This window comes from Sylvia atricapilla, chromosome W (assembly GCF_009819655.1).
Source record: "Sylvia atricapilla isolate bSylAtr1 chromosome W, bSylAtr1.pri, whole genome shotgun sequence".
Lineage (NCBI taxonomy): Eukaryota > Metazoa > Chordata > Aves > Passeriformes > Sylviidae > Sylvia > Sylvia atricapilla.
Genome location: NC_089173.1, coordinates 2,911,855 through 3,056,033, shown reverse-complemented (window position 1 = coordinate 3,056,033; position 144,179 = coordinate 2,911,855). Strand labels below are relative to the sequence as shown.

The 144,179-nt window shown below is 43.0% G+C and overlaps 1 protein-coding gene across 1 annotated transcript; it reads right to left on the bottom strand.

Annotated features, from left to right (window-relative positions):
- Window positions 1-61,944: 61,944 nt before the first annotated feature.
- Window positions 61,945-127,873, bottom strand: LOC136373340 (splicing regulatory glutamine/lysine-rich protein 1-like). Its single transcript, XM_066338247.1, is given in 12 exon segments — window positions 61,945-64,713; window positions 66,055-66,124; window positions 66,126-66,182; window positions 66,827-66,913; window positions 81,342-81,854; window positions 93,771-93,890; window positions 106,215-106,329; window positions 108,567-108,697; window positions 109,281-109,459; window positions 111,197-111,361; window positions 120,137-120,252; window positions 127,742-127,873. Coding segments are annotated over 12 exon segments (1,800 nt in total). The 5' UTR covers window positions 127,836-127,873; the 3' UTR covers window positions 61,945-64,560.
- Between the last annotated feature and the right edge of the window lie 16,306 nt (window positions 127,874-144,179).

The following is a 144,179-nucleotide window of genomic DNA, read 5'->3' as shown; positions in this document are numbered from 1 at the left end:
CAGTGACCACTCCCATCTAGAGGTGGTAACTGGGTACATACATGTAGGAGTCCTAGAAACTTAGAATTTGGGGTTTTAGTGTGTAGTAATATATATGAGTCAACATGGAGGATTTTGAGTGTTGTCTTTGTTCTTCTTCACCTTTTTCTTTCTTCTTCATGGATTTGGGTGGTTTACTGTAATTGGGTGAAAAAGGTCTGCATTGTGGGCCTTGGGTGGTCATAATTGGGTCAAAACCATAAATAATATAGGTGTCACCTTATTATTGGGTAAAAAATCCCTTAAATAACCTTGGGAAGAGTTAGAAGCACTCCATTTTACCCTGTTTCTCTAGCTTGCTAGTTAAGCTCACAGCTTGTGAGCCTGTAAACATTGTAAATAGATGAGATATAATAAACATTCCAAGTCCAAACTCAATTCTACATTTCCTGTGTATTATTCATCCTTACCTTGGCAAAGAAGAACAGTAGCCAAAATGGTCACAAATGGTACAGATCCAGAAACTGTTTTTATTAAGAACTTTGTGTCACTAGACAGACATGAAAAATGACACTCACCTGTCAGGTTGAGAAGCGAGAAAAAGAAGGTTTATTTTTGGGTTCAGGGTTTAAATAGGGTTTGGACTTTGACCAGCGATTGGGAGACAAGGTTAACACCTTTCTGACCCCACTGGTCAAACCAGAAGTCCATCACAAAGAGGAATGCAAAACCAATCCACTTTGTTTATGTTACAAGCGTGAGAAAGCTCCAGTAGAAATGTAAACTATCAGAAGGCTGAAAAATCAGGGTGACACTTTTTGGACTTCAGTCCTATGCAAATCATGGGGATAACCCTGAATCATGATTACTGATTGGGCACACAACCGACATGTAAAGAACAGTTTAAACCCCATCCTCCTGATTTGTATCAGTCTCTGTTTTCTTTAAGGTTTCAGGAGCAGAAGCTTTCTTCACTCTGGAGTAGTGGATCCATGGTCCCTTGCCAGCAACTTTGACCACAGTGAAGGTGGTCAGCAAAACTTGGAAAGATCCCTTCCACGTGGCTTGCAAGGGGTCACTGTCCCATCACTTGATATAGACCCAAACTCCAGGCTGGAGCAGATGAGCAGGTGTGTCCAATCCTATTGGTTTGGATAACATGACAAATCTCTGGAGTTTCTGCAAACTAGAACTCAAAGCCATTAAGTACTTCTGCAAATCATTTTTACCTTTCATATGAGTTTCCCCTAGGATATGTGGAACCTGATATGGTCTGCCATATAATATTTCATTGGGACTTATGTTGCCCCTACGCCTTGGTTGTATGTGGACTCTCAGCAAGGCTATAGGCAAGGCCGGAACCCATGTGTCTTGGTTTAGATAGACAGGTATCCGCCAGGGAAGATTGGAGTCTCCCATGGAATGTAAGCCCCCCCCACTCCCCCTTTCCAAATTATTATAAATTTGCAATTAAAAGGCTGTCAGGCAAAGATTTTGGGAATAGGTATAGCAGTTCTTTACTAGGGATATAAAAAAAAATACAAATGTTGTAGTACAGAAGAAAAAGCAGGCAAACAAACAAACAAGAAATCCTAGAAAATCCTGACAGAGTCAGAAATACAACCTGACATCCTGTTGGTCAGGGTGTTGGAAACAGTCCAAAAATAAGCCCTCCTGGAGTGGCAGATGTGGTCCTGTTGGAAGCAAAGATGGTCTTGTGGAGCCAACGGTCCAGAGATGGGTCCAGTCTTCCTTTGGGAGTCCCGTGGGAACACTGGACATCTGGTGACACTTGTGGCTCCTTTTTATCTAGGTGAAGATGGTTTGGCCCCTCCTCCTTGGGTAGAGCATCTTACAATAGGGTGATGTAATGTGTCATGTAATTGGTGAGCTTTAATGGCCCATTAACAAAAGATATCCCTAGGGGGGTAGTGGAAGACTGAACAGCGATAAGAAACAATGCCCCACCCGGTTTAAACAGCTGGCTTGTTATCAGAGAAGGCAGTTACCCTCTCCCTTCTAGAGTTACAACAGATAAAGAAAATCTCCCCAGATGGGTTTCAACAGATGGAAGAGAACAAACCTTTTTTTTTTTTTTTTTGTTACAAACCCCAAGACACCATGTCATATCATGGATGTCTCTTAACAAATCTTACTATTCTGGGTTTTGAGGGTTTGAGTCATATGTTCAACTTTGCCACTTGCCTGGGGCCTGTATGGTGTATGCAGGTGCCAGGTAAGTCCTAGAATCCTGCTAACTTCCCCAACCACCATCACAACAAAATGTGGTCCCCTATCTGATGACATTACCAAAGAAACCCCAAATCTTGGAATTATATAATTGAGGAAAGCTTTCACTACTTCCCTTGCTATGTTGGTGTGACAGGGGTAAGCTACAGGCTATTCACTGAAGGTATCAACCAATACCAGTATATACCTGCATCTCTCCTTGTACGGCATCTCAGCAAAATCTACCGCCAATAATCTCCCAGGAGATCTCCTGTCCTCATTACCCCTAACACAATTCTCTTGCTCGTGTCAGGGTTGTTTTTACATCAGGTTTCACACTTGCTTGTTATAGATTGTACATCAGTCATCCCCCTCCCTATCACTACCTTCCTCAGATGTTTTAAAAGATTTTCTCTTCCCTAATGGGTACTCTCATGCTCCCCCTGGGATATTTCTCAAAGGAGCAGGGGTGGAACTACAACCTGCCCTACCAGGGTAGCAGCCCACCCACCTTCTTTGATCTCAGCCTTAAGAAACCTAATCAAGTTGTGGTGCCTCTGGTCATATTTTGGAGTAAACTCTGATAAATCTATTTCTTTCTGTGGTACTACTGCAAGAATGCCCTTTTCTGCAACCCTTCTTGCCGTTTCATCAGCAAAGCAATTTTCCAGTTTGGGGGCTGTTTTCCTTTTTGGATGACCTCTGCAACGCATGATAGCTACTTCTGTAGGCTTGTAAATACTCTGCAGGACTGCAAAAATCTGTTCAGCAAGCTTAACCTCATTACCTTGAGTAGTTAGCAGGCCATATTCCTTCCAAATAGCTCCGTGTGCATGAACAACACTAAAGGCATATTTGGAATCAGTCCATATGTTCACCTTCTTTCCCTTGCTCAGCTCTAGAGCTCTTGTTAGTGCAATGAGTTTGGCTTTCTGTGATGATACATCAGAAGGCAAGGCTTTAGCCTTGATTACTTTAGCAGTGATGATTACAGTGTAACCTGTCATTCTCTTACCATTTCTCATGAAGCAGCTTCCATCAGTATAAAATTCCCAATCTGGATTCTCTAAAGGCACGTCCTTCAGGTCTGGTCTACTAGAATCAGTCTCCTCTATTGTCTGCAAACAACCATGTTCAAGCATGCTGTCAAGTTACATGTGAAACGTGGCAGAAAGAACTCCACAACCAATAATAGTTGTTAGAGAGGTATGTATTGAGTCAACATCAAGATGCGTGGGGAATAATTTCACCAAAGACACACATGAACACCAGAGAGCTTGCCTCCCTTATTATTCCCTGAGGTCTTACATATGCATGACATTTCACAGTCCCCCTCATACATATTCAGTCCCTGACCCTGCCCGTCCTCACTTTGTATGGTAATTACCTCCACATCCTTCTGGGCATGCTCAGTTCATTGTGGTGGTCTCTGGTGGTCTTCCAAGGATGAAGAAACAAAGTCTTCCTCCATGTGCCACTTCAGCTTTATCTCTCTCATATGTGCTTTGGCCCTTTTGGCACTTTTTCAAGGGAACACACCATCTTAGAGTCAGTGTTCTTTCCTTTATCTGCATTCTTAGTCCTGTTGTTCCGCTGTTTAGGCTGGTTCTTATTATCACCGAAGGCTCCCGATGCTTGATGTGCTTAAAAATATGCAAAAGGGTAACAGGCACAGCATTCAGTATTCACTGAATGTCTTCTAAAATGTGATCTCATGTATTCTAAAGCACTATTCTAACATACCATACATGTTCTTAAATTTACTATAAAGGATCAGCTGGGATTTTCAAACCTGTCTCAATGTGAATGACAAAAACATTGCAGGGTTTACCAAAGATGTTGTTTTTAGAGTAATATCATCCTGCTTGTCCTGTTTTGTGACAGATTTTAGGAGGAAACTTGCCAAAGGAGTTCCCAGAACACTCCTCTAGAAAGCGAATTCCAGCAGCCCCTCTACCAACCAGTTCATGAGAAAATCTCCTTGGAGAAAAGTGGAAAAAAAATTTTATTTAACAAGCAAAGTATTCACAATCATGAAAAAATGAATAATACTAAACAATGAAACCTCTCATTGCCTTGAAGAGATGGCAAATTCAAAGAGTTTTTCTATAGTCCAGAGAATCCTTTTGTGGGTATGTCTCAGCTCTCTCCGACTCTCTCAGTCCCTTTAGCGCTGGAATGCAGTGTCCCGGGCCCCAGTGAGCCACAGGCATGAGCTCCTGATGTTATTCTGGGTTTTCAGTCCCGAGCAGGGCTGAACAGTTCCAGAAAAAACACATAATCCTAGGAAAAACCTTTCTTGCCATAGCTAACAAGGAAATCCAGTGGAAAAAAAACAAAACAAAAAAAAACACCTCTCCGTCTCTGCAAAACCCAAGAACTTGGAGAGCACTGAGAGCCTTACCTCTCTCTCACTGTCCATGCTAGGCACCACCATCTGTGAGAGAGGAATTCCGGAGGAGTAAAGTGAAGCTTCTGCAGACAATTTGCACTCTGCTTCTACCCCCTCTTCACCCTCTGTCTCTCTGGGCCTAGCTTAAAGCTACAGGACTCATTTATGACCAGGAAAAAAAAAAAATAGACGATGGGATACGAGACCATGCAGTCACCCCAGGACATTCCACCCCTTATCCCATATTGTCTGCTCAATAGCAAAACTAATATGTATTCCAACTCTACACACACATACATTTATACATATATATATATACACACACATATATAAATCTCTATACAAAGAGTGGAAATGACATTCAGGAAACAGTGATATTTACACATGGTTCTCACCCAACAATCAGATCTCCCTGAGGTACACATCTTGTTGTTCCATCTTTCTGCATTATCCACCATGTGCAACCTGGTCCCTGAGCAAAGACAACCCCACAAGTGGGTTCGTCTGTACTCAAGACAGAACTGATCAAAACCGTATTCCCTAACAAACCTCTCACATGCACCACTGGTACTCTATCTCCATCTACTGTATGCAGGAGCTCAAACTGGGCGGGGCCTGCTCGGTTGGTGGAGCCTCAGGTGTTAACTAACCAGGTGGCCTTTGCTAGATGCTGCTCCCAATTTTGAAAAGATCCCCCACCCGATGCTTTCAAGGTGTTTTTTAACAGTCCATTGTACCTCTCCACTTTGCCTGCAGCTGGTGCATGGTAGAGGATATGGCAGACCCACTCAATGTCATGTCCCCTAGCCCAGGTGTTGATAAGACTATTCTTGAAATGAGTCCCATTATCTGACACAATCCTCTCAGTAATACCATGCTTCCAAAGGACTTGATTTTCAAGGCCTAGGATGGTGTTACAGGCCATAGCGTGACAGACAGGGTAGGTCTCCAACCATCCAGTGCTGGCTTCCACCATGGTCAGCACATAGTGCTTGCCCTGGCGTGTCTGGGGAAGTGTGATGTAATCAGTTTTCCAGGCCTCTCCAGATTTTTATTTGGGCCACTGCCCACCATACCATAGGGGCTTCACTCACTTGGCCCCTCGGTCTTGTGCCCACTTGTAGGTGGCATCTCTGCCCTGATGACCTGAGGCATCATGGGCCCATCAAGCTAGGAACAACTCTCCCTTGTATTGCCAATCTTTCTTTGACACCTCTATCTTTGCAGCCTGATCTGCCTGCTCCTTGTTTCAGTGCTCCTCATTAGCCCTACTCTTGTGGACGTGGGCATCTACATGGTGGACTTTCATAGATAGTTTCTCTACGTGGGCAGCAATGTCTTTCCACTCTTCAGCAGCCCAAACTGGTTTTCTCTAAGCAGCCAATTACTCTTTTTCCACCTTTCCAGCCCTCCCCACAGAGCACTGGCTGCCATCCATGAATCAGTGTAGAGGTAGAGCTCTGTCCTCTTCTCTCTTTCAGCAATGTCTGTGCTGGTGTAGGGCAAATTTGGGAGAAAACCCTTGAATAGGGTCCCTCTGGGAAGCAAATCCAAACAGCCCCTCCCCTCAACTGGTCTGGGAAAAAACCTCCTCAGAGAATAGCGGAAAAGACTATTTAGGAAAGTGCCCACAAGCAGAAAGAATTAGTAATATAAAACAATAAAACTTCTTATTCTGGAATGAGATGGCAAATTGAGAAAGCCCTTGCCGTGGGTGTAGCTTGGCTCTTTCAGTCTCTTATCAGTGCCTCCAGAGGTCCAGGCCCCAGTGGGCCACATGTGCGAGCTCTCAGTACTCCTCTGGGCCTTTCAGTCCAGACCAGGTTTAAACAGTCCCAAGGAAAAAGAAACAGTCCAGAGAGCTTTTCTGTCTCAGCTAGCTAAAAGTAAGAGCAAAGCAGATCTCTGTGCCGCAGTCTGTCCGAGTCTCAGCCAAACACCTAGTCTGGAGAAGGAATGCATACAAGTCAGGCAGCTTTCTCAAAAACAAACTTGGCGCTTCTCCCGTTTCACTCTCAGAACCAGTCTTAAAGGCACAGAACTCAATATACAGCACAAACAGAACAGACGACTGGGGATACAAGCATCATAAAGTCAGCCGAGGACATTGCACTCCTTATCCCCATATCGTCAACTTACCACCAAAATTAATATATAGTCTAACTCTAATTGCGGGCAATTGATTAAAACTATGAGAAAAGATTAATTAAGAGAAACAAAAGGCAAAGCAAGTATTAGTCAATAAGTTAAGTAGAATTATAATGAAATCTCAAAAAGTAGAAAAAAGAAAGTAGAAAAGTAGAATTATAATGAATGAATTTGTGGGAAGAGCTAGTGTCCACCTTTAACTTCCAGCACTGCTGATACTGTGGGACACTAGCACAGTCCTTTTCTGTCCTGACACGAGTTTGTGTGCCTCTTGGATATTCAATATGACTGCTGCAACGGCCTTGAGGCACTTAGGACATCCTTTAGCTGTTGCTTCTAGTTTCTTTGAAAAGTTAGCCACTGCTCTTCAGTATGGGCCTAGGTCCTGGGATAATATCTTCGGGGCAATCTCTTGTTTTTCATGCAAAAACAGAATGGTTTACTGGGTGGAAGTTAGCATAAGAAATTTTTACCTTCTGTTTAATTTAGTACTTTTAGTGTTTTATGTAGATAAGTTGTATGTTAAATGCAATTTTGATAAATTTTAAAATATGTATTCACAGAGATGAGGGATGGGCTGGGGGGAAAATCCCCCCAGCACCAGCGGATTTTTCAATTTCCTGTTGAGTGGGTTTTATTGTTTAATATTATTAATTTTTCCATGTTTGTGAGTACTTTGCTTGTTATATAAACAACTTTTTTTCTGCTTTCTCAAAGGAGATTTACCTCTCCCAAACCGGTGGGAGGACGGGCTGCTTGAATTTGCTTTCTAGGGGGACCCCATTCAGAGGTTTCCTCTCAAATTTGCCCTAAACCAAGACAGCAAGTCCTCAGATGGAAAAGAAGGGCTGATGTTACTTCTAATCCTCTTGAAGGTACCTCTAGCTCATCATATATACCATAAGTGAGCATCAAGCACTATCACCAGAACTAGAGGAGCCCTGCCTCCAGCCAGGTGGAGGAAAGGGACAGTCGGATCTATTGTACCATGTGGATCTGGGGGCCTGGCACATCAGACCCACAAGAGTTTAAGGCTTTCGTTGACACCAGTGTACAATGTACCCTGATGCCATATGATGAAATATGTAGAGTCATGTGTGAACCAAAATATTTACAGGTAACCAAGAGGGCCAAAATCCACAGCTGAAGTGTAAAAAGTAGGTTTATCCCATCACCACACTGGCAAAATGGGGAAACATACACTGCTAAGCTTAGTCCATCTTGGCAGGGGAAGAAGATGCACAAGACAGGCCTGTGCCCTGCCATACATATCAAAGGGCCTGGAGCATGTACAGTCCTTCACCAAGCTGTGTTTTTGCTATCTCCAAACTCTCTTATCTCCCTTCCCCCCACTACAAGGAGACACAAGTCTATGAAAAAATGCTTTAAAGTATTTAACAACATCCTGTTATCTTCTTTGAGAGAATTCCATTTCTTTTAGTGAACAGAAAACAACCCAAAGCAAACATGAATATGTGAAATTTCCATACTGAGTATTTTTAGCATCTCCCAGGTGCAAGGTTGGTCTTTCAGCAGAAACAATCATAAAACAAACTTATTTACTTTCCCCCTCACTAATCTTCCATTTTCCTCCCCACAGGGCAAAATCCCTCTCTGTTTCTGGGCTGACAGGGGGATCCCAACAGCTGATTGTACTAGAAACTGAAGTGACCCTGACCCAGGACCCAAAAGGGCATTGTTGGGATTTTGGGATAACTGCTATGGAGACAGTGGAAATTAAACAGCTGAATACCTTGCCTGGTCTTTCAGAGGACCCTTCTGCTGTGGGACAGAAGAGGTTTGAAGAACAGGTTCCGATCTCTACCACAACAGTGCACCAACAGCAACACTACACTAACCATGAATCCATGATTCCCATACATAAGATGATTTGTGAACTGGAGAGCCAGGGAGTGGTCAGCAAGACTCACTCACCCTTTAATAGTCCTCTATGGCCAGTGTGTAAGCCCAATGGAGAGTGAAGACTGACAGTGGATTATCGCAACTTGAAGGGAGTTACACCATCACTGAGGGCTGCTGTGCCAGACATGCTGAAACTTCAGTATAAAGTGGAGTCCAAGGCAGCAAAGTGGTGCCACTAATGAGTTTTTCTCCATTCCTTTAGCATCAGAGTGCAGGCCTCAGTTTGCCTTCACGTGGAGGGGCATCCAGTATACCTTGGAACCAACTTCCCCAGGGGTGGAAACACAGACCCACCATTTGCCATGGACTGATCCAGACTGCACTGGAAAAGGGTGAGGCTTCAAAACACTTGCAATACATTGATGACTGTGGAATGCTTTCAGCCACTCAATGTAATCTCTGTACACAATGATTAAGTCAGTTCTGCCCCCCCTCCCCAATGACCTTGGCCTGTAGCTCCTTCCCCCTCAGTGTGTCCCTATTAACTTCAGGTCAATGCCCTTACCTGCCCTTTGCCCTGCCCCCAGACCCTCTACTTAAGGGGAGACAGAGCTGGGGTTCCCCCTCTTGCCCCTCTTGCCTCTCACCCCTCACCTTCTCTCTCTTCACCTTCTCCTCCCACCCCGGCTCAGGGTGGGGGGATGAAATAAAATGGACTCTCGTGCTTAACCAAAGAGACTTGTCTCATCTGTTTCCCTGCCGGTGGCTGCAATCTCCCTGGACACGATGAATACTGTTGCCACATGAAGCAACAGATGACATTATTGTGTAGGACAACACAGCATAGGAAGTTTTTGAGGAAGGGGAGAAGATATTCCAGATTCTGCTGAAGTCTGGTTTTGCCATAAAGCAAAGTAAAGCCAAGGGATCTGCCTAGGAAATTCAGTTTTAAGGAATAAAATGGCATCATCATATTCTAACGGACATGATCAACAAAACAGCAGTGATGTCCCTACTGAGCAGCAAAAAGGAAACAGAGGTTTTCCAGGCACTGTGGGTTTTGGAGAATGCATATTCCATAATACAGCCACATTTTAAGCCCTTTCTATCATGTGACATGAAAGAATGATTTCAAGTGGGGTCCCGAACAACAAGAAGCTTTTGAACAAATTAAACAGGATATTGTTCATGTGATAGTGCTTGGGGCTGTCAGGATGGGACTGTAGCAGGACTTCCCCTCTGCCACAGAAAAGTTTATCTGTTTTACCTATCAACTGATGCAATAGCTCAGGGCATCTTCCTCCTCACATGAATCTGATAATTCGTGAGAGACCCCAAGCTGGACATCTTTCCTGTAGTGAGTTATCTCTGGCATCAGGGAGGTGGAATTCCCAGCTGACAATAAACATCTTGCCTTGAGAGCAGATTGAAGAGAGATAAGCCCTGAATTTCTGACTGACAGACACTTCACTTTTCAAATTATAAAAGCTACACAAAACTTTAACAAAGCAGAAGCCTTCTGCACATTCACTGGAAATGTATGGGGGCCTCTCCTCAAGGTTTGGGATGCTCATCCTGAGTTACTCTTCCAGAAGTTGAGTGAAAGGAATATGTATACCCTATAATCAATTGGTGGTAAAATACATTGACTCCTAATCTATACTATTTCTTTGCTATCTATATTATAGGTACCTTTATTTTGTGCACTGTTTTATATAAATCCACTAGTAGTTCTTTGTTTTAACCTGTGTAGTAAGTAACTCTGTTTAAGGCCTTTTATCTGTTAGTCTTCTGTCTATTCAATAAATAACTCATTTCATAATAGACCTGATTTGCCATTTTTAAGAACTTACAAGCCAGGGTGATTTAGGTCTGGGTCACTTGAATTTAAGCTGCTGCCAAAAATCTGAACCTAAGGTGGGGCTTGTTTAATGCTTTCACTCGATCCATAACAAGGACAAGATTTGAAAAATGTGCTCTACACTGATCCCAAGGAGAATGGTCCTTCCTGGAGCCTCTGGTAAAAAGTACCTGGAGAGACTTGAGGACAAGCCCTAAGCTTCTAGAGTCAAGGACACCCCAAGTGAAAAAGAGATACTGGCACCTTATGAGGGGGTTCGAGCTGCTTCAGAAGTGATTGGCACCAAAACACAGCTGCTTCTGGCACCCAGAAGCTTCTAATGCTGAACTGGATGTTCAAAGTGTCCTGGTTTAAAAGACAGATACTTGCCAAGGAAGGTGGGAACCTCCTTGGAATGGAAAGATGACCCCCCCCCCCTCCAAATTATTATGACTTCAAAATTATGAGGCTTCCAAGCAAAAATATGGGAAAAGGAATAACAGTTCTTTACTAAACTATATATACATATAGTGTAGTTGTCACCAAAACCGGCAGGGGGCGCTGTTGGGTGGTGTCAAGGCAGAGAGGCTGCAGTATTTTTCTTGCAGCTTCAGGCGGCGCTCCAATGCAACATCAGGGCCTCGCTGGTGGTGATGGTGGCTAAGATGAGTGATGGAAGAAGGGTCAACTCCCACAGGCACTCACATGAGCAGTGATCAGTCTTCGGCACCGCTTATAGTAACCAGTACATGTTGGGAAGGAAGTCAGACCTTTATCATGATGTTGCACTACTGTACAGAGAGGAGGTCTGGCAGGGTTGCCGCTACTGCTTCAGATGGCCTTCCATGTCATGGCTCTGGGAGGGATGATGAGGGGGGAAGGAATGACTCCTGCAGGCACCCATGTGGACTCTACTGACCTCTCTCTTGGTGCTGGCAGCCAGCAAAGTCTCAGTCAGTGGAGCAGTCAGGACTCTCTCTCAAAGGGAAAGTCCCTTCCACACATCATGCCACTGATGCTACCTGGAGTAAGTGGATTGCTCTGATCACACAGCAGGCTCAAATAGGAAACCCCAATCACCCAGGGATTTTGGAAATCATCACAAACTGGCTCAAAGGTGAAAATTTTGGACTATCATCAGAAGAGGAGGAGGAGGTGATGCCTTAAGTTTTATCTTTCATGTTTTTCAGATTCTGTGCTGCCTTGAGGTATAGTTCTGAGCCTCATATTAAGTGCTAGTATGGTCTCTTCACAGAGTAGGTAGACCAAACAAATCCTTTTCCTGCTGAAGACCAAGGACAACGAGTACAACTTTCAGGCCCAAAAGCAGAAACAATGGTGGACTGAAGAGACAGAACAACAAGGATGAGACTTTACAGCCTGACGCTGTAATTGCACATTTAAACCCCAATATGCAAATGGACCAAAACTTATAAAAGTGTGAGACCAGTCATCCATTTTGTGACCATTCTCAGTCTACCTTGGGTGTAGCCCTGGTGTCCTAGGGTGATGTTATGATGTTTGTATCCCCAATCGTCTATTTGGTTTATGCTGGATATTACACTTTGTACCTTTAATATTGGGTCTGAGAGCAAAGGGGAGGGAGAAGTGCGCAGTTTGTTTTCAGAAACCCTCATCCGCTGACTGGCCTTGAGAGTCAGAGTCAGCAACACAAGGATGTGGGACGGAGAGGTTTTATTTTTTTTTTCCCCTCCTTTTTAGTTAGTTAGTGTAGCTAGCTGAGGTGGAGAAGCTTAGTTGTTGGGTTTTTTCCCTCTCTTTTTTCTTTTTTTGCCTTTCCTTGGAACTGTTTGAATCTCTCTGGACTGAGGACCCAGGGGAGCACCAGGGACCCACCTAGATCCCACCAAGATCTACCCAGCGCCAGAAGGACTGAGAATAGAGCAACCACCTACAGGAAGGACTTTTTTTCTAAATTTGTCATCTCTCCAGAGCAGCACGAAGTTCTTGTCATCTGGTATTGTTCAATGTATTGTGCTGGGGGAGTGTTTTGCCTGTTTAATAAACAGATTTCTTTCCACTTCTCTCTGAGGAGATCTTACCCAAACCGGTTGGGGGAGGGGAGGGAGGGCCCCTTAGGAGATTTCCTCCCAAATTTGCCCTAAACCACTACACCCTGGTGTCTTGGTTTGGGAAGACAGGTATCTGCCAGGGAAAGCTGGAGCTTCCCTTGGAATGGAGAATGTAAACCACCACCACCCTTTTTCCAATTATAATTTTTTCAGTTAAAAGCTTTTAGGCAAAAGATTTTGGAAATAGAAATAGCAGTTCTTTACTGGTATGTATAAAAACAAACAAACAAACAAACAACAACAACAACAACAACAAAACAACTACAGCATTGATAACAAAAACAGTACCAAGAACTTTGAGGACTTTGCTTCACAAAAACCCAGGGCAGTTTGGTCTCAGTGCCTTTGGAGGATCCTCAGAGCACCAAGCTGGGAACAGCGGAAAAAGAGTCTCGGTAGCTGTGGAGTGGCAGAATGTCCCAGCAGGCAGGGGCAGGATGTCCCGGCAGGCAGAGGGATGCAGGGTCACTCTGTAGCAGACGAGCAGCACTGATGGAACCACGACAGCAGGGCAGGGCTGGCCCAGCTCTCGCAGAGCGGCAGAGGAGCTCAGAATTCCAGGGCGAACAGATGATGGCAGATTTCCCAAGACTGGACTGCAGTGAAATCCTCCAGCAGGAACCCCAACCCAGCTGTGCCTTCTCCCTGAACACCGAAAACCAGAACAGACAGGCTACCTGAAGCTCTGCCCTTTACCGGCCCCAAAACTCCCACCCCCCTTCTCAACCACCCCATTGTTTTGTTAAATAGTCTTAAGTACGACATTTCGTCTCCTTGGTAACTTATGGAGAAAAAATTATTTTGAGTAAAAAGGAATAAAACCTAACCCTCAACACCTGGTCAGGCTCTTGTCCTGCCCAAGGTGTACCCTGAAGGCCTTTCAATAAATATCTACTTTATTCTCTAGCTCTTTTCAGTCTCTTCCAGGTCAGCCTTCCCAAGGCATCAGAGATAAAATGTGCAGAGGAGGCCCCACCATATAATCAGCTATCAGAAAATGAATAGCAATATGATGATTTAATGATGGTTCCTGCTATATCACAGAGATGCACTGAAAATGGAAAGCTGCCATATGGAGTTCTATGCATTGAATCACGGAAGCTATTGAGGGACAAGGTGGATCGTCAGGTTGTAAAGCTGAAAGCCATCTAGCTGGCTTTAGATATCACTGAACCAGAGAAATGACCAGCAGTCTATCTCTGCACTGACTTGTGGATGGTGGCAAATGCTCTGTGGGGGTGGCTAGAACAATAGAAACAGGCCAATTGGCATCTGGGCTGTGGAATTGTGACAAGACATTGCTGCCCAGGTAGAGAGCTGGCTATAAAAGTGCATAATGTTGATGCCTATCTACCCAAGAGTCGGGCTACCAAAGAACATCCCAGTAGTGGACAGGTGGATCAGGCTGCCAAGATCAAAGCATCTTAGGTGGATCTTGACTGGCAACTCTCTCCATTTGGAGACAGATTTAGGAGGAAACACTGAAATGAGCGTTTCCTCTAAAGAGAAGGGCTCCAGTAATTCCTTAAAACCCCTGTTAATTATCAAAAGAAAAAAAGGATGCCTGCAATAATGATAAATGCTAGGTATTAAAATTGTGGAAACTTACACCACTCTCCCTCCCCCCCGAAACCCAGTAACAGCCTTCTCTTGGCTGCAAGCACTTTCCCCTTTGGTGTAGTTATGTTTGCAGTCGGTAGGGGCACTGGTGGCTCCCCAGCTGGGCAGGGCAGGTGCAATGATTCTCCCACGGCTGCAGGGGGCGCTGAGGCACGAGTTCGGCTGTCTCTCTCACATGAACAATGGCAGACACAGATGGCTGAAAGGGATAGAGAAGGGGCTTATTTTACAAACCCCTCAGGGGCAGCTAATCCTGGTGCCCCTTCTGGATAGCAAAAGGAGCTGTAGCAGGAACCTCAGGAGCAGCGAGCTGGAACATCAGGGCAGGCTCAGCCAGGGTGGCAAGCAAGAGGCAGCAGAAACTCTGCAGCTGTAACTGGAACAGTGGGATGCCCCGGCAGGCAGGGGGTTAAAGGCTACAGCATAGCAAAAACACCCGGAGAAGTAGCGGAGGCATGGCAGGGGCTGGGCAGCAGCAACCCGGCTACCGGTTGCAGCAGCTAACCGGCCTGCCCCCAACTCTCTCTGGAAACCCCAGCCTCGCTCCCACTCATCCCGATACTCCTGGGACCAGGGAGCATGGGGGGGGGGGGGGGGGGGGGGGGCGGGGAGGGCAGCAGCTATCCCTGAAACAACTGTGATAAACATAAGCTGTTTTTGTTCACTAGAGGTCAAACAACTCAAATAGCAGAAAGTTACTATGTTACTATCTAAGCCTATAGAAAAGCCATACGCAAATATGCTCTTGCTCAATACTTTTTCTGTACTTGCTTAATTAGTTTTAAGTTTCAGAAACCTGAGCACAGCTGTCATATAAGGGAAAAGGCAACCGGAGGATTACTACCCGCTTCATTGCTACGACCACCGGGAGGCAGAAAAAGACCCCCTAGCAACAGGTCGCACACGCGCAAAGTACAACAGGAAAGGACACGTCAGCTAAAAAGAAAGGATAAAAAGATGGACTGGAATTTTGCACGGTGCGGCAGTTGGCAGAGCGGAGACTCTCCTGCCGTCCAGTGCTGTATTTGCCTTTGCCTTGCCTGCTGTAATCTAATAAATTCCGATTGGAATCCTTACTTGTGTCTCCAGTCTATTACAAAGATGAAACAAAACAAAACACCCCCAGCATTATATGGGATGATAAACCATCCCCAAGACATCAACATAAGGGTGAGGTATTTCTGGCTTGGTGGGCCCATGTCAGGGTCCGCAAACATATGCAGGGGGGCTGATGGTTCGTTTTAAGGATCTCAGAGCGCAAAAGACACAGCGGGAGACAACTCAGTTAATACAACAAAAAATGCACCTTTATTTAGTGCCACCAAAATGCGATAGTGGGAGAGAAAATAGAGAATAGTAAGAAAGATAGAAAAGAGCGTAAGGGGATTATAGCTACCAACATGAAGGGACGAGTCCTCGAGGCCGAGATGCCTATAGACGTGATCTTCTCCAGTGGGGTGTACATGAAAGTGAGCAGGGGTCTCCAGGGTTTTATAGGTTGGTCAAGGCGGGGACCAAAGCAAGTGGCACAAAGCCAAAGCAGGAGCCACCTATGTTGAGGCAAAACAAGGGGCCCAGAGCCAAAGCAGGGGCCACCTGCGTCAAGGTTGGGACAAAACCGGAGCCACCTGCGTCAAGGTTTTGACAAAAGAGAGTCACAGGGCCAAAACCGGAGCCACCTGCATCAAGGTTGGATGCTCAGGGACAAACTGCACACCGTACGTGCCATACTCTGGTACGGGTGGACCAGTTTGGGCAAGTAGCCTTGGCTCAGTCCACTGAGACCAGTTCCATTGTTCTTGCACTCCGTTCTCATGGAGATGCATATCAGTCCTCTGAGACTTGGCAAACATTCCACCTCAGCCAGGCCAGGGCTGCTTTCAGAGTCTGGGTTCTCAGTCCTGTCATTGGAGACAGTTGTGAGGCATATCACATCCTTGGACAGACTCTGACAGCCCATGACATCTCAGGTCATCAGGGAAAAGATGCATCATATAGATGGGCTCATGATCAAGGGGTGGACTTAACCATGGACTTTATCTCCCAGGGAGAATCTTATTGGGGGCACTGAATTGGGGAGCACCGTTTCTAAACCATGACACCATCAGATGAAGCAAGGATCCTATAGAAGGTAGTTAGGGCTGTGGAAGAAGTAAGCTCTTTATGTAAAGGGAACAAAATAAAGCCAAGAAAGCAAAACTAAAACAACTTAGGAAATTGCAGATTTGAGTGTTTTGTTTTCTGATCTTTATAATTTGTATTTTTTTAATGTAATTTAAATGTTCAGATGGATACTTGGTGTCCTGGGTTGTAGTATAGGATATGCACAAAGTATTCTATCACCATCTTCATGAACTGATGAATCCAATTGTTGGAGCAGTGTTCTTCCCAGGCCCCCCTCACTCTGGGGTGCCTTCTGTTAATGGCCCATCAAATGCCTTGCTGCATGACTCATAGATAACCCTCTCTGGGAGCTCTCTCTCTTTAATGGGCCATCAAGGACCCCTTGTATGACTCATCATCCCATTTCGAGATGCTCCACCCAGGGGGAGGAGCCTAGCATTCTCACCCGTATATAAGCTGGGATTTGAGACAGTACAGGCAGCCCTTACCCACTGGATTCCCAGAGGATCAGAGCTACCAGACCTTTCTACGAGATCACTGCTTCAGGAAGACCACCTCACCTGGACTACTTCCATCACCCTGCTCAGGTTGTATTCTGACCCTGTCAGTGGTCTTTTGTATTATTGCATTTATTTTATTGTATCTTTTTTCCCTTTTTTTCTCATTAAATTGTATTTCTGACTTGGAGCCTCTCACTCCTTTTCCTTTCAAATCACTACACCACCCCAACCCATACAAGCCCAGGCTTCACCCCAGGCACCCCCAGGACCCTCACCCCAACCTCTGCAAGGGGCTTCAGTGCCTCCACCAATGGCTTCAGCACCACCGGCAGGTCCACCGCTCCAGGAAACAGGACCTCAGCCCTTGCCCACACACACTCCACAACCTTGGGGACTCCCACCCCCGCGGGACCCGACTTTTGTCACTCAACCCTCCCTGACAGGCATGCTGCCACCGCCGCCACCATTACCTGTCCTGCCTCTCAAACTTCCACTGCCTGAGTTGGGCATGGCACCCCTTCCCGGCCCTGGCCCCCGCATGTCTCACGATCCACCACGAGTGGATTCTACCCCACCCACCAGGAGAACATGGAGGCAATTGAGGAGAATAAATTGAGGAGGAGGATGAAAATGAGGAGGAAAGGCACAATATGCTCCCACTACAGGAAGTGCCGACTGCCCCAGGAATCATCAGATACATAAATGTTCTGATTAATACTGGAGATGTTAGAGCCTTTAAGAAGGAGATGGGAAAATTGTTGGATGACCCTTTGGGGTCTCAAATAGACTGGATGAATTTTTAGGGACTAGTATATACTCTTATGAGGATTTAATAGCGATATTCAGATCGCTATTTAATAATGAGGAGAGGGAAATGATATGGCAGGCAGGCATAAGGGAATGGGAGCGATGGAATCCTCAGGGTACTCCAGGAGATCAGAAGTGGCCAAGTCAAAAACTGGGATGGACTGCTCAGACAGAGGAGGGTTGGCAAAATATGATAGATATGAGAAATATAATAATTCAGGGAATAAGGGAAGCTGTGCCAAGGGGACAAAACATCAGTAAAGTGTTTGGGGAGTGCCAAGGGAAAGACAAGACTCCTTCCGGGTGGTTAGATCGATTGAGGAAAAGCCTGCAGATTTATTCTGGTACTGATCCTAATTCCCCTATAGGAGAAGTATTGCTGAAAACACAGTTTGTAGTGAAATCATGGGAAGATATCTGGAGAAAATTGGAAAAGATAGACAATTGGCAAGAGAAAGGGTTACAGGAACTACTAAGAGAGGCTCAGAAGGTATATATGAGAAGGGATGAGGAAAAGCAGAAGATACAGGCTGAGGTGTTGGTTGCAGCAGTCAGAGAAGTACAGAAACAAGATGGTGCTCAGAGTCCCAGGAAAGGGAGAAAGAATGATACCCAAAGAAGGCAGTCACCCCCTCCTAGGAAGGTCTCAGGTAACCAAAAAGACCTCCCAGAGTGCTTCTACTGCAAAAAGAAGGGACACTTTAAAAGGGACTGCCAACAAAGGCTAAAGGATGAGAAAATTTTTCAGGAGGACTAGAGGTGTCGAGGCCTTTTTATTTTCGGGTCTAGAACAGCCACAGACTCCATGATAAAATTAAAAATAGGACCCAATAAAGAGGAAATACAGTTCTTCGTGGACTCTGGTGCAGAGCAAAGTACTTCTCAAAAATTACCCTTGGGTTATAAAAAGAGCAGAGAAATTATGATGGTGATTGGTGCAAAGGGGGAACTATTTAAAGTTCCAATAATTAGAAATGTGGAAATAGAATCAGAAAACAAGATCTGTTTAGGAAATATGCTATTGGTTGAGGAAGCAGATTATAATTTTTTGGGTCAAGACCTAATGGTGGCTCTCGGGATTAATTTAAAAGTGAAAGACTCACAATTGGCGGTGAGTTTGTATAAATTAACTGTAGAAGATGGGAATCAGATAAACTCTAAAGTCTGGCATACTCAAGGAGAAGCAGGGAGGCTGGATATGGAGCCAATACATATAGAAATAGAGAGACCTGAAGATCCAATCAGAATGAAACAATACCCTATTTCACTGGAGGGGAGGAAAGGACTGAAGCCTGTGATAGATGATTTAGTAAAGAAGGGGACTTCAGAGTCTTGCATATCTAGACATAATACACCTATATTGGCAGTGAGGAAAACAGACAGGAGTTATAGGCTGGTCCAGGATTTGAGAGCAGTTAATGAAAGGACCAAGACTCGTTTTCCTGTGGTAGCAAATCCGTATACCCTCCTGAACAGTCTCCCCAAGGACATTTGGTATAATGTGATTGACCTGAAGGATCCATTTTGGGCTTGCCCTTTGGCTGAGGACAGTCGAGATTATTTTGCCTTTCAGTGGTAGGATCCAATAACTAATAGGAAACAACACTTTAGGTGGACGTCCCTTCCCCAGGGATTTGTTGATTCTCCTAACTTGTTTGGACAGGCTCTAGAACAGTTACTGAGTCAGTTTGAACCGATGGAAGGAACTAAAATCTTACAGTATGTAGATGATCTCTTAATAGCTGGACAAGAGGAGGAGGTGTGGGCATGTACCATAGCTTTCTAAATTTCATGGGACAAAAAGGATTGAAAGTATCAAAGTCGTAACCGCAGTTTACCGAACCTGAGGTAAAGTATGTGATGAAGTACGTTTGTTCACTAAATCGGGGTGAAGGGAAATAGATGTAATAAAGTACATTTGTTCACTAGATCGGGGGGTGAAGGGAAATAGATAAGGTATGTCTGCTCACTAAATCAAGGACGAAAGGAGATAGATAAGGATGTCTGCTCACTAAATCAAGGATGAAAGGAGACAGATAAGTTGTATAACTTTACTGACCCCTTCCTGTTGAGATAAACATTTCCAGGGACATGCTAATTGCGATGATTAACCGCGTCTGAAGAAGACTAATCAAGACCCTAGCAACACGAGATGGACATGCGCAAAGTACACCAAGGACAGTCACATCAACAAGGAACAGAACTGTATAAGAGGACACCAGAGACCCCGGATCGGCACGGCAGTTTTGCGGGACGAAGAGCCCCCTGTCGCCCAGCGCTGAAACCGCTTTTGCTTTGCTTGCTGTAATTAATAAAAACTCCAATTGGAAACCACAATTGGCTTTTGGTCATAAATTGGTAACAAAGTATCTAGGTCATTGGATTACTGAAGGAAAGAAAAAGCTGGATCCAGAGAGAATAGCTGGTATTATTGAATTACCTCCTCCTCGGACAAAGAGACAAGTTAGGCAGTTGTTAGGGCTCCTAGGTTATTGCAGGCAACGGATTGAAGGTTATAGTGCAAAGGTGAAATTCCTATATGAAAAGCTGACTACAGATAGATTGAAGTGGACAGAACAAGAGGAAAAAGGATTTAGAGACCTAAAGAAAACATTGGTAGCAGCTCCTGTGCTGAGTCTCTCAGATGTAACAAGACAGTTCCAACTGTTTGTAGATGTCAGTAATCACACCACCCATGGGGTATTAACCCAGGACTGGGCAGGGGCTAAGAAACCTGTTGGTTAAGTGTCAAAATTACTGGACCCAGTAAGCAGGGGTGGCCGATGTGCCTACAGGCAATTGTGACTGTGGCTTTGTGTTGGGGGTTAGGTTTTGTTCCTTTTTACTCTAAAGAATTTTTTCCCCATAAGTTACCAAGGAGACTAAATGTCGTACTTAAGACTATTTAACAAAACAAAAGGGTGGTCGAAGCTCAGAGAGGGGTAGGGGTTTGAGGCCGGTAAAGGGCAGAGCTTCAGGTACCCTGTCGGTCTGGTTTTCGGCGTTCAGGGAGAAAGCACGGCTGGGTTGGTGCTCCTGCTGGAGGATTTCACTGCAGTCCAGTCTTGGGAAATCTGCCATCATCTGCTTGCCCTGGAATTCTGAGCTCTGCCGCCCTGCGAGAGCTGGGCCAGCCCTGCCCTGCCGTCATGGTTCCATCAGTGCTGCTCGTCTGCTACAGAGTGACTCTGCACCCGCCTGCCTGCCGGGACATTCTGCCCCTGCCTGCTGGGACATTCTGCCACTCCACAGCTACTGAGACTCTTTTTCCACTGTTCCCAGCTTGGTGCTCTGAGGATCCTCCAAAGGCACTGAGACCAAACTGCCCTGGGTTTTTGTGAAGCAAAGTCCTCAAAGTTCTTGGTACTGTTTTTGTTATCAATGCTGTAGTTGTTTTGTTGTTGTTGTTGTTGTTGTCTGTCTGTTTGTTTTTATACATACCAGTAAAGAACTGCTATTTCTATTTCCAAAATCTTTTGCCTAAAAGCTTTTAACTGAAAAAATTATAATTGGAAAAAGGGTGGTGGTGGTTTACATTCTCCATTCCAAGGGAAGCTCCAGCTTTCCCTGGCAGATACCTGTCTTCCCAAACCAAGACACTTGGTTTTTAGAGGAGGCTAAGAAAATCACTTTTGGTGCACCTTTAATAGTATATACTCCATGTTAAAAACGGGCCAGGAGACCTGCTCCTTTGAAAAGCCTTTATTAGTCAGCTCTTTAAAGGGGGAACTCGAGGGGTCGCCTGCGCCGCCGCTGCTCCTGTCGCCGCCTTCGCTCCTGTCGCCGCTGAGGATCAGGTGTCAGTCGGACCTTCTGTTCTCCCCGCAGCAGAGTCGGGAGGCTCCGATCTCGCGGGAATTCCCGGCAACCCAACTGGGCTCGTGTGGTCTAGGGGTGTCACTTCTTCCCAGTCCCTTTGTGGTCGTGGCGAGGCGGCAGAAGCAGAATTCAGTCTTTAGGTAGCTGAGGGTCTTCTCGGTGTTGTAGTGCCTCCCTTTTTACCTGGATTTGGTGCTGGGTCGCGGCTTTTGGGTCCGCTTGCCGGCAACTGTACTTCGGTTTTGGAGCGGTGCACCATGGAAGTCCTTGGATTTTCCTATTAGGCGGGGCCGGCAGCTCGAGGAGCCGGCAGGGAACGGCGACAGCCTAGCCCGACGGAAGGGGGGGGGACCCCGGGGTTTTAGAGGGGGTATACAACTTGGAATGAGATTTTTGAGGGTACAAACTTTGGTACAAACAGCTTAACAGACCGGTTTACAACTGGCATAATATTTGAAACAGTACAACTTTTTAACAAATGGCAGACTGTGTAAGAAAATGGGAATCTCTTACATTTTATTCATTTCACTCCACATAATGTACAGGGTATATTACAGCAAAAGGCAGACAAATGGCTAACAGATGCTAGGCTTCTGAAATATGAGGCTATTCTGATCCATTCACTGGAATTAGAGCTAAGGACTACTGTAGCCCGAAATCCCACTCAATTTCTGTTTGGATCTACACATGATTGCACAGAGATCATAGAACTTTAAACGAAAATCAGGCCAGATTTGGAAGAGGAGGAATTAGAAGAAGCATAGAAATGGTTTGTGGATGGGTCAGCTAGGGTCATAGATGGGAAAAGAAAATCAGGATATGCTATTGTGGATGGAAAAACTGGTGAAGTAATAGAATCAGGTCCTTTGAGTGCTGGCTGGTTGGCACAGGCTTGTGAATTATATGCAGTGCTACAGGCATTAAGGAGGCTGAAGGAAAGGAAGGGAACCATTTTTACAGATTCTAGATATGCATTTAGAGTGGTTCATATGTTTGGGAAGATTTGGGAAGAAAGGGGATTAGTCAGCACTCAAGGAAAAGGATTAGTTAATGAGGAATTAATAAAGAGATATTGGAGGCAATTAGAGAACCCGAGGCCATTTCTGTCATACATGTGAAAGGACATCAGGTAGGAATACAATTTCGTACCAGGGATAATAATCTGGCCGACAGGGAGGCTAAAAGAGCAGCTCTACTTTTGGTAAATACACCAGAAATTGAGGAGGATGGGACACAGGAATACCCCCCATGCCCTACCCCAAAGGAGATCGAGGGATACAAAAAGATAGGAGGAAAATGAGAAGAAGGAAAGTGGAGGTTGCCAGATGGCAGGGAGCTAGTTTCAAAGGAATATACCAGGAGAATTCTAAAAAGACTTCACCAACAGACTCATTGGGGGGCACAGGCCCTGACTGAACAATTTCTAAAATTCTTTGGATATAAAGGGATTTATGAATTAGCAAAACAGGAGGTACAAGGGTGCATGCCATGTCAAAAAGTAAATCGGACACGGGCTCAACAGGCACTGCTAGGGGGCCACCCTCTAGCATATCGTCCATTCGGAAGGATTCAGGTAGATTTCACCGAGTTGCCCAAGGTAGGGAGATATAGATATCTGCTAGTTTTTGTGGACCAACTGACCCATTGGGTGGAGGCATTTCCTAGTGCACGGGCCACAGCCCAAATGGTTTCCAAGAAAATATTAGAAGAAATTGTACCCCGGTAAGGAATTATAGATGCTATTGACTCAGACCAGGGCACTCACTTCACTTCAAAAATTATTAAACAATTAGCAGAGGCTTTGGGAATTCGATGGGAGTATCATACCCTGTGGCACCCTCAGAGTTCAGGAAGGGTAGAAAGAATGAATCAGACTCTGAAAGCACAGTTGTCCAAATTAATGATAGAAACCAAAATGTCTTGAGTTAAGTGCCTCCCCCTGGCTTTATTAAATATTAGAACCTGTTGCCTCAAGTTTGCCTGCTTTTTACTGTTTGCATTTGTTTTCACTCAGCTTCAAGTAAACTATGTATATTTTTAGAATTGTTTACATATTTCTCCCCTGGGAGGAGAAAGATGATTGATGGTGATGTTCACCAATGAGGTCAAAGAGGTGGCTACCTGTGTAGCAAATATTTTGCCTTCTCATCAAAGTGTATATAAGATGGAGTCAGAAAATAAAATAGAGAGCTTTCCTGCTTGACCTTTCTGCTGCCTGCTTCATTCTTTCGTGTCCCTAACAGTGACATCTGGTGACCTGCGGTGGAAATTCAGCCTTCTGTGTCTGTGGTAACAAGTGCTAAGAGATTATGAACTCTGCCTATTCCTCGGATGATGCCCTCGTGATGGACCTTTGGTTTGAGGTCCTAGAGAGGAAGGGAGCCTCTGTTTTTAGACAGGGCTTCCAAAAAATGTTCTATTATGCTACAACCCATGTTTGTTCTGCAGCGTCCAGGCTGCTTTCTCCACGTCAGTGTGTCGGTTCTTAGGCGCTCACCTACTCCACCTGTTTATGGCGGATTCTGAGGTGGATTTTGTGAGGTTGCTAACAACGTGAGAAAGGCTGGAAAGGGTGCTACTCGGTACGCAGCCTCCCAGTTCTGGGGTTTCAGAGGATGGCTCCAGCCTGATGCTGTCTCCCGTGCTATGTGCCAGGGGAGATGGTGGAGCTTTTTCTCCTGTCCCCGCACCGAGGACGCACCGCTGGAGTAGAGGGGATTTAGCCCACTCCCAGGTGCACGCACTGCCAGCAGGAACACTGATTCCTGCCCCACGCAGGCGCAGAAGTGAAGAAAGCCTGTCCTCCCTCAGAGCAGCCACTGAAGTGGGCGCGGGGTCCGCGGAGTGGACCTTGCCTGTACCCACACCCAGCAGGCGTTGGAGTGCGGGGGATCTCGGGGCTTGCGAAAGCCCTGTGGGACCGGCGTCACCGGTACTGCCAACCCCCGTGCCGCGGCGGCAGCAGTGGAAGGTCCTTTTCTCCCCGCATGCATTCCCAGCGTGGGAAGCGCCAAAAGTGTGCTTGGACTGGGAAGGGGGGATGGTGATGGTGGACTGCCCTCATTGTGGAATTTCCACGAGATATTCCGTGGAGGAGGAAGGAGCGGGCTCGTGCCGTCCCGAGGGGTCGAAGCCGCGGCTCTGGGAGCGGCTCCGGGCGGCCAGCCAAGTCTGCCCGGGGGAACATGGCCCCGAAGAGTGAGAGGCCGGCCCCGGAGAGTGAGAGGGCGGCCCCGCAGCGGGCGGGAGGGCCGCCCACCATTGGAGTTCGGGCGGCCGGGGGGACCATGCTGGGAGCGGTACCCGCAGCCCCTCCCACAGCCGCGGCTCCGCCGAGAGATGCGTGGGGGAGGTGGCGCTCGGGTGACCTTCGGGCTGTACAGCCTGGGTCTTCAGCGAGTCTTTCACCCCCCGCGAGCCCCCCTCCTTCCCACGTGGCTTCTCCCCCCCAGTCGCCCGTGTCCTTGGAAGCGGTGCCGCGCGGCAAGTCCCTCAAGGCGCTGCGTTCCCCTCCCCCGCGCTGAGCCGGAGCGGCTCCGCAGTTTTTACTTTTCGGAGGGATGGCGCGGCTGGCGACAGGCCGGTGTTCACCCATGGCAAGGGGTCCCGGGATGCCGAGTCGTCTTCAGCTGGCCATTGGACGCTGCCACCGTGTCAGGTGACGGTCCGGCCGCGGGATCTGGGAGGATGTCCGATCCAAGGCTGATGCGGTGGGCGGCCGTGGTTCGGCACGGCGCCCCCTGAAGGGCAGGGATGAATTCCCCAGCTCTGCAGGTGCTGCAAGACAGGTGTAATAGACTGGAGACACAAGTAAGGATTCCAATCGGAATTTATTAATTACAGCAGGCAAGGCAAAGGCAAATACAGCGCTGGACGGCAGGAGAGTCTCCGCTCTGCCAACTGCCGCACCGTGCAAAATTCCAGTCCACCTTTTTATCCTTTCTTTTTAGCTGACGTGTCCTTTCCTGTTGTACTTTGCGCTGTGCGACCTGTTGCTAGGGGGTCTTTTTCTGCCTCCCGGTGGTCGTAGCAATGAAGGCGGGTAGTCATCCTCCGGTTGCCTATTCCCTTATATGGCAGCTGTGCTCAGGTTTCTGAAACTTAAAACTAATTAAGCAAGTACAGAAAAAGTATTGAGCAAGAGCATATTTGCGTATGGCTTTTCTATAGGCTTAGATAGTAACATAGTAACTTTCTGCTATTTGAGTTGTTTGACCTCTAGTGAACAAAAACAGCTTATGTTTATCACAATAGGCACCTGCCTCTGTCCCCAAGGAGTCTAGGGGACAGAATTCAGAGGACAATGATGCCTCGACGGACGGTCTGCGAGCTTTCCCTGTGCTTCGGGAAGCTGGTCACAAGAAACATGCCCATTTGTCTTGGCACGCATTGATTGATCTCCGAGATAGGATTGGTAAATAAGGTCTGGGATCTCCGGAGATGATGCAGATGCTCCAATTGATAGACACAGACATATTACCTCCTTATGACATTCGGTGCTTGGCCAAGGTTCTCTTTCAGCCAGTCGAATATGACCTATTTGAGTCCAAGTGGTCTCAATTGGCTGAAAAGACTGCAGCACACAATCGCATGGCTCATCAAGACGACCCTAGGTATAGGGTCGGGCCAGAAGTGCTGCTGGGTATAGGTAAGCTTTCTGATGTTAATAGGCAGATCACCTGTGAGCCCTTGGTACTAAAGCAGTGCCAGAAAGTTGGCATGGCGGCATTGGTACAGACAATGGAGATGTCTGCATTCAAACAGTCATTTGCCACAATTCTTCAGAGGACCGACGAACCCCTCCTGCAGTTCGCAGGGAGGCTGACAGCTTCAGCTGAGCAATAGGTGGATGATTTTAATTCTAGAATGATGTTGCTCAAGCATCTGGCAAGGAGCAACTGTAATGCAGAATGCAGCAGGATCATTGAGGCCCTTCCAGGTGATCCCACACTCTTGCAAATGGCTGAGGCCTGTGCAAAGCTGGGCACCACAGGTGCTAAGGTGGCTGCCGTGGCTACCACCCTGCAGACAACCTAGAAGGGGAAGCAGAGTGGGAAGCCGAAAAAGGTAAAGGCTCAGGCCGGCAACACAAAAGGGAAAAAAGGGAAACTATTTCAAAAGGGGACCACTCCTTTGTTTCTCTGTGGACGGTGTAGAAGGCCAGGTCACATGGCCAATGCTTGTAAGGCCATGATTTATATGAATGGTCAGCCTCTATCAGGCTCTGGAGATAGGCAGCAGAGCGCGAAAAGGAAGCACGCTCGGACACGAGTGTCTTCCCAATCCCCAGAGCTGATGGCGGTCTGCTGGGCCAGCAGAGTTTCCATGCCCACCCACCCTGTCACTGTCCCTGAGGGGGCCAGAATTGCTTAACTTATGTTTTTGAGTCTTCTGTTCACAGGACAGAGTGCCAATGGTGAGAAGGAGGCTGCTCTGAAGCTACTGGGCTGGCTCACGTTCACTGGACTGTTGTTCTGGCTGGAAACTGTCCTGAAACAACTTTTACTCTGTCTGTCCTTGGAGTGGACATTGTGATTCTCTCCCTTGCTGCTAGGTGTCTGGAATGGACCCTTTCTTCAGATGACTTTGTCACCCTTCGTGACTTGGTTCGGGAGTTGTTGGACCAGGGTCATCTGGAACTTTCTACCAGTCCCTGGAACGCTCCTGTTTCCTGCATCGGAAAGAAGTCTGGGACATGGAGGTTGTTATGAGACCTCCGAAAAGTTACTGCCGTGGTGGAAAACATGGAGATGGTGCGGGCTGATGTGCCGTCGCCCACCCATGCTTCCCATGGATTGGTTGATCCTCACTGTGAATCTGAAAGATTGTTTTCTTGTGATTCATTTGCATCCTACAGGTATCAGTGGCCGATGGAATGATGAATGGTCTGATTCCTTGTACATTTTGGACTGGGTCTTCCTGCCCCATCAACCACAAAAGATGGCAAATACATTATTTGAGCTCATTGCTCGATTGATAATTAAATGCAGGCAACAGTGCTTGCAAATTGATGGGTGCGGATTTTGCAAAATTCATACTCTCGATACTATGGGAGAAATTTGACTGGAGCTTTGCAAGCAGTGTTTGTCTGCCAAATGCTCCAGAAAAATTTTTCAGGGCAGATCACTTCTCATCTGCCCAGCGATGAGCTATTGCAAGTGGCAAAATTCTTTGAAAATTTTTTGCGGCCCAAAAATAATCAGAAGCCAGTGCAAGGACACTCTGTCTTCACAGATGGTTTCGGAAGGACACGACGGGCCATTGTTGCCTGGAAGGATGGATCTGAGGGTCAAATTTTGGAAGGTCATGAGGCTGGAGCAGCCCATTTGGTTGAATTGAGGGCTGCCGTCATGGTATTTACAAAGTTTTCCCAGGAACCTTTCAATTTAGTCACGGATTCCGTTTCTGTGGCCAACATGGCACAGCAGTTGGGTCATTCAGTTTTGACGGGAGTCAGAAATGTTGCTTTGTTTCATTTGATGAAGAACCTGTGTAGTGCCCCTGAGGCCTGGGTTCTTCAAAACAAAAAGGGGGAATGCAGGGTGAAACCCTGCACAGTCAGTTGGCAAAGGCTTTGTATGCCATCAAGCACCATAGGATGCTGCAGAATTCTAATAACCCTGCCATGCTGAAAGCAGGAAACCATGACCGAAATGGAGGTCAACAAGTGGAAGAACCACTGAGTGACAACTTGGATGTCAATGATCACTCCGATGGCCCTTCCACGTGAAGAAATTGAACATTGTTTATTTTCTTCTTTTCTTTTTTTAACAGTAAAAGGGTGAGATGTTGCCTCAAGTTTGCCTGCTTTTTACTGTTTGCATTTGTTTTCATGCAGCTTCAAGTAAACTATGTATATTTTTAGAATTGTTTACATATTTCTCCCCTGGGAGGAGAAAGATGATTGATGGTGATGTTCACCAATGAGGTCAAAGAGGTGGCTATCTGTGTATCCAATCTTAGGCCTGCTCATAAAAGGTATTTAAGATGGAGTCAGAAAATAAAGTAGAGAGCTTTCCTGCTTGACCTTTCTGCTGCCTGCTTCATTCTTTCGTGTCCCTAACAGCGACAAGAACCCAACCACATACTGGGACCGGGCTATCTCCTTTTGAGATGCTTTATGGAATGTCCTGTGGGCATGGAATGCCGGTAGGTCATCCTAAGGTAGAAGACAACCAAATACAGCCTTACCTTATAGCTATTAACAAGAACCTCCAGGAACTCTGGAAACATGGACTTGTAACACAAAGCACCCCCTTGGGATTCGCCATACACAAAATACGACCAGGAGACGAGGTGTTGATAAAAACTTGGAAGGAGGCCCCCTTAACACCTCACTGGGAAGGTCCTTTTCTCGTCCTTTTAACCACAGACACTGCAGTGTGGACCACTGAGAAGGGGTGGACCCATGCCTCTCGGGTGAAGAAGATTGAACGCAGGGAAGAAAAGCCTGGGTGGAAGGTGAGCTCATCTCCGGGGGACTTGAGGATAAAGCTCCATCAAGGAAATAAATGACCAAGGAGAACACGATAAGTTGTACAAAACCAGGATGTCCATGTTACCCATGTATCCACTTTGAATGTTTTTATTGTCTGGAGATCTGGGTTGGGCATTGTCGAAGGGGATTTAGACCGAGTGGCCTGTGTACTAGGTGTTTGGAAACTGAACAGATTCTGATGAGTCATATCCTAGTGCTCACCACTAATCTGGGCATATTGGAATTGGATTCTCTAGATTGGCTACATATTCACCAAAAGGGGATCAGGGGGAAATTGGACTCAAGGACATGAGTCTTGGTATTAGAGTGCTGTAGGTCTAACAAAGTACCCTGTAACGCGGACACAGTAAAACTTTCCAGGTGGGGCTCCTTTAAGAGGAGATAGGCTGCTTGGACTAATTACAGGACCCCGGAAGAATACCCCTGCTGCCGAGAAGATGGTTTACCTCGCCACAACCCGATGGGTGTAGGCAAAGGCAGAGGAGTACACCTATGGGGGATCCTGATAGTCCTGAGCCTAGCCAGGCTGGCCTGTCTTTGGAGAACCAGCCCAAAGCCATGGGTCGTATTTTAACGGCAAGGTGTGGGCAGTGTCTCAAGACCATCCCTAGGGGACCAATAGTAACAACAGTCATGGCATACCAGCCCCACTATGACTGCCCCGAGAATAAGAGGAACAGGTACTGCATCTACAATGGCACTCAATTTAAAATTTGTCAATTAAATGAAAAGATAATTTGTCATAACCCAGTGGCAATGACTAGGACCAGCAAAACAGAGTCAATTTTGAAAAGGGTAAAAACAATACATAAGTGGGATGTCAGGGGAATGCCTACCATTCCTACTTGTGACCAATGCAATCGCATGGTATGGATAGGAGGCAGAAAAGAATCCACATTTGTGGCATACTTTCAAGTCAATAAGCTGTGTTATGACAGGAACCAGCTGGGGATGTGTGTGATGAATGGAAGAACTTACTGGGTAGGAAGAAACTTAAAATATGACAAAGTATCTCGTAACAATGAAACTATCATTCTAGACCTCCTAAAGGAGGATGATGAAAGTATGTGCCTGAAGTATGAAAGAATCTTTTGTTTTTCAAAAGATGAAGAGGGATTAGACCCGGAGACCAAATTGATTAAAGTAGCACAAGAAGTAAAAAGGCAAGAATTAGAGGCAAAAAAGAAAAAAATGGAACTCTATACTCCTGGCCTCTTGGTAGGATCAGCTATTCGGAACAGGGGCTTGGTGGAAGAAGGTGGGCTTCTTTATTCTCTGCTCAGTTGCTGGAATAATATTCCTGCCTTGCTTAATACTATGCTTCATCCGCCTGATACATTCAGTAGTACAAGGTATGCAACTAACTGCCTTACCCACGGATCCAGAGATAGCTGCCGGAAAACTAGACCAGACCACCAAATTGATGAAATTAAAGGAAAAGGAGGGAAAAAGTAAAGCAGCGGAAGCATTAGCTAAATTTGAAGCTAGAATGAAGGAAGAGTGGGAGGACTATGAAAGATACTGTGAAACCATAAGTGAGGATTGGGATCATTAAAAAATGCCTTGGAAATGGACCAAGGGATCATATTCAGACTAAGAAATTGGTAAGAAGTTTTTTTGCAATTTGCACTTGATGAGGGATAACTTAAAAGGGGCATCTGGTTGTTAAACTTAAACTTAAATTTTATAGCCTTCTGATGTTTGTAAAGTTTAAAGGAGTAGAATCATGAATTAATATGTTTATGTAGAAGGGGAGGGATTGTGGTCATTTTTAGAGAATTAATTTGTGTTTTATAGAAATATATGGTATAAAATAATTTTGAATCCAAGAAATAAAAGTCGATTGGGAAACTGCAGCCTCTGCCGGGAACAGAGGAAGAAGCACATTTGCAATAAAAAGAAGAGTGTCTCCACCAGGAGATGGGTCTCCTCCGAAGTCAGGATTACCAACGACCCAGTGATCAACACCTGATAGAAATCTTATCTACATCAGCCTGGGTGTGCATCCCAATACCGCATTCCCATAAATGTATTCAGACATCCAGCCCTGCCCGGAAAGCTACTCATCGGGCCGGCAGACAGGAAGAAAAGAAATATGAATATGGAACAGCAACTGAGTGAACAAAAGGATGAGGCAACCTTCTTTCTGGCCGGAAAAACTGTATAAAAACCAGCCCTGCAAAACCGAACTTTGTGAATGGGGAGAGATACGGCACGATAGAGGCTGGATCTAGATAAGGTTCACCCAGTACCAATCCCTGGCTCGGTGCTGACCTTTGCTTGTGGCTTTTTCAAATTTCTATTTGGTAATATTTCTCAATAAAATGGCTTATTGCTGAAATTGGCTAATCACTTATTACAGATAATCAGGAAATCTCTCACATTCTTGGATTATCCTATCTGGATGAAGATGGTGGTGATGGACACCAGAGCCCCAGGGGAGGAATTTATTGACCCTCTGATTATCAGGGAGTGTGGGGATGGCAGGATGGAGCCACAAGGAAAAATAAAATGTTGATATTATCTGCAGGATGGAATAGGGGCAGGTCGGGGGTTGAAACCAAGCAAAAGAGCATCTAAACTCAAAGGAATGTTTCAATAATGCATGGAGGTCTATGAATATGCAGCATGTTGAGGCATTTAAGGAAGTGTTTCTGAATTAGTAGGTGTGCTCATGGCTGAATGCCAAGCACCTGGCAGTAGTTTTTAGTTTTGCTTTTGTGTCTCTTATTATCTTTTTATTAAACCTTTTAAATTTAACCAGAAAAGTGAACCTCGTTTTTCACACCAGGCAGCCTCGAAAGCTGCTCGCTCATCTTTGCCTGCTGCAGCTGGGCAGAGGAGAGAAACAAATTAATGAAGGGTTCATGAGGTGAGATAAGGGTGAGGAAAAAACACTCCAAGGGCAAAACAGGCTCAGCTTAGAGGTACAAAGTAAATTTATTACTAACAGAATCAGAGGAGGATAATGAGAAGTAAAATAAGCCCTCCAAAACACCTTTTTTTCCTCCCAGCCCCTGCCTCCTTCATACTGACAGTGCAGGCACACAGGGCATGGGGGTTTTGGTCAGTTCATCACCAAGGTTTTCTTCTGCTACTCAGGGAGATGAGTCCTTCCCCTGCTGCACCATGGGGTCCCTTCCCGCAGAAGACAGTTCTCCATGAACTTCTCCAGCATGGCTCCAAATCTCATGAGCAGAGTCTTCCCAAAACTGCTGCAACGTGAGTCCCTCCCAGGGGCACACAGTCCTCCCAAAACTGCTGTGACGTGGGTCACTCTTCCACGGGGTGCAGTCTTCCAAGGACAGGCTGCTCCAGCTTGGATGCAGGGGCCCCCTATCTCCACTGGGTCTCCCACTGGATCACAGCCTCCTCCAGGCATCCACATGCTCCAGCGTGAACGCCTACCCCACTGGCTGGAGGTGGATCTCTGCATTCCTTGTGTATCCCCATGGGCTGCAGGGAGACAGCCTGCTTCACCATGGTCATCACCATGGCCTGCAGAGGAATCTTTGTGCTGGAGCCTGGAGCACCTCCTTCCTCTCCTTCTCCACTGACCTTGGTGTTTCCATGTTGTTTTCTCTCACATGGTCTCACCTCCTCCTCTTCTCTGGGTCGAAAAAACTGTGTCCACTTTGTTTTGACTTTCTTCTTAAATATGTTATCACAGAGACGTTACCAACCTCTCTAATTGGCCCAGGTTTGGCCAGCAGCAAGTCCACCTTCAGAGCCATCAGGGATTTACTCTGCTGGACATGGTGGAAGCTTCTAGCAGCTTCTCACAGAAGCCACCTTGGTCCCCTCCCTCCCCTATCTGTGACCAAAAACCAGGCCATGGAAAACCAACACAGTCACACAGATCTTCATGTACCCAAGAGTTGGGCCACTGAAGAACATCAGAACAGGTGGATCAGGATGCTAGAATTGAAGTAGCTCAGGGGAATTTGGATTGGCAACATAAGGGTGAATTATTTCTAGTTTTTTGGGCCCATGACACCTTGGGCCATCAAGGAAGTGATGCAACATATAGGTAGGCTTGTGGTGAAGGGGTGGACTTAACCATACATACTAAAACACGGATTATCCATTGATGTGAAACATACTGCAATTAAGCAAGCCAAAGGGTTAAAGTCTCTGTGATATGGAGGATGATGGCTGAAATATAAATATGGGGAGGCTTGGCAGATTGACTATGTCACACTCCCACAAATCTGCCAAGGCAAGTGCCATGTGCTTACATTGTTTTGAAGCAACCACCTAATGGCTAGAAACATATTCCATGCTCCAAGCCATTGCATAGAATACTATCCTGGACCTTGAAAATAAAGTCTTATGGAGCCTTGCACCCCAGAAATAATTGAATCAAACAATAGGACTCATTTCTGAAACAGCCTCATAGACTCTTGGGCAAAAGTATATGGCATTGAGTAGGTATATCACATTCCCTAACATGCACCAGCCTCCAGAAAAATTGAATGATTCAATGGCTTGTTAAGGTCTACACTGAGAGCATTGGGTGGTAGGACCTTCAGACATTGGGATACACATTTAGCAAAAACCATCTGGTTAGTTAACATCAGGGTGTCACAATAGAGACTGACAAGACACTTGTTTCTTCATCCAGAACAGCCGAATCTATTCACATAGCTCATATTTATAGGAATATCAGAAGGCACCGTGTTTGAATCTAATTGGTCAGCAATTCATTGAAACTCAATTCATTGGTTGGTAATGGCTAGTGTACATGTCCATCAATTTTTTTTCTTTCTAGGTATGTTTACATTTTTGTCTTCTGGGAAGTGAATGTTTCACACAAGTAGAATTTTCCTCCCCATAGGTGCGAGCTATCTTCTCACAAGAATAGATTGTTATGCAAACTGATTCTCATTCTTATAATTCTTTTTTCACAGGAACGTCTCAGGCTAGCTGTTAGCTTAGCCAAAATAACAAGGCCTGATTTTACAAGGCTTTTCTTTTATAAGATTTTACCTATATGTAACACCAGGGAATCTGCCAATTGGGCTGGCCCTGCCCAATCAAAATCCTGTAGAATAGGATAAAGTTTCTTTAGTGCACATTAAAAATATGCTGGGGAGAATAGACTATTATTGCACAGGGTTATTCCTGCCTCAGGCAAAGGCAAACCCATTTATGGGATTGCTTTTGCTCAAGGACCTGGGTATACTTGGGAGGTAATGAAGGAGGATAAGGAAGTCCAGTCTGTGCCTCAAGGGGATTTCAATTTGGGTGAGAATAGCCAATCAATAAAGTTGTATTATGTTAACTCCTATATAAAACTATGTATTATCACTTCCATGGTGTGTATATGCTGTGACAGGACCTTTGACACCCTGGCACAGCAAAAGTTTATTTCTCCATCCCATATGGCTAAGTCAGGCTGAAATGGCTTGTCTTGTGATGAATTATCTTGGCTGAAAACATCCTTAGCCAGCAATAAACATCCTGCCTTGAATGCATGGGAAAGGATAAGCAAAAATTAGTGACTGTCTGACAAGCACTTTTACAAACTATAGAAGTACACTATAATTTTCATAAAATCAGAAATCTCTTACATAGTCTCTGAGTATGTGGAGTGCTCTCCTCAAAAGTGAAGACATTCACCTCGAGTTACTTCCCCTGGGGACTGAGAGAAAATAGGAGATTCTGCACACCACCATCATTCATTGGTAAGTGACACTGGCTCCTAATCTATATTATTTCTTTGCTAGCTGTAACATAGGTACCTTTATTATCGTGCACTGGGTTTTTTTTCTACTAATAGTTCCTTTTGGTTTATCTTGTGTACTAAGCAAGCCTGTATCGACAATTGAGAGATGGGGACATTCCAAGTTCTGATCAGAAGCCAAATTTATTGAGCATACAAGGCGTTTATATAAGGTTTTTCTTGTATGGCACTTATATAGGGTTCTATTTTTGGTAACAATTTCTCATTGATTATACATTCTTTATGACATCAGTTACTTGATAATCATTGTAAAGTTTCACAACATGTTTTTTGGTCACTTGTACCCCAGGGAGCCTTGATATGTGTCTGTCTCTCCCATGGTTTCTGCTCCATCAGGCCTAAGACACCAAGCTTCTTTTTCAGTTCCATTATACTCTCAGTTTCAATCCCCCTAAACCTGTTAAAGTCTCATGTCCATCTTTTCCTTGTGTCTATTCAATAAATAATCCATGTTGTAATAGACTTGATCCGTCATTATTAAGGACTTGTGAGCAAGAGTGGGTTTTGGGGTTCTGGCCCCCTCAGTAAAACTGCTGTCTACTGCCAGAAACCTAGGCAAAGGCAGGGACTTGTCTAAGCTCTCTCCTCTCATTTGTAACATATTATCATCACCACATTTGTCATCTTGCAATGCCTGTCTTCGCCACTCCAGATTTGGGGATGTGAATCCGACTCCCCTTTGATCACCACATTAATGAAGAATGAACTCTGATAAAACTGGACAAGCATAGCAGTGATGGAATCTGAACTGGCTTAAACATGTGACAACACCACACACTATCTTTCGCCTTTCCTGCCCTGAAAGACTGTTATGCCAGATGCAGACCAAGGTCATTGACGAAATTAACTCAACGGACTTTTATAGAGATGGTCCATAGACTAAGGGAACAATATCTGTGTGTATATCTATCAAAAGACAGGAAAGGTGATGATGTGTTGAAAAGTGTGGGACCTGGCAGGACATAAATAGTGGAAGAAGGGATGGATGCAATTCTGGTTTCAGGTGGGACAGAGTTAATTTTCTTCTCAGTAGCTAGTACCATGCTGTGGTTTAGATTCAGTATGAGAATAATGTGGATAACACACTGATGTTTTGGTTGTTGCTAAGTAGTGCTTACCCTAAGACAAGGGCTTCTTCAGTGTCTCATGTTCTGCCAGTGAGGAGGTGCACAATAAACCATGGGGGAGCATTGCTGGGACAGCTGACCTGAACTGGCCAAAGGGATTTTCCATACCATGGAACATCATGTTCAGTGTATAAACTGGGGGGAGTTGGCCATGAGCCACCAATCAGTGCTTGGGGATAGGCTAGGCATCGGTCGACAGGTGGTGAGCAATCGTATTGTGCATCACTTGTTTCTCTTGGGTTTTATTCCTCTGTCTCCCTCCTTCTTATTGTAATTACATTTTTTATTGTTGGTTTTGTTAGTATTATTATTATGTTTTACTTTGTTTTCCTCTTATTAAACTGTTTTTATCTCAGCCATGGGTTTTATCTTTTTCTGATTCTCCTCCCCATCCCACCAGGGAGGGAGGGGTGGAAGTGAACAAGCATTTTTGATGTCTTGGAAGGCTGACCTGAAACAGAGACTGGACAGAGCTAGAGAATAAAGTAGGTATTTATTGAAAAGACTCCAGGATCCACCCTGGGAAGGACAGGAGCCCAACCAAGGCTGAACCCAGGGTGGACCAAGAATAGTCACAAAAAAATGGCTGACCAGTCACGAGATCTTACATTTTTATAAGCTTTGGTCCATTTGCATATTGGGGTTTAATTGTCCCATCACAGCTTCAGGTTGTGAGGTCCCATCCTTCTTGTTCCTCCCTTCAGCCCATCGTTGTTTATGCTTTTGGGCCTGAAAGTTGTCCTTGATCTTCAGCAGAAAAAGGATTTGTTTTGTCTACCTACTCTGTGAAGAGAGCTTACTGGCACTTAGTATGAGGCTCAGAACTACATCCCTAGGCAGCACAGAATCTGCAAATATGAAAACTAAAGCTTAAGGCATCAGTTCCTGCCTGGGGTTAAACCACAACAGCTCAGAAGACTAATTACGTGAGTCTTAGTAAAATAATAGTAACTCCCTAAAGTTGAACAAACTAGAGGATCAGTTATGGAAAATGCTAGGCCTCCACTATAATACAGAAATCTGATGAAAGCAAATCCATACACATTTGCTTTAAACTTCTAAATCCAGGATTTTGAATTAATGCTATAAAATATTATTTTAAAATTAAAGGTTTTTTTAAGGCTTTAATTAAAAAAAAAAAAAAAAAGTAAGAATTATAGAGAGAACAACAGAAGAGAAGGAGAAGCATGGAGTCTTTCCAGGTCTGAAGCCAAAGCAGCACAATGTAGTGGTTTTGGTTTCCCAGTTTTTTGTTTCTTGGCTAATGCACCAAATAATGTAGTGGGTTTAATGTTGGGTAACTGCTAATGTACTTACTTAGAATTATTTACTTCTTTCTGCTGCAAGATAGGATTAGGAGAAGAGCAAAGCAGGCTTAAAACTTTAAAGGGTATAAAGAAAACATTATTAACAAAATTACAAGAAGAGGGAAAAAATTAATAAAAATTAAAATAAAAAATTTAGAACATTTTTCTCTCCCCCACAACTTTCTTACTGACAACATATAGAGACAAAACCTTAGGACTTAGGTAATTTGACCACTTTAAAATAGTTTTTTATCAGTTTTCTTAGGGAGCGGAGTCTCTTTTGCTATGTTATGGAGACCTCTACAAGAAAACAGTTCTTTTGTGGCTTTAATTTTCACAAATAGCAGCCGTCTGGAAATTTCCATTTGTGAAGTTCCTCTTATCTTATGTAGCTTTCCCAGAGCTGTGTTCATGAGCTATGTTAAATTTATGGGATATTATTTTAAGGATGAGCTGTTCAAAGCAAAGGTTCTCTTCAACTATTTGTGAGATTATCTTTATTTCTGGGAACAGAGGTCTTCTTTTCTTGGGGGGCAAAGTGCCTTTATCACTCTTATCTCTCTTTTTGTTCAAACTTCTCATGAGATTACAGCTACTTTAACATTTACTTGCTTTAGCACGAATGCTTTTGCTCATGTCTGCAATTTGAACGCTATCTCACTCTACTGTTTTTATGAATTAAAGGGATATCCTAGTGTATTATAGTCTATTACCATGGTTTTGCAAAAGAATTTTAGCTTAAGACTAAGGCATCTCCTCATTCTCCTCCCATCTGGGACTTTACTCCTTCATCACTGACCTTGGCATCTTCATGTTATTTTTTTACATGTCTTCACTCTGTCCTCTTCTTTCACTTGAGAGAGAGGATTAATGTTCTGCAAGTTTTATCTGTGCAATGAAAGAGTTAATATCTCGCTTGGAGCCTGCGGTGGTTATGATGGTCAAAGCAGTCATGATGATGGATTTTAGGCCACACTGGGGCTGTGCTAGGATCTCAGGGGCCCTGGGCCAGAACGGTGCCAGCCGCTCTGGCCGCACAGCTGGTCTCACACCTGCACTGTGTTTAATTTTAGCTGTGGGTCAGCTGACCGTGCTGGAGGTGGGGATAACCAGCCCAGCAGCAGGATGTTAACAGCTGCTGGGGCCTAGTCCAGCTGGGATGGGGTCCCTCAGCCTTCCCTCCCCCTGCCTGGCAGTTGCCAGGGCCCAGATGGGGCTTGGCAGGCTCCCTGGGAAGGGGTCCGGCCCCTCGGCAGGGCCTGCTTGGCCCAGCCTGGCTGCATGGCCTGTTACCTGTTCCCAGGCCAGAAGAAGAAGAGAGCTTTCCTGGGGTTTGTTCAATTTTTAACATGTGTGTTTACAGAGGCATGTTCAGCTTCCTAGTAGTTTAACAAAGTATTAATATTCAAAACTAGTCACTTAGTTTTGTCAGGCATGGAAGAGACTCTTAGCTGCTCCTCTTAGGAAAACCATTTCCGTGGATGTCTTCTTCCCTCTTCACTAAATGTCAGTTAATGCAAAACCAGCACACACAATTAAGGAAAGACTAATACTAACACTCATGTCTGCCTGTTTTCTTAAAGTATGTGGAGAAACAAGACATATATGCAAAAAAAAAAAAACTATTTTAAAAGACTGACACTTTTTGTCAATTTTCAATCACCATCTCTAATGCTTTAGTGAGCAATTATTTAGCATTAGATTAATGGAAACACTGCAGCTAATAAAAAAATAACTGTAAGCTGAAACTTTCCAGAAGATAATATATAGAGAGTAAAACCTCATTTTTGCTGTCAGTGTCCTCCTATATTAAGCTCAGCAATCATAAAACTGCCATGACAATTTTTTTCCCCTGTTGGGTTGTAAGACTTCATGGTTTCAAGAAAACATTGTGAAAACTGAAATCCATAGATAGCTTCTCAACTGTACTATTTACTTAAATAATACAGAATTGAAGTTAGAGCTGTGCCTCCTCAAACTAGGGTAAAAGTAGCTACCTTTTAAAGCAGAATGATGCAGCGTCCCCAGGCAGGTGCAAAGGAGAGCTGCTTTATTGCAAAAAAACAGGCCTTTTTAAGCAGTTAGCCCATTATCAGCTACATTTAATTTTAGCATAACAATGTAATTCAATCAACCACCATAAATCACACTGTGAACATGTAAAGGTTATATAACTTGGTTTTCTACCTCTAATTCAGCTGAATCACTTTCCCATAATCCTCTTCTATGTAGTCGAAGTAGCAGGCCTGAGGCATGATTTTACAAGGGTAACAAGGCCCTTGTTTTATAAGGCTTTACCTTTATGAAACAGCTACCTTCACATATTGTCAGACAAGTTTATTAAGCTGTTTTATATTGATGAGAGTACAGCAAAAAACACATTGCTAACATGCTCAGATTTTGCAATAAGACACCTACAAATGAACCATTCTTGAATTTGAAATAAAAATCAATACCTCATTAAGAGACATTTTTAGGAGTTTAAAATTAAACACAACTGGAAGCATATCTCTCTTACATGAAAAAATCCCTTTTATACAGTGCTTTCAGTTTTCAATAGTATTTTAATTACACTTTTCAACATATAATAGCAAAAAACCCTAAGTTTTAGATTCTCTTTAGGTAATAACACTATCTACAAATTTCAACTGCCCACACCCTATTCTCTGGTGAGAAAACTATGTCCCTCTGAAGTGAGCCCCTACTGTTTTACATTATTTTTACTATTTGCAAATCCCAGCATTTGTTTCACTATGTCAAATTCTCACTTTTAATATTATGACACCATAGGCCATAATCCACTGCTATAAAACTGAAAGTATCAAGTGGCAGATGGGACCCATAATATGCCACTATTTGCAATACTTCATTGTTTAGAATTCACGTCTTTAAAACTATTTGTTTTACCATTATAATGCAATTTTCAAACTAATAACAAAAAATTCATTACAAACTAACATGATAGTGAAGCAGAGATTCTTCAGACCAAAAAGTAGAAGATACAGACATCACTATGTCATTACTACTTGCAACAGTCCTTAACATGAATTAAAAAAATAACTAGTCACACTAATAAGGATAAGTATGCAGTATACAAGAATTTTTATCATACAAAGCAGCCTTTACTTACTATCTCTTCCTCAGACCAAAAGAAAAATCACAGAAATCCCTAAATCTAAAAGCTATTACAAAATACCAGTTCAAATTAAGGGCAACACAGATAAGCCATTATGTAACAAATAGATTTGCAGTTTCAAATTAATTTCAGGTATTGCCTTAGATGTACCTGAGCTGGAGAACATTATCAAGCAATAGAAGCATGCTTCAGGCTGCAGTTTACCTTCTTAGCAGCAGAGTAAATGCACTTAAATGGTCAGCTCATTTCAGAGTCCAAGCTGTATGAAGTTTGGCACTGCTAGCCAGATAATTTAAGGATAGATACATCTGAACTATCTGAAATTGCAATCAAAGAAATTAGCAGGTAAATAATGAGTAGGCATAACTCATGTCTCACCAATTTCTCAGGTATTGTTCAGATGTTTCTAGTTTCCAACTTAGGTGGTTTTTTTTTTTCCCTCTTAGTTCTAATTCTGAAACCTGAAAAGCAAGATTTTTTGCACACCATACTACTAACAGTGTTTGCAAACAAAATTTCATACTTAACATCTGGGTTTACCACTTACTTCAATGAATTTATCTAAACCATAGCCACCTCTATTTTGAGCTTGGAATCCTGCTTCATCCACCAACAGTTGTCTTCTGCTACCTTCCTCTTAAAATCCAAATTAAAATCCTATCTGCTTTCCAGAAACACAATTGTGAAATAACTGTGGCCGTGTAGTGGTTTTGGTTCAAATCCGAGTCACGGCACCATTTGTGTGGCGGTTTCATGTTTACCAAATTTTGTTTGCCAACTGGGAGATAGGACTTGGGGAGAAAAAGGCAAAAGCAGGCTCAACTTAGAAGAAAAAACATTTTATTAACATACACTAAGATAAAAAAATAAGAAAAGAAAAAAACCCCACAAATTAATTTTTTAAACCAACCCTTTCTCCCACCACAAACTGTTCATTTTCTACAACCAATGAAAAGAGGCAAACCTCAGAACTCCAGGTCAGTACCACTTATAAAACCAGTTTTTCATTCAATCTTTGAGAGAGAGAAGTCTCTCCTGTTGTTTGGTAACTTTCCACAAGTTTAAACAGCCTACTTCTGGCTTCCAACTCACACAAAAGCAGCCTGCCTGGGGGACTTCTGCAGTTGTGGAACTTCCCATATCATGTAGCCTTTCCCATGACTACATATGGGTCGTAGACTCACAGATTGGGGTGGCACTTCTTAAAAATGAGCTGTTTCAAAAAGCAAAGGATCTTTTTCAACTCAGGGAACAGAGATGGTCTTCTCACTTCTTCACTGGCAGAGGGCTTCTTCTCATCTCTCTCTGTTCAACCTCTCATGGAGGTCACAAAAAATCACAGCTGCTAATTCAATATTCACTCAGTTCATCACAGACACCTTTGCTCAAATCCACAAATCATCTCCCCAATTTATATTGTCCAAAATTTAAAAGATTATTCTAGCATATTACAGCCTGTTGCCATATAGGAGATTTTCAGCCTAGAACCAAGTCAACTCGTCATCTCTATCACTTAAAAGTCACTCTTCCTTTACTGACTTTGAGATCTCCATATTGTCCCTCTACATGTCTCCAATTTGGCCTTTTCTCTCATCTCTGAAGAGGGTTAGTTAAAGAAAGTCTCAATTTGTGTCAGGAAAGAGTTAAAGCTTGCCCAGGCCTGTGGTGGTCATGTGATCTCTGCCGCAGAAGCTGCAAATGTTTCAAAGCCATGCTGGTGGGGGCTAGTGGGTGCCTTCTCTCCCACCCCTTGATCTGAAGGCATAAGCCACTCACAGCTGCTCTTCGAGGCCCAGTATAGGGTGGTGGGGAGACATCCCATCCTCCCCTCGGGCCAGAGGTGCCAGCAGCCAGGGGCCGGGGCACGGTCCGCCACGGCTCCAAACACGCGGCCAGCACTGCCAAACTGCAGCCCTGCCTCCTCTGCAAGCTTTTGGAGGCCCGGCCAGGCCCAGCCACCCTGGGGGCAGCAGGGCCTAAGCTGGGCCCTACTCAGCCAGCCCCCGATGTTACCTGGTTGCTGGACGGGGGAGAAAGAGGAAGTCCTGAACCCAGCTTCAGCTTTTATATGGGTATTACCAAAAGTCGCATTCCGTTCTCTGAGTGGTCGGAACTGCATGTTAATCCAAAACCTGCCCCAATATGTCCCATGACAGGCTGCTAATGGAAGCTTACACATAAATGCTTTACATTGATCGTAGAAAACATCAGCATATCCTCAGTTTTCCAAGCAATTACGAATCACAACATTTAAAAATAAAGGCTGATTTAAATGAAATTACATTTAAAACAATACAACTGTAATGATCTACACTGTTCTCAAAAGCTCCATCCAGTTTCATCTCATTTATAAAGTGCGAATGCAAATAACCTGATATGGCAAGGCAGCATGTAAACGTATTAATGATGAAAGCAATGAACTTTCAGTGGAAGAGGTACACCTTTAATGGATGATGCACACAGTCCTGGCAGAGCAAGCAGGAACTTCATTACTCTGCTATGCTACTGGTTTAAACATTAGCTACTGTTGGGGGTTGGGTTTTGTTCCTTTTTACTCTAAAGAATTTTTTCTTTATAAGTTTCCAAGGAGACTAAATATCGTACTTAAGACTATTTAACAAAACAAAGGGGTGGTCGAAGCTCGGAGGGGGGTGGGGTTTTGGGGCAGAAAAAAGGACAGAGTTTCAGGTAGCCAGGCTGTCTGGTTTTCGGCGTTCGGGGTGCTCTTGCTGGAGGATTTCACTGCAGTCCAGTCTTGGGAAATCTAAAGTTGGGGTCCCTTTTTGAGAGGTCAGGCCGAGCTACAAGATCCACACTGAGACCATAGTTCATGCCGCACTCGCGTTTATTGTTTGTCTCTTCATATTTATTCTTTTGCGACTTTATTGACATTACAAGGCACTTAAAAAATGTACACATTTGCTGTTTTAAGGAGGCTTTTGTATTAACACTATAAAACTACATATGAACACCCGTTAGAACCTGGAATACCTTAAGGGAGAGAGGTGAATTTTTTGCTACGCTACAAAGGCCCACCGGTTCTGCAGGCCAAGGGCGCAGTCTGGAATTGCTCACCTTATTCCAAATATTTCTGCAACATCTCCCCCTTTTTCTTTTGAGCAATTTAGACTAAATCAAAGGCACGACTCAGCAAAACACACTAAAACAATTACAATTGCAATACCACACATAATACTGTTACCAAAATATCAGAAAATCGTATAGCAGTAGTTATGCTAAGGCTTCTTGGCTAGCATTAGGGCACTAGGCCTTGGGAAGGTAGCCTGGGAATATGTTGGGTCTGTGGAAACAATAATCAAAGGGATTAGCAAAGCATGAAGAACATGCTGAAAGGGAAAACCGTCTTAAAGTTTGAAATATTACTAGGAGGGGGTCTAGTGACGGGGAAAAGTAAATTTTGGTAATTAACCTATAGTTTTAAATAAGACAAGCATGTAGAATTTATTACTTTAGAAGTCTGTTACCTAGTAGATGAACGTCATTGCTTTATCAAAGAATTTTTCTGTTTGTCACGTAGTAATCTTTGTAAAAAGGTATAAAAACCTGAGTCTTGATGAGGGTCTTTGGGAATCCTGATTTGGGACGTTGGTCCCCAGGACCCCGGGCCCCGAATAAAGCACGACATAAACTGACTCCTTGTTAGTTTGTGTTTTAACTTCGTTCCGGGCAACAGTTTTCTGGCGACCGTGGCAGGACTCCGAAGGCTGCTGGGGCGGTTCGCGAGCTGATCAACTCCACGCCGGCACCAGGTGATTTCTGGGGAGACATCAACCCGTGCCCGACCCCGCGCCTGACGGACGACTGTGAGGTAAGCCCGACAAGTGCTTTATTCCTCTGATAAGGGTGTCGCCCTATAAGACGGGAGAGTAATTCCCGCAGGGCTGGGTAAAAAAAAAGACGTCTGTGGTTGTGGTAAAAGCCTAGGCGCTGGCCGTAAGACATGGCAAGGAAGCTGTGCAGGACCAGCACTTGCCGCTCGTAGTGACGAGAAAAGGCAAGAATTGGTGGAATTGGTGGAATTGGTGGAATAATCAAGTTGTGTTGTTAAAAACGGGCCAGGAGACCTGCTCCTTTGAAAAGCCTTTATTAGTCAGCTCTTTAAAGGGGGAACTCGAGGGGTCGCCTGCGCCGCCGCTGCTCCTGTCGCCGCCCTCGCTCCTGTCGCCGCTGAGGATCAGGTGTCAGTCGGACCTTCTGCTCTCGCCGCAGCAGAGTCGGGAGGCTCCGATCTCGCGGGAATTCCCGGCAACCCAACTGGGCTCGTGTGGTCTAGGGGTGTCACTTCTTCCCAGTCCCTTTGTGGTCGTGGCGAGGCGGCAGAAGCAGAATTCAGTCTTTAGGTAGCTGAGGGTCTTCTCGGTGTTGTAGTGCCTCCCTTTTTACCTGGATTTGGTGCTGGGTCGCGGCTTTTGGGTCCGCTTGCCGGCAGTTGTACTTCGGTTTTGGAGCGGTGCACCATGGAAGTCCTTGGATTTTCCTATTAGGCGGGGCCGGCAGCTCGAGGAGCCGGCAGGGAACGGCGACAGCCTAGCCCGACGGAAGGGGGGGGCCCCGGGGTTTTAGAGGGGGTATACAACTTGGAATGAGATTTTTGAGGGTACAAACTTTGGTACAAACAGCTTAACAGACCGGTTTACAACTGGCATAATATTTGAAACAGTACAACTTTTTAACAAATGTCAGACTGTGTAAGAAAATGGGAATCTCTTACATTTTATTCATTTCAGTCCCCCCTCTATTTCTTTGATCGGGCCTTTGCCCGCATCAATTGGCAGTTTTTTTTTTTTTTTTTTTTTTTGATTCATGGGAGTATATCTTTTTTAATTTCTGGTATTGGTTATATATTCTTTTGGCTTTATTCAGTTCTTCAGTTTGGGGTTCTAGTCTTATTTCAGTAGGTTTGGGGCTTGCTTGAATGGTTGCAGTTCGAATTAAACAGGGGAATATGCAGGGAAGGAGTAGGAAGCTGGCAAGGATGCTTATTACAATAAATAAGTCAATAGGTAAGTTTTTATTAAGGGGCTCATCAATTTCATTCAGTGGCTTTTCTTTTATTAAATTTGCAACTCCCTTTGGATTGTCTAATTTTTTTTTGGTAAAACAATTCTCTTATAGGGCACTCTCTAGTTAGGTGCTGCATAAACGTTGCAGCAATTTTTACCATCCAATATTGTTTTTCATTTTTTTGGCAAGTAGATACTTGGGTTATATTAAAACACGTGGGACTCACATGAGTGTGAACTCTTATAAGGGACTGCAGATTCTCTTCATCATAGATGAGATGGTAGCCCCTAGAGCATGTTCCTTTGGCATGTTTGCTTATTAATGGGACTATAATTAGTCCTCCCAAGAGTCCAGTATGAACCATTATCTCGATCTCACCTGGTCTTGCCTCTTGGGTTAGGGAAGTGGGATAGTCATTCTTAGGGCATGCTCCTTCGGTGGGTTTGCTCATCAATAGGACTATAATTAGTCCTCCCAAGAGTCCAGTATGAACCATTATCTCGATCTCACCTGGTCTTGCCTCTTGGGTTGGGGAAGTTATTTAGCTGGCCTTATGGAGTTTCTTTCAGTGTGCTCCCACTTGTTCAGTTTTTGATTAGGCTTTCTGTGGTGTGCCCTATAAGAGATCTGTAATGATTTATTATCACAACCTTTTTAACACTTTATAATAACTTAGAACAACAACTTACAGAGAACATTTTATGATCTAATTGGGCTTTGGTCGTTTCTTGAAGGTTATTTTAAGTGTGTTTGGATCTCTAATGGTAGTCCATTCAGAGGGAGTCTCTGCTGGGGTAACAGAGTCACTGGGAAGTGGCAATGGTCCTTTTACTCGGGATATGTGTGTCCAACCCTTTTCTTGGGTTCTCACTGCAGTGTGGGTTGTGAGCAGGACCTGGAATGGACCTTCGAATTTGGGAGTTAGTGGAATGGTATTCCAAGATTTAATTAGGACCCAGTCCCCTGGCTTTATTTGGTGTACATCCGCATCTAAGGGGGAGGTTTGAGGAAGATACCCTCTTCTCTTAAGATCGGCCAATGTCTTTCCAATTGTTTTAATATATTCTTGAGTGGCTGCCTCCCTTTCTAAATAATTTGCAGTGCTGTAAGGAGTTAGTAAGAAAGGGAGTCCAAACATCATCTCATATGGTGAAGCCCCTATGTCTGACCTTGGCCGAACTCGGATTCTCAAGAGTGCTAGGGGCAGACATTTTAGCCAATTCATTCCAGTTTCTGTTATCAATTTAGTCAATACATTTTTGAGGGTTTTATTCATCCTCTCAACTCTCCCCGAGCTTTGGGGATGCCAGGGTGTATGCAACTGCCATTTAATTCCCAAGGCTTTAACAACATCATGCAGGACTTGTGCTACAAAGTGGGGGCCTCTGTCTGAATCGATGTTATTTACCAGTCCATATCGGGGGATGATGTGTTCTAATAGTATTTTTATTACTACTTGTGCTGTTTCCCTTTTTGTAGGGAAGGCTTCTATCCAATGTGTTAAGTGATCAACTATAACCAAAAGGTGCTTATATCCCTGTACTGGAGGCATTTCTGTGAAGTCTATTTGTATACTTTGAAAGGGTCTTAATGCTATTTGTCTTCCTCCTGGTGTGGGCTTTTTCATTACTTTTTGATTTATTTTTGACAAATTAGGCATCCTTCAGTCACTGCTTTGGCTAGGTTATAGATTCCAACACATAGGTGTTCCCTCAGGAAATGATCACACAACCCTTGGGTGCCCCAGTGGGTTAAGCTATGGATTTCTGCCAGTATTTTTCGAGCTATTGCTTTATTTAGGAATGTTCTTCCATCTGGGGTCAGCCATTCCCCCTGCTTCCCTTGGTGTAAACCTAACTTTTTTATTTCTTTTAATTCATTTTCATCATATATTGGTTCACTAACTTTGTTAGCTGGTACATCATTTAAAGTAAGAATTTTTATTGGTTCTCCCAGCCTTTGAGCTGCTAGTTTGGCTGCTTGATCAGCTACTTGGTTGCCCTTTCCTTCAAATGTGTCCTTTTTTTGATGTCCCTTGACATGTACAATTGCTATTTCTTGGGGCTTCATAAGAGATTCTAATACCAATTTAATTAATTCTTTATGTATCAGATTTTTCCCCTTTGAATTTAGGTAGCCTCTTTCTTCCCAGATTTTTCCAAATGTGTGTACTATTCCAAATGCATATCTCGAGTCTGTGTAGATTGTACCTTGGTCTTGTTCTAATAAATCTAATCCCCTCTTGAGGGCATAGACTTCACAACACTGGGCAGACCAATGGGGGGGCAGTTTTTCTTTTTCTATAACTTTTAAATTGTCCCTTTCTGTACCTTCGACTATTGCATAGCCTGATATTCTCTTTCCCTCTATCACTCTAGATGATCCATCAATAAATAGCACCCTCCCACATGGTAGAGGTGTATCTTCAAGATCTTCCCTTACTTTTGTTTGTAAATCTATGATTTCCAGGCAATTGTGCTCTAAGTTTGGTGTGGGTTCCCCTGAGAGGAACTGGGCAGGATTTAGACTTTTTGATGTGATTAGCTCCAAATCACTGGTGCCGGTTAAAATCACTTCATATTTTAAAATTCTAGAGTCAGTCAGCCATTGTTGAGCCCTTTGGCTCAACACTGTCCTGAGATCATGGGGTGTGTGTGCAATGATTTTTCCCTGCAGTGTCAGTTTTTGTGCTTCCTCTACAAGAACAGCTGTGGCTGCTACAGCCTGGAGGCAAGCCGGCCACCCTCTTGCAACTGGATCCAAAAGTTTGGAAAGGTATGCGACAGGCTTTTTGTGTCCTCCCCATTCTTGGGTTAATACTCCATAAGCTATTCCCCCTTCAGAGTTAATGAATAGGTCAAACTTTTTCTTAAGGTCTGGGAGACTCAGGACAGGGGCTGAAGACAATTTTGTCTTTAGGTCTTTCAATTGTTCTTCATCCTTATCAGTCCATTTTACAGGTTCAGGTTGGACTAACTTCTCATAGAGAAATTTAACACTTTGGGAATATTTTTCTATCCATAGCTTGCAATAACCAAATAGTCCTAATAATTTCCTTATATCTCTTTTTGTGGTTGGAGCTGGGATTGAGAGTATACCTGAGATTCTCTCAGGGCTTAATTTTTTACACCCTTCCCCAATGAGGTGTCCGAGGTATGTGACTTGTGATTCTACAAACTGTAATTTGTTCTTTGACACTTTGAGGCCTTTTTCTCCTAGAAAATTTAAGAGATTAATACTGGTTTTTTTCACTTCATCTTTCTCTCTCCCCGATATTAGGAGGTCATCTACATACTGCAGGATTTGTACATTATTTTTAGGGATAAACTGCCTTAGTAACTCTTCTAGGGCTTGTCCGAAAAGGTTTGGGCTTTCAGTGAACCCTTGAGGAAGACGAGTCCATCTTAGTTGCTGCTTTCTCTTACTTTCAGGGCACTCCCATTCGAAAGCAAACCAATCTCGGCTTCCTTCTGCCAAAGGACAGGCCCAAAAAGCATCTTTTAGATCTACTACAGTAAACCAGGAATGTTCTCTAGGGATCCTGCTCAGGAGTGTGTAGGGGTTTTGTACCACCGGGTGCCTGGTAATTGTTTTTTTGTTTACTTCTCTTAGGTCTTGCACTAATCTAAACTTATTTTCTGCCTTTTTTACAGCCAGAATAGGGGTGTTGTGGGGTGACATACAAGGTTCTAATATTCCTTCTGTGAGTAGATGGGTTATAATTGGCGTTAGTCCTTTTTTCCCTTCCAGAGAAATAGGATATTGCCTGACTCTTATAGGAGGCGTATTTTCTTGCATTTTTATTTCTATAGGTGGGATATCTAAATATCCATATTTTCCCTCCTCGGCCCAGACTTCTGGCTTGATTTCTTTCAAGTCTCCAATAGTCAGCCTCATCATTTGTACTACCATTTTTCCTTCTCTAGGAAGAATCCCTACTCCCAACTGAACTTGCAGGTCCCTTCCCAGCAAGTTACTGTCTATTTTGGGTAGATATATTAAATTAGTGACACATCTCTTGGAATTTCCTTTAATTTCTATATTTTCTATAACTGAGGCTTTGAAAGGCTCCCCTTCTGCTCCTAGGACTTCACAGGTTTTTCTTCCAATTGTAATTCCAACTGGAAGTCGGTTAATACACGATTTATCGGCACCAGTATCTACTAAAAATTCAAACTCTTTATGTTGGGGACCTACTTCAAAGTTTACTATGGGCCCTTCTTGATGTTTCGTGGGGTCCCCTAACGCATAGAGCCCATGACACCCCTAATCCTCTTCGACTTCTCCTTTCAATAATTTTTCCAATGCCTCTTGCTCCCCTACGACAGTCTCATCAAATGACAATTTTTTGCAATATTTTTTTAAGTGTCCTATTTCTCCACAATAAAAACAGGCTCGGGTCTCTCTTGGTCTCTGAGGAGTACCCCAAGATGGTGGGTTCCTTCCTCTTCCTTTTTCTGGTAAAGATTTTGTGTTCCTTTCACCCCTAGCATCCTCTTTGAGATCCCTTACACTCTCCCTGGCCACGGCTACCATAATCCTGGTTTTTGCTTTTGTTCTTTCTTCATCTCTCCTAAGATATACTCTTAGTGCTTCCCTTAATAATTCATTTATTTCTCGGTCTTGCCAGTCCTCCATCTTTTCAAGTTTTCTTCTGATATCTGGCCAGGATTTTGTGACAAACTGTAATTTTAATAATATCTGTCCCTCTGGGCTATCTGGATCCAAATTAGAATATTGCTGGAAATTCCGTCTGAGCCTGCTCAGCCAGGCTGCTGGGGTTTCATCTTTCTCTTGGGCCCTGTCAAAAGCTAATTTGGTGTTGCTACTCGGAGGAACTGATTCTTTAACACCTTTTATCATTAGGTTTCTATAATCCTCCATATTTCTCCTCCCTTCTTCTCTGTTTGGGTCCCACCCTGGGTCAGCTATTGGCAACTTCTGGTCACCGGGGGGGCCCATTCGGTTTTCTCTCTCCCAGATGCGCATTCCTGCTGCCCTAACCAACCGAAACTCGTCCGGATTGAAGAGTATATTTAAGATGGAGTTTAGTTCTCCCCATGTATAAATATTTGGGCCTAAAAACTGGTCAATCTGGTTGGCAATTCCCACTGGGTTTTCAACCAGATTCCCCAGTTCTTTCTTAAAATTTCTGACTTCTGACGCTGTTAAAGGTGCATTGACAAACCCTATTCCTCCAACTGCCCCACCCAATGGGACCTCCCTTAGGGGAAAGAGTTTGGTTTTTGACCTGGTGTTACTGTAAGGTCCTTCTGGGGTTTTTATTGCCTGGCAGGACGCATTGTTAGTTGCCAGACCTAGCTCCCAGCTGTGAGGGGGTGCAGGGATTGTGGATGGTGAAGGAGAGGAGGTTAGACCAGTGTTAGGAAACGGCAGAGGGTAAGAGGGGTTATAAGCTGGAGGGGGGCAAGTTGGGGAAAGAACAGGGATTACAGTTTGAGAAGGTGGGATATGATTTTCAAATGAGGTTGGAGGATTAGCAGGGATAGTTTGTAGCCCTTCGGGATAAACTGGAGGAGGAGGCAAATGTTCTAAGGGGTCCCAATTATGGCTAGCTTCTTCTTGGTTCTCCTGCTTTTCATTCTTTTGTTTCCCTTGCTGTAACTTACATATTTTTGCTGTTTCATTTTTGACTACTTGTTTCTGCCAACAGATAGCATAGAGTATTTGTTCAGTACTTGAATCTCCTCGAGATTTCAAGTATTGAGTTAGTTGTGAACACATCCAGGGGTCTCTGGTTCCACACCATGGCCATCTTTCAGGTAAATCTAGCTTAGGCCAAGCCTCTATGCAATAATGGATCATCTTGATCCTGTCCAAGCTTTTAGTGGCTTCATCAAACTCTCATAGCTCTAACATTTGTCCTAGTGGACTGTCTGGTGGAATTTGTTTTATCTTTTTCTCTCTCTCTTCAACTGGCTCCACTCTACTTATGTATGCCCCCATTTTCAGTGGGTCTCAAATAAAAACTACGCTGTTCTTATTCTGACAGAAACTTTACTTCAGGGCAACCCAAAGCAAAATTACTTGTCTTTGTTTTAATTAAACTTCTTTAAGGTGCCCCTATACCTACACAAGTTTAAAGGTGTGCAGCCCAAATTTTAACTCTCACTCACTCTTTGAGCACTCGTAAGTAGCCCCAGGGACCCCCTCAGGGTTTGGGCACTACCCCTGCCAGTGCTCGGAATGCCCCACAGGTAGCCTGGTGACCCGCCCTTAGGGCCTCAGCCACTACCCCTTAGCAAGCACTCCTTTACTCCCCTGCACCCGGACAGCGTACCTCTTCTCTGGGCACCCCCGACCAGTTCTACCTCTCGAACCCGGAAAGCGTACCCAAGATACCCCCGACCAATGCAGACTTTTATCTCAGCACCCCGACAGCTACCCCAGCCAGTCTCCAAAGCACCCCGAAAGCAGCCTCTTTGCTACCCCAGCCAGTACTCAGACGCTCTGGGCCGTAGCCTCAGCCAGTACTCTTTATCCCAGCACCCCGACAGCTACCCCAGCCAGTCTCCAAAGCACCCCGAAAGCAGCCTATCTTTGCTACCCCAGCCGGTACTCAGACGCTCTGGGCCGTAGCCTCAGCCAGTACTCTTTATCCCAGCACCCCGACAGCTACCCCAGCCAGTCTCCAAAGCACCCCGAAAGCAGCCTATCTTTGCTACCCCAGCCGGTACTCAGACGCTCTGGGCCGTAGCCTCAGCCAGTACTCTTTATCCCAGCACCCCGACAGCTACCCCAGCCAGTCTCCAAAGCACCCCGAAAGCAGCCTATCTTTGCTACCCCAGCCGGTGCTCAGACGCTCTGGGCCGTAGCCTCAGCCAGTACTCTTTATCCCAGCACCCCGACAGCTACCCCAGCCAGTCTCCAAAGCACCCCGAAAGCAGCCTATCTTTGCTACCCCAGCCGGTACTCAGACGCTCTGGGCCGTAGCCTCAGCCAGTACTCTTTATCCCAGCACCCCGACAGCTACCCCAGCCAGTCTCCAAAGCACCCCGAAAGCAGCCTATCTTTGCTACCCCAGCCGGTGCTCAGACGCTCTGGGCCGTAGCCTCAGCCAGTACTCTTTATCCCAGCACCCCGACGGCTACCCCAGCCAGTGCCAACTCACAAGCCCCGAAAGTAGCCTGGGCAACCCGCCCTTAGGGTTCCAGCCGCTACCCCAGCCAGCGCTAGTCTCCTGTGACACCCCGGGCTATAGCCTCAGCCAGTGTGGTGCGTGCCTCACTTACTTCTTTGACGTGCCACTTACTCTCTAAATTCCTCCGCACGTCCAGAGGGGGGCGCCTATGCCCCTGGAGACGCCTCAGTCACTCTCAGTTCACTCGCTACCTGCTTTTCCCGGCCGGCCCCCTCGCGGGGGTACTCAGCAGTCCAAACTCGCTTGGGGGGTCCGAGCTGCCGGCCCCCACTCATTCACTCCACATCCGCTCGTCTCCACTCCCGCCACCGGTTATTCTTACCGATGCTCCCTCAGTGGCGTCCCGCGAGGCTGGCGAGCGACGTCCTCTGGTCCGGGATGTCCAGCTGTCCAGGAGGTCCGAGGTCGGGCTGCGCCTTCCCGTCCTGGTCCTCTTCTGGGCGTGGCTTAGATCCCGGCGAGCCCCCAAATTGTTAAAAACGGGCCAGGAGACCTGCTCCTTTGAAAAGCCTTTATTAGTCAGCTCTTTAAAGGGGGAACTCGAGGGGTCGCCTGCGCCGCCGCTGCTCCTGTCGCCGCCCTCGCTCCTGTCGCCGCTGAGGATCAGGTGTCAGTCGGACCTTCTGCTCTCGCCGCAGCAGAGTCGGGAGGCTCCGATCTCGCGGGAATTCCCGGCAACCCAACTGGGCTCGTGTGGTCTAGGGGTGTCACTTCTTCCCAGTCCCTTTGTGGTCGTGGCGAGGCGGCAGAAGCAGAATTCAGTCTTTAGGTAGCTGAGGGTCTTCTCGGTGTTGTAGTGCCTCCCTTTTTACCTGGATTTGGTGCTGGGTCGCGGCTTTTGGGTCCGCTTGCCGGCAGTTGTACTTCGGTTTTGGAGCGGTGCACCATGGAAGTCCTTGGATTTTCCTATTAGGCGGGGCCGGCAGCTCGAGGAGCCGGCAGGGAACGGCGACAGCCTAGCCCGACGGAAGGGGGGGGCCCCGGGGTTTTAGAGGGGGTATACAACTTGGAATGAGATTTTTGAGGGTACAAACTTTGGTACAAACAGCTTAACAGACCGGTTTACAACTGGCATAATATTTGAAACAGTACAACTTTTTAACAAATGTCAGACTGTGTAAGAAAATGGGAATCTCTTACATTTTATTCATTTCAGTGTGAGTGAGATAATAAAATTGTGAGTGAGTGTTTGTCGATTAAGTGTGTCATGATGCCGTTTAAAAATTTCAAAGCATTGGCGTCCGTAGGTATGGAGATCCCCGATGATTCTCCGCTTGGATGCTTGCTGAAAAATTGGAAAGTGGGTAATTTTGGGCAAGAACTGTGCAAAAAGAAATTAATGGACTATTGTAATTATGTTTGGCCACAATATGAGACTGGGGGAATGCAATGGCCCCGGAATGGTACTTTGAATTCTGATATTATTACTCCTTTGATGCACTTTTTGCGGAATAATGAGAAATGGGATGAGATACCGTATTTGGATTTGTTTTATTATTTGCAAGGAAAGCCGGAGTGGCAGAAAGAGTGTGGTTTGTTGGTGTTGAACGTTACTGCAGATGACAAATGTTTAGGTTGTAAAAGCAGGGAAAATTGTAAGTGCTGTTCTGTCACATTCAAAGAACCTGAGGAGGATGTTTCAATGCTGGTAGCACCCAGTGCTCCTCCTCTGAAATCTTCAGATGAGGGAGATTCAGAGGAAGAGGACGGTAGAGAGAAAATGAGGGAAAAGGAAAAGCCTAGAACTCCTTTATCGGAAAGGACCAGGAGAGGTCGGGTAGGAGGGAAAGGGGGGAGGATGGTACAACCCTCTTTGATGGCTCCTTTGCGAGAAGCGGTAGGACCGCAGGGGGACAGGATAATGGTAAAAGTGCCCTTTTCCCCGAATGATTTAATGATTTGGAAACAATCAGCTGGTTCGTATCGCGAGGACCCGGATCGGGTCGCACGAGTGGTAAAAATGGTTATAAAGACTCAAAACCCTGACTGGAATGATTTGCAGGTATTGTTAGATACAGTTATGGACTCCACTGAGAAAGAAATGGTATTTAGAGTAATGTCTGAAAAGGCTCGGGAAATGCTACGATTGCGAGTAGCGGATGGCACTTTAAATGATTTAGTGCCCAGGGAGGATCCGGAGTGGGATCCCAATTCGACCGGAGGATACCAGAGGTTGAAGGCTTACCAGGAATTATTGATTGAAGGGGTACGGGCGGGGATCCCGAAAACATTAAATTGGTCAAAGTTGTATTCGGTGTGGCAGGAAAAGAACGAGTCCCCATCAGCTTTCCTGGAACGGTTGAAAGAGGTTGCTAGGCGATTTACTAATTTAGAAGTAGAGGAGGAATCAGGGAAGTTACAGCTGGCATTGATATTCATGGGACAGTCACAGGAGGATATAAGGAAGAAATTACAAAAGTTGGAAGGGGAAGAAACTCGGAATTTGGAGAAATTGTTGGAAGTGGCGTGGAAGGTGTATAATAATCGTGAAAAGGAAACTGCTAAAAGACAGCAAGCTAGCATGTTGGCTGTGTTGCAGCAAGCTGCTGAAGGAACTTTCCGAGGGAGAGGAAGAGGCCGCGGTAGGGGCAGAAGAGGAATGGGTATGGTGGCAAATGGTGGGAGAGGGGGATTTGGAATGGCAGGGCAGACTGGGGGACGATCGAGACTGGGATTTGACCAGTGTGCCCTATGCAAAAATCGGGGACATTGGAAAAATGAATGCCCCCTTAATGGAGGTATGGGAGATAACGGGGTGGTGTCCATGGGGAGTCCGGGCCAACTGAGTGACGGGGAGTCCTTTCCAAAGAGGACCGCAAGGTGTCGCTCAAGCCTTTATGATGGGAAGCTATCAGAATCAAAGCTGACTAGACCGAGATTTAAAGGTGATTCTGGAAATAGAGGGGGAACCACTGGAATTTCGGGTAGATACGGGAGCCACATACTCAGCTATAAACACACAGGTCGGGCCATTAAGTGAGTCTAAAATCCAAGTGGTTGGGGTAACAGGTCAAATAGAAGAACGACCATTTTTGCGACCTGTGGACATTAAATTTGGGGGGAAAGAATTTGACCACCAGTTTTTGTATATGCCCAATAGCCCTGAATCTTTATTAGGAAGGGACTTGCTGTCTGTGTTGCAAGCAAAAATAACATTTGAAAAAGGAAGGGCTAAATTAGAAATACCAGAAGAAAACATATCTAAATTGTTTTTGGTTAGGGAAGTGGAGTCAGTAGAAGTCCCCAAAGAAATAGAGTTGGCTGTGGTCCCCTGGGTATGGGAAACAGGTATCCCGGGAAAATCTAAGGCTGCACAACCAGTAGTAGTGGAATTAAAAGAAGGAGCCAGCCCGGTAAGAATAAAGCAATATCCTTTAAAATTGGAAGCAAAGAAAGGAGTGGCCCCGATGATATCCCAATTCCTGACCATAGGTATTTTGCAGGAATGTGAATCTGAGTTTAATACTCCCATTTTCCCAGTAAGAAAACCAAATGGTAAGTATAGGTTAGTCCAGGATCTAAGGGCCATTAATAATATCACTAAGGACATTCATCCAGTGGTGGCTAATCCTTATACCTTGTTAACATCTGTGTCAGAAAAATTTCAGTGGTTCTCAGTAATTGATTTAAAGGACGCGTTCTTCTGCATCCCTTTGGCATTTCAAAGCAGGAAATATTTTGCTTTCGAGTGGGAAGACCCAGAGACAGGGAGGAAGAAACAACTCACTTGGTGTCGTCTGCCTCAAGGATTCAAAAACTCACCTACAATATTTGGGAATCAATTGGCTCGGGAATTAGAAGAATGGAAGACAACACAGGTAAAGGAGTCACCTTTCTCATTTGTGATTTTGCAATATGTAGATGATATTTTTCTTGCTACTGCAGATAAGGAGATTTGTTTGAAGTTGACCATCGATCTGCTGAACATGCTAGGTCAGGCTGGATACCGGGTGTCCAAAGAAAAAGCGCAACTGGTAAGACCACAAGTTATCTACTTAGGATGTGAAATTTCTCAAGGAGTGTGTAAGTTGGGGGTCAATCGAATTCAGACTATCTGTGCTATCCTGACCCCACGAAATCATCAAGAATTGAGGTCATTCTTGGGAATGGTGGGGTGGTGCAGGTTGTGGATCCCTGATTTTGGATTAAAGGCCAAACCTCTCTACGAGGATGTGAAAAATCCCGAACTGAAATGGGGCAAGATTGAGGAAAAAGCATTCCAGGCCCTCAAACAGGCACTGAGAGAAACTCCGGCACTGGGATTGCCTGACCTCAATAAAGATTTTCAACTCTATGTGACCGAGAGGCAGAAATTGGCATTGGGAGTGCTCACCCAAAAATTGGGATCATGGAAACGCCCGGTAGGATACTTTTCCAAACAATTGGACTCAGTTAGTGCTGGATGGCCAGGATGCTTGAGAGCAGTGGCCGCAACGGTACTATTGATACAGGAAGCCAGGAAATTAACTCTTGGAAGAAAAATGGAGGTATACGTTCCCCATATGGTGTTGACTGTTTTAGAACAAAAAGGGGGGCATTGGTTATCCTCAAGTCGGATGTTACAATACCAGGCATTGCTGAGAGAGCAGGATGATATTGAATTAAAATCGACTAATCATCTTTACCCAGCAGAATTCTTAAGAGCAGAAGAGGAAACTGGAGAACTGGCACATGACTGTGTGGAAGTCATTGAGCAAGTATATGCCAGCCGAAAGGACTTAAAAGATGAGCCCTTGGAGAATCCCGATTGGGAACTGTTCACGGACGGATCAAGCTTTGTGGAGAATGGAACCAGGTATGCTGGGTATGCGGTGGTCACCTTGCAACAAGTGATAGAGGCCAAAGTTTTGCCTCCTGGGACCTCGGCCCAGAAGGCTGAAGTCTGGGCCCTAACACGTGCTCTCATATTAAGTCAAGGGAAGAGGGTAAACATATGGACAGATTCTAAATATGCCTTTGGGGTGGTACACGTACATGGTGCCCTTTGGAAAGAGAGGGGCCTGCTGAATTCCCAAGGATCATTGATTAAACACCGGGAAGAAGTAAAAGCTCTTTTAGAAGCTATCCATAAGCCACAGGCTGTTGCGGTGATGCATGTGAGAGGACACCGAAACGAGGAAGGGAAAGCATTCCAAGGGAACCAGTTGGCAGACCGGACGGCCAAGCAGGCAGCCCGAGAGGTATGGACTCAGTTGGTATTACTGCCCACACGAATCAATCCAGCCACACCGTTTATGGATCAACGACCCCTCTACTCGCCAGATGATGAAAAATTGGCAGCATTTGTTCAAGCTCAGAAAAATTTAAGAGGATGGTATGTAACTTCTACTGGACAGGTGGTACTGCCTCAGAGGATCATGAAAACAGTTTTGGAAATAGAACATAATAAATGCCATTGGGGAGCAGAGGCGCTGACAAAATTCTTGAAAAATGAGATAATCTCTAACCAGATGCTAACAATGGCTAAAAGGATCAATGCTATGTGCCCTTTGTGTATTAAGAACAATCCGGTGGTAAGAAAACAGGTGCAAATGGGTAAAATACAAATTGGACCACAGCCTGGAGACTATTGGCAAGTAGACTTTTCTGAGTTACCTAAAGCACAGGGGTATAAATATTTGTTGGTTTATGTGTGTACCTTTTCGGGATGGCCAGAAGCTTTCCCTTGCAGAACAAATCAGGCTAAAGAAGTAGTTAAAACGTTATTGAGAGAAATAATCCCTAGATTTGGGGTGCCATTAGGGCTATCATCGGACAGGGGTCCTCATTTTGTGGCAGGAATTGTGCAGGAGATAGCTAGGAGAAGCCTTGAGCCCTTCTCCCAGCCCGGAGTGACGCAGCTCGCTATGCAAATTGTTGTTAAGTCCGTCATTGTCAGAGTCAGATTCAGAGTCATGTGGGAGGGGAAGACCCACGGCGGCTGCGCTGGCTTGTATTTGCGCCGCTGTTGCCGGGGGAGATGGGGCCGCCTCGCCTTTCACAGGCGCCGCCGTGACGCCGGCCGCCACTTCCCGACTTCCGGGAGAGGGGAGGGGCTGTGACGCTGCGCTGTCGTCTCCACCTTGCAGACCGCCCCCTCGCGTCATGCCCGTGGCCGGCCCCCTCTCGTCACCGGCTCTGCCTGCCGTCTCCTCTTTCACCACGCCCCCTGACTGTGGGCGGGCGTGCTCCTTCCCAAACAGGGTCAATTCACGCCAGAGCGGTCGGGGCCACATTCGGTCTTTGAATGTGCTGAATTACATCTTGCAGCGCTGAGCAAACGGGGGCTCGGGTGCCTTTCACAGGGCAGGCACTATGAATACCGAAATATCTCGCCAGCTTAGAGGGTTTCTGCGTTTCATTGTTCTCGATCTTTGCGTGTTCAGGTCTCTCACTTTCTAGAGCTTGAATCGCAGCCTCCGCTGGCTTCCGCTCGGCCGTAAGCAGTTGTAAGGTAACCAAGGTATTTTTTTGCACCATGCCCAGTTCTTGTGCGACTTTGCTTTCCTTGCCGCCCCCAATCGCGGAATCTCAAAGCAATTCTTCTATCTCTTGCCACTCCGTCTCACTAAAAACAAGCAATGGCTTGTTCAGCTTCCCTCTCCTCCTGGCCCCATAGGGTGAGACGCTTTAAATCCGCCTCTTTTAATGTTTCTCTTCTCTTAGATATAATATTGGCAAGAAGTCGCGTTGCTGCCTGCATTTCTCGATCCCTGTTTTTTCCTCGCAGTTCCTTTGTTCCGCAGCAAACGCAGTCTTACCTTCCACCAGGGTGTGTCGCTGTAGCCTCACAGACCACTACGCGCACACCGTTCCCGACCCCTCACGCTTTCTGCCTCGCTCGCTTCCCCGGCCGAACTGAGCCGAACTCGGTTATGAAACGAGCTCTCCTGCGTCCAGGAGACCGCTAAACCGTCCACGTCCTGGGGACGGCGCGAGATTCATCCAACGATCCGCGATGAATCCTGTGGAATGCTTTGTGGCCAGCGCGAGAAAGCGATTCCACACGACCCACGTCTGGGTCGGCTCCCCAATACCGCAAATCAGGGGAGCCCTGCTGAGCCCCTTCTTTTGGCCAGCGGACCGTACCCACCCGCGTTCGGGGGGAGGGTTATGGTAACTAAAGCAAAAGGGTCCCTGTTCGGGTGCCAGAAAAAGCTGAGGTCCCTTTTTGAGAGGTCAGGCCGAGCTACAACATCCACACTGAGACCGTGTTTCATGCACTCGCGTTTATTGTTTGTCTCTTCATATTTATTCTTTTGCGACTTTATTGACATTACAAGGCACTTAAAAAATGTACACATTTGCTGTTTTAAGGAGGCTTTTGTATTAACACTATAAAACTACATATGAACACTCGTTAGAACCTGGAACACCTTAAGGGAGAGAGGTGAATTTTTTGCTACGCCACAAAGGCCCACCGGTTCTGCAGGCCAAGGGCCCAGTCTAGAATTGCTCACCTTATTCCAAATATTTCTGCAACAGAAATCTATCATCATCTGCTCACCCTGGAGTTCTGGGCTCCTCTGCCGCCCTGCGAGAGCTGGGCCAGCTCTGCCCTGCCGTGGTAATTCCATCAGTGCTGCTCCTCTTGCTACAGCTTGACCCTGCATCCCCCTGCCCTGCTGGGACCCTGCCTCTGCTCTGCCAGGACATTTCTGCCACTCTACAGTTACCAGCCCGAGACTTTTTTTCCACTGTTCCCAGCTTGGTGCTCTGAGGATCCTACGGGGGCACCAAGACTGCCCTGGGTTTTTTGTGAAGCAAAGTCCTCAAAGTTATTGGTACTGTTTTTGTTATCAATGCTGTAGTTGTGTTTGTTTGTTTTGTTATATATTAGTAAAGAACTGCTATTTCTATTTCCAAAATCTTTTGCCTAAAAGCTTTTAACTGAAAAAATTACAATTGGGAAGAAGGTTGGTGGTGGTGGTGGTAGTTTACATTCTCCATTCCAAGGGAAGCTCCGGCTTTCCCTGGAAGATACCTGTCTTCCTAAACCAAGACAGCTACCTTCTGCAGAGACAGGCATTTTAAAGAATAATAGCTCTCTAGTGGTGGCTTTTTAGGAAGAGATGAACCGAAAATCACCTAATAAGAATAGATATAACTTAACTACTTTACAGATCTGCATATTATTTACAAAGCAAAATTAAAAAGTATAGAATTTGTAAGAAAATATGACCTGGGGTGGGGAAGGAATTTATATGCTTGGCCGATTTGGTTTTGTTTGTTTTCCTTTTTTATAAAAAAAAAACCCAAAACTTTTTGTAAGGAAACCATTAATTCACATATGATATAACAATGTGCTGCATATTGTTGCTATAGGACACAAAACAAACAACACAAGTGCAGTCAGGTCATCAGGGAAAAAGAGGGAAGTTTATTTTTCTACTTCAGTTTATATAGATTTTGGACAATGACCATGGATTGGAGGATGAGGTTGACACCTCTTCAACCACACTGGTTAAACCAGAAGTCCATCAATTATCCCTCCTCAAGAGAGGAATGAAAACATCACTTTGTTTACATGAAAATCTGTGAGAAACTCCACTACAAAAATGCAAACATCAGAAGGCTGAAAAAGATCAGGGTGGCAGCATATTGACTTACACGTGATGCATTAGCTAGTAAGGCTTCCATCCTTAACTATTAATTTTCAAAGGCATGTTTCTTTGCTAACTGTACACAATCCTTTGCATATTCTGTAACTGCTATATAATAGAGCTATGCCATTTCAGGATAACAAAACTCAGGAAATCAAACTAATCTCAGCTGAAATGTGATACACTGCAAGAATTCTAATTTCTCCCGAAGGAGAAACTTAGCTTTTCAAAGATATTATTTTAATTTGTATCCTCATTTCAAATCAGAGAAGCTGCCTGAATGTAGTGGGTTTGCACGGCCAAGATTTGGTACCATGGGGGCAACAGGGGTGATTTCTATGAGAAGCTGCCAGAAGCTTCCTCCATGTCCAGCATAGCCAATCCTTGGTAGCTCCAAAGAAGCTCGGAAAAGTGACCGACATTGCAGCAATTTGGGGAGGACTGTTGCCCATTGAAATGGACTCACGTTGCAGTGGTTCGCAGAGATCTGTTGCTCATGAGATGGACTTACGTTGGAGAAGTTCATGGAGAACTGTCTCTCATGGGAAGGATCCCATGCTGGAGCAGGGGAAGGACTCCTCTTACTGAGCAGTGGAGAAACAATGTGTGATGAACTGACCATAACCCCCATTCCCTGTCTCCCTGCACCACTGTGGTAGGAGGTAGAGCTGGGAAGGATGGAGGTGTTTTTAAGGTTTTATTTTACTTCTCATTATCCTTTTCTGATTTTGTTAGCAATAAATTCAATTCATATCTCTAATTTGAGCCTGTTTTGCCCATGATGGTATTTGATGAGTGATCTCTCCTGGTCCTTATCTCAACCCATGAACCCTTCATTAAATTTTCTCTCCCCTGTCCAGCTGTGGAGGGGAGGCATAGAGAGGCTTTGGTGGGTGCCTGGCATCCAGCCAGCATCAGATCAACTGAAAGTATGTAAAAGCAAAAACTTCCCTCTAAAATACTTAATTTTATTAGTGAAATGGTACCAAGGAAAACAAGTATGCAAAGAAGTTCTTTGCTCTATGCTACTTACACATCATAAATAAGACAGTTGTTGTAAGACAGTCCTTCACAGTCTTTCTATAAGCATACAGATTTGTCATTCTTTGATCAAAATAAGCTGCTTACCAATCAACAGCATGTGGCTTAAACATCACAAAAATGAGTGTCCATACTTTACATGGTAAAGTGTTTTCTACAGTCTTGAATGTACACAGTCTCAAGAACATAAAATCCTATAAAAAAAGAGTGATTAACAATCTTACAATCAAATTGGGTTATTTTACATTCCCTGTAATATGTTTTTCTTTTTCTTTTTTGTTTTTGTGGTAAGAATTACTTACGCAAAGGAAAATAAAAACAAATTGAAAGCAAATAGTTAATATGGTATTTTTTTTTAACTGAAAGAAATAACTTCCCATGAAGTAAGGCAAGTAATTTGATTGTATTAAGTTGTTTTAAAAATAATCTACTTGGTTTTAGGTATAAATTTTAAAAGTATGACTTAAGAAATCTCACAATGATGAAACTGATTTAATTAGTTCAGAGAGCACAAGCCATGTTACAGAATCACAGAATGAACTAGGTTGGAAAAGACCTTTGAAATCATCAAGTCCAACCTATGACCTAACACCACCTCATCAACTAAACCATGGCACTGAGTGCCACGTCCAGTCTTTTTTTAAACACATCCAGGGACAGTGACTCTACCACCTCCCTGGGCAGACGACTCCAGCACACAATCACTCCTTCAGTGAAGAATTTTTTTCTAATGTCTAACTTAAACTTCCCTCGACGCAGCTTAAGACTGTGTCCTCTTGTTCTGTCAGTGGTTGCCTGGGAGAAGACTGACCCCCACCTGACTACAACCGCCTTTCAGTTAGTTGTAGAGTGATAAGGTCTCCCCTGAGGCTCCCTTTTTCCAGGCTAAACAACCCCAGCTCCCTCAGCCCTTCTTCATAGGGCTTGTGTTCCAAGCCCTTCACCATCCTTGTTGCCCTCCTCTGGACTTGTTCAAGCATCTCAACATCCTTCCTAAACTGAGAGGCCCAGAACTGGACACAGTACTCAAGGTACTCAAGTACTCAGTGTTTTAGCTTGACAAAAATATTTAGTTTGTCATTCTCTTCTTACATGCTTTTCCTTTAAAAAATGAAAAAAAGAATCTCTACTATATAATTCCTATGCAAATTAGAACTTTTTTCCAAAATTATTTATCCCCGCAATTTTGCATACGATTCCTTTTATATCATCCAAGAGGTATCAGAGATGACGATGGAGACATAACAAGGCCATTCAAATGTAGATTAAATGTCTAAAAGGCTGTCTTTGATGCAGGTGATCAGAAAATGCTTTGTATTCAGCTACTGCTTTTGTACAGTAGTGGCACCTGAAATGCATCTTTGCTTTCAACTATAAATCTATTCTAGTAATAAAAAATAAAGTAAAAATGGAGTTCTAGTATTTTAACAAGTGAATCAAAAAAATCCTTCTGAGAAATAACTTGCATTCTTGTCTACAGTATTGTGGTGGCAAATAGCAATAGAGATAATGTTAGATTTAGATGAAAATAAGTAATAGCACAAACATTTCTGGAAAATACCACATTATTTTAAGAAGGCACTAAAGCTTCTGCTCATGGTCCCATAGTTTTTTAAACAAATAAGAAAAAAGTATTTTCATAATGGCACCTGTACTATTTGCAACTGAACAGACACACTGCAGTATGGCTCAAAACAAAGCTGTAAGTTATAATAATATCATATAAATGTGCTCACTTCTGGAAGGACAAAAATAAACAAAAAAACAAAACTCTAAAATAACCCAGTAAGCTAACCTATTATCTATAACATAGCTATGTTCCTTTTTGGAACAGAAAAGTATCATGCATTGTTCAAGTACTTAAAAAAATAATTATTTTAAGCATAACAGTAAGAAATTGCTTTAAATAAAACCCAAGAATCTCAAGCAGTAAGCAAATGAAAAAGAAACTAGTCAGTGGGCATTTAACATAGGAACCATAAAACTGTGTTTATGTTTAAAAATAATTTTCATTTATAACTGAAGAAAATGTGTACATTTATGCACCATTTTGAAGCACATCAAACAGTACGCATTGAGGGCTTTGTGGATTTTTAACCCAAAAAGTAAACCAATACAAAATTTGTGAACAAGCAGAACTTTAAACAATCTTCAATGCATATATTCAGCTTTTTTTTTTTTTTTTATAGTACAGGTTTACATCTTTCAGTTTCTACTTATTTGTAACAGAAAATGGCAAAACTTAACATAAATCATTTTACAAGTAAGTACAGCCATCATGGAGATCCATGGATTTTTAGATATGAATAGTTCTGATGGCATCTGCTTTTTCAGAGTATAACTACTGGTCTGTGCTCTCTTGCTTTACAGCAAGAAATTGTGAAAGCTGTCACTAGAATTGGAAGAGGTACTAGTACTATCACCACGTTCAGGTTGATTACTTTGATATTTTCTTCCTTGTTCTGGGAAATAAAAAGCTTCAAATTTCATTCCTTAGTTGAGCCAGAGGTCCATTTTTTGCTTTAAACCTCTTCCATTTTAATTGAGAGGTTTTTGTCATTTGGTCGACAGTTCCCATTCTGGTGTAGTTTGACTTCACCTATCCTTTCTGTATCTCTATTGCCTACTTCCTTGTCAGTTTCTGAATTCTGATCCTCTTCAGTGTGATCATTGTCCTACAAAAGATAAAATTGTTTTAAAAAATAATTAATTAGCATTATAAGATAAGACTTCCAACCAATTACTGGTATTTTGATTGCCTCAATTTTACATGCCTTCTTTCAGCAATTTTCAGAATAGAGCTATCAGGGTTTTTAAAATTTTTAATTAAATTTTTTTTAAGTCTTTTTTTTAAATTGGCTGAAGTGAGGCATTCAACCTGTCACCCAAGAAATCATTGCCATAAAGTGATTTGTCTTTATAGTAAATATTCAGGTAATACAGAACAAGCAGTACCATGGTACCTATAAGAAAAAGCTTCAGAAATTAGGACTTCAACATATTTTAAAAGTAAAACAGAATTACAATTTTTCTTTTATGTTTTTTGTCAGGTAACTGATAAATTTTAAGAGAGTTCTTGGGTACGACAATTACTTAAGCATGTGGACAGTTACCTAAATCAGCTGTTTTATAGCAGTTGAATAATTCTTAGTACCTCGAACTACTCTTTAGAAACATGCTGGGTTTTAAATTATAGGATTAAACATTTGAATATGTTTCTTTTCTTAATCACATCACCTTCTATTTTGCAAAGGAAAAAATCCCATACTACTCTTTCCTCAAATTTTCTCCAGCTTTATTTCTGCAGAGTCAAATATGCAGTCCAGGACCAAAGCAACCAGGGAGAGGCTGAACTACAGAATGAAAGTTTATTAAAAATATTTTCAGATCAAAAGCCTGTGCTGGTTTGGGGTGGGATAGAGCTAATTTTCTTCATAGGAATTAAAAGATGGGGGAAGGAGGAAGGGGGGGGCGGGTATTCTGAGCAATGGTGTTTGTCTTTCCAAGTAACTGCTACACATGATGGGGCCCTGCTCTTCTGGAGATGGCTGAATACCTGCCTGCCCATGGGAATGGGTGAATGAATTCCTTGTTTTGCTTTGCTTCTGTGTGCAGCATTTGCTTTCCCTTTTAGTCTTCTGATTTTCTCCCTCATCCCATCAGGGAGGAGTAGGTGAGAGCAGTTGTGTGGTGCTCAGTTGTTGGGCAGGGTTAAACCACAACACAGGGAAACTAACCCTGAACCCTTCTGCTTAGTTATACAATCTCCTTTATGCCTGCCCATACAGATAGGCAGCCAGCCAACTCCTAACATATAACACAACAGAAAAGAGAGAGAAACCAAAACAAAGTGCTTCAGGAACCTATTCACAAAAGCTCCATCAAGTGTCAATACTTTGACAAGGAAAATGGGCAAAAGAAGGGTGAGATAAAGAAAGATAAAGAAGGGAGGAAATTCCAATAATTGTTCCACTCGCAGCACTCCACTCCGTTTATCACCTGGTCACACAGCTTACCTTCACAGTGGTGCTTTTGTCAGATTTCTCCTTTCCCTCTTTTTCTTTACTATTTTTTTTTCTTGAAGTATTCCCTTTCTCTTCTTTCATTATTTGTATCTCTTTCTCTTTTTTTCTCTTTTTTGTTTCTGTTTAAGAAAATTTTTTTCTCAAATCAGAATTGGATCCCACAGCAACAAATGTACTACCAATGCATACTCTGTACTGTACAGTAAATTGTACAATAACTATGAATGTTGGTATCCTGGTTTGCTTTCTTTCAGAAAGGTTCAGCCACTTTCAAACATAACAAAAATCCCTTCACAAAGACAAGGGAAGAGAGCTAAAGAATGCACTTGTTCAGTATACATGGTATTTGCAAAGAGCTAACAGATTAAAAACTCTCCAGTTGAAAGCATACCAAAGATCGAATCCATAAAGGGCTTTTTGGTTTGTTTTAACTCAGAACTGAATCATACTGACCAATTGAAATTATCTGAGATAACTAATGAAAAGGCAGTAAATCAATGAAAATACTTCCCAATTTGTTTTCAATATATGTATCTGCATCCACTTTTGAGTGTTCTGTTTATTGAAAAATAGACCTTTTCCTTAGAAATGAAAATTACTAAAGAGCTTCTTCCAAACAAAAACCCCAAAAACCAGAAGAAACACAAATTGAGTTAGCTCCTTTCATAACACTGATCTCTATATCACATTTCAATTTAACAAAAATACTACAACTTTTTCCTCCTTTACTGCTCATTAACTTTTATGTTTATGGCAAACTGACCTTCTCGGAGAAGGAGCTTGTGAATACTTTTTTTTGGTCATTTCAGGAGACTTGGAGAGACTTCTACTCTTCCTTTTACGCCTTTCTCTGGAGGACCAAGAAATTCATGATGACCAAAGAAGAAAAATAATAAACTCAGCAACTGGATAAAACCAGAAAGCTCTTAAAATTATCTGACACAACTAAGTAAATATCCCTGAATTTAACATTAACTATGACAAATAATATATGAACCATACAAACAAAACAAAAAAATCATATGTTTCAGCTTGATGGGAAAGGAGAAAATGGAAGTGAGAAGTAGGAAAAAAAAGTTGGGCCCTTCCTTTCAGATTTTAGTTTTATCCTTATCCTCACATGCTTATACTTGTTATATAACAATGGAAACACACTGAATTCACTAATCCTCTACTAAGTTTCTTCAGTCAGGAAAATAATACAATTGAATGAAAATACACATTAAGACAAAAGGCATAAACTTGAGCAATACAAACTTCAAAAATTAACATTGCAAGCTTAAGATCACTGGAATTCCAGTTCAGCATGACTGAAATTTAATTCCTGAATACATAAGCTAGCATTCATACTGGTTTATTAGCAAGCAGTGCAAAATGAATCTCAAGCTGTTGTCAAAATTAAAATGAAAATGTTAATATCTATCATTTTCCTAGCAGTCCATGCTCAGTAAACCTATGCATTATTCTATAACACACTGAAGAGCTCTTAGTATTTTATAAAACAGCTGTTTTATACAGATGCATGAAATTTGATGAAGTTGCTGTTATGGGGTCTGATCTCAAATAGAACAGAACATTAAATAACTGGTTGCAAACATACCGAGGCACATGTTAAAATAAAGTAAAAACTGAGCAAGTAAAAGCTTCATTCAACATAAACATACTACCTGTCTGTCAAAGATGACTCTTTTCTATCACCTCTTCATAGGGCAGGAAAAACAGACAGGAAGAACAAAGACAACAGGGAAATTAAAGTAACTGTCAGGGCATTTTAAGATACAACACAAAAGTTACACTTATGCATACCAGCTTTTGCAATTCCTCACTGATTTTAATATTTAGGAAGGCCAAGAAAACAACAGTTATTAGATAAATTACAAAAGCATATATTAAGATATACCTAGTATCACTATTTGGGTTTATATTCTGACAGTATCATCTAGCTTGATCTCCTGATGCTGCACAGGACAAAAGTTCATAACTATTTTTTTCAGCAAGTTCTTAAGTTTGATTAAATTTTTGGTAAACAAAAATATAAAGTGGCCTCAAAATCATGGAAAGAGCCCCCACAATCATTGATCATCTGTTCACTGGTTAACATGCACCTCATTTTGAACATCCTTACATATATCATCACCTTTTTTCAAATGGGGACATTGGAAATTAATATATTGTTCTGACAGTGCTCCCACCTGGTCTAAACTGAGTACATCCCCTTTATTTTGTTTTCCTGTATACATATCTGTGAGCAACCAAGTGCCCCAGTAATTGTGTTCCAACTAGAAATTGTTTATTCATTAAATCTAATTTTCAGTTTCTGCTTTTCATAGTTGAAGAGCTACAGATGTTTGACACCATTCCTACCTCTATGTTACATTTGTCTATAAAAAGATTTTTGTGTGCCTGTTTTTATTCACACGCTTAAGGAACACTAATACAGCAAAATTTAAGGAAAAATAGTTTAAAAAGTTTGATACTGATTGTGTGACTCTAAATCATACACAGAACTAACATTCTTGTCTCAAAGGAAAAATTCCACAGGGTAATGACTGGAGCCAACTTCCGGTTGATTCAAATAAAGTTCACTAGAAATCACTCCAAGATTTGCCTTAGACCAACATCAGGTCTAGCGGTGCTAGAATTTTTTGAATTCTGAGACAGACAGAAGCTTTGAGGCAGAGACATTTTACAACACTTGTCTCCAACTAGTAGTACTGGGAAGAACGGTGGTAGTGTGGAATAACTCCCCCTCTACTCTGCTCTTGTGAGTGTTGAGTAATACATTCTGTGCAGGTAGCTCAGTGTGCAGCTGCAGATTAAGCTTTGTGTGGTGGGAAATATTGGGAGCCCCAGGAAGAGTCTGTGAACCGGCACTGACCTTTTGCACAGGGACCTGTAGCACCAGCCAGGTGACTGGACACACAGAGACACAGTAGGAGCTGAGGACTCAGCAGGAAGACCCCAGACTATTGTGCAGATAGACTGGAAGAATATAAAAGCCCAGGGATTCAGTTGTTCAGGGTTCCTCCTTGAAGGCACCAGCTTGAGCTGTTTCTGTGTTACTGCATCATGAATAAATTGTTTTAACAAATCAGATGTCTGAGACTGCTATGGGAAATATGGGGTTGAGCCAGTAACCAAACCATATGAGAGTGGGGTGTGTAAAAAACACAATAAACTTGCTTATCAACAACCTGGACAAAGGGACAGAATGTACCCTCAGTAAGTTTGCTGATAATACAAAACTGAGGGGAGTGGCTGATACACCTGAAGGCTGTTGCCATTCATCAGGACCTTGATAGGTGTTGGAGTTGGAGTTGAGTGTTGGAATTGGGCAGACAGAAACCTAATGAAGTTCAACAAGGGTAAGTGTAGGGCCCTGCACCTGGGGAGGAATAACCCCAAGGACCAGTACAGACTGGGGCAGCTCTGTGGAGAAGGACCTGGAAGTTTTGGTGGATGACAAGTTGACCATGAGCCAGCAGTGTGCCCTTGTGGCCAGGAGGGCCAATGGTGTGCTGGGGTGCATTGGGAAGAGTGTGGTCAGCAGGTCAAGGGAGGTGATCCTCCCCCTTTATTTGCCCCTACTGAGGCCACATCTGGAGTGCTGTGTCCAGTTCTGGGCCCCTCAGTGCAAGAAAGACAAGGAGTTACTAGAGAGGGTCCAGTGGAGGGACACTAAGATGATGGCGGGGTCTGGAGCATCTCTCTTTTGAGGAGACATCATGGGAGATGGGCCTCTTTAGTCTAGAGAAGAGAAGACTCAGAGAGGATATCATCATTACATATAAATATCTCAAAGGTGGGTGCCAAGAGAATGGTGCCAGACTCTTTTCAGTGGTGCCCAGTGACAGAATCAGGAGCAATGGCCATAAACTAAAACACAAGAAGTTCCATCTCAACATGAGGAAAAACTTTATGTTGTGGGTGGCAGAGCACTGGAACAGGTTGTCCAGGGAAGTTGTGGATTCTCCCTCTCAGGAGACATTCAAAACTCACCTGGACACATTTCTGTGTAACCTTGTCTAGGTGACCCTGTGTTCCAGTGCAGTCTAGATCAATCCACAGCAGATTGTAGGGCTGTGTTTCCACCCCTGGGGCAGTTGGTTCCAGGTGTACTGGATGCCCCTCCAAGTGAAAGCAAACTGTGGCCTGCACTCTGCCGCCAAAGAGATTGAGAAAAATGCATTAGTCATATCAATTGTGGCACCATTTGGCTGCTTTTGATTCCAACTCATATTGAAGTTCCAACATGTCTTGTATAGCAGCACTCAGAGGTGGGGTGACTTCATTCAGGCCACAATAGTCTACTGTCAGCCTCCATTCTCCATTACTTTCACACTGGCCATATGGGGCTGTTAAAGGGTGAGTGGGTCCTGCCGATTACTCCTTGGCTCTCCAGTTGATGAATTAGTTCATTGATGGGAGTTATAGTCTCGGTTGGTGCAATATTGCCACCAACGCACTGTCCTGGTAGCAATTGGTATTTGCTGGTCTTCAACCTGCAGCAATCCCACAATGAAGGGATCTTCTGAGAGGCCAGGCAGGGTGGATAACTGTTTGATCTTTTCTGTATTCATAGTAGCTACACCAAAAGCCCATCAATACCTTTTTGGGTCCTTGAAGTACCCTCTCCTGAGGTAGTCAATGCCAAAGATAGAAGGCACCACAGGACCAGTCACAATGGCATGCTTTTCCCATTTGTCCCCTGTTAAACTCACCTCAGCCTCTAATATGGACACCTCCTGGCCTCCCCCGTTACTCCAGAGATGCAGATGGATTCCGCACTCCTGTGCCTTGATGGCATCAGTGTGCACTGGTATCTACTAAAGCTTTATACTTCTGTTGGATCTGATGTGCCAGGCCATTGAATGCACACAGTCCAGTATATCTGGTCATCCCTTTCCTCCTGGCTGAAGGCAGGGACCCTCTGTTCCTGTTCCTGGTCAGAGTATTCACTGTCTGACCTTTGGGATGCCAGATCAGAAGTGTCTTCACCAGGGTTAAAGGAAGTGATTTCAGTTATTTTATGTCTGGGAGATCACTGGTTGCCTTCTTGTCTCTCTGCAGGAACTACACAGAGTTATTTTGGATAACCCTTTCTTAACAGCTCTCTTCCCTCTCAGTTCATGGACATGGCCTTCCAGTTTAAAGGTGGGTTCACCATCCCACTACCTGATGCCCTCCCTCTGGTCACGCAGAAAGAACCAGAGTTTGCCACACAGTGTGAGCTTGGGACTTCCCTCTGACCAGAGCAGGAGACAACTGATAGGTTGGACTGCCCCTAAAAGCTGGGGTGCTGGCTTGTAGGGATGAGGAAGTACCCAGAGTTTCTTCAACATTTCAGAGCCAGAAGGATGCCATCTCTATAGTTGGTGTATCCATTTGTGGATAATACAATGAAACCAAGCTACTGGAATATGATGCAGGGGCACTTTGGACCACTTTCCTCCACATGGCCATTGTGCAAGGGGCATTCTCTGGATCTTTAGGGACTCTGTCACTGTTTAGATCAATATAGATGATTTCCAGCACTGCTACTTCTCTTAAGTACTGGATATCTTTGTCTGCAGTGGTCCACATTGCTGGGGAGTTCACAAAATCTTCCTTAAATGGATATCTTGCCCTCACGCTTGAGAGAAGCCATTTCCAAAGTCTGCAAATTGCTACTTCCTTTCCAATTCCTCTTTCAATTTCCTGATCTTTAGCAAGAGATCCCAGTTGTTGGGCTTCATGAACTTCTGACTACTGACTGTTGGCCCCATTATCCCAGCACCAAAGTAGCCAGGCAGAAATCCGCTCACCTTGCTGGCGGCTGTAATCTTTTTGCAAGTCTCAAAGTTCTGATGAGGTCAGGGACCAAGTAACTTCAGTTTCCTGTTTGATTTGCCTCACTCCTTTCAATTTCTTTGCTGAAGGGCCTGCCTCTTGATCTAATCCCTCCTTTCCTACTGTTACTTCCTCTTCTTCTTCCTCCTTTACTAATCAGTAGTATGGGTCTGCAACTTGCCTTGTCCATTTTTTTGTTTTCACTACTGGGGCAATTACTGTAGTTGCTGTGGTTTGAGTCTTCTGTCTCAGCCATAGTCACTGTGGTTTGAGTTCCTGTCTCAGCCATAGTGTCCTCAAATGCAGTTTGGATTCCTGCCTCAACTATAGTCCTATGAGAGTATTGAACAGTGGCTCGGTAGGCACAGGCCAGGCTCTAGTACAGGGCAAGAAGCTGCTGGTTTTCGTGGGGGTAAACAAGGCACCCTTCTATCAGTTGACAGGTCAGTTTATTAGGGTTGTTTACCTGTTTGGGTGTAAAGTCCCAGGCAATGGGAGGTGATAACTACCCTAGGAACCTGCCCAAATTCTTCCACGAACCCTGCCACCCAGGAACTGGATGCCTCAGGGCAGATTTCAATATTTCCTCACCTAAAGTTTGTATTCTCTTACACCAGGATGATGACAGATTGCATGAATTCCATAGTGTACCAACAGTATTAGCTAATATTATTAATAGTATTAAACAGCTTACATAAGGATGAGCAAAGACCATGGAAGTCTGCAGTATAAAATCATTCACATCCACCCTGGGCAGGGAGAAGGAGCTGTATTCACTCATTGTCATTGTTTGTCTTAACATGTTCCTAAACTCAGCAAAACAAAGTGATAAGCACTGCAGCTAACAAACCCACATAGAAGCTTGCTACTTGATAACTACTATTTACCATTTACTATAGCATGCAATATATATATGTATAACTACCTTTATCTTATCCCACATTTGGGTGCCTAAAGGACTGTAGTGGTTTGACCTTGGCTGGGTGCCAGGTGCCCAGTAAGCTGCTCTATCACTCCCCAGTGGGACTGGAGAGACAATAAGATGGAAAACAACTAGTAGGTTGAGATAAAGCAGTTTACTAAAGCAAAGGAAAAAACCAAGTGAAAGTTTGCACACACATAAGGAAAGGGGAAAGCTAATCTCCGCTTCCCATCAGTGAGCAATGTTCAGACACTTCTCAGGAAGCAGAGCTTCAGCACGAGTAGTAGTTGCTCTGGAAGGCAAATGTAGAATAACTAATGTCCCCTGTTCCTCCTCTCTCCCTTAGCTTTTATATCTGAGCTGACATCATATGGTATGGAATATCCCTTTGGTTAATTTGGGTCAGCTGGCCTGGTTGTGTCCCCTCCCAGGATCTTGCCCACTCCCAGCCCCTTGATGGGAGGAAGGAATGTTAGAGGGACAGTGCTGCTCAGCAGTAGCCAAAATGCTGGTGTGTTATCAACACACTTCCAGCTACCAATGCTAAGCACATCTCTGTGAGGGCTGCTAAGGAAAAAATCAACTCTATCTCAGATCCAATGCACCCTGCTTTGGCAGGAGGGTCAGACTAGATGATCTCCAGAGATCCCTTCCCACCCTAAGGAGTGTAATTTTGTGTAAGGAGTCAAGTGGGGCATCCACCAAGCATTTGTTATATTAGGTACGGAGCCACTGGTCACAGTGTTGCTTGGTCTGTTCACATGGTTGTGGTACCTCAGCTGTGGAAAGACTGTCCAAGACAGCAGACAGATTTGAAAGACTTGAGAGAGTTAGAGAGGAAATGTCCCATGCCCCACCAGTATGGACCAGAGTCTGCTACTGGGAGCAAGTACCCCCTCCTCAAGAGAGAGGATACACACCACGAGGTAACCTGTGATTTTATCTGTGTGACCATGGAGAGGACATGAGGAAATGGGATGGAAAACCCATCTCTGCCCTAGCAGCACAGGTATGTGAGTTGAGAGGAATGACAACCACTGCAGGAAATTCTTCAAGGATAAATGTTGCCCCAGTTTCCAGTGAGCAAGTCCTCAGACAGAATAGAAGCGATGATGTTACTTCTGATACTCTGGAAGGGACCTCCAGGTCATATTTACCAGAAGTGAGCAATGAGTACTATGACCAGAAGTAGAGGAGCCCTGCCTCTAGCCTCGTGGAGGAAAGGGACAATTGGATCTATTGGACTGTGAGAATTTGATGGCCATGCACATCAGACCCTCGTGAGTATAAGGCATTAGTTGACATTGGTGCACAGTATACCCTGATGCCATCAAGATATTTAGGGGCAGAATACATCTCTGTTTCTGGGGTGACAGGGGGATCCCAACAGCTGACTGTACTGGAAGCTGAAGTGAGCCTGACACAGATAAAATGGCAAAAACACCCCATTGTGACTGGTCCAGAGGCCCCATGCAGCCCTCACACAGATTACCTGAGGAGAGGGTATTTCAAGGACCTACAAGGGCATCACTGTGATACCGCAATACTGCACTAACCAGGACTCCATGCCCCCTGTCCATGGGATGATTCATGAACTGGAGAACCAGGGAGTGGTCAGTAAGACTCACTCGCCCTTTAATAGTCCTGTATGGCCAGTGCATAAATCCAGTGGAGAGTGAAGACTGACAGTAGACTACTGTGGCCTGAATTAAGTCACATCACTGCTGAGTGCTGCTGTGCTGTACATACTGGAACTTCAGTATGAACTGGAGTCCAAGGCAGCAAAGTGCTGCCACCATCAACCATACTAATGCATTTTTCTCCATTCCTCTGGCAGCAGAATGCAGGCCACAGTTTGCATTCACCTGGAAGGGTGTGCAGTACACTTGAAATCAACTGCCCCAGGGATGGAAACACAGCCCTTCCATTTGCCATGGACTGATCCAGATTGCACTGGAAAAAGGTGAGGCTCCAGAACACTTGCAACACATTGATGATATCATCATGTGGGACAACACAGCAGAAGTTTTTGAGAAAGGGGAGAAGATATTCCAGATTCTGCTGAAGTCCAGTTTTGCCATAAAGCAGAGTAAGGCCAAGGGACCTGCTCAGGAAATTCAGTTTTACAGAATAAAATGACAAGATGGACATCATCAGACTCCAATGGATGTGGTCAACAAAATAGCAGCGATGTTCCAACCAACCAGCAAGAATGAAACACAAGCTTTCCTAGGCACTATGGGTTTTTGGAGGATGCATATTCCAGAATACAGTCAGACTGTAAGTCCTCTCTACCTTCGGACAAGTTGGCTGCGGAACAACAAGAAGCTTTTGAACAAATTAAACAGAAGATTGTTCATGCAGTAGCCCTTGGGCCAGTCAGGACAGGACAAGATGCAAAAAATGTGCTCTACACTGCATCTGGGGAGGTTGGTCTTTCCTGAAGCCTCTAGCAAAAAGTACCTGAGAAGACTTGAGGATGACTCCTAGTGTTCTGGAGTCAAGGACACAAAGGATCCAAGGCCTGTTACACCCCAACTGAAAAAGAGATACTGGCAGCTTATAAGGGGGTTGGAGCTGCTTCAAAAGTGATTGGCACTGAAGTACAGCTCCTCCTGGCACCCTGACTGCCAGTGCTTGGCTGGATGCTCAAAGGGAAAGTCCCTGCAACACATCATGACACTGATGCTACCCAGACTAAGTGGATTGCTCTGATCACACAGTGAACTTGAATAGGAAACCCAAATCACCCAGAGATCGTGGAAGTCATCCTAAACTGGCCCAAAGGTGAAAATTTCAGACTATCATCAGAAAAGGAGGAGAAGGTAAAATGTGCATAGGAGGCCTCACCATCTAATCAGCTATCAGAAAATGAAAAGCAATACACTCTAGGGACAGTTCCTGTCATATTGCAAGGATACATTGAAAATGGAAAGCTGCCATATGGAGTCCTACGCATTGAGTCGTGGAAGCTATTGAGGGACAAGGTGGATCAAGTCAGGTTGCAGACGTGAAAGATATCCAGCTGGCTTTAGATATCACTGAATAAGAGAAATGGCCAGCACTCTACCTCTGCACTGACTTGTGGATGGCAGGAAATGTTCTGTGGGGGTGGCTGGATCAATGGAAAAAGACCAATTGTCAGTACAGAGGTAAACCCATCTGGGCTGCAGAATTGTGGTAAGACATTGCTGCCCGGATAGAGAGTTGGCAGTACAAGTATATCATATAGAAGCACATGTACCCAAGAGTCAGGCTACAGGAGAACATTGCAACAATGGACAGATGAATCAGGCTACCAAGATTAAAGTATCTCAGGTGGATCTGGACTGGCAGCATGTCATGGGCTGTCCAAGGATGTGATATGCCTCACAACTGTCTCCAATGATTGAAGACTGAGACCCCAGACTCTGAAAGGAGCCCCTGGCCTGACTGAGGTGGAAAGTTTGCCAAGTCTCAAAGGACTGATATGCATCTCCATGAGAATGGAGTGCAAGAACAATGGAACTGGTCACAGTGGACTGAGCCAAGGCTACTTGCCCAAACTGGTCTCTCTGTACCAGAGTACGGACATGTACGGTGTTCAGCTTGTCCCTGAGCACCCAACCTCAACATGGGTGGTTCCCACTTTGGCTCTGTGCCCCTCGCTTTGCCTCAACACAGGTGGCTCCTGCTTTGGCTCTGTGCCCTCCGCTTTGGTTCCTGCCTTGACCAACCTATAAAAACTCTGGAGACCCCTGCTCATTTTCGTGTACACCCCACTGGAGAAGATCGTGTCTATAGGTATCTCAGCCTCGAGGACTCGTCCCTCCACATTGGTAGCTATAATCCCCTTCCCCTCTTTCTCTATCTTTTCTTGCTATTCTTTATTTCTCTCCCCACTATCACATTTTGGTGGCACTAAAGAAAGGTGCATTTTTGTTTGAGTAAACTGAGTTGTCCCTCGCTGTGTCTTTTGTGCTCTGAGATCCTTAAAACGAACCATCAGGTTTCCCACATATGTTTGCGGACCTTGACACAGCATAAGGGTGAATTATTTCTGGCTTGGTGAGTTCATGACACCTCAGGTCATCAGGGAAGAGATGCAACATACAGATGAGCTCGTGACTGAGGGGTGGACTTAACCATGGACACTATCTCCCAGGTTATCCATAACTGTGAAATATGAGCTGTGATGAAGCAGGCCAAGCAGGTAAAGCCCCTGATGAACAATGGTCAAAATATAAATAGGGGGAGGTCTGGCAGATTGATTACATCACACTCCCGCAGACCCATCAAGGCAAGCACTACATGCTTACAGTGGTGGAAACAACCATTGGATGGCTGGAGATGTACTCTGTGCCTTACACCACTGCCTGGAACACCATCTTGGACTTGAAAAGCAAGTCCTGTGGTGACATGGCACCTCAGAAAGAATTGAGTCAGATGATGGGATTCATTTCAAAAATAGCTTCATAGACACCTTGGCCAGAGAGTATGGTATTGAGTGGGTGTATCATATTCCCTATCGTGCACCAGCCTCTGGGAAAATTGAACGGTACAATGGACTGTTAAAAACCACACTGAAAGCAATGGGTGGTGGGACCTTCAAACACTGAGATCTACATCTAGCTAAGGCCACCTGATTAGTTAACACCCAAGGCTCTACCAATCAAAACCTCCACATACTGTAGAAGGGGTTAAAGTCCCTGTGGTGCATATGAGGCATGGGTTAGAGAAGACAGTTTAGATTAGTCCTGCCTCAAGCAAATGCAAACCCATCCATGGGATTGTTTTTGCTCAAGGATCTGGGTGTACCTTGTGGGTAATGCAGAGGGATGTAGAAACACAATGTGTACCTCAAGGGGATTTGATTTTTGGATGAGAACAGTCTGTAATGTTGAATTGTATAATACTGGTTGCTGAATGACACTTCTATGGTATGCCATAACTACCATGGACAATGAGGACGGACTGCTCAAGATATACCAGTTGTGACTTCCTGATGCAACTTGCAAACAGCCAACAGCACATCAGCCCTCCTGCCCTGGAAGACATCTAGGATGGATAGAACCCACAGTCATGGACTAAATGAACTCAACAGACATCTTGGAGGGATGGCCATTGACTAAGGAAATTATATTCGTGCTTGAATATATATATATATATATGTATATAGTTGGAAGGTGTAGGATTTGGGCATGAGTATAAGGTATAGATTAAGGGGTGGATAATGTCCTGGTTCCAGCCAGGATAGGGTTAATTTCTGTAGTAGCCAGGAGAGGAAGTTAGTTTATACCACCTCATTGGCAGGGGCAGGGGAAGTAGGTCTCTTTCCAGGGTATCATGGTGGAGGTTCCCCTATTACTGGGTTCCATGGTGAGTAATGAATCAGTGAATTGCTTGCCTCTTTCTTGTACATTGTAATTAGTATTGTTGCTGTTCCTGTTAGTTTTCTTATCTCATTGTTTCTAGTAAACTGTTCTTATCTTGACACATGATCTTTGCCTTTTGTGCCTTCAATTCTCCTCTCTAGCCCACTGCAGGAGGGAGGGGGAGGGGGGAGTGAGTAAGCAGCATGTGGTTTGGAGTGTTTCAGTGGAAACACTGAATTGGGAAATACTGTTCCTAAACCATGACAGAGGGGACACAACTAGGACAGCTGACTTGAATTGACCAAAGGGATATTCCACATCATATATCAGCTCAGATATAAAAGCTAAGAAAATGGGGAAGAAGGGGAAACATTCCTTATTTACAATGTTTGCCTTTGTGGAAAGATGGCTGGAGATAAAATTAGAGGAAACTGAGAAGTTATATTCACATCCTGACAGAAGTTATAAACTGTATGGAAATTTTAGGCTAAAATACAGTTGCCACTCCCTGGATAGAATGCGGTTGGCATGCTTGAGACCTATTCTATGATAGTTCCCCACACCCAAAATTTGCAACCATAGCACTTGCTAAAGGGATGGAATGGAGTGGAGACACTGCAGCCAGGCTCTGTTAAAATCCTTACAGGGAGGGGAACTCAATGGTACTTTGCAGATGATAAACCAAATAGCACCTGTCAACCAGGGGAGATAGATGTCCTGCTGCTGAGCCATCAACTGTGTTGAAATTGCTCTCCTCAGATGAACTTGCTTCATTATAGCCTAATTGTAATATTAATACATACCGCCATCCCATAGCAACCTGCCTCCAAGGTCCGACCACACCTCACTGAGCATGTGCTTTATATTTTTTTGACTGTATCTTTAAAAGCAAAGCAACAGAATTTTACACCAATCAGTAACAAAGGTATGTATGACTAGTCACTCAAGCTCCATCTAAACATAAAGAAATGATATAAAAGTAAGTGGAGAATAGGAGAAAAGTTAGGGAAGACTCCATTGCAACTGTTGGATCAGTCGACAGGCTGAACCTGTCTTCTTCCCCTAGGGATGCCTATTGGGTAGGAACTGTACTCTGCATGCTGAATACTTTTATTAGGGATTAGAGCTTGTCTGTGTATTGCTTTGAATACATTTTTGCAGTCAGATACTATCACTGACAATCCTTGAACCTTAACCTATCACAATTTTATATGAATAAAGTGTTATTCCATAAAATGTTAGTGTGAGTCCTTCACAGGCACTGGCAATGGGTAACATACTCAAATAAAGGAGAAAACCTGCTGAGGGATCTCTCTTATGCTGTTAGTGTGTTTCCCTGACTAAGTCAGTTGAGTCACCCTCAAATCCAGTTGGACTGTTCAGTGAAGGGTCCCCCTAACAGGATGCTGACAGACTGGTTGGGCACTGGGGTCTTGGCTTTCCAGAGGTGCTTACAGACAAATTAAATACTAAGCATCCCTACACTAAGGGTTGAGGATTTCTCCCCTTTTCATGTGATAGCCTTCCAGGGCAATCGCTACATGTGCCCTGCTTCCCAGGAAGTGGCTGTATGGGAAGTAGAGAATATTTTTTTTTCTCTTTGCTTGCGCACACACAAACTTTCACTTTTGCTTTAGTAAACTGCTTTGTCTCAACCTATGAGTTGTTTTCCATCTTATTCTCTCTCCCCTGTCCAGCTGAGAAAGGGGAGTGACAGAGCACCTTGGTGGGCACATGGCATCCAGCCAAGGTCAACCTACCACACCTATAATGGTAATTGGTGAGTGATCTCTTCCCTTTCTTATATCAACTCCTGGTATTTTTCTCCCCCATCCAGCTGAGGAGAAGGAGCAATAGAGTTGCTTGGTGAGCACCTGGCATTCAACCTAGGTCAATTCAGCACAATTAATTATCTAACTCAAGACTCCTGATACATACATGCAGAAATTGTTGTTTTCAAAGCTAACAGAACTACCTCTACTCTGTGCAGGTATTCAACCCATGAAATAATGTTAACAATGCATTAAAATAGGAAGAATAGGAATATGTTTAAAGAAGCCACAATATTTTGCCCATAAACCTCCAGAACAGCATGGACATTTCATATAAGACAAACAGAATGTTCAAAAACCATTACAGCTTTTTCTGCATTATATGAACCATGAACTGAATTTTTAAAGCTATGAAAATTTTGCCTTTGTCCAGGGAAGTGATTATTATATGTAGAACTTTTCCCAATTCATCCAGCATTTCATTCTCTCAAGGTAACAGATACAATTTTCTATCTAAATTTGTCACATGATATTAATGAACTCCATAATTGCTGAGATATTTGGAAAGCTTCTGAACTTAAGTTAGCTACTATGCTTTTGAATATGCTTAAGTTAGTCCAGTTACAGAGCTTATAATCAATCTCACAGTCTCCTTTTGCTAGAATGAATTTATGTAACTTCCACCCGGTTAACCCTCCCTTCACAGGCAAAAACAACAGCTAGATTAACCTTGACTGCTTTCCTGCTTACTATCAGCATGGTTAAGAAGTATTAATTTTTACTTGTATCTGGACATTTAATCAACTAAACAAGGTATTCTTATTTTTCACCTGAGATACATACATTGGCTTTCTGAATGGTTAGTCAGCCAAATGACACGCTTGCTTCCTGCTCTTCAGCCATCCAGCCAAGAAAATTCATTGCTTGCCATTCTTAAGGTGGCCGAGTGACAAATACTACCACCCAACTGTTCATAAGCCAAACAAATTCCGTTACAGACCAACACTGTACAGTATGTAAGTAACAAAGAAACTATGTACCAGCGATTCAAACTTTCATTAGGACAAAGATGGTGTTTAATGTCCCTCTATAACTTTTAGATGGCTCCAACACAGTGAAATGGCATAAGAACCATCTACTTACTGTCCTCAAGGACTATACTATACAGTTATGTGAAAGGCAAGTATCAGTTGCCCAACAAGAAACTATTTTCCATCAAGCATCATATAGAGCTCTTTGAAATAGATTTTATTTTATAGGGAAATCTAAAAAATAGAAAGAATACAAATTGAATTAGTAAGTGGCATGGTGATACCAATACAAAAAACTAGGAGGTGCATTTTACATGGTGCGTCACTGTAATGACAAGTCCAAAAAAGCATTAAAAAATTCTAAACAAACCTGCTGGAGCTACAAGATCTTGAAGAGCTATAGCTTCTTGGAGGTGTTCTGGATCTCTTCTCTTTCTTTTTTTTATCATCTCTCTCTTTTTCTCTTTCTTGCTCCTCTTTCTTCTCATCTTTCTCTTTTTCTTTGTCCTCTTTTCCCCCTCTGTCCTTATCTCCCTCCTTGTCATTAACCTTCTCTCTATCCTTCTCCCCCTCTTTCATAACATCTTTTTCCTTGTTCTGGTCTACCTCTTCTCTGTCTTCTTCCTTCTCCTTGTTCTTTTTTCTGTCCTTGTCCCTGTCTCTATCCCTATCCTTGTCTCTAACTATCTCTCGATCTTTATGCTGCTCTTTCTCTCTCTCCTGGTCCTTCTCCTTGTCCTTATCCCTGTTTCTCTCTTTATCTTGCTCTCTTTCCTTTTCTTTGTCTCTGTCCCAGTTTCTCTCCTTCTCTTTGTCTTGGTCTCTCTCCTTTTCTTTGGCCTTTTCTTTTTCCTTGACCTTTTCTTTATCTCTTTTCTTGTTCCTGTGAAAAGCCAAACACAAATCCATTAACTAATATTTGAACTTTCAAAAAAAAATTACAACTAACTCTTTAGCATACATTAATTTTTCAAGACAAAATATATGTTTCTGTGGGAAGACAGAGATAGTACTAAAGGCAATCCTGCCTCTGATATATTGCAGCTGTGTTAATTACCAAAGAGTGGGAACAGCCATGCCCTCCCAGCTATAGGTGTGATAAAGAGTGAGTTAGCTGGTAGGGAGTCAGTTGGAGTCTGTTGGCTGTGTGTTCTGGGTTGACTTGCCTCCTATCCCATATATCCACATCATATCTTGGATACATTGTTATGTCTGGCAGCTGCCCCTCCCTCTTGGGCGGGTGCCTGCAGTTTTTTTTCTTTGCTTTCGCTTTCGCTGCGGCTGTTGGCTTCTTTCCTGCTTCGGCCTTTCTTTGCTAGCTTGGCTGCCTTTGCCTTTGCTTCGCTTTGCTTCGCTTTGCTTTGCTTTGCTCTCCGGCTGCCCCTGCCGCCGGTTTTTGTGTGTTTTTTTCACTCCTTCTGTTTGTTTTTTTTCCCTCCTTCTTCCTCCCCCCCCCCCCCCAAGGTTTGAACTGGCTCTGGACCTGATCTGACCTGATAAATTGGAGAAGTCTCGGGCTTGCAACAGATGCGTCGCACCCTCCTCATCACAGTCACCCCCCTTTTTCCCACTATTCGGTGTTGGGGAATGTTTTTTTTGTCAATAAACCAGTTTTTCCACTTTTCCTCCAAGGTATTTTTCCTTCCCGAACCCAGGGCTGGGGGGGAAGGGGTGGTGGAGGTTTTGGTTTAGGGGACTCCTTTTGGAGGTTCTTCCCTAATTTATTCCAAACCAGGACATTTCTTGGTGCGTTGGCCGGGAAAGGGGCCAGAGAAAGTGGAAAAACCTTAACAATAATATCGGTGGTTCTAGTTGTTTTGTGGGTGTATTGGGATGTTTTTTTCTGGATTCATAATGTCATTCAGGGTGAAGGCCTGCCAATATTTCTGGTCCCCAGGGGTTTTTGAGGTCTTAATACCTCTGTGGTACCTAGGGCTATTTCCTTACTTAGAAAAAGCTCTGGTATTGCTACTAATACGTAGTTTTTGGGGCCGTGGGGCACTAACCAGAATATTCATTGGGCTGGGCTTGCTTGTGATGCTTTAAAGGAGGGCTGTTAAGATGCTTGAATCTGTTCCAGGAGTGTATAGTTAGTTGTTATGGTGGTGCGTTCAGTTTGTTAGGGGAGAAGCAGGAGGAGAGTTTTTTCAGCCTCTGTCTTCCCTCTTCTCCTTTGAATTGTTTACATCTCTATTAGAAAATGTTCAGTTTCCCCTGAGTGTTAGAGACCATCTTTCTGGCATTTAATTTAGTAAGTTTTCTCTATACTGTCTGCAGTTTATATAAAATGAAAGCTGAGATTTCTAAAAGGACTAAAGAGACTCCTGATTTAGGGGTTAAGCCCACAAAGAGGAATCTTGAGTGGAGTGGGAAATGGGAAGATATGGGCCAAATTTTAAAGGAATTTTCTGATCCTATAGTCTGGGACTTCCCATCTGAACAAATTCAGAACCCAGCTGAGGTGGCAAAGTATTTGAAAGAGAAGTGCTGTGGTAATACTAAGGAGAAAAGGATTATTGCAGTGAGCTGGGCCCTGGCATATGTTTACCGTACTCTGCTAGATACTGAAGGACAGCAGATAGAAGAAAGGGAACAGGGAGATAAGCTAGTTACCACCCCAGTCACTCAGGCTGCAGCTAATATCCCGGGCTCCAGGCCAACAGCTAAACCAGACAGGGAGTCTAAGACACTGGTAGTTGCCAGGGCAAAGAGAGCACGAAAGACTGATCGGCCAGTGGATGATGATGATGATGCAGGTAAAGGGCCCTCAAGCCCTCCCGAGGACACCCAATCAGAAGCTGGACAAACTGACATAAAATCAGAACCTGAACCAACTGACACCCGATTGGAAGCCGGACCAACTGGCCTAAGATCAAATGTCCAAGCAGCTGGCACAAGATCAGGACCCACTATTGATTCTTTTTCCCTGAAGGACCTTCGAGGCTTGAGAAAGGATTACACTCGACGACCAGATGAGTCTGTAATTAGTTGGTTAGTCCGTCTTTGGGATGCTGCAGGCGAAGCTACAATTCTGGATGGCAGTGAAGCAAGGCATTTGGGCTCCCTGTCACATGATCCAGTTATTAACCAAGGAATGATGAGGGAGGCTACCCCTTGCAGTCTCTCGGAACGAGTCCTGGGAAGTGTGGCACAAAGATACCTGTGTGCAGATGATCTCTACATGCAGCAGACCCAGTGGAAGACCATAGAACAAGGGATTCAACGCTTGAGAGAAATGGCAGTGGCGGAGATTATCTTCTCAGATGACCTAAACACTAAGAACCCAGATTTGGTACCATGTACACCCGTGATGTGGCGAAAACTTGTACGACTTGGACCACAAGAATACTCTTCTGCTTTGGCAATAATGAAAACCCACTGCTGCTCTGGCACAACAGGTGCGTAAATTGAAAGAAGGTAGGATTCAAAGAGGAAGTCCTACTAAACAGAGAGCAGCACCAGTTGTCTGCAGCCGGGACAATGATGATATGTCTGATCCCCTGGAGGGAACCTCTAGGACATATGTCCAAAGAAAGAAAGATAATCAGGCTTAGAGGGGCCCTGCCTCTAGCCAGGTAGAGGTTGGGGAGAATCGTGTGTTTTGGACTGTGTGGATTCGATGCCCTGGCACATCGGCACCACAGAGACATGAGGCTTTGGTTGACACTGGATCACAATGTACTTTGGTGCCATCGGAACATGTGGGGGCAGAACCAATTTCCATTGCCAGGGTGACAGGGGGAGTACAAGAGTTGACTTTGTTGGAGGCTGAGGTGAGCCTGACTGGAAAGGACTGGCAGAGACACCTGATTGTGACCGTCCAGAGGCCCCGTGTATTCTGGGCATACACTTCCTTCGGAATGGGTATTTCAAAGACCCAAAGGGATTCAGATGGGCATTTGGAATAGCATCTGTAGAAACAGAGGGTGTTAAGCAACTAAACACCCTGTCTGGACTATCAGATCACCCATCTGCTGTAGGATTGTTGAAGGTGGAAGATCAGCAGGTGCCAATCGCCACTTCTATAGTGCATCGACGGCAGTATAGAACAGTTCGAGATGCAGTGATTCCCATCCACAAAATGATTCGTGAGTTGGAGAGACAAGGGGGGGGTCTGTAAAACCCACTCACCCTTTAACAGCCCCATCTGGCCTGTGCGCAAGTCAGACGGAGAATGGAGATTGACTGTGGACTACAGGGCATTGAATGAAGTGACTCCACCGCTGAGTGCTGCCGTGCCGGACATGCTGGAACTCCAGTATGAGCTGGAGTCCAAGGCAGCAAGGTGGTATGCCACTATTGACATCGCCAATGCCTTTTTCTCCATTCCTCTGGCTGCAGAACGCAGGCCTCAGTTTTCTTTCACCTGGAGGGGTGTGCAGTACACTTGGAACCGACTGCCCCAGGGGTGGAAGCACAGTCCTACCATTTGTCATGGATTGATTCAAACTGTATTGGAAGAGGGTGAGGCTCCAGAACATCTGCAGTACATTGATGACATCATTGTGTGGGGGAACACTGCAGCTGAAGTGTTTGAAAAAGGAGAGAAGATTATCCAGATCCTCCTGGAAGCTGGCTTTGCCATCAAGAAGAGCAAAGTCAAGGGACCTGCTAGAGAAATTCAGTTCCTGGGAATTAAGTAGGAAGATGGACGGCGTCAGATTGCCACTGATGTCATCAATAAGATCACAGCGATGTCTCCACCAACTAACAAGAAGGAGACACAAGCTTTCCTAGGTGTCATAGGTTTTTGGAGGATGCATATTCCAGAGTATAGCCAGATTGTGAGCCCTCTCCACCTGGTAACTCGCAAGAAAAACACTTTCCAGTGGGGCCCTGAGCAGCAACACGCTTTTACTCAGATCAAACAGGAGATTGCTCACGCGGTAGCCCTTGGCCCAGTCAGGACGGGACCGGACGTGAAGAACGTGCTCTATTCTGCAGCTGGGAGCCATGGTCTGTCCTGGAGCCTTTGGCAGAAGGTGCCTGGGGAGACTCGAGGCTGAGCACTGGGATTTTGGAGTCGAAGTTACCGAGGGTCTGAAGCCAGCTATACTCCAACAGAAAAGGAAATTCTAGCAGCCTATGAAGGGGTTCGGGCCGCCTCAGAGGTTATAGGTATGGAAGCACAACTCCTCCTGGTACCCCGACTACCAGTGCTAGGGTGGATGTTTAGAGGAAAGGTTCCCTCCACCCACCATGCCACCAGTGCTACCTGGAGCAAGTGGAATGCCCTCATTGTACCACACGCTCGAGTTGGGAAATTGAATCGCCCTGGAATTTTGGAAGTAATTACAAACTGGCCCGAAGGTGAAAGTTTCAGTGTTGCAGATGAAGAACAAGAGCCAGTGACCCGGGTTGAGGAAGCTCCGCCATATGACTAGTTGCCAGCTGAGGAAATATTTTACGCTTTATTCACCGACGGTTCCTGCCGTGTCATAGGGATGGGTCGGAGGTGGAAGGCAGCTGTATGGAGCCCCACACAACAGGTCGTAGGGGTTGTTGAAGGAGAGGGTGGATCCAGTCAATTTGCTGAACTCAAAGCCATTCAACTGGCCCTAGATATTGCAAAGAGAGAGAAGTGGCCAAGGCTCTATCTATACACTGATTCTTGGATGGTAGCCAATGCTCTGTGGGGATGACTGAAGAAATGCAAAGAGGTGAACTGGCAGCGTAGAGGAAAACCAATTTGGGCTGCTGAAGAGTGGAAAGATATCGCTGCCCGGTTAGAAAACCTACCTGTGAAGATTCGCCATGTAGATGCCCATGTCCCCAAGAGTAGAGCTAATGAGGAGCAGCAAAATAATCAGCGGGTAGATCAAGCTGCAAAGATAGGGGAGTTGAAGATAGATCTTGACTGGGAGCACAAGGGAGAGTTATTCCTAGCACGATGGGCCCATGATGCCTCAGGTCACCAAGGTAGAGATGCCACCTATAAGTGGGCACGAGACCGAGGGGTGGATTTAACCATGGACAGCATTTCTCAGGTTATCAGTGACTGTGAAATATGCGCTGCCATTAAGCAAGCCAAGCAGATGAAGCCTCTCTGGTATGGAGGGCGGTGGTCTAAGTACAAGTATGGGGAGGCCTGACAGATTGATTACATCACACTGCCTCAAACCCACCAAGGCAAGCGTCATGTGCTGACCATGGTAGAAGCCACCACGGGATGGTTGGAAACCTACCCTTTGTCTCATGCTACAGCCTGCAACACCATCCTGGGCCTTGAAAAGCAGGTCCTTTGGAGGCACGGCAGTCCCGAGAGAATTGAGTCAGACAATGAGACTCATTTCAAAAATAATCTTATTAAAACCTGGGCTAGGGAACATGGCATTGAATGGGTATATCATATCCCCTACCATGCACCAGCCCTGGGTAAAGTGGAGAGGTACAATGGGCTTTTACAAACCTCCCTGAAGGCATTGGGTGGAGGGTCCTTAAAAAACTGGGAGCAGCATTTCGCAAAAGCCACCTGGTTAGTTAACACTCGAGGTTCCACCAACCGAGCGGTTCCTGCTCAGTCCCAGCACCTTAATATAGTAGATGGAGATAAAGTCCCAGTGGCCCATGTTAGAGGTTTGTTGGGAAAGACACTATGGATCAACCCTGCCTCAAGTACAGGCAAACCCATCTGTGGAATTGTTTTTGCTCAAGGACCGGGTTGTACATGGTGGATAATGCAGAAAGATGGAACAATACAATGTGTACCTCAGGGAGATCTGAATATGGGGTAAGATTGATATGTGCTGAATGTTACTACCATTGGCTGCACCTTAGATCAGTTAGACATAAAACAGAAGGAAACGTATAAGTGTCAAAGGTCTGAGCAAGTAAGACGGACGGAAATGTGTAAGTGTTAAAGGTCTAAGTAAGTGAGATGGAAGTTTTAATTGTATGGATAGATGGGATAAGGGGTGGAATGTTCTGGGTTGACTTGCCTCCTATCCCATATATCCACATCATATCTTGGATACATTGTTATGTCTGGCAGCTGCCCCTCCCTCCTTGGGCGGGTGCCTGCAGTTTTTTTTTTTTGCTTTCGCTTTCGCTGCGGCTGTTGGCTTCTTTCCTGCTTCGGCCTTTCTTTGCTAGCTTGGCTGCCTTTGCCTTTGCTTCGCTTTGCTTCGCTTTGCTTTGCTTTGCTCTCCGGCTGCCCCTGCCGCCGGTTTTTGTGTGTTTTTTTCACTCCTTCTGTTTGTTTTTTTTCCCTCCTTCTTCCCCCCCCCCCCCCCCCCCAAGGTTTGAACTGGCTCTGGACCTGATCTGACCTGAGAAGTTGGAGAAGTCTCGGGCTTGCAACAGATGCGTCGCACCCTCCTCATCACAGTAACCCCCCTTTTTCCCACTATTCGGTGTTGGGGAGTGTTTTTTGGCAATAAACCAGTTTTTCCACTTTTCCTCCAAGGTATTTTTCCTTCCCGAACCCAGGGCTGGGGGGGAAGCGGTGGTGGAGGTTTTGGTTTAGGGGACTCCTTTTGGAGGTTCTTCCCTAATTTATTCCAAACCAGGACACCGTGCTGTGAGGAGGAAGGGACAGGAGGTCGTGTGAGGGACAGATAAGGTAAGCCACTGTATGAGGGACAGACAGGGATAGGCAGCTGTGCTAGGGACAGGCAGCAGGAAGCTGGAACTGCAGAAGGAAGAGAGAAGAAGGAGAGAAAGAGCCAGAGCTGTATGGAGCTACCCATAGGATTGCTATATAGAAAAGGTATGAAAGACTTCTAGATAACATGGTGCTGATACTTGAGGCTTTCAGAAGTTTTTATTGACGCACTTTCAGTGCAGTGACCATCTCGACTCTGACATGTTTCTGTTGAAAAATAGTAATTATTTAAAATTTTTATTTATCACCCCTGTTTACCATGTGGGAGAGGCTATATAGATAGGAAAAATTTGGAAACCAAATTATGGAAGAGGGGGCAAAAATGAAATCAAACTGTGATCGTCAGTGGCATCATTACACTTTGAAAGAATGTCATTTCACCTCACAGCTATGTTACCATACATACATAAATTTTCTACATTTTATCAGGAGTGCGACAAACTCTACAATTTGTAAATCCATTCTTTACTAAATATGTGTACATGTAAAATGGACTGCAGATTAACCACTCCCATGTGAATAATGACAGTTGACTGGACTGAAGTCTTCATTCTACGGTGTTCTCTCACATAAATATCTTTTAACTGCTTGGAAATCCAACATCAATTAATAAGCAGAAACAAAAAAAGTGGGATAAAATTTCACCACATTGCCTCAAAAGGTAAATGTAAGGTAAAAACTCAACCAAGACAATTCAACTATCTGTAATGCCATTATGAATTAGAAAATTATTGAAAAATCAGTAAGACCATAAAAACAGAAGCAAGGTAACATAACAAGTCAGCTTCTTTGTGATAGAGAGAATGATACATGTATATAAAAATAGTGAGAAAAAATCTACTGGATATTCTAGTAGACAATCCAAATAAAAATTAATCATAGAATTATAGAATATGCTGAGTTGGAAGAGATCCACAAGGATTATCAAAATCCAGCTCCTGGCCCTTCACAGCACCATCCCAAGAATCGCCCCATGTGCCTGAGAGTATTGTCCAAATGCTTCTTGAACTCTGACAGGCTTGGTGCATTGACTACTTCTCTGAGGAGCCTGTTCCAGTGCCCAGTCACCTCTGGGTGAAGAACCTTTTCCTAATATCTAACCTAAACCTCCCCTGACACAGCTTCATGCTGTTTCCTTGGGTCCTGTCACTGGTCACCAGAGAGAAAAGATCAGTGCCTGCTTCTCTGCTTTGTGAGCAAGCAGTTGATCGTGATGAAGTCTTCCCTTAGTCTCCTCCAGGCTGAACAAGCCAAGTGACCTCAGCTGATCCATGTATGGCTTCCCCTCTAGACCCTTCATCATTTTCATAATCCTCCAATGAATGTTCTCCAATAGGTTTATATCTTTTTTATATTATGGAGCCCAAAAGTGCACACAGTTAGATGACAGCTTTGGCTGGATGTCTCAGGGATGGTTCTTTTTATCCCATATCCATTTTTGGTTTTGTTTTGGATCCGGAGTGGTCGCTGCCACCCCCCCCCCCCCACCCCACCCTCCTCCTGGCTCCAGTAGTATCGTGATGGGTGACAACCAGCCCAGGATTTCCTGCAAGAGTTGGGGGAGTGGGAGAGCAAGGGGCGGTTGCTTCCTCTTCCGGTGGGGTGATTTGGTCTCCACTGCCACACGGTGGGATCTCTCAGAAGAGAGATACAGTTGCCATTTGGCTTTTGCTCGTTTTTTTTTTTTTCCTTTCCCTTTGGCACTGTGACTGGAGCTTACTGGCTTGCTTCTCTGCTGTTTGGGAGCCCAGAGCCAGTGCGTGCTGTGCTGGGACCCAGGACCACCCCGTTTCCTGCCAGGGGCTGGCCCCCCTTCTGTGCAGCCTGACCCAGGGACCAGCCATGGCCAGTGAGCTACCCAGGGGAGCAATCCCCTGCCCAGCTCTGCTGCTCTCTGCCACTGCTTCAGGACTTCTTGCTACACTGTAACCCGACACCCGAACACCTCGCAGTTTCAGCATGGCCCTCAGAGAGTCTGCTACATTTTACTTGCTACCGCCAAGTGAGGCAGCCCCTGCCGTCCCAGCCACTGCTCCGAGGTTTCTGCTGCAGCCCATTTCACCATCTACACACCCGCCATCACCATGTGATAGACACAACTGAATTTGCGCTACAGTGCCCCCTGCAGCCGCTAGGGAATCCTCACACCTGTCCTGCCCAGCTGGGAGCCAACAGTGTCCCTGCTGGCTGTGACCTTAACTACACCAAAGGGGAAAGTGCTTAACAGCTGAGAGGAGGCTGTTATTGGGTTTCTGGTTTTGTTTGTTGTTGCTGCCATAGTTACTGTTTGTTTGCCTTGTTATATATATATACATACTAGTAAAAAACTGTTATTCCTTTTCCCATATCTCTGCCTGAAAGCCCCATAATTTCAAATTTATAATAATTCAGAGGGAAGGGGATCATATTTTCCATTCAAAGGGAGGTTCCCACCTTCCTTGGCAGACACCTGTCTTTCAAACCAAGAAACTGGAAGATTGCATTTTGCTAAAGTATTATTTGGAAGCATGAGACCCCAAACCATATTTCTAAAAAAGGAGACACGACTCGTAGACCTGCCTCTAGGATATTTATACACTGTCTTGGTTTGGGAAGACCGGTATCTGCCAGGGAAAGCTGGAGCTTCCCTTGGAATGGAGAATGTAAACCACCCCCCTTTTTTTTTCCAATTATAAATTTGCAGTTACAAGCTTTTAGGCAAAAGATTTTGGAAATAGAAATAGCAGTTCTTTACTAGCATGTATAACAAAGCAAACAAAAAAACCAACAACTACAGCATTAATAATAAAAACAGTACCAAGAACCTCGAGGGCTCTGCTTCACAAAAACCCAGGGCAGTTTGGTCTCGGTGCCTTTGTAGGATCCTCAGAGCACCAAACTGGAACAGTGGAGAAGTCCCAGGCTGGTAGCTGGGATGGCAGGATGTCCCAGCAGTCAGGGGCAGGGTGTCCTGGCAGGGCAGGGCGATGCGGAGTCATGCTGTAGAAGAGGAGCAGTGCCGACAAAACCGCGATGGTCGGGCAGGGCTGGCCCAACTCTCGCAGGGCGGCAGAGGAGCTCAGAATTCCAGGGCAAGCAGGACTGGACTCCTCGAGAGAGAGTGAACTCTTCTAGCAGCAAGCAGCAACCCAGCTGTTCTCTCTCCCTGAACGCCAAAAAGCAAAGAGCCCAAAGTGCCTCTGTAGGAGTGGGCGGAGCCCCGGCTGCTTTACCCTGGAGGGAGCCAAGCTGAGGAGTTAAGGAAGAATTTCACAACTTCACCCAGAGCCCCTAAGACAAAGACAAACCTCCTAGCCATGGCGACCTGTCCGGAGACCCACAAGCCCCCTTGGGATTTTATGTAGATCTGTTACAATTGATTGGTTCTGTACCCTTTTCCTCCCACCCTGGTGTCCCATAAAAACCCCTGGGTTTCCTCTGGTCGGGAGAGGTTCCTCGTCCCTGGAGCCTTTCGCTGGTACCCTCTCAATAAAGTACCACCTGCGGAAATTCCATATGAGACCTCTCTCTCTCTCATCATGGCCGGCTAAAAGAGGGGCTAACTCACAAGGGCATGAGCTAAGAGCACTGAGCTGAAATGACTGAAAGCTGAAATCACTGAGCTGAAAAATCACTGCTCTGCCCAATGCTGAGAAGCCCCTCTGCCAGCTGAGGAGCGCCCTGACCCCCCAAGGAGCTGTTTCTAGTGAGACATCCTTTGGGTTGGCTGTGGCTCTCTGGGTCCCAAGCAGCGGACCCCATCCACCAGCTGGGATATGCCTCAAGCTCTGTCTTTTACCTGCCCCAAAACTCGCGTTCTCTCTCCCTCTGAGTTTTGACCACCCCTTTGTTTTTTGTTAAATAGTCTTAAGTATCCAACACTTTGTTTCCTTGGTAACTTATGGGGGAAAAAAATCTTTAGATTAAAAAGGAACAAACCTAAGCCCCAACATACACATAGCCCCCATCTTTTTTTCATTGGAACAAGTGTTTGGCTACTAATAAATAGTAGACTTGTTTCATGGTCTGTGACCTGAAGACTTTGGTTCCCATCAAGTTTTGGCAAATACCTCTTTGGATGTCTCACATATGAAATGTAAGATCATTAAGATGAAACAGCACACAGTCCCACCAATAGCAAGGGGTTTCACAATGATCCAAGAAGCACCTTCATGTAATTTATCACAGAGACTTCATTGGATTTGGCCCTTCCATTGAGCAGATATCTCAAGAAGCTCCAGACAACAGCAACAGAGTCAAAAAGATCCATCAGTGAAGCCCAGCTATGTAGCCTACCTCCTAACGGTTCCCACTGAGGTCCACAGATTTGCAGTTCTATTTCCCACAAAACTTTTCTCCTCAGAAAACAACTGCACAACATAAGTATGAAGCTCCCTTTAAATGAGTCGGGAATTAGAGATGAAACAGAAAGAGAAGTACCAAGGCTTCTATTCATTAAGCTACTTTGACAGTCACTTTTGTTTTGTGAATATTCACTATTTTAGCCCTCAGAAAGTTACATTATCATCCAAGGAGATAAAGGAATTCTTTTGTTGGAATTTCACAGTTCAATAATTAGATAATCAGACTTAAAAAATAATGGACTAGGCAAAATATAGGTGTATTAGATGCTGAAATGTAAATATGTTACATAATAGACATATACATTTGTGCTTACAGCAGTGTATGGCAAATATGAAATAGCCAAAGGCAAAAATAAAATCTCATGCACAAAAACTTTATACATGTTCTCAGAATGCAGGATCAAGTTCAGCTTGAATCCAAAGTATAACTGTTGAAAAGGCTGAAGAAGCATCATCCACTTTTTTTTGTAGCACAGGCTACACAGAACATACTTAATTCATTGGTTAAAGTGTGACAATCAAGCTACGTACTTTCAATCACCTTGATGTTGGTATAAATGCAGACTAGACTTTGGTATCAAAGTTTAGGTACCTCATCATTGTGGTTTAACCCCTGTAGGCACCATATGAACTACTGTGAAAAAAATTAATTATATTACAGACAAAACCAATACACTGAGCACAAAAAAACCCTTACTTTCTATTCTTTTGTTCCACAAACAAAGCCTTGGGACAGGCTAAAGCATTTAGATTCCATCCTTTGCCATCACCTAAAAGGTTTGTTAGATTTTTTTCAAAAACTTTGTATTATGTGCTAAGATGAACAGTATAATTTCTAAGGAATGGAACTTGCCGGGAATGAGGGCAACTTCTTGATCTCCACCTTTCCCTAGATCTAGACTGTTTTTTCAGGGGACTTCTGGATCTGCGTCTGTCCTTGTGTCTTGAGAGTGATCTGTTGCCAGATCTACTTCTATACGAATAACGCCAAAAGAAAAATACTTTAGTATTGAAACTTCATAAAAATTAGGTCAACCAAGAAGGGAAAAAAACCCCACATAAATCTTGCCTCACTACACAAAATTATATAGTTACACCTCAGTAATATACTGCCTACCAACATTTTTGTAAAAATGGATACTTTAAGCTTCATCAGGTGCATATGCTCTCCTTTGAAACGATGCTCCATTTAAGTAATACTCATGTACTCCTGGTAATAATATTTGACAACAGCAGAGACATCTATGTGTGACCAGGTGGATGATCTGCTCAGCCTGGAGGCAGAGCTTGAAGAAGAAGTGGAGAGGCTGAAGAGTATCAGGGAGTGTGAGAGAGAAATAGATTGGTGGAGTCACACCCTTCAATCCCTGAAAAAAATGCAGTGGATGGAAGCTCAGCAAGAGTTGGAGAAGCCCTGACCCTGTCACCATCAGGCAGAAGGAAACCTAAAAGATGGGGGGGAATGGAAACAGGTCTCTGCTCAGGAGGTAGGAGAATCCCCTTCCAGCCTCCCTTGTGTTCCCAGGTACCCTTACAGAATAGATATGAGTCTCTGGAACTTGAGGATCAGGCAGATGATAGTGGAGATGAAGATCCATCTGGGGGACTGACCAGAACAAGTCAGTCAACAAGACGGATCACAACTATGGGTGTGAAGAAAGAAAGAAGGGTAATTGTAGTGGGTGACTCCCTTCTGAAGGGAACTGAGGACCTGGTATGCCAACTGGACCCATCCCACAGGGAAGTCTGCTGTCTCCCTGGGGCCCAGGTAAGGGATATTACCAGACGACTCCTTAGACTGATTCAGCCCTCTGATTATTCCCCACTGCTGGCTGCCTAGGTTGGCAGCAATGAGGTTGATGAGAAAAGTCCTAGGGCAATCAAAAAGGACCTCAAAGCATTGGGGCAACTGGTTGAAGGGACAGGAGCACAGGTGGTGTTTTCCTCAATTCCTTCAGTAGCAGGGAAGAATGCCAAAAAGGAGAACCCACCTGGTCAACATGTCTCTCAAAGATCAGTGCCATCGGTGGAATTTCATCTTTTTCAATCATGAGGTGGTTTATACAACACCAAGCCTGCTGGAAACAGATGGGGTTCTGTAGCGGAGTTTCTAAGAGATGGAGGGCATGATTTGTATTTGGAATGAGGTGTGAGCAATTCCAGACTGGGCCCTTTGGCCTGTGGGGCCTGTGGGCTCCTTGGGTCTGTGGGACCTGTGGGCCTTTGTGGCGCAGTGGAAATTCAGGTTGTGGCACAGCAAAAATTCACCTCTCTTTCTTAAGGTATTTCGGGTACTAACGGGTGTTCACATGTCGATGTATGGTGCTAAAACAGTAGCCACCTTAAGGTGGCACATGTGTACATTCTTTGTGTGCCTTGTAATGTCAATAAAGTTGTAAGAGGATAAATATGAATGCACAAACAATAAACGTCAATACGGCATTTATCACTGCATCAGTGTAGACGTGTCGTAGCTCGGTCCGACCTCTCAAAGGGACCCTAACTTTAGGGCTCACTGTTCACCTGTCTAGCAAAGGCAAAAGGATTCTAGTCTGTGAGTTGGCGGGGCTGATTGAGAGTGCTTTAAACTAGGTTTGAAGAAAAGAGGGGAAAAGACTGGGCTCGGTAGAGATGAGTTAAGGGGTGACATGAACAGTGTTGGGGGTGAAATTGATAGCCCAGCTGTAGTGCATCTAGACCTCACTGACTCTGAAGTGTGCTGGCCACACGGGAACACAGTTGTAGTCTTACAGGGATGAGCCATGGACTCCTAAGCTAATAAAAGCCAACAGGGAAACATGAGAAAATTATCTCAAATTAATTAAGGGATCTTCCTCTAGGATTACGGGATCTTCCTCTAGGAAGGCAACACACCTAACAGACCAGCTGAGGTGCCTCTACACCAATACACACAGCATGGGCACCAAACAGGAGGCATTAGAAGCCACCATGCTGCTAGAAAGCTACAACCTTGTTGCCATTACTGAAACCTGATGGGATGAATCCCATGACTGGAGTGCAGCTATCTATGGCTAAAGGCTGTTCAGAAGAGACAGGAGGAAGGAGCAGCAGATGGGTTGCCTTCTACATCAAGAAGCAGACTGAGTGTGAAGAGTCGTCTGAAGAACAGCCATGAGCAGGTAAAACAACTCAAACAATGCCCTATTTTGCAAAGCTATCAATGGTGAACTAAGAGGGGGTATCATGCTGCTTTTGGTGTTGAATTATGCTACAGTCAGTCTGACTCATCAATCCTAAAGTTAAGCATCTTCATATGGAGGTGAAGATGTGGCAGATATGGTAAAGTATTCTTAGCTAAAAATGCTAAGCTGGCACAGTTGACCTGGAGACATATGACTGACAGTCAATCACTTTATACTATAAAAGTTTAGTCCCACTTTCAAACGGCAGGTTCTTCTAACACACCCTTTCTTGGAGTGTGTATGAAGATTCCTCCCTTGGGTGAGGATGCCCCTCAGGGTTACTCCTCGAGGCTGAAAGAGCGAGCCCAGAGTTGTTGGTATGGGTGAGTAACATCAATGTCTACTTAAAAATTGTGTGGGTTTGGTAGCTTTAATATAATTGCTTCAATATAGTACACTATACCAGTAGTTTTAGCTTCTATACTCTGTAGTAAATAATTCTGATTAATATCTTTTTGTCTAATAATTTATCATAATAAATCATTCATTTATATATATATATGGTTTGCCATCCTTAATCCCACAGGACAAAGTTGTACACAGGTTCAATTACACCTTTATAATTCTTTAGACTTAAACCATTGACAAAGTCTGGGGCTAAGATTGGATCCAGCCACACTCAGGCTCCTCTCGGAGAAAGTTTAGAAAGCAAGGTAGCCCTTTCTGCACCTTGTGACTCAATGGGAAGGCTTCTCTAATAAACTTTGAAGCTCCCACGACACCAGTGACACCAACATCTGCTAGGAAAGTAGCACAGCAAACTGTAGACAATCCAAGAGACTCCTGGAATGCATGGAGGATAACTTCTTGAGCCAGGTAGTTGTAGCAAAGTTTCTATATTTGGAATGAGATGTGAGCAATTCCAGACTGGGCCCCTTGGCCTGTGGGCTCCTTGAGTCTGTGGGACCTGTGGGCCTTTGTGGCGCAGTGGAAATTCAGGTTGTGGCGCAGCAAAAAATTCACCTCTCTCTCTTAAGGTATTCCAGGTTCTAACGGGTGCTTACATGTAGATCCATAGCACTTATACGGTGGCCTCCTTAAGGTGGCACATGTGTACATTCTTTGGGTGCCTTGTAATGTCAATAAAGTTGTAAAGAAATAAATATGGATGCACAAACAATAAACGTCAGTGCGGCATTGATCACTGCATCAGTGTGTATGTCATAGCTCAGTCCGACCTCTCAAAAGGGACCCCCAACTTTAGGTAATAGCCTGTTCTGGGGTGACTTTATGATACTTGTATTCACAATTGTCTGTTCTGTTTATACTGGATAATAAGTTTTGCATCTTTAAAACTGGATCTGAGAGTGAAGGAGGGGAAAAGGAGAAGTGGTGGAATGTCTGAGGCAGTTGTATTCGAAAACACCGAGATAAGAGTTTTCAGCTTTTTCTCTCACACGGACTGTGATGTCTGCAACATGGACTGTGATGTCTGCAGCACGGACAGACAGCGGGAGAGAGCTCTCCTCTGTTTTTTTAGTTAGTTTAGGCAGAGAAGTTCCCCGGACTGTGGCATTTCTTTCTATTGGAACTGATCGACCCTGCTCTGGACTGAAGAACCCAGAAAAACACTGGGAGCTCACACCTGTGGCCCATTGGGCCTGGGATGTGGCATTTTCCAGCACAGGAGGGACTGATAAGAGACTGAGTGAGCTGAACTACAACCCATGAAAAGAACTTTCTGAATTTGCTATCTCTTCAGAACAGCAAGAGGTTTTATTGTTTAATATTAGTCTTTTTATGCTTGTGAATACTTTGCTTGTTAAATAAACAATTTTTTCTAGTTTTCTCCAAGGAAATCTTTTCCTGAACCAGTTGGTGGAGTGGCCACTTGAATCTGCTTTCTAGAGGAACCCCTTTGGAGGTTTTCTCCCAAATTTGCCCTAAACCAGGACATAGCCCTACCAGAGGGGATGCAATACTGGATCTGTTGGTCACCAATGTAACTGAGCTAATTGGGGACATCAACATTTGAGGTAGCCAGGGCTGCAGTGATCATGCACTGATGGAGTTCATAGTCCTGAGGGATATGGGTCAGGTAAGGAGCAGTTAGGCCCCTGAATTTTAGGAAAGCAAACTTCCAGCTCTTCAGGGAGACAGTCAGTGGGATCTCCTGGAAGACTGTCCTCAGGCACAAGGGAGTGGAATAGACCTGGCAGACATTTAAAGAAGCCATCCATAGAGTGCAAGAGCTAGTGATCCCCAGGAAAAAGAAGTCGGGCAAGGAAGGCAAAAGACTGGCATAGCTGAGTGGGGAACTGCTGGGCAAACTAAAGGGAAAGAAGCAAATGCATAGACAGTTGAAGCTATGACAGGTGACCTGGGAAGAATATAGACAAAGTACAGTTGTGTAGGGATAGGATGTGGAAGACCAAGATGAAGCTGGAACTGAACCTGGCAAAGGACACAAAGAACAACAGAAAGGGCTTCTACAGGTATGTCAACCAGAAAAGGAAGGTCAAAGAATGTATAACCCCCTGATAAACAACACTGGTAAACTGGTAACAATAGATGAGAAGGCTGAGGTACTCGACAACTACTTTGCCTCAGTCTTCAATGGCAACCTCTCTTCCCACACCTCTTTAGTGGATGGACAGCAGAATAGGGACTGGGGGAGCAAAGTCTCTCCCACTGTAAGAGAAGATCAGGTTCATGACCACATGAGGAACCTGAATGTACATAAGTCTTCCCCCCCTACCACAGAAGAGCTTATCTGTTCTATCCATCACCTGGTGCAATAGCTCCAGGCATTCTCCCCCTGACATGAATTGGTGAGATAACCCAGGCTTTTTCAGTAAGGAGTAATCTCTGACACCAGATGGTATACAATAAACATCTTGCCTTGAGAGCAGGATGTAGGGAGATAAGCTGGAATTTCTGACTGACATACAATTCATTTTACAAATTATAAAAGCTACACAAACTTTCATGAAGTCAGAAGTCTCCTACACACACCCTGGAAGCATGTAAGACTTCTCTCTGAAGTTTGGACACAAACTTTGTGGTTACTTTCCCAGGAATTGAGTGAAAGGATTCTATTTTTACTCCATCATCAATTCGGTGGCAAGCTACATGGACTCCAAACCTATACTATTTCTTTGCTAGCTGTAATATAGGTACCTTTTATCATGCACTGTATTTTATCTACTAGTAGTTCTTTTTGTTTTATCCTGTGGAGTAAGTAATCTGTGTAAAGTCTTATGTCTGTTAATACTGTGTCTATTCAATAAATAGACCTAATTGGCCATTCTTAAGAACTTGGGAGTGAGAACCATTTGGGGTGCATGCCACCTCAAAAAGAGCTACTACCAGAAATCTGAGTCAAAAGCAGGACTTGTCTAAACTCTCATCTCCATTCGTAACAGGGACCTGGCAGGACATAAATAGTGGAAGAAGGGGTGGATGCAGTTCTGGTTTCAGGTGGGACAGAGTTAATTTTCTTCTCAGTAGCTAGTACCATGCTGTGGTTTAGATTCAGTATGAGAATAATGTGGATAACACACTGATGTTTTGGTTGTTGCTAAGTAGTGCTTACCCTAAGACAAGGGCTTCTTCAGTGTCTCATGTTCTGCCAGTGAGGAGGTGCACAATAAACCATGGGGGAGCATTGCTGGGACAGCTGACCTGAACTGGCCAAAGGGATTTTCCATACCATGGAACATCATGTTCAGTGTATAAACTGGGGGGAGTTGGCCATGAGCCACCAATCAGTGCTTGGGGATAGGCTAGGCATCGGTCGACAGGTGGTGAGCAATCGTATTGTGCATCACTTGTTTCTCTTGGGTTTTATTCCTCTGTCTCCCTCCTTCTTATTGTAATTACATTTTTTATTGTTGGTTTTGTTAGTATTATTATTATGTTTTACTTTGTTTTCCTCTTATTAAACTGTTTTTATCTCAGCCATGGGTTTTATCTTTTTCTGATTCTCCTCCCCATCCCACCAGGGAGAGAGGGGTGGAAACGAACAAGTGGTTGCATGGTAGTTAGTTCCTGCCTGGGGTTAAACCACAACACAGCATGTTCTCAAAACTGACAGTAACAGTCATAAAATCACTTATATATATATATAAAACTATCAACAATTGTTTAAAGGACAGATTTTCTGCAAGAAAAAGAAATCCAAATTTATCTCGTAAAAATCAATTAGATTTGCGTCAGTACAAAATAGCACTGATTACTGGTGTTACACAAAACAAAGACTGTTTTTCAGTTATGTCCTGAGTTAGAGAAGATAAACAAGCAATAAATAATTGAACTAATGATTCTTCTTGCATTACAAAGGCACCCAGTGTTTTGATGTTATTATATAGCACTTACTGTGTAACATCATTACAAAACACAAGCACTGGAAAATAAGGAGATGATTGCTGACAGCCAGCGCAGATTGTGCCTGACAAATTTAGTGGCCTACGATGGGGTTACAGCAGTGGTGGATGATGGAAGAGTGACTGATGTAATCTACCTGGACTTGTGCAAAGGTCCCTTGGGAAAATGTTTTTGTAGGTGCTGGGGTCCATCAGTGCTGGTCACTTTTTAAACATCACCTCCTAAGGTCACAGGAGCAGGCAATTCCTAAATTTCAGAAGTCAAGCAGGCCAGGCAGAAGGCCAACTTGGCTGAACAGGAATCTTCTCTTGAAAATAAGGCAAAAAAGGAAGGTGTATGCCGGGTGGAAGCAAGGTCAGGTGACATGGGAAGAGTACAGAGATGCTGCTCGGCACTGTAGAGAGAAAATCTGTATGGTAAAGCTCAGCTGGAGTTGAAGCTACCAGAACTGTGGGGGATGATAAAAAGAGTTTTTCAAATATAATAATAGCAATATAAAAAAAACATCAGCCTGTTACAGGATGAGGATGGTCACATCACAAACAAGGACATGGACAATGCAGAGGTGTTTAACACATTCTTTGCCTATGTCATCAACATGGATGATGGACCAATGGGGTCTCAGTGTCCTGAGCTGGAGGACCATGACTGCAATAATGATCAACTCCTAGTCAACCCTAAAATTGCACGGGATCTGCTGCTCCAGCTAGATCCCTACAAATCTATGGGGCCTGATGGGATTCATCCAAGAATCCTCAAGGAACTGGCTGATGTCATCACAAAACCTCTCTCGATGATTTTTGAGTGGTCTTGGGAATCTGGAGAGGTCCCAGCTGACTGAAAACTGCCAAACATTGTCCCAATTATCAAGGGCAAGAAGAAGGATCACAGAAACTACAGGCTTGTTAGTGTTGCAAAATTTGGCATTGGGGTTTGAGCTATCCCAGACTGGGCCTCAATGCAGGCTTGTGGGGCCTGTGCCTGTGGCGCAGCTAGAAATTATGTTAAGGTGTCACATGGAATAGTGGGTTTCTAGGTGTTGATAGATATAGTTTTGTAGTGTGAGCATTTCAGCCACCTTAAGAATAAGCTAAACAATGTTTGTTTGCATTCTTTTTATGACCTGTCATTGTAAACTATGCTGAGGTCCATATAACCCACCATTTGAGATAGAATAAACGGAGAACATTGTGCTAACCATATTGGCTTGACCTACGTTGCTCTTTGTCCAGCCTCCTAATATATTTCAGAATCCTTGCCAACATGTTAGTCTCACTTCAGTGCCTGGTAAAGTAAGATGATTCTGAGAGGTATTGAAAAACACCCAAAGGACAACAAGGTCACAGCCAGCATGGTCTCATGACAGGAAAATCCTGCTTATCAAACTTGATTTCCTTTTTTGACAAGGTAACCCACCTCATTGATGAAGGGAAGTCAGTTGATGCAATCTTTTTGGATTTCAGTAGAGTTTTTGATACTGTCTCACAGAATCCTTCTAGACAAAATGTCCAGCACACGGCTGGATAAACATGTCATGTGATGGGTGAGCAACTGGCTCAGAGGTCAGGCACAAAGAGTTACAATGAGTAGGGTGACATCAGATTGGCAACCTGTCCCTAGTGGGATTCCTCAGGGCTCCATCTTAGCCCTGTGCTCTTCAACACCTTCATAAATTACTTGAAAGCAGGACTCAAAGGGATACTAAGCAAGTTTGCAGAAAATACAAAACTGGGAGGAGCTGTTGACTCCCTCAAAGGTGGGGAGGCCCTGCAGAGACACCTTGACAAATTAAGAGGACTGGGCAATTACCAAATGCATGAAGTTTAACAAGGGATAGTGACGGATTCTGCACCTGGGATGGGGCAACCCTGGATTTATGTACAGACTGGGGAATGAGATTCTGGAAAGCAGTGCGAGGGATAGGGACCTGGGGGTCCTGGTCAACAGAAAGCTGAATATGAGTCAGCAGTGTGCCCTGGCAGCCAGGAGGGCCAACTGTGTCCTGGGATGCATCAGGCACAGCATCACCAGACAGTCAAGGGAGGTGATTGTCCTGCTCTGCTTAGTACTGGTGCAGCCTCATCTTGAATATTGTGTGCAGCTTTGGGGACCACAATACAAGAAAGATAATAAGCTATTAGAGAACATCCAAAGGAGGGCAATGAAGATGGTGAAGGGCCTTGAGGGGAAGCTCTGTGAGGAGTGGCTGAGGTCTCTTGGTCTGTTCAGCCTGGAGGAGACTGAGGGGAAATCTCATCACAGTCTACAACTTCCTTGTGAGTGGAAGAGGAGGGGCAGACACTGATCTCTTCTCTGTGGTGACCAGTGACAGGACCCAAGGCAACAGCCTGAAGTTTTTGTCAGGGGAGGTTTAGGTTGTATATTAGGAAAAGGTTCTTCACCCAAAGGGTGGTTGGCCACTGGAACAGGCTCCCCAGGGAAGTGATCACAGTCCCAAGCCTGACAGAGTTTGGACAATAAGCTTTTGGACAATACTCTCAGGCACATGGTATGATTCTTGGGGATGGTGCTGTGCAGGGCCTGGAGTTGGACTCAGTGATCCTTGTGGGTCATTTCCAACTCACCATATTCTGTGATTCTGTGATTCTCTAATTCTGTGATGTGATGATGGACCACTCAGTGGATAAGGAATTGGCTGGATGATCACACTCAAAGAGTTGCAGTCAACAGCTCAGTGTCCAAGTGGAGAGCAGCAACCAGTGGTGATCCTCAGGAGTCAGTATTGGGACTGACACTGTTTAACATCTTTGTTGGTGACATGGACAGTGAGATTGAGTACACCCTTAGCAAGTTTGCTGACAACAGGAAACTGTGGTGCAGTCAACACATTGGATGGAAGGGATGCCAACCAGAGGGACCCTGACAGGCTTCAGAGGTGGGCCTGTAAAAACCTCATGAAGTTCAACAAGGCCAAGTGCAAGGTCCTGCACCTGGGTCAGGGCAATCCCAAGCACAAGTAAAGACTGAGTGGAGAATGGATTGAGAGCAGCCCTGGGGAGGACTTGGGGGTGTTGGTGGACAAGAAGCTTGGTATATATCTGTATTGGTTTGTCATGGCCTAGTTTTTGGCAGCAGGGGGGCCACAAAGATGGCTTCTGTGAGAAGCTGCTAGAAGCTTCCTACCATGTCCAACAGAGCCAATGGCTGATGGCTCTGAAGATGGACATGCTGCTGGCCAAAACTGGGCCAATGAGAGAGGTTGGTAACGCCTCTGTGATTACATATTTAAGAAGAAAATCAAAACAAAAGTCACAAGTCTTTGCTTATACTTAGAGAAGAGGAGGTGAGAACATGTGAGAGAAAACAACATGGCGACACCAAGGTCAGTGGAGGAGGGGGAGGAGGTGCTCCAGGCACCAGAGCTGAGATTCCTCTGCATGCCATGGTGAAGACCATGATGAAGCAGGTTGTCCCCTTGCAGCCCATGGGTCCACAGAGGATGCAGAGAGATCCACCCACAGCCCATGGGGGAGGTGCCCATGCTGGAGCAGGTGGATGCCTGGAGGAGGCTGTGATCCAGTGGGAGATGCAGTGGAGAGAGGGTGCCCCTGTTTCCAGGCTGGAGCAGCCTGTCCTTGGAGGACTGTGCCCCGTGGAAAGAGAGCCACGTTGTAGCAGTTTTGGGAGGACTGTCTGCCCATGGGGGGAATTCACGTTGCAGCAGTTGCGGTATGGCTGCTGCTCATGAGAGTGGAGCCATGCTGTAGAAGTTCACGGAGAACTGTCTCCTATGGGAGGGACCCCATGGTCTCAGGGGAAGGACTCCTCTCATAGAGCAGTGGAAGAAAATCTCAGTGATGAACTGACCAAAACCCCTATGCCCTGTCTCCCTGTGCTCTTGGTGAGAAGGAGGGAGGAGCTGGGGGGAAAAGGTGTTTTAAGGGCTTATTTTACTTCTCATTATCCTCCTCTGATTCTGTTAGTAATAAGACTCACTTTGCAATTTATGTTGAGCCTGTTTTGTCCTTCAAATATTTCTCCCAGTCCCTATCTCCCTCATGAAGTGCTCGATAAGTTTTTTTCCCTCCTCTGTCCAGCTGTGGCGGGGAGGGTGAGCGAGCGACTCTCGTGGGTGCCTGGCACTGGGCCAGTGTCAAACCACGACAATGTCTCAGCAATGTGTGCTTGCAGCCGAGACATCCAACCATATCAAAAAAAATCTGCCTCAAAGGGAGCGTGGCCAGCAGGTCAAGGGAGGTGATTCTCACCCTCTGCTCTGCTCTTGTGAGACCCCACCTGGAGCACTGCATCCAGCTCTGGGGTCCCCAGCACAGGAAGGACATAGGCCTATTGGAGAGAGTCCAGAGGAGGACCATGAAGGTGATCAGAGGGCTGGAACACCTCTCCTATGAAGACAGCCTGAGAGTTGAGGCTGGGCTGTTCAGCCTGGAAAAGAGAAGTCTCCAGGGTGACCTTATAGCAGCCTTCTGGTACCTAAAGGGGGCCTACAAGAAAGCTGGGGAGGAATTTTTTACAAGGGCATGTGGTGATAGAACAAGGGGGAATGGCTTTAAAATGAAAGAAGGTAGGTTTGGATTAGATAGTAGGAAGAAATTCTTTACTGTGAGGGCAGTGAGGCACTGAAACAGGTTGCCCAGTGAAGTTGTAGATGCCCCATCCCTGGAAGTGTTCAAGGACAGGTTGGATGGGGCTTTGAGGAATCCGATCTAATGGAAGGTGTCCCTGCCCATGGCAGGAGGGTTGGAACTAGATAATCTTTAAGGTCCCTTCCAACCCAAGCCATTCTATGATTTTATGCAATCTGGAGCCTGCACACTTATATCTTGTTTGGTAGTGTAACTGATGTGGTATATTCCCTCTGGTCAGCTTTTCTGTATGTGAAAGAACTCTAGCTGCCCTGTTAAAAAACAATGGAGGAAAGAATGGGATAGTGCTGTCACTGCAACACTGAAAACACTCACTTTTTAAAGTGCAAGCTATCAAATACACTGAGGATTTGTTGGGGTTTTTTATATCTAATGGAGTCAAATATCTTTAGATTGATTATGTAAATGATCAAAAGACATTGCTGACATTGTACCATTTCAGGAAGTGTTTATAAGACTTACATAGAAAGACTGTCTCATTCTTAGGAAAAAAAAATCATAATGGGTAAAGTTTATGGATGATCTAGTAATTTTATTTTTCCATATTTCAAAGCATGTTTTACAACTTAAGAAATTAGCAAAGCAAAAAAAATTCTGAAGAATGAAAAACTACCCTTAAAACCTTTTTTCTTCTGGCTTTTTAAAAATACGGCTTTATATTTACATTACAGTTAATAAAAATATAGCATTTATTAGCTAGATGTTTAGAAGTTCAGGACAGCAGCAACTTTCTACTAGCAAAACCAGCCAGCTTGTCTGTTTAGGGTATTAACAGTAAACTAAATGTTCCATCCACAAAACAGAGATAACTATTTCTTTTTAAAATACAAATGTTACAAAATGAAATGCTACATGGCACAAAATCTACCATGAAAACACAAAAATGGTTATGCTACATGGCACATAAAGTACGTTCTAGTGTGTTTTACCTGAAAGTAATACTGAAAACATGCAGCATTTAGAGGGAAAGGGTATTTGTTCAGAGACAAAGTTCCTAGTTACTCTATCTAGGTCAGTTTAAGTTACTAATTTTCCCTACAGGGAAACTTGTCTCACAACTCAGTAAGAAATTTCAGTAACCACCACCACTCAAAAAAAACCCAGTATGAAGTTTTAGTCTGAAATAATAAATATACCTACCTGTGTTTGGAGTGAGATCTTTTCCTTCTAGATTGGGATTTTGAGCTAGACCTGGATTCTGAATGAGAATGGGAACGAGATCCACCACCTTTTCTTTCACTGCTCTTGCCAGACTCTGAGAGGAAGAAAACACTGCAATGTAAGCTCAGAACATTGAAAGATCCCAGTTAACAATTTGGCATAAGTGTAATGTACCACACATATAGTGCAAGGGGCCCATGCCTTGCACATCTTCCTTCTTTGCTAATATCCTTGAGAAACATCCAATAGTCATTGCATATACTCATAGAGCGCAGCCACCCTGCAGCAGTACACATAAACCAGATAATTATAAACAAGTAGCTCTATTAGGAATGGGATTTATGTTGCTGCCACAATGCACAAGATTACAACAGGTTCTCCTCTGGTATATTATTTAATTTGATTACTTTTTAAAATAACCTCAGAAGAATAAATTTAGTGGGTAGAGTTTTGAAAACAAGCATAAAATGCAAATAATAATTAGCACTTTTTATACTTTTAAATATTCCAACCACTTTGCAAATTGTGAAGTTCTATTCCTCATATGCTGTTTTGGGGAAGGAAGGGATGGAGAGAAGGGAGTAAAAAGTTTGATTTGAAGGCCAGGAAGTCAACAGAAAACTTACCAGTGACCTCTGCAGACTTTGGTTCAGACTATCAAAGATTATCATTCTGCTGCTTAACATGGAGGAAATGTTAGAACTATTTTTCTCACAACTCTCCAAAAAGACAGTAAGTACTCCGTCCCTCTCCCTCCCTCCCCCCCCCCAAAAAAAAACAACAACAACCTCAAGACCATCCACTATCTGACCTACATAAGCAAATGTCTGGGTTTTTTAGTATAAAGAAAGACAAAATCTTGCTGATGGAAAGGGAAAGAAGGATTTCAACTGCAAGTTTAACAAGTTGAGAATTTTTTACATTTTGGTATTCCAATCACTAAGCCAGCATAAATCAGCACTGAAGTGTCTGCCTAACCACTCAAGCCACTGACACCTTCCTCTTTTACCTGGCATTTCAGAGTTAACAGGAATCAGGGAACCAAGCTGAATGAAAAAAAGTCTGTTACAATATGTTAAGTTTTATCCTAGATTCATTCTCTGATTCCATTTGCTATGAGGATGCATAGAGTCTTGAGGCAGTATGAAAAAGAGCACAGTAGAGTGATAAAATTAACCTGCCAAAGAAAAGCAAAATATTGCTGCTTTCAGCAGCACACTAGCTCACTCTGATCATGAAACCATGGTATTAATGGGTGCTAGAAGAGAAAACAAAATATAAAGCATTTTTTAAAGTTTGTAAGTACTTTGAACTTTAAAAGCACCAACATTAAATATTAATTTAGTATTGACTTTGCATTTTTGAAAACATTCAGTTAGCATGTATCTGAAAATAAGATATGATGAAATAAAGTCAGCTTCATTCCACTGCTTTGCTGCATGAAAATAATTTTGATTATTTTCTTTTGTTTTCCCACATTGATGTTGCTCACCTTTGAGTACCCTTTTTCTGTGTTTGAAAGTGCTCTTAAAAGCATGTGACAAGGTACACACAGAACACATCTGTTAGGTAATGAACATGTCTTGGGTTGCAATATGTAACCAAAAATGTGTATTCTATTTGCCATCTGTTGAAATCGGTTGGGGAGGTTTTTTTTTTTTTCTTTATCTCTTGTATAACCCATTCCCCATAACTCCAGGGAGAAGGGGGTGTGTGCCTTCTGTTAATGGGCCAGCTGTTAAAATCAGGTGGAGCAATGTTCCTTATCTTTTCTATGCCTCATCCTCCTTCCGGGGGATATCTTCTGTTAATGGGCCATTAAGGCTCACCACATGACTGATAAAATTACATCATTCCATTGTGAGATGCTTCACCCAGTGGGAGGAGCCAAACATTCCTACCTGGATAAAAGCTGAGATTCACAACAGCAGAGCAGCCTGTTTTCCACTGCATTGTCAGAGGAAGACTGGACCCATCTTGCCACCACTGGATCCTTCTTATAGGATCATCTCTACTCCAACAGAACCACATCTATCACTCCAGGAGGACTTATTTGGACTGCAACCAACACCCTGACCAACAGGGTGTCAGGTCATATTCTGACTCTGTCAGGGTTTCTAGGATTTTTTGTTTGTTTGTTTGCTTGTTAATTGTACTACTACATTTGGATTTTTAATATTCCTATTCCCATATCTTTGCCTGAAAATCCCCTTAATTGCAAAATTGTAATAGTTTAGAGGGAAGGGGTTTACATTCTCCATTCCAAGGGAAGCTCCAGCTTTCCCTGGCAGACACCTGTCTTTCTAAACCAAGACAACATAATATACCTACCTGGCTCAATAGCAGCAGATATGAAAGACTGGGCTTCCCTTACTCTCTTCATCACTTCTTCCAATTCCTTGGCAGCAGCTTGTGGTGTCATTTCAGGAGGCTTCACTATTGCATTATTGGAGTGATTTATTCTAAGTTAAGACCAAAAAAAAAAAAAAACAAAAAAAACCCAAAACCCACCAAACTTTAGCTTCCAAACTCTTGAAAAGGAAAAATGAAAAAAAAAATGAAAGCACCTCAACTTCCATGCATGACTAAAAACTTCAAAATTCAGCAAAACTACAAATTTTTCCTCTGACACATCTTTTCTAAGTATCTGAAATGTCTGGTTTTTATTGCTTTCAAATCTTATGACTTTTAAATAATCGTGGCACAATATTTCTGTGATAATTTTTTTTTCTAGAGGTCTATAAACCTATTTCAGATCAAATTTCTACATTAATACCTACTTTGCAGATTCTCTCACTGTTATGGCTTTCATCAATTCAAGCTTGGATGTAGAAATCTCTTATTCAATGCCAACCATATTCTTCTTGGGAAAAAAGTTATGTCCAGCCTTGAAATTTGAGTTCATAAAAGCATTCCATTTACTAACAATAGGTCTTTACATTGAAAAAATATTAATCACAGCAGTTTCCTGCACATCAGTCATCAATGTATATGGATACTAAGACATCTCTCATTCAATATTCATATGGATAATTAATTTCTTACTTCAGTGGCCTGTCTCCAAACATAACTCCATTAAAGGCAAGAGCTCGAGGTACAGAATTTTGGTCTGCAAATTCCACAAAAGCAAATCGCGTTGGTTGCGTCTCATCACCTGCCATTCGCACAAATTTGACTTCTCCAACTTGCTTAAAAAATTCAAGCAGCTGATCTGCTGTTGTAGTCTAGAAAGAGTCAAAGAGCTCAGCTGAAGTAAAACATATAATGAAAGTTACTTATTCAACATATCAGATAATCTGACAGCTAGAGATTTTGGAAAGACATATCATCATCATTACACAGGTGACATGAATTTGGTATTAAGAGAGAAAGGGTTTTTTTTCTTCCATTAATCTAAAAAATATATTGTTGGGGAAGATGAATCAGGGAAACCTTATAAATATGATTGCTTAGCAAAAGATTCTGAAAATATGAAACCTATAATTGAAATAGAAATGAAAGCTTACTTTGAGTTGTAGGATACTGAGTCTTAGTTACTATATAACCTGAAAACAATAGCCTAGCTAGCTGAAGGAGAATCCCTTTTGATTGAACAATACCTTTCTGCTGGCTAAGGGATCCAAAGGTCAATGTAGCAAAACAAAAGTCTAAAGAGTAGTTTTTAGAGTTTTAAATATAACACAGTATGGTAATATAGTAGTTCTTATAGGCTGTATGTAGAGTCTATAGGATTTTGTGTCTTGTATTGGTTGGTCACTGTAAATTAGAATATTCATCACAAAAGGAGATATAATGTATTGTAACAAAGACCTCGCTCTCTTAACTTTCTTACCTCTTAACTCTTACCTCTTCCTCCTCTCCTTCCCAGTATTCTTAACTCTCTTAACTCTCTTAATTCTCTTACCCTTCCTCTTCCCCCTACTCTTGCTCTCTCCTGCTGTTTTCCCCCCTGCCACTTTGCTCTCTCGGTCCCTTCTCACTTAGCTCATACCCTGCTGTTCTTTCTCCCTCTCTCTTTGGGACTTCCCTTCAGCTGAGGCTGGTGGCTGAAGGCAAGGCCTTTTTACCCACGACCCTTGCAATAAAACCACATGTTCTAGAATATACAGGTTGGCAGAATTCCTTGTCCCAGCCGTCCGCGGATTCGCCTACAATATATTACAATTTAAAATAATGCAACCATGAGCCCCGAAGTCCTACATCTAGGTTAAAAAAGCACCTGTACAGGATTTTGCAGTTTTCAGACAACTTATTTGAAATAACTGATGATACACCTATGTCCAAGATACTGGTTGTGAATTCTGATCAACTAAAAAAAAAATCCAAGCAGTATTACTAGACTTCACTTTCATCTGCTTTTCTACTAGTTTCAAGCTTGTTTTATTTAATTGGGATTAATAATAGTTTTATACTCTAGTAGCTACTTTGGCAGTCAAAAACCACAAAAATCAAATACTTATATTTCCATCAATCAAAATCAAATTGTTTTTCACAGTTCAATCAATTGCTGAAAAAGAAATTTCTGACAGACCCAACTGTACTGTCAGAGCAACTCAAATATATCTATGCTAATTTTGCAACTTCTACTAGGACAAATAATTTCTTCTTACTGTACTTAAGCAACTGCAGAGTGTTGCAGGGGATAGCTACCATGCTCTCATAAATTTTGAGGCATTGTTCAGCTAATATAACCCAGCTGGACATTTGATCAACACCCACAATCAAGAATGTTTCTTGAATTCAGCTAGAGTGTGATTTCTCTGGTTTCCTGCTAGAATGAATTCCAACTGTCTGTTCTAATCTGATTGGCAAAAGAGCATTCAAGAATTTGAAATATCTCTAGTAAACTTCTATTGGCATCAACTAACAAAAACTCTTAAAATGTAAGATTGTAATTCACAAATTACCAGTTCTGTATCTTCCATTTTTATATTCAACAAAACCAAAAAAAAAAAAGCTACCTCTGAATTCAAGTTCCCAACATAGACTGTTCTTCTAATTTCATCAATCTTGGATGGGTCCACATTCCCCATAATTGGTGGCTGCGGTATTTCTCCCAGTGTTGTAATGTTAGGATCCAGTGCTGCTGCTGGTATAGCCCCCAAAGTGCCAAGTGAAATACCAAGCTGGAAAATATAAAAATAGGATATGCTTTGCAACCAAGCATAGGAAGGGACACTTAAACTTTTTAATACTTGCCTTCCTTGTGCATTTCTGTAAAAATAGACCTAATTAATATAGGTAAGACTTTAAACTGTAAGGTCCCAGAATTGGGAATTGAAATTTCTCCTGAGGAATGTTATAAAAAAAAGTCACTTTAAAATGATTACTAAATTGGTCTGCTGAGTTCCTGATTTGATTTTTTCCTCCATTCAAAAAACAACTTCCTTTCCAGCAAACGAAGTTTCTAACAAGTGCTAGAAATTCTCAACAAGCCACCAGTATTTTTTTTATGTAACACAACTACTCCCTTTATTAGAAATCATCCTTTTATTATTAAACAGAGGGTTATTGTACTGGGTGTGGCTGAGCTAGAGTTCATGTTACCATAGCAGCCCTCAGAATGTTGTGCTTTGCATTGGTAGCTAGAAAGGTGTTGATAACACACCATTGTTTTCGATACTGCTGAGCAGCACTGGCACAGCATTAACACTCTCTTTAACATTCTCCCCATGAAGGGGATGAGAGTGGGCAAGATCCTGGGAAGGGACACAACCAGGTCAGCTGATCCAAATTAACCAAAGGGATATTCCATACCATATGATGTCAGCTCTGATATAAAGCTAGGAAAAGGAGGAGGAAGGGGGTGCATTTGTTATTTACAATGCTTGCCTTCCAGAGCAACCACTACATGTGCTGGAAAGCTGCTTTCTGGGAAGCAGCTGAACATTGCTCACTGATGGGAAGTAGAGAATAAACCTTTTTTCTCTCTGTTTGTTCACATGCAAACTTCCACTTTTGCTTTAGTAAACTGCCTTATCTCAACCTACAAGTTCTTATTTTATCTCCCCTGTCCAGCTGGGAAGGGGAGTGGAAGAGCAGCTTGGTGGGCACCTGGCACCCAGCCAAGGTCAACCCATTAAAATTATACAGCTTGACTCCCACTTTGACATTCTAAAATTCACAGTTAATTTATTAAATATGTATATAAAAACAAAGTGAATTTACCTTAGATGGTTAGTTTAGAAACAAATGTCTCTAAACACCACTATTACACCAGTCCTGTTTAATATATCAATCTTCATCAATGCTCTGGATGAGGGGATCAAGTTCATCCTTTAGCAAATTTGACAACACCAAAATGGGTGGGAGTATTAATCTGATGGAGGGTAGGAATGTACTACAGAGGGATATGGATAGGCCGAATTGATGGGCCAAGGCCAACTGTATGAGATTCATCAAGGTGAAGTGCTGAGTACTGCACTAGGGTCACAACAACCCCATGAAACACTACTGCCTTGAGGAAGGGTGGCTGAAAAGCTGCCTGGCCAAAAAGGACCTGGGGATGTTGGTCAACAGCTGGCTGAACATGAACCAGGCCATGCCCAGGTAGCCAATGTCATCCTGGCTTGTATCAGCAATAGTGTGACCAGCAGGACTAGGAAGTGATTCTTCCCCTGTACTCGGCACTGGTGAGGCCACATCTCTAATACTGTGTTCAGGTTCGGGCCCCTCATGACAAGACACTGAGATGCTGGACTACATCCAAAGAAGAGCAACATAGCTGGTGAAGGGGCTGGAGCACAAGACTTTTATGAGGAGTGGCTGAGGGAACTGGGTTTATTTAGCCTGGAGAAAAGGAGGCTCAGGGGAGCCCTTATCACTCTACAACTACATGAAGGGAAGTTGTAGTGAAGTGGGTGTCAGTCACATCTCTCAAGTAACAGGTGACAGGATGAGGGGAAATGGCCTTAAGTTGTACCAGGGGAGGTTTAGATTGGATATTACAAAACATTTCTTCACCAAATGATTGTCAAGCAATGGAACAGGCTGCCCAGGGAAGCAGTTGAGTCACTATCTGTGGAGCTATTTAAAAGATGTGTAAACGTGGCACTTGGGAACATGGTTTAGTGGTGGACATAGCAGTGTTAGAATTATGGTTGAACTTGATGATCTTGGAGGTCTTTTCTAACCTAAATGATTCCATGATTATTTAGGGTTCATTACCAACAATTATGCAGTGGAAACTTGAGTAAGCAGAGTTTCTTAATGAAATACTTCAACTATTACAACACATATTTTAAGACAAAAAAGCGCCAACATTCTTGTGAAATAAAAATTATTTTTAAAGTCATCCAATGTTTCTCATACAATGACAGTTATGAACCATAAACAAAAGTAGCCTAAACCTCTAACTGGCGACTTTGGATACACTGTTTCATTATATAAGTTGCACACTTTAAAACAGCTCTTGGACCACAACCTTTAAAACAGATAGTGACATGTCTTGGTTTTGGGCAAATTTAGGAGGAAACTTCCAAAGGGCTCCCTCTAGAAAGCAGATTCAAGTGGCCCCTCTCCCAACTGGCTTGGGAAAAGATTTCCTTGGAGAAAAGTGGAAAAAAATGTTTATTTAACAAGCACTCACAAGCATAAAAAATTACTAATATTAAACAATAAAACCTCTTGCTGTTCTGAAGAGATGGCAAATTCAGAAAGTTCTTTTCATGGGCTGTAGCTGGGCTCTCTCAGTCTCTTATTAGTCCCTCTGGCCCTGGAAAATGCCACGTCCTGGGCTCCTGTGGGCCACAGGTGTGAGCTCCCAGTGTTTTTCTGGGTTTTCAGTCCAGAGCAGGGCCAACTAGTTTCAAGAAACAGAAAAGCCACAGTCCAGGGAACTTCTCTGCCTCAGCTAGCTAAAAAACTAACTAAAAAGCTAAGGAGAGCTCTCTCCCGCTGTCCGTACTGCAGACAACACAGTCCAGGAGCAAGAATGCAGAGGAGCAAGTGCAGTTTCTGAAAACAAACTGCGCACTTTTTCTTTCTTTCCTTCACTCTCAGAACCAGTCTTAAAGGTGTAGAACTTAATATCCAGCATAAACAGAACAGATGATTAGGGATACAAACATTAAGTCACCCTAGGACATAACCTCTGTGAAAGGAAGGAAGGAAGGAATTTCTTTTAGGATGGTGATCAGTACCATCTAAGAATATAAGAGTGGGAATAATGTTTCTGGTCATGGAGACAGATGAGGAATCATTTAAGTACAATGTCTTGGTTTAAGACGATTTAAGAGGTGGATATTTCAAAACTAGTTACCTCCTCTTAGAGTTTTAGCCAATCCCTTTCCACCAATAGGAAGAAGTAGATATGAGTAGATACAAGTGAAAAAATAACAGTTTACTAAAAAAACCCAAAATAGCAACAGGCAGAAAATAACAGTAATAGTCACTAGTTACAAACCTGCTGGAATCTCACAGACTGCCCAGGAACAAAGAGAAACTCAAAATGGAGGAGTAACACCACTTCCACCCTCCTCCCAAGATGATGCCCTCTGCAGATGACTGCATGTGGAGAGACAAAGATGGCAGTAGCCCATCCCTTTTATGTCTCCAGTGGTGGCAGCTCCATTGGCAAAATGCAGCTGTCACACTCCAGTGGCTGGAGTTCAGTCAGTATCTAGAACTTGTGGAGGGACTTTGCCGCCTTCTTGGCAGAAGACGGCAAGCAGTTGGCTGGGGTAACAGACTCCGTGCCTTCCCATTTCAACTAGGCGCTGCTGATGGGCTGGGCCAACCATATGGAGCAGGGCTGTTATGTTCTTCTCGGTGTGATGCTGCAGCTGTAGTCAGGCACTTGTAGAATTTACCTTGAGGTAGTCCAGGACCACAAAACACAGCCTCTCAAAAAAAACCACCCAAAGCACTTCCCTCAAAGAAAAAAGACCAAAAGAAACCCAAAGGGGAGCCTCCACCCATGCTGCCTCAGCTCTATGGCAAAAGCAAAGAGGCAAGAGAGGCAAGAGACAAGAGAGAGCTCTGCCTGAGTGCTCTGACTTCTAAAAATCCTGGGGCACCCCCAGCCCCTGCCCTACCATTCCATTTTTCAGTTGCCAGGTCATAAAGAGACAGTAACAATTTTGGGCACAGATAGATGTGAAATATAATAACATTTTGGGTTACCCAGGACATTATCTAGCCCTTATTCCATATCATCTTACTCCTTCCCAAATTAATACCTTTCACCTGTACACACATATACATATAAATATTTACAAATACAATTATTATTTCAGTAGCCACTGACTATCCCCTAGGATATGGATTGAATTCATTTGGTCCATGACTGATATAACTGGAGCAGTCCATTCTCTTTGTCCATGGTAGTTATGACATGCAGTGGCAATGACATTCAGCAACCAGTGTTATGTATGCAATTCAACATTACAGGCTGTTCTCATCCAAAGTCAAATCCCCCTGAGGTATACAATGTGTTTCCCCATCCCTCTGCATTGCCCACCAAGTGTAACCAGATCCTTGAGCAAAAACAATCCCATGGATGGGTTTGCCTTTCCTCAAGGCAGAATTAATCCAAACTGTCTTTCCTCTCATACCTCTCATATGCACCACAGGGACTATCTCCATCTGCTGTATGCAGGGATCCTGATTGGGCAGGGCCAGCTCAGTTAGTGGAATATCTGGGGTTGACTAGCCAGGTAGCCTTTCCTAAATGCAGATCCCACTGCTTGAAGGTCCAATAACCCCCTGCCTTCAATGATGCTTTTAACAGTCCATTATATCATTTGATGTTCCCAGTGGCTGGTGCATGACAGGGTATATAATACACCTACTCAATATCGTGTTCTCTAGCCCAGATGTTTATAAGGCTATTTGTGAAATGAGTCCCATTGTCTGACTCAGTTCTTTCAGGGGTGCCATGTCACCACAGGACTTGCTTTTCAAAGCCCAAAAAAATGTCCTGGGCAGTGGTGTGAGACATGGGGTTGTCTCCACCCATCCAGTGGTTACTTCTACCACTGTAAGCTTGTAACTCTTGCCTTGGCAGGTTTGTGGAAGTGTAATGCAATTGATCTGCCAGGCCTCCCCATACTTATATTTAGACCACCGCCCCAAATACCACAGGGGCTTTACTGGCTTGGCCTGCTTCATCACAGCTCATATTTCACAGTTATGGATAACCTGGGAGATAGTGTCCATGGTTAAGTCCACCCCTCAGTCAAGAGCCCACCTGTACATTGCATCTCTGATGACATGAGGGATCATGGACCCACTGAGCTAGAAATAACTCACCCTTATGTTGCCAGTCCAGATCTACCTGTGACACCTTGATTTTGGCAGCCTGATCCACCTGTCCATTGTTGCAGTGCTCCTCATTAGCCTGACTCTTAGGTGCATGTGCATCCACATGACAGACTTTCACGGTCACCTGGATAGCAATGTCTTGCCACACTTTGGCAGACAAAGGGGTTTCCCTCTGTGGTGAGTTTGCCTTTTTCCATCTTTACAGCCACCCCCATAAAGCATTTGTTACCATCCACAAGTCAGTGTAGAGGTAGAGTGTTGAACACTTCTCTCACTCATCAACGTCAAAAGCCAACTGGACAGCTTTCAGCTCTGCAATCTGACTCCATCCACCTCAGTAGCTTCCATGACTCACTGTGTAGGGCTCCGTACAGCTGCTTTCCATTTCCTACTGGTCCCTATGATACGGCAAGATCCATCAGTGAAGAAAGAGTATCAACTCTCACTCTCCAGTAGCTGGTTATATGGTGGAGCCTCCTCTGCATATATCACTTGCTCTTCTTCCTCTTCAGATGGTAATCCAAATTTCTCACCTGTAGGACAGTTCGTGATGACTTCCAAGATCCCAGGGCAATTCAGATTTCCTATACGAGCTCACTGTGGGATGAGAGCAATCCACTTACTCCACGTCGTATCAGTGGCATGATGTGTTGCAGGGACTTTCCTTTTAAACATCCAGCCTAGCACTGGTAGCTGGGGTGCCAGGAGAAGCTGTGCTTTGGTGCCAATCACTTCTGAGGCAGCTCAAACCCCTTCATAGGCTACAAGAATCTCTTTTTCAGTTGGGATGTAGCTGGGCACAGATCCTTTGAATCCCCAACTCCAGAACCTGAGAGATCATCCTCAAGTCCCTCCAGGTACATTCCGCCAGAGGCTTCAGGAAAGACCATTCTCCCTGACTGTGGTGTAGAGCTCATTTTTCACATCCTGTCCTGATTGGTCCAAGGGCTACTGCATGAGGAATCTCCTATTTAATTTGTTCAAAGGATTGTTGTTGTTCAGGGTCCCACATTAAATAATTTTTCTTTCATGTCACAAGGTAGAAAGGGCTTAAAATCTGGCTGTACTCTGGGACATGCATCCTCCAAAACCCCACAATGCCTAGGAAAGACTGTGTTTCCTTCTTGCTGGTTGATGGAGACATAGCAGCTATCTTATTGATCACCTCTGTTGGAATCTGTCTGCGCCTGTCTTGCCATTTTACCCCCAGGAACTCAATTTCCTGGGCAAGTCCCTTGACCTTACTGTGCTTTACGGCAAAACTGGACTTTGGGAGGATTTGAATTATTTTCTCCCCTTTTTCAAAAAATTCTTTTGAGGCATTGCCCCAACCCTCAGGAGTCTTACCACAAAAGGGTCCTCTGAAAGACCAGCCAAGGTGTTCAACTGTCTAATGTCTTCTGTGTCTACAGCAGCTATCCCAAAATCCCACCTGAGGGCCAGTTGAATGGCTTTGAGTTCACCAAGTTGGCTCAATCCACCTTCTCCTTCAGTAACTTCTGCAACCTGTCATGTGGGGCTCCATACGGCTGCTTTCCACTTTCGTTTCATCCCTATAATGCGACAGAAACCGTCAGCGAAAAAAGTATAGCATGTTTCTTCTGCTGGCAGTTGGTAGTTGGTTGTATGGTGGAGCTTCCTCAGCACGTGCCACATGTTCTTGTTCCTCTTTGTCAGTGAGATGAAAGTTTTCACCTTCAGGCCAATTTGTAATTATCTCCAAGATGCCAGGGTGATTCAGTTTTCCAATACAGGCACACTGTAATGAGAGGAATCCATTTGCTCCATGTGGCATTGGTGGGGTGGTGGGTAGAGGGAACTTTTGCTTTGAACATCCACCCCAGCACCAGTAGCCGGGGTGCCAGGAGTTGTGTTTCAGTGCCTATTACCTCTGAGGCAGCTTGGAATCCTTCATAGGTTGCCAAGATTTCCTTCTCTGTTGGAATGTAGCTGGCTTCAGACCCTCTGTAACTTTGGCTCCAGAATCCCAGTGGTCGACCCCAAGTTTGCCCAGGCACCTTCTGCCAAAGGCTCCAGGACAGACCATGGCTCCCGGCTGCAGAGTAGAGCATGTTCTTCACTTCTGGTCCTGTCCTGACCGGGCCAAGGGCTATTGCACAAGCGATTTCTTGCTTGATCTGGGTGAAGGCTTGTTGCCATTCAGGGCCTGAGTGGAAATTGTTCTTTTTGCAGTTAACCAGGTAGAAAGGGCTCATAGTCTGGCTGTACTCAGGAATATGCATTCTCCAAAAGCCTATAGCGCCTAGGAAAGCTTGTGTTTCTTTCTTGCTGGTTGGTGGAGACATTGCTGTGATCTTGATGATATCGGTAGGAATCTGATGCTGTCCATCCTGCCACTTTACTCCCAGGAACTGGATCGCTCAAGCAGGTCCCTTAACTTTGTTCTTTTTTATGGCAAAACCAGCTTCCAGGAGAATCTGGATGATTTTCTCTCCTTTCTCAAACACCTCAGCTGCAGTGTCCCCCTACACAATGATGTCATCAAGGTACTGCAGATGTTCTGGGGCCTCACCCTTTTCTAGTGCAGCCTGGATCAGGCCATGGCAGATGGTGGGACTGTCCTTTCACCCCGGGGCAGTTGGTTCCAGGTGTACTGCACAACCCTCCATGTGAAGGCAAACTGAGGCCTGCATTCTGCAGCCAGAGAAATGGAGAAAAATGCATTAGCAATGCAAATAGTGGCATACCACTTCACTGCCTCGGATTCCAGCTCATACTGGAGCTCCAACATGTCTGGCACAGCAGCGCTATATGGTGGAGTCACTTCATTCAAGGCACGATAGTCCACAGTCAGTCTCCATTCTCCGTCAGACTTGCGCACAGGCCAGATGGGGCTGTTGAAGGGTGAGTGGGCCTTGCTGACCACTCCTTGGCTCTCCAGCTCACAGATCATCTTGTAGATGGGGATCACGGCATCTTGAGTTGTCCGGTACTGCCGGCGGTGCACTGTCAAGGTGGCAATTGGTACTCATTGCTCTTCCTCCTTCAGAAGTCCTACTGCAGATGGGTTCTCTGATAGTCCAGGCAAGGTGTTCGATTGCTTAATGCCCTCTGTCTCCACAGTAGCTATCCCAAATGCCCACCTGAGTCCCTTTGGGTCTTTGAAATACCTGCCTTGGAGGAAGTCTATGTCCAAAATGCATGGAGCCTCTGGGCCAGTCACAGTGGAATGTTTCTTCCTCTCCTTTCCAGTCAAGGTTACCTCAGCTTCCACCAGGGTCAAAACATCCCACTGCAAAAAAATCCTATTGCAGTATTTTAATATTATGAAGAACTCTTTCAATTTAACTATGATCTTTTAATAATTTATTAGGAGATGGATAGCATTGCCAGTGGATCAAATTAATGGGTATAGTGAAGGGACAACAACAAAAATGAACACAACCAGACCCAGTATTTACCCACTATTTTGCAAACCGAGAATCTTAAATGAATACCCAGGAAAGGTAGTGCATGGACATCTTGTGATCTACCCTCTAGGCACCATAGCTAAGTCCTCACTGATTTAGCATATGAGAAGACATCCACAAATCAGATAGTTCTTGTTCTCTGGACACAGAAAGGCTACTGAGTATAAAGGAAAACCAGAAATCAAATAGAGACTGAATTTTACTTACTGTAGTCAAAGGGGTTGCTGTAGGTATAGGAAGCAACCCTGCACCAGGCATCAAACTTGTCACAGCAGGAGCAGGTGCCAATAGAGAAAGGGCTTTGGCTTCATCTGGGATTTTACCTGAAGAAGCAAAGGAAAGGATTACACAGAGTTGGAACACTACATAGATGTTACTCTTTCTATGATTTTACAATTACCCTTGCATTTAAGAAAGTAATAAATAAGAATGTATCTATTTACCGGAGCCTTACAAAGAAACAGATATGAACTTAAGTGTTTCCTTTTATCCTGCCTCTACTAGGAAAAACAAAAGTGAGCAGAACTTCAAAGACTAGCAATGTCATTAATGAATTGTTATTTTAAAAACTGAATAATGTACACAATTATTTAACACTTGGAGCTATGGGTCACCTGTACTGGAAACTTAATGTTCATGAACCAAACGATATCAAGCATGGACACTTTCCCAGGGCGGTGTTTTCACGGTGATCGAAAGCTGTTTTACACATGACAACCGTTCGTGTTGGCTGCATCACTAATAGCACACCGAACATCAGATACAGAAAAGAAGAACATTTTTTTAAAGTTTAATCCCCAGAAATGTCAAATAACCAAATCAGTTAAAAAAAGAAAGAAACAAAGTATATGTTAACTGAAATTCATGAGCTTTTTCACCCTCTGGTGTTACCTACTTTTGATGTAAAAATAAATAAAAATAAAAAAACCCTACTGTGACTCCACACAAGACATACTACAAATGAAGTTGGGAGTGGAGGGAGGGCTGAAAAATTCATATTTGTACTGTCTGACATTCTAGGTCACCTCAGTTTATCTAAAATTTTGTTAAATTAACTTTAAATTGACTGAAATTGAAAAGAATCATAACTGATCAGTTAAGCAAGCTATATTTTCCTATATTTCCTACTATTTCAACCATATTATATTTTCTCTGTCATGTGAAAATTTTAAGCAGTATCTAATCTGAAGTAAACACAGGTTTCATTCAAAGTTAGTTACAATTAGACTGCTAAATAAATAATAAAAAACCTTCAAAAATCAAAAGATGCAATAGTTAATTACAAATGCAATTAAACGTAAGTTTTAAATTTGAAATGCAAAGGCATTTAAACTGGTACAAATATTAAAAACTGAACTGAAAAAATAAAAAGTTCTAATTACATTAGTTATCTATGATTTATTCAAATTTACTCAAGTAACTGTATATATGCTATCCATCTGAGCCCTTTGGTATTATCCTATGCACTTCAATAATGCAAATGCTTTTATTTAAACATTGTTTTAAAAGTCAAGGTATATACAAATACCATGCCAGTGGCTTTTACTGCTTTGGTTCAAACTTTATGTTTTAACTATAAAGCCCTTAACTTCAGAATTTAAAAATTATTATAAATATTGTTATCAAAACCCCAAATATGATATTATTTTCAAAACACTGCAATTTTAGCTATATTTCTGAAAATAAACCCCACAGAAATCATACTACTTAAAAAAAATAAAAAGACAAAAGTTGCAAACCTGTTCTACAGATCTGCAGCAAGGACTTGGTTTGAGTTGGAGATACAAAGGACAAAACAAATATATAATAAAAATTAATTTTTATATAGCATGAGTGGATTAGAAAAGACAAAATAACAGTACTCTTTTTTTTTCTTACACCTTCTATTTAGAGTTATTTTATTTATGTTAAGTTTTGAGGCACCCTGCTCCTTAACATGTAACAAATCACTTTATTTTGCTATCTAAAGGAGAAAACTGGGAAAACTATTAACAATTAACTGTGCAATTATGTCTTCCAGGGCTTTTATAAAAACATGCATAAATCTGAGTCATCATCACAATGCTGAGCACTCTTAACCAGTCTCATTTTGAAGTCAGGCATGCAATGAGAGGTGCACTTGATTTGCCAGACTGCTCGTGAGAATCAGGTACCTTGCCTCACATCCTGCCTACTATGTAGCTGACTTAACAGGCTTCCAAATATAGAGTTCCAACAACTGTGTGTGTAAATTAGGCATACAATTGTATACCAGTTCTTCTGAAAAACAAAATACTTAAGTTTTCAAATTATTGCTGAGCCAGCATCTTGCAATTAACTGGATACTCATAGAGATTTCTACAGGATCAACAGACTTGGCTCAAGTAAATTCAATGGCTCCTAAAGTGGTATATGTGCATTGTAATTTAGATCCTTGGTCAGTAATATATATAAGCACATGCCTAATTTAAGTATGCACTTAGATACAGCCAATTCAATACACTTAACCAGATAAACATAAGACGTCTTAAGCAAGACGTTTAGCCCTTTTAGATAGGAACTGAGTTATGCATATGCATATCACTAAACTGACAAGAGTCAAGTTCAGAAATGTACTTAAATACAATTTTAAACTTTAAGCATATGGGTCACCTTACTGAAATAACTGCAGTTATTCATTATTCATTTGCTCAAACACTGCTTAAAGAATCAATTGAACAATTTCAGTTAAATAAACTATTATAGCTAAAAAAAATGAATAACATACATATATAAAGTTAGCAGCATTATTTCCAGAATACTTTGGTCCCTCAAGTCATAATGTTTAATGTTAAATACAAAATCTAGTTGATCAGTTCAATGCCACAAAGATCTGTTCATTTATTTTATTCAACAATGAAGAAAGGTCTGTCTCTACAGACAGAACCCTGAAAATTTGCTTGTATTTTCAAATACTGTCTTTTGAAAAGATATCCCCTTTCTAGGTTTTAAGATCAGTTTTTAAACTTTTAAACAATTATATAGAAAATAAACTGTTGAGGGAAAAAAAAACCAAACAAACCAAAAGCCTGAAATATCTTGCAAATTTACTTCCCTGTTCTTTAGACAGTTTTGAAAAAAAAAATTAATATGTAAGGCCAAATTACCTCACAAGTTACAGCCTCCGTTAATTTATTTTAAAAAGGGACACAAGCTCACAAAAATACAACAAAATATGTCAGTAATGACATAGCAAATTAGGACGCTTTAGTTTAAGAATAATTGTTTTGCTTTTTAAATTCATGGTATTTAAAGGCTGAATGGAAATGAGGCAAATATATTTATTTTCTAATAAGGGAAACAAGCAAAATAAATATGCCACATCTATACCACATCCTTAGAAATATTTATTTGAATGCATGAGTGTTTAGTAAATTAGATTATATGATCATTTATTTATTTATTTATTCTTCACTTTGCAAAGGAATCTGGAAGCAAATGTAGATTAGCTCTGTTTTAACTAGAGATAGCTTATGCTTCTTCAGAAATGTAGTTTTCCTAAGTAAGTGCTTAAGAGCCCTAGTCACTTAAGAGCCCCAGTCAACCTAATCTGTACCATAATCCATTTTGTTAAATGCTGAACAGAAATATGGGTTAAGCAAGTACTTATCACAGTATTTTTATCACCATCCATGTGCTCAGAAATTAATTTCTTACTCTTTATACTGAAACTACATGGTTAATCCTCCCATCATCCCAAAACAGCTTCAAAAATAACTAAGTACATTTCTTTTTTAAATACTTACTTTTTACATTTACTTGAAAGAATTTTAAAGGAATTGTTATTTTTCTACTATTTTAAATCAATGGAAACTGCACACTTACAAATAAAATAATTTCTGTGAGATTCAATTCATGATTCTTATTGGATTTAGCAGCAGAGATTAAAGAGATTACAACTACTTCTAATTACCTCAACTGGCACAGCTAAATCCAACAGAGATCACGAAGCTCTTCCCAGCTAGTTCTCAGCTTGGCACATTATGAGAGTCAAGCCAATTGGTCCCAATGCAGCTGGCTGGGAAGAGTAATGCTTGAGGACTAGACACATCCCCTGGTCCAGCACTTCTGTTTTAGGGCTTCTGTTTCACAAGAATAAACATCATTTAGGGATGAGAACTTTGTCAATCACTCCAGCGTGAACTGCCAGGGCTTCTGAGACGATAATTTTTTTTTAAACTCTTCTTGAAATAATGACCACTGAAGCATGTAAAAGGGCAATATACACATAACTACACACAAAACTTTTCAATCTTCCCATGAATAACAGTGTTGAAAGAAAATGTGCCTCACAACACATTCCAACAAAAATCTCAGGCTGCATTTGTACTTATGAGTGGTAAACAGTCTTTTCTAAAAATTGCAAAAGCAAAAGAATGAAATCTTACAGCCACTGACCTCACTGGAGGCAAGGTTTCATCAGAAGCAAACATATTTTATGACATTCAATACTCGTTAAAGTTCAATATCAGAAATAATTCTTTTAAACTCTTCATTTTAGATATAAATAGAAAGCCTTCTTTTAAACAGATCATGCAACCTAAAAGTACTCTGCTGAGAAAAGGAAAAATAGCAGAGAAAAAAACATAATTTTACTTAGCAAAGTTAATTTCTCCAGGAAGTTTTAACTTTCCTCTTTCAAGATAAGCTCACAAAGCATATCACATGAAAGAATGAATATTAAAACTGATATAGTTTTCACTATTCCAGTCTGACACAATGTGCTCATCTGTTGAATTTAGATGCTTAAATGTATTCCAAACAAAACTTATCCATAATTCACAGCATAAAACTTAAACATATCCTAAATTCTCTGTATACCATCCACAAGTAGCTTCAGGTCAACTTCAAAATGAAACACTATGAACCCTTTACAAAACATCATTTTTTTTCACAGCTAAGTTAGCAATTCACAAGTACAAGGGTAAGGGATTTAACAGAACAAAACAAAAAGGGAAAAAAATTTCAAAAAGTGAAAATAAAAGAAACAAAGGAAAGGAAGCAAAATTAAAACAGAGACAAGGCGTCCATCTTCAGCAGGCCAGACTTCCATCTCATTTCCCCCATGAAGACTTCACTTGGCAGCAGGTTTAGTGGCATGGCAAACAATGCCTAACTCAGGCAAGTATAACAGGTCTGTCTTGGCCAGTCTAGTCATCTAATAATGCACAAATATCACACAGAGAAAACATACAAAACCAAATTAATAGTCAAAATCCATCTACTAGACAATGTGGACATAAAATTTAGAATCATTAGGGTAGTATCCTTGTTTATCTTTCAACTTTTGTGTTCTCAAACTATAATGTTTAAAGAAAAACCTAATGATACACACACAAAAAGTTATATTTTGACAACTTGATAATGTTAATTCATTTACAATTATATTTTTGTTAAATTGCTTATTAAATGTCACAAAATTAACACTGTTTTCATTGTGTAGTGATTCCTTCCTCATACTCTTAATTTACCACTGTTTAAATAGATTACAAATTTCAGATTTTATTCTGTTTTTTAAAACCAAGTTTTCAGTTTCATTTTACCCCTCCTATATGTTTGATTCAGCACATGAAGCATTTTATTGCTGGCACTGTTGGCCATCGATATAATTTAACCTTCCAGTAGAATATAGCCATTGTTATTTTTAAAGCCCATTATACATTCCACTGATTCCATTAACAATTATACATAGTGAATAAAAAATGTTGCACTATGGTGTCAGAAAGTTAAACCTATATGAATTCATATCTTTGCAAATTAAAATTAGCAATTCTGTTAAAAAGTTACATGGAAACAGCATTCTGACTTTAAAATAGAAATTGACCTCACAACCCAATCACTTGTTCACTTAATTATGTATAAATCTCTGTGGGGTCCAGAATAGTCTGAAACAGTGACAGTTTTTCTGTAATACATTTTCTGAGAAATGCCTAATAAGTCAGCTACAAACAGGGTTGGAACAAAATTTCTCAGAACTTTGATTTCATTCTCCTTCCCCTCATTGTCTACCATCAAGAGACACAGGAAAACATAGCTCTACCTGCCTGTTGTCATATCACATTATGCAGTGATTTTAAGAAAAACACCAGAAAGTGTTGTTCATTCATTAGGTAGCAATCTTTCCTCTCTGGCAGTACTGAAACACTGTTAAGGTCTTTTCAATGAAATGTAAAACTAATATTCTGAAGAATTTGCAGTCAATTACTTAGTGGCAATTTTTCAATAAGGACATTGTTCTGATACATTTTGCTTACCCAAAGCCTCTACAAAGCTTCAAATGGATACAGCAATATCCTCTATGGTTTAAGAACAAGTTTCAAAAATAAAACCCAAAAGCCCCCCAAACAAACCATAAAAGTAACTAAAAATCTGGGCTTCACAAGGACTTGTCAATATGCCCATGTTAACAAGGCTACAAGAATAGACAGTATACTGTAGGTCATCTAAGAGTCTATGAAATTTTTAAGACTTATCAGAGTTTGCTAGGAAAACCCCAGACCATCATTGCAGCAGCACTAATCTCATACTATCTAGATCATGAAGTGGCAAACATGCCAAAAAATGACACTCTGGGACCACTGTTAACAAACTCCAAGAAGTCAACAGTATTTTTTGAACCAAAATCTGACTATTGCAAGTTATAAAAGTCCCATTAATAGCAGATATTACTGGACTTGCTGCAATTGATGGATCAGTCTTTCTAAATATTTTTGTTCGTGGCAAAGCAGCTACCATGTGAAGTTAGCTTCACTCCATCAACTGGAATACTCTACTCCAAAGAGGCAATCCAGATCCAAATGGGCAAATGCTCAATTCACATATCGAGGTCAATGGGGCTCTGCCTAACTCCAGTGATCTGCCTACATTAAGTAGAGCCATGCTTCATAGAACTGCATTTAAATCTGGGATAGTAAACTAACAATAAGAACTACCTCATATTCAACACATATGTAAAAGCAGGACCTCAAAGCTAGTTAAAGAAACACTTGTAAATTCAGCATTCACTAAGCACTTTATTTTACTAAGAGTTATAAAAATATTTTACACTAGAAGCATTCTGTACAGTTGATTGCATTTTTAAAGATATCTAAAATCAGAGTACCAGTATGCATAAGAAAGCCTTTTTATTGCACACAAAATAATATTTTCCACAGGAACAAGAAAAAAAAAATTGAAACATTATTTTATTAAATTAAAAGGTAAATATTTATATTCAAACAGCAATTATCATCACAAATGCAAAATACATAACATTAGATTAATTTAAAATAGTCAAATGCATATATAACATCTACAAGATAAAATCTGAATTTGGTCTAAAAAAATTAAAAAATTAATTACTATCTAAAAAAAAAAAACAACCACCAAAACAAAAACACCACACCAAGGGCAACACATTAAGATCCAAACTGCAGTGTTATCACAGTGCCAGGAAACTGTTTTATCTTTGCAGTGCTCCACTGACTTCAGAGGGAACTTTTTGTGGGAATAAGCTTGCCAATACAAACCATAATGAAGAGTATTATTTTACCTTCTTTTCCCACAAAATATGTAATAACTGTGGAAAATTGAACTCTCCTAATTTAAATCAACTATTTTTTTCCTAATGCTGGATTTCAATTTAGTCTAGATAATTTAGTTTCTTCATTCGATTTTCAATTTTGTTTCAAGGCTTTTTCTTTTTTACAGAAATAAAATATAATAACAGAGCACTGCCTCTTTAGATAGAAAGCTTAAAACAACTAGCAGACAGGACAAAGACCAGCATTACAGAAGAACATCTAAAATACCAACCTTCTGCACAGGGCACAACTATCAAAGCTCTGTCAATAAAAACCGTGTTAGTTAGATGCTGGGCCACACCAACACTTGATGCTTCACGAAACATAATATAACATACTTTGGAGGAAAAAGTAAGAGGAGCGTTGCTGCAAGATAAAAATGAAAAAAAAAACAACAATTAGCCATACTAAATAAATGTATGCATGTATATTCAACTATTATTTCTTAATTAAAAAAAAAAGTTTTAGATTTCCTGGAAAAGTTACACAAAGGACATGTATAGAAATTTATTAATTTGCCTACTTTAAAGTTTACTAATTTTTAAATATTTACAAATTTACTAACTTTCCTTGTCACTCAAAAATACATAGTATAGCATCTCCTCCTTTTTAATGGAAACTTATAGAAGCCAAAAGCCCAGATTAACAAGGTTGATTTTCTTTACAAATCTTGCTATACAAAATTACATTGCTATTATAAATAGCATATTTACAGTACACATTTGTCAAGTAAATAATTTATAGTTTATATTTTATCCTCCAAATAAACCTTGTTTAAAATCATCAAAACATCCAACGGAGGGCCAAGAGGATGGTGAAAGGCCTTGAGAGGAAGCTGTATAAAGAGCAGCTGAAGTCACTTGGTCTGTTCAGCCTGAAGAAGACTGAGGGGAGATCTCACCACAGTCTACAACTTCCTTGTGAGGAGGAGGGACAGACACTGCTCTCTCCTCTGTGGTGACCAGTGACAGGACCTGAGGAAATGGCTTGAAGTTGTGCCAGGGAGGTTTAGGTTAGATATCAGGAAAAGGTTCTTCACCCAGAGAGTGGTTGGGCACTGGAACAGGCTCCCCAGGGAAGTGATCACAGCCTCAAGCCTGATAAGAGTTCAAGAAGCATTTGAACAATACTCTCAGGTACATGGTGTAATTCTTGGGATGGTGCTGTGCAGGGCTGGGAGTTGGACTATGATGAACCTTGTGGGTCCCTTTCAGCTCAGGGTATTCTATAATTCTATGACAATAAGCCCAGTCATTTTTAGTGGATTGTTTGGATATTAGCCCATATTAACTGATACTCTTTCTCAGACCTTCACAAAATAAATTTTGTTAAATCATATTAAGATAAAAACACATTCTTGAGAATTCTTACAATTATAACCTCTTAGTTCACTAATGTAACAAAAATTCTTTTTATCATCTTAGTCTGTCAGAGTGTGGTGCAGGATAACACTGGAGGAGGTAGGGAGAATTCACTATTAGACTAGAATAAAGAAGGAAATGAAAAATACGTATGTTGAGTAACTTGCTTTTCCATTAGAAAGTACACCAACAGATAGATGAGAAAGCACAATATGCAAACTTTTTAATCTTGATCAAAAACAAAGTTTGCTTTAAAAGATGTGTTCCCTAGTCAAGATTTATACTCTTTAAACAATTAGTCTATTTCTTCATATGAAGTAAGTACAGGTAAAACATTCGAAAACAGAATACTAAAGGATATTGCTGAAACATCAGCAAGTCCCATTTAAAATAAAAAGCTATCTTCTGGAAAAGTAGTAAATCATGGAAAATAAACTGCCTGAACTGTTTAATCTTGACCGTCTCAACTATAACATTTGTCAACTCTCAGAAGTACCAGAAGGAGTTCAAGTTTAGTCCAATGCATCTTGCAGTCCCTCAAATTCCAAGCAGTACTCCCAAAGTTGTTGTATGGAATTAAAGCTTAAGTATTTCAATAAAAACTCACAAGTTTTAGGTACATTATTTCATCATATTAATTGCATAAATGAACCCAGAACTTAGTCTGAGGTGTCACCCTAAGTTTTCTTGCATTTTGAGTGTTTGCATTTTTGTAGTGGAGATTCCCACGCAGCCTCATGTAAACTACATATTGTTTACATATTCCTCCTCTGGGAGGAGTCTTGTGATTGATGGTTATGTTCACCTACGAAGTCAAAGAGGTGGCAACCTGTGTAGCCAATCTTTTATCTTTTGATAAAGTGTATTTATATGGAGTCAAAGAAATTAAAATAGAGCTTTCCTGCTTGACCTCCTGCTGCCTGCCTCGTTCTTTCATTTGGTATTTCTCTGGTTACCAGAAAGGTAGATAAAATATCTAGAGAACTGGTCAACTTCAGAATGGCAAATAGAAACATTTATGATGGAAAATTCTATGAAAACAGAGACATTGAGGAAGAAAAATAAACAGGGAGGGGGAGAAACATAAATATGAAAGTCAACCTTATGCAATTTATAAAATCATTGCAAGATTACTACATTTCTTCTGTCCATTAGTCTGCCTGTTGTGGACAATGTTTTCCCAGTTTCAAGCTTTCATATTCGGGAAGGAAATAAATATATAAAAATGTTTTTGAGCCATCTGTAAGGTCTTGATTCAGGACACTTTTCATCAGAGCTGACAAAGAGCTATGATTATCTCAGTACTCAGCAGAAATGTTTGCATGCAACTTGTAATACTACATATTCTGAAGACCCAGACTTTACTCATCACCAAGATTTTTTTTTAATGGCCAGGGTTTTTTTGTTTGTTTTGGGTTGGGGGGACAGAGGCCTGTGTGGGTAAGTTTGAAGGGGAGGGTCTTTTGGTTTTTTCTTGTTGCTTGGGGTTTGTTTGTTATTAAATACATATGCCAGTGTTACAATCCAAATGGTTGAAGCCTCCATTGAAGATTCTCTGGTTCAAACTTGTAACATCTCTTAGCCTTTTTCTTTATTGTTTTCATTGGTAACTCAAAAACACAATTCTCTTCCAGGCAGTTACAGGCTCCATAAATAAACCTTATAAATTCCAACAACTACAGAGCCAGTTATGACAAGTGTTGCTTCTATATTTCCCTCTCTGTATTTCCTGGATTTCTATCACAAAAGCTATCTGAGTAGGTAAAAAAATATTAACATAAGAATACTACTGCAACAAGGCTCTAAAAAAAAGCCTTGCTAAAAAGTGTTTTCTGAAAGTTAAGCTAGTCATGAGATTCACTGGAGAAGTGATGAAAAGGAAAAATCCTCTAATAAGGAGATCACCTCTGCTGAAAACACATCAATGCTGCATCTACATCAAGGGAGACAATTAACATCCCAAAGTTCTAAAATTCTAAAAAGTTTCACAGTGACTGAGTCCTCTTCTTTTACAAAGTGGGCCTCCTAAACTTCCCCAGTAGGCTTCGTAAGAAGTCTTTCTTCCAGCAGCAAAGTCCTATTCTGTTTTAATCCCTTTTTAAATTTTTTTTTTGCCAATCCTTTTCAAGGCTGAATTGAGGTAGTCTCATAGCCTTCTTCCTACCGTTACAAAGCATCAATGCAAAAAAGCAAGTCCTACATCTCTGATTTAAGGTTCCTATAACCCGGTCTCTTTAGAAATGCAAGAAAACTCAAAAAGGAAATAAAGATATGAATAGTATTCAGATGTTTCTACCGCTTTTCTTTTCGGAGACAGTAACATCCATCCCCCAACAGAACAAAAACCAACCAAAAATTTAAGAATTATCTATTCAGTAATTTACAGGGAAAAATCAAACAAAAGGCTACAAAATATCCCTCTAAGGGTCCAAATTTTCTCAGGGTGGTGATGGTGGAAAAGACAACAGAAATGAATAACCTGTCAAAATAAGATGCTCTGGAATTATTATGCAGATCACATTTAAATAAGGCTCTGTGTATTTTATCTCAAAGGTATTATCTATACTGCAGCCACTGCAGGATATAACAATACCTAAGAAACATTCATGTGTATTAGCTTCCAAGACAACCCCAGAACACCCAGAAGCAAACAGTATTATAGCAGGGCTTTCAACACCTGATGCAGACATTTTGTGCCTCCCTGATTTCAAACAATTCATTCTGCGAAAATTCAATTTCCATAAAGCTTTTCACTATTTAACTAATCAAAAATCCTCTTACAGCCACATTTGAAGGCTTATCACTACAAATGTAATTTTAAAGGCTTCTCTGAAACACAGATTTCAACTGGGTGACAAACCTAATGCAAAAACATGTTTTTGCAAATGACAAACTGAGGAGCACTTGTTAAACAATGACAGCAATTCTCCATTCTCAACATGAGAATTTAGATCTCTACCTAAATCAGGACCATACACAGATATTCAAAATGTCAGGAGTTTTTCCTCAGACTTTGATGACAAAATATCACTGAAGATGACAGAAGTCCCACTAAAGCCACCCTCTTCTACACACAAGTGGCAAATTCACACCAAGGCCCTGATGTAGTAACAACTCGTAGGACATAAATTCTCTTACCAAGGCTGTGACTGTAATATTATCTTCTGTTCTTGTTAACTGCTTCACCCTACCTAACAACAATTTTCCAAGTCATATTCATATACATCTTTTACTTTTCTTTATGATATTAAAGTCTTTACCTTCAGAAAAAACAAAACAAAACAAAACAAACAAACAAAACAAAACAAAAAAAAAAAACCCAGATCTCATTTGGTAAAATTAGAAACCTGCAATTCAGTCCTCCTAATTTTCTCAAGATGTAAGCAAAAGGGAAAAATATATGTATAAGTAAATAAAAAAAACAACAACATAAAAATCCCATTTTCTGAAAGGATTTTACAAGCATCCATTACTTTCATTTCTGAGCAGTTAGGAAAAGAAAAAATACCCACAAATTCTCTGAACATACTTCTCGAGGCTAAAGCTCTGTTTATGGGACAGGGAGGAAGAGGTGACCAAAATGCTTGGCAATAGTAACGAAATGGAATAAAAGAGGTCTTTGAGCATTGAAAGCTACTTAGAGCAGTCTATAAGAGACAGGTCTTACAAGGAAATGGTTTGAAATCTCATCAAGTTCAAGTTTCTTACACCAATTTTAAAGCAAAACAGCAGACAATTGCAACATGATAAAATATAAACTCAGCTAGTCTCTTTAAGATTTGATAATCAAATACAAATTACTTAAGAGTAAAATTAGTTAATTAAAAAAAAAACCCAACCTTTTCCCATCTCCACATAACTTGTTTACTAATGTTATTAATAAAATAGGTGCTTTCAATTTTTAGATTAAAATTTCAATGGAAAGCCTTCCAGAGAGCAGAACAGTATATAGTTGTACAGACAAGTCAAATTTAAATTTTTCTTGTAAGAAAACAGGTAAATACAGCCACCATTAACAAGCATTATGGCCTACTGAAATATGATACACATTTATAGCTTTTCAATAAAAAGAAATATTGTTTTCAGTGTAAATTAAGTCTCACTGACAAGTAGATAAAATCAGAATGATAACCATATGGAAACGTCTTCAGTACCAAGTTTCCTATGCCCTCAATACTAAATCTGAAAGCAGCTTATTCACAGTTCACACAGACCTCTTCAGAAAATAACAATAATAACAAAATAGCATTTACTGGCAACTGCCTAAAGTGTGAAAACCTCTCATACACAAGAGAGATACTTCCTCACAGAGAACTAGGCTTTCAGGAAAATGACATATATGAAATCCATCCTTCTTAATGGGATGTCTGATTAGCAGTGACCAAAGAAACTGAAGGGCTTTGATGATTGAAGATAAAGCATGAAGTGACAAACTACCAAAGAGCATAGTGTGATTTAGCTCAACATTCATAAAAGTCATCCCAATCAATTCAGTATACAAAATAAAGGACCTTGTCAGAAACTGCTACTTTAAAACCTCAGTCTTAAGATATTAATTGCTGGGAAAAGTCACTGGGTTCAGGAAGCTCACAAGAAATACTGAAGAGTCATCTTAAAGAACCTGCCTTTTATTTAATGCATTAAAAAACTGAGGTGGTTTCTCTCTCTTCTCCACATTGTGCATTCTTACAAGAACTTCAAGTGAAGTAATCTAACATTAATGTTTTCTATTTAAAGTATAAGTAATTATATTCAACAATTGAGACTTCCTGTTAGTTTTTTAAAGAAATTCTCTGTTGCACCCTATAAAACCAAGAGATGTATTAATGACAATGATGTCTTTGATGGGTTGCTTGTCAACAGAATCGCCTTGTTGGGGTTTGGGGCTTGAAATGGTTTGGGGGCCACAGACCTAGGGGGAGGTTACTGATAATGGACAAGAAGAATGCAGAATTTAGAGACCAAAAGGACATTTGCCCAAGATAAGAAGAAACTAACAAAGCAAACTCATCCACTGTACTGAATGTGCAGTAGCTAAAAATGAATTACAAAATACCTTATGCAATCAGCCCGTTTATGAGTAACCAATAGTAGCGTAGTAAACATTGAATATGTAGTAGATAGATGGAATATTTTAGATTAACACTGCATAAATAATGATCAAGTTCTCTGCTCTATGTGCTAGCTTTGTGGATTTACCACCCAGCACCCACCTTTGTGCAAATATGAAATAAACAAATACCTTGCTGTGTGTGAGATTATCTTACTGCATATCAGGTGATGAATACCACTTTTAGAGACAATAACAAGAGACTGGAAAAATGTAGAAAATTGCTGAAAAGTAATTTCTCTCACACAATGCTAGTTCATAGCACAGCCCTATACTTTGTTCTACAATCATTGAAGAGTCTATAGGTACAAGATACATCATCCTCACTCCCCAGTAAGTCATAAATCTTCTCTTTTTTTCTCATTCAAGTCAGCAGTAGGGCGCCGCACAATTAACTATAGTGGAAGTGCTGTTAAAGGAATTTCCTAAGTTGAAATGATCACCTGATCAACTTCACCACTTCTATAAATCTCTTGGATTGCTCTGACAGAGCAAAATATCAGAGAACTGGGAAGAAAAAGATAATCCAAAGCTAAACATGTAATACTGCATCTTCCAAGAATGGGGAGAAATATTTCAAAAATAAATTAAATTACCAAGACAAATACTTCAAAATGGTCCATGTCTTTGACCAAGTTAATTCACAAATACCAGAATGATATCTATTTCCTTTCAAGCAAAAAAAAATTTAATAACAACACTACTGAGTATTTAATATAATATTTTATGTATTAGACTTCAGTAGATTAAGGGAAAAAGTAGAAGGCTGACAAACATGACTGATTTTGAAGAGGTGAAGGAAAATTTATACTTTTATTTGGAAGGTCATAATGTTGAATTAGAAAAAGGAGTTTATATGATTTATCAAGTGTATACACACATGTACATATACATATAGATTTGTATATATTCTGTTTAATGTTGAGCATCAACAGAAGGACAAGTTCATATCTATTAGAAATAAACATGCCCAGCAAAGGCAATGGGATAACAAATATTACAGTAAATCTCTTAACTTGAATGCCCTTTTTTAAATAAATAAAATTATGCATACAGAAGAGAACACAACTTCATCATACTCTGCAAACTCATGCATGACTAAGTAAAAATATTTTGTGTTTGCCAATTTATTTTCAATACAGAATAAGAGACAAAACAGGCTACAATTCTACACAATGTAACATACAACTTTGTTTCATCACATTGCTTTACCTGGCAATGTGTGCTTTCAGCCCAGGAAGCCAACTGTATCCTGGGCTGCATCAAAAGGAGCATGGCCAGCAGGTCAAGGGAGGTGATTCTCACCCTCTGCTCTGCTCTTGTGAGACCCCACCTGGAGCACTGCATCCAGCTCTGGGGTCCCCAGCACAGGAAGGACATAGGCCTATTGGAGAGAGTCCAGAGGAAGACCATGAAGGTGATCAGAGGGCTGGAACACCTCTCCTATGAAGACAGCCTGAGAGTTGAGGCTGGGCTGTTCAGCCTGGAAAAGAGAAGTCTCCAGGGTGACCTTATAGCAGCCTTCTGGTACCTAAAGGGGGCCTACAAGAAAGCTGGGGAGGAATTTTTTACAAGGGCATGTGGTGATAGAACAAGGGGGAATGGCTTTAAAATGAAAGAAGGTAGGTTTGGATTAGATAGTAGGAAGAAATTCTTTACTGTGAGGGCAGTGAGGCACTGAAACAGGTTGCCCAGTGAAGTTGTAGATGCCCCATCCCTGGAAGTGTTCAAGGCCAGGTTGGATGGGGCTTTGAGGAATCCGGTCTAATGGAAGGTGTCCCTGCCCATGGCAGGAGGGTTGGAACTAGATAATCTTTAAGGTCCCTTCCAACCCAAGCCATTCTATGATTCTATTCTCTGATAAATATATTAAGCGTATTGTGGAACAAGTCCAAAATAAAAACTTAGAAAACTGTGCAAAAATCACCATAAATCTATTAATGTTTAAAGCTAGGTAAAGCTGTTTTATCTTGACATGAATGGATGCCCACTATACATACTTTATATATGTTAAATCACATATAATTTTTCTGAACGTTCCTCATCCAAACCTAGCTAGGTATAATCTAGTAACACATTAAAATGGACAAATAGCATCTTCTTTTGCTATTTTTTTTTATAATGAAATTTTATTCCTGTCTTCTTTGTATTAAAATTGAAGTCTGAATGTGAATGACTCCTCCTGCCCCTTTCTGCTATTCGTATTTAATTTTCATTCATATGTATATATAAAATTGTTTTGAAAAGGCTGGTCTGCCATTCACTTCCTAATACAATAGATGTGTTAAGAAAACAATATTTCTTTTCCTCTTCTCTTCCATCTGCTTGGAAGAAATACTGAAGTTTGCAAAATAACAATAATATCTCTCATTTGAGTGGATCTTTTGCATGCAGTTGACATAATGAGGACAGCTAAAATTTAGAGAAACGTGTAATGTCCGTTATTAACTTTCACTTACTGCAAATGCCCTATGGGAAACATTTCTAAGCACAGGCCAGGTACCGTTCCTCTGTTAACAGCTATGCTGACTTCTGTTCGAGTGGCCCTTTCTCGCGGGAGAAAACAGACGTTTGAACAAGAAAAGCTGGTCTCACCGGCACACATCGCCCGAGTGGCGCGGCTGGCCTGCCAGCTAGCCGGGCGGGGGTCAGGCCTGGGGCACTCTCGCCCACTCCCGCCCTCTCCCCTTGGGATGAATGCTAGCGAAGAGAAAGGTGGGGCACCGATAACAGGTTTTCAGGAAAACGGGGAACGGGGGAAACGAGACCTGCACCTAGGAAGCGCTTCGGGGCAGCCTGCGAGCACGCATCTTGTTGAGATATTAATTTTAAAGAATTAAAAACTTTAGTTAAAGTAGATATTGCTGACGTAGACGTCCCTTTATATTTTGAAGAATAAAGGACTTTAGTTAAACTAGACATTGCTGATGTAGATTTCCCTTTTACTAACTAGACATTGTTGAGGTAAACTTCCCTTTTTTTTTTAACATAAGCCGGATTTAAGGAACCGATAAATCAGGAGACCTGTCAACTTAATCAATAGACTCCAAGAACACAATGTGATCATAAATCAGATAGTCTTGAGAAAACAGGATCCAGGTGTCACCAACACTAAAAGGTTAAAAAGGCAAAGCGAGGAAGACCCATCTTACTTCATCATTTTGAGACCCCACCCCATAAGAAGGACCACCGACCCATTTCAAAGAACAAACTACGCATGCTTAATTGCTTTTTGGCTAATTACCATACGAAGCGGGGAATGGGATGGACCAGAGTCATGAATATGCATTTGTGTTTTGGGTATTCAACACTTTTGTACATAAAAAGACCCTGTGATCATCTGTAAATTGCGCGTGTGTATTTGGGAGCTATCCCGCACGCTGCCCGGCGTCGTAATAAACATACACTTTCTAACTTCAAACTGTTAGAGAGTCTTTGTCCGTCAGAGTTGGATATTGGTATTAGATCAATATCCATATTTTTTTAACAAATCATTTTGGCGACCGCGGCAGGACACTGCTCTCTCTGGCCGAGGGGGCCATCGGGGTCTGGGACCCCTCAGGGCGCCCGCCCAGAATTTCCTGGGAAGAGGGCTCCCACGGCCCCACTGACACCCCCGGGGGAAAGACCAGAGCCTGCTGGAACTACGGACAAAAGGTATGTTTAAAATATTGGGAACAGGTACCTTGGAATAGAGGCGGCCTATAAGTCATAAGAGACGTCTTATGCAAAGCAGAAGCCTGACTGGATTTTGGAAACTCCGCAGAGTCTTGTAAATGGTTGGTTGTGTTCCAGGTAGAGCTGGTAACTTGTAGCTCCCTCCCGTAGAGGGGAGGGCAGCAGCGGCCCCAGGGCTGCAGGTTTTGTTGGTTTTAGGAGCAGTGGTGGCTCCGATCTCGGCTTGTAGTTTAAAGGTGCGCCTTGGTGATCCATACTCTGAAAGGCCGGCCCGAGTTTTGGGGCACGGAAGGTGCCGTCTTGGGTCGTGGTCCCGCGCCGAAGGTGTCTGTGTGGTGGTCCTGTGGTTTTGTGATTGTGTGCGCTTTGGTGAGGAAAAGAATCATTTGTGTATCGTATGTGTTGTGGTTTGTAAAAGCTTGTGTAGTACACGTTTTGGTTTGTGTGATTTTGCTGCGTGTTACTAACCTTTGTGAGTGTTTTTGGAAGTTTTGCAAGTTTATAAGAGATTTTAAAACTCCCGCTGATCCGCGGAAGAATACCTTTGAGAAAGCGGAGGGATTTGAGTGCTTATGTCGTGATTGAAGTGTATCTGTAATTTGAATCAGTGTGTTGTTTAGTAGAAAAACATCTGTGTGTGAACAAATTGTTTAAAAGAAAAGAAAAAAAAGAAAAAAAAAAGAAAAAAGGGGGAAACAAACAAACAAACAAACAAAAATACAAGCAAGGGTAAGGGGTTTTCCTTTTCAAAGTGAATGCCCGACACAGCCGCGGTGATTTGGGATGATTTGTTTCCCCGGTAACCGCAGAGGAATCTAGGCTTGCGCAACCTCAAGCCACGTCCCTTAGCTCTATGTAAGACGCGGAGAGGTTTTGGCGAGTGGATGTTTTAGTTAAAAAGAAATATTCTTATCTGTTTGTGAGGTTTGCAGTTGCCAGTGTGTGGTAGTATCTTAAAGTGCTGGTGGCTTAATCCTCAACCACAGAGGAGCAGAAAAGCAGTGTAAGATCAAGGTCCCCCCCCGCTTTCCTGCGGAAGGGTCTGTGCTACGTCCCGGCTGAAATCTGTGGGAATTTTGGCGAGACCTTGTTAAATTTTTTTGGTTCAATGTGTTTAGGGGCGCAAGGGACCCCGGCTGTTTCTTTTGTGAGCCTAAAACTGTTGGTGTTTGAAGCCAGGTCCCTGCAGAAAAGGGAAACCCGGTCTAGCAGCTTTTGATTGTGTGCAGAGAACGGAAAGCTCAGTGCCAGCCGAGGTGGCCGGGATTTTAGTAGAATTGTTGGATGCCTGCGAGAACTCGGTTGATACTCTGCAAAGTTCACATTTGTTAATTTTAATTATTTTAGTAGTAATATACCCAAGGCAAGGCATAACAGAAGACCCGGTTTAATAAGTGATTAATAACCAGCAATTTGGGGTCAAGTGCCTGGCTGATTGTGTAGTGGTTTTTTTAAGAGGAAATTTATTTTTTTCCTTTTTTTCTTTTTTGTGTGTCAAAAGGCATTGGGAAAAATAGGATCCTGAATATGGGGGCAAATGAAAGCAAAGAGATTGCCAGAGGAAGCCCTTTGGGGTGCATTTTAACACACTGGAAAGAGCTGGTGGGTTGTGATGGTACAGAAACCAGGAGGGAGCTGGTTAAGTCATGTACACAGTGGTGGCCACTATATAAACTCGATGAGGGAGTGAAGTGGCCAGCAAATGGTACACTGGACTATGAGACACTATTACAGTTAATGCTTTTCCTCCGGCAGGAACAAAGGTGGTCAGAAGTGACATATGCACATATGTTTTTCAGCCTTCGAGATCACCCTGAGTGGCAAAGGGATTGTGGAATGAAGCCTCTATCTGATCCTTTAGTACTGGCCCTTGAAAAGGACAATAAAGCTACTAAAGGGAAGCCCAAACGTTGCTGCAGCACCTGCTCTATAAATCAGAGGTGCACACATCCTGACAAGGTATACCAAGTAGAGGCTTTGGAACAGGAGACAGAAGACATACTTAAACCACCTCCAAAAAGACAGGAAAGGGGGAGAGTGGGGGGAAATGCAGACTTCATCTTCCCTTGGAAGGACAGCAACTAAGGCAGGGATTTTTCCACCCACTCCTGAACCATACCCACCGCTACTTAGCAGTGACAGTGAGTGGGATGAACCTGAACCTCCCCCATCAGCCCCCAAACTTCCTCCACAAGGGCCTATAGCATCCAGGACCCGAAAACAAACCACAGGGGTCATATAAGCACCTCTAAGACAAGCAATGACCTCTCATGGAGAAACAAAACTGATTAAAGTTCCCTTTTCCTCAATTGATTTAGAGATGTGGGAAAAGAGTGCTAAGGGTTATTGAAGTGATCCAATAAGGGTTGCTAAGAAAATGAAGTTTATAATTAAGCAGCATTTACCTGATTGGGCAGACCTCCAACTGCTGCTTGATGCCTTAACAGAAACTGAAAAGCAATTAATTTTGAAAGTAGCTAAAGACCTAGCCGAGGATGACTGTAGAACAACATAGGAAGATGTTAAAGATGTGTTTCCCCTTCAAGACCCGGGCTGGGATCCTAATAATGATGAGGGGTTGGGACGGTTAAAAACATACCAAAAAATGATAGTAGAAGGGCTAAAAAGAGCAATCTTCAAAACCATAATTGATCAGCACTATATGCTGTCAAACAAGGCCTCTCCCAAACACCTTGTGAATTTCTAGATCACCTGCAAGACGCGATGCGCCGACACACCACCCTGGATCCTGGATCTAATGAAGGGACACAGCAATTAATAAATTTATTTTTAGGACAGTCTACAAGAGACATCAGGTGGAAACTCCAGAAGATCCGGGGTCCAGACAGCCTGGAATCTAGAAGGTTTACTGGATGAGGCCTGAAGAGTTTAATTCTTAACAGACAGCAGGGCAACATTTTCAGTGCTAAATAAGGCCCTAATACCTGTAACCAATGACTATGTTATGGTAAAAGGAGCGACTGGCCAATCTGAAAGAGGTTACTTTTGCAAACCACTGGAGTATAAATTGAGAAATAAAGGAAAATTCTTCGATTTTTATAGATGCCTAAAGCTCCATTTGCACTTTTGGGCATAGAACTGCTAGAGCAGGTGGAGGTAAAAATAAAAATTTAAGAATGGGGAAATTATTTTGGAGGTAAAGTAATAATGATTAAAAAAAAAAAAAAAAAAAAAGGTAACAAGTGTTTCCTAGAGTGTGGGCTTCTGACATACCAGGCAGGGCAAAGAATGCACTACCAGTACAAATCAAACTTAAAGAAGGTGAACAGCCAGTAAGGGTTAAACAATACCCCATAAAGAAAGAAGATAGAGAAGGGATTAGTAAAACTTTCTGAAGATAGGACTACTGAGGGAGTGTCAGTCTGATTTTAACACTCCTCTCCTGCCAGTGAAGAAGCCCCATGGCTCATACAGGCTAGTACAGGACTTAAGGGCTGTTAACAAGATAACTGAGGACTTGTATCCAGTAGTTGCTAATCCTTATACCTTGTTGAATCGTTTAACTCCTGAACTAACCTGGTTTACTGTTTTAGATTTGAAGGATGCTTTCTTTTGCCTCCCTCTCCATGAAGCCAGCCAGAAAATCTTTGCATTTGAGTGGGAGAACCCCAAAATGGGACGGAAGAACCAGCTCACATGGTGTGTGCTTCCCCAGGGGTACAAGAATTCACCCACTATATTTGGGGAGCAGCTTGCAAAGGACTTAGAGTCTTGGGTACCTCCACCAGGAGAAGGACAGTTGCTCCAGTATGTGGATGACCTCCTAATAGCCACCCACTCCCAGGAAACAGTGCGTGGACTGGACGGTAAGCCTCCTAAACTTTTTGGGCCTGCAGGGGTATCGAGTATCTCAAAAGAAAGCCCAAATAGTGAAGCAAACAGTAATTTACCTGGGCTATGAAGTGAGTGCTGGACAAAGAACCCTAGGGCAAGATCGCAAAGAGGCAATATGCCAGACCCCAAAGCCTCAGACAGTGAAGGAACTGAGAACCTTTTTAGGTATGACAGGATGGTGCAGACTGTGGATTTATAATTATGGATTACTTGTTAAACCTCTGTATGCCTTGATCATGGAAGGAAGCAGAGATCTTCAATGGACAAAAGAAGCAGCTCAAGCTTTTGACCAGCTAAAGAAGGCCCTCATGTCAGCACCAGCCTTGGGACTTCCAGATGTGAGTAGGCCATTCTTTTTGTTTTCTCATGAGAAGCAAGGGATTGCTTTAGGGATACTAGCACAAAATCTGGGTCCATATCGAAGGGTAGTTGCCTACCTCTCTAAACAGCTGGATACGGCAGCTAAGGGGTGGCCAGGGTGTCTCAGAGCCGTCGCAGCAGTGGCAGTGAACATCCAAGAGGCACGCAAGTTCACCCTGGGTCAGAAGATGACAGTGCTAGTGTCTCACACAGTGTCTACAGTCCTGGAAACGAAAGGGGGGCACTGGCTCTCCCCACAGAGATTCCTGAAGTACCAAGCTATACTGGTGGAACAAGATGATGTTGAGATTGTGGTAACTAACATTGTGAACCCAGCTTCCTTCCTCAGTGGCAGTATGGGAGAACCAGTGATCCATGATTGCCTGGAGACCATTGAAGCCACCTACTCCAGTCGCCTGGATCTGAAAGATACCCCGCTTGAAAATGCTGAGACCTGGTTTACTGATGGGAGCAGCTATGTCATCAGTGGAAAGAGACATGCTGGGTATGCAGTTACCACAAGCAGAGAGGTAATAGAGTCCAAACCATTACCAACAAATACCTCTGCACAGAAGGCTGAGATATTGCCTTGATTCAAGCCCTAGAGCTGGCAAAAGGAAAAAGAATTAACATCTATACAGACTCAAGGTATGCATTTGGAGTAGTTCATACACATGGAGCCATTTGGAAAGAGAGAGGACTGTTAAACTCACAAGGGAAGCACATTAAACATGCACAAGAAATATTGAGACTGTTAGATGCAGTGCAACTGCCTGAAAAGGTAGCCATCATGCACATCAAGGCACACCAGAAAGTGAGCTCGGAGTTGGAAGAGGGGAACATGCTGGTGGATAGAGAGGCAAAAGAAGCAGCAAAAAGTAAGATAACTGATGAGACAATTGAGGCAGCATTAATCCCAGATGGAAAAATTTCTATTGAAGGTAAGCCCATATACAATAAAAAGGATAAGAGACTTATTAAGGCAGAAAAGGCAAGTTATAACCAGGAGGGATGGGCTGTGACAGAAGAAGGAAAACTTGTAGTACCCTCCTATTTGTTGTGGTCATTAGTACAGAGGGAACATGAGAAAACACACTGGGGAATAGATGCCCTGTATAACCATTTAAAAGAAAGAATCATGGCCAGGAAATTGCAGGGCACAGTGATACAAGTAACTCGTCAGTGTAGTCTTTGCCTCCGAACTAATCCCAAAAACACCCCAAAGCCTAAAGTGGGACAAATTGGGAAAGGCTGTGGACCTGGGCAACAATGGCAAATTGACTTTACAGAGCTGCCCAGGAAGGGAGGATATCGTTACCTATTGGTGTTAACTGATACTTTTTCAGGATGGCCAGAAGCCTTTCCTGCCAAAACAGCTAAGGCCCGAGAGGTAACCAAAGCACTGTTGCAAGAAATAATACCTCATTTTGGAGTTCCAGCCACCATATCCTCAGATAGAGGACCACACTTTATTTCAAAAATTGTACAGCAAATAAGCAACCATCTGGGAATAGACTGGGAATTACATACCCCATATCACCCTCAATCTAGTGGCCAAGTGGAAAAAATGAACCACTTGATTAAACAACAAATAGTGAGACTGGGGCAAGAAGCAAATTTGCCCTGGCCCCAGGCTCTCCCATTGGCATTACTGCGAATTCGGACAAAACCAAGGGCAAAAGAGAAACTGAGCCCTTTTGAAATATTATATGGAAGGCCATATGCAGTTCAAGAAGGAACAACACCCATGCAAGTAGGGGAAGAAACCCTACATAGATATATGGTGGCACTAAATAGACAACTCAGAGAAATTGAGAAACATGTGGCTGGAGCTCAAAACAGGGAATTAGATGGGCCAGTACATGATATACAACCTGGGGATTATGTATATGTTAAGTCTTTTGCAGAAAAGACCTTGGAACCACAGTGGGAAGGACCATTCCAGGTGCTTCTTACTACCTTCACTGCAATCAAGGTCAAGGAACAGAAGGCCTGGATCCATCACTCCCGAGTGAAGAAAGCCCCAGAAGGAATCTAGAAGATCACACCAGGCGATAATGAACTGAAGCTGAAGCTCACTCGGAATCACGAATAGATGTATTAACAGTATGGACATTATGTGGAAAGTTGTAATTATTGCAGTAATTCCCTTAACCATAACGAGAGTCAATGCAGTACCACGCAGGTACAATGTGACTGAGATAAATAGGTGTCAAGGGAGAGCTTATGATGCTTACTCTCATAAGGCTCTAAATAAGATGCTAAAAGTCATGAATGCAAGCTTGTGGGAAGGAAGAAATGTTTGG